At 40.8% G+C, this 144,179-nt stretch overlaps 1 protein-coding gene across 1 annotated transcript; it reads left to right on the top strand.

The window, feature by feature from the left end:
• The first annotated feature begins 52,034 nt into the window (after positions 1 to 52,034).
• Positions 52,035 to 109,995, top strand: TMEM26 (transmembrane protein 26). Its single transcript, XM_036737033.1, has 6 exons — positions 52,035 to 52,225; positions 74,577 to 74,655; positions 79,837 to 79,950; positions 84,356 to 84,576; positions 96,409 to 96,485; positions 109,592 to 109,995. The coding sequence occupies exons 1-6, from the start codon at positions 52,035 to 52,037 to the stop codon at positions 109,993 to 109,995; spliced, it is 1,086 nt and encodes a 361-aa protein (XP_036592928.1).
• Positions 109,996 to 144,179: the final 34,184 nt, after the last annotated feature.

Raw genomic sequence — 144,179 nt, 5'->3', positions numbered from 1 at the left:
TGTTTTATAATATCTTGATTTCTCATAAAGTCACTAGCTTCCACTTGCTCCAGTCTAATTTTTAAGGTAGTATTTTCTTCAGTGGTCTTTTGGACCTCCTTTTCCATTTGGCTAATTCTGCCTTTCAAGGCATTCTTCCCCTCATTGCCTTTTTGGAACTCTTTTGCCATTTGAGTTAGTCTATTTTTTAAGGTATTGTTTACTTCGGTGTATTTTTCAGTATTTTTTTGGGTCTCCTTTAGCAAGTCGTTGACTTGTTTTTCATGGTTTTCTTGCATCCTTCTCATTTCTCTTCCCAATTTTTCCTCTCCTTCTCTAACTTTCTTTTCCAAATCCTTTTTGAGCTCTTCCATGGCCTGGGACCAGTTCATGTTCTACTTGGAGGCTTTTGATGTAGGCTCTTTGACTTTGTTGACTTCTTCTGGCTGTGTGTTTTGGTCTTCTTTGTCACCAAAGAAAGAATCCAAAGTCTGAGACTGAATCTGGGTGCATTTTTGCTGCCTGGCCATATTCCCAACCGACTAACTTAACCCTTGATTTTTTCAGTGGGGTATGACTGCTTGTAGACTAACGAGTTCTATGTTCCATGTTTGGGGAGCATGCGCTAGCCCTTCCACACCAGCACTCCTCCTTCCCCAAGAACCCCCAACCCGGACTGGGTTTAGATCTTCAGCAGGCTGTGCACTCCTGCTCTGATCCACCACTTAATTCTTCCTACCAGGTGGGCCTGGGGCCGGAAGCAACTGCAGCTGTACTTCTGTAGCTGCCCCACCTCCGCTGCCCCGGGGGCAGGGGCCAAACCGCAAACTCCTTCCACTCCCGCAGCTTTTCCCACTAACCTTCTCCACTGTCTTTGGTGTTTGTGGGTTGAGAAGTCTGGTAACTGCCACAGCTCACTGATTCAGGGTGCTAGGGTACGTTCCGCCCGGCTTCTTGTCTGGTTGGTCTGCGCTGCTCATGCTGGGCTCTGCTCTGCTCCACTCCCAGCTCCCAGCTTCCAGCTCCGTGTGGGATAGACCTCACCCAGAGACCATCCAGGCTGTCCTGGGCTGGAGCCCTGCTTCCCTCTGCTGTTTTGTGGGTTCTGAAGTTCTAGAATTGGTTCAGAGCCATTTTTTATAGGTTTTTGGAGGGACTCGGTAGGGAGCTCATGCTGGTCCCTGCTTTCCAGCTGCCATCTTGGCTCCGCCCCCCATTGGCTTGTTTTTCATGGTTGTCTTCTATCATTCTCATTTCTCTTCCCAATTTTTCCTCTACTTCTCTAACTTGCTTTTCCAAATCCTTTTTGAGCTCTTCCATGGCCTGAGACCAGTTCATGTTTTTCTTGGAGGCTCTTTGACTTTGTTGACTTCTTCTGGCTGTATGTTTTGATCTTTTTTGTCACCAAAGTAAGATTCCAAAGTCTGAGTCTGAATCTGAGACCATTTTCGCTGCCTGTTGATGTTCCCAGCCAACTACCTGACCCTTGAGTTTTTTGTGGGGGCATGACTGCTTGTATAGAATACTTTATCACAAGCTTGAGGGGCTGTGCTGTTGTTTTCAGAGCTGTTTCTACACAGCAAGCTCTGCCACTCCAGCGCTCCTTCTCCCCCAAGTACTGCCAACCTGGACTGCGACTCAGATCAGAGCAGTCTCTGCACTCCTGCTTGAACCTGACACTTAATTCCTCCCACCAGTTGAGTCTGGGGCCAGAAGCAACTACAGATGTAGTTCTGTAGCTCCATCACCTCCACTGCCCCTGGGACAATGGTTGAACCTAGAACTCCTTTCACTCTGTCCCCGCAGTTTTTTCCCACTAACCTTCTCTGTTGTCTTTGGTGTTTGTGGGTTGAGAAGTCCGGTAACTGCCGCAGCTCACTGATTCAGGGCACTAGGGTCTGTTCCCCCGGCTCCTGGTCTGGTTGGTCCAGGCACAGCCCATGCTGGGCTCTGCTCCACCCCTGCTCCAGGTTGTGTGCAATAGGCCTTACCTAGAGACTATCCAGGCTGTCCTGGGCTGGAGCCCTGCTTCCTTCTGCTATTTTGTGCATTCTGCAGTTCTAGGATTTGTTCAGAGCCATTTTTAAAGGTGTTTGGAGGGTCCCAGGGGAGAACTTTAGGCCAGTCCCTGCTTTCCACAACAATTGCCATTTTCATCTTATGTTAACTTTGCCAATATGGTGGTTGCAAAATTTTTCTTTGTTAGATGAGAGGGCTCATTACGTAAGGGTGAGATATGATACGACTGTGACATAAAAACAAAAATAAATTACTTTTTTTAAAGTTAGAGGGGAAAATGAAATCTTCACTGAAATTTTCTCTTTTAAGATCTTGGGTGCCTGGCCTTCTATGCCAGACTTTCCTCACCACCTCTATCACAGATTCCAGGATGGAATAGTCTCTTCCCTAAAGTTTTCCTCATTTCTACTTTAATTGCCAGTTGCTTCTTCCTGGTGAAAATCAGACATAGCATAGCAATTCCTCTCATCTTTTCCTTCACTTTGGAGCAACAAAATGATCACCAAGGCAATCGAACAAGTTATTAATTCTTGTTCTTTGGGCAGGGAGAGCTGCATGAAATGTCTATGCCAGCCATGTGAACTACTTCCTAAACTCATTCATTTCTTGCTCCATCTAAGAAGTGTGTAATACATACTCTAAGGAAACTATGCCTTATTTTCCTTCCTTTTTTGATTTTGATTTTCTCCTGCCTTTACCATGCTTCTCCCCTCAGGCACCTATGTTTCCTCATATGAGTGTAACTTATCAATATTAAAATAACACTCCACTGTCCTTTTGATTAGTTCCATTCCACTAGAATAAGGTATACCTTTTCAGAGCCATATTCTACTCTTGGATCCCATCCCATCAAGTTCCAGTGGTGCCCATGAGGTCAAGAGTTCCTACTTTAATTAGGATCTCTAGTTCACTTTGTTTGTTACCCATAATTTGTGCATTTCTTAGACATCCAAAGTCATAAGTTTTATTGCTGACTCCCTTCCTGGATTTTATCTTCTCTGAATTATTGGGTTTCTCTTTGGTATTTTTTCCTATGTTGGCTAGCTTGGCAGATATGCACAGGCAATTTCCTCCCTCCTTTCTTTCACAGTTTAAAGTCATTTTTATTAGATTTGTAAGACTCCAGGAAAATGCATTCTTATATGACGTTGTTAGTTGCACTCCATCACTGTCCAGGGGCCTAGCATTCCTAGATTTTAGGGTATGGTTCAAAAAGCCAAATCCTATTCTTAGCTATCCTTTCCCCAAATTTGCCTTTCTTTCTTAAAGTCCTAGCCTTCAGTCAAGAGCAATGATGCCATTCTAACTTCTATCCCTAACATCTTTGATGTCTTGCCTAAAACTTCATAATTCTCATAAGTGGTTTCTTTTGTCAATTCTATTTCTCCTCTCCTCCCCAAAAGTGGGTAATGGATGTCATGAATAAATGTTTTAGAAGGTTCTTGGTTACATTCTAAAATAAATGTCCTACGCCAAGACATCAGTGAAGCCCAAAGTGGACAAGGTAGCCCTCAGCCCAGGAAGAAAACATTGAAAGTCACAGATGTGGCGGAGGAGTGAGAGTTAATGGGACTTGGTCACTGCAATTGTTTTCCTAGGTTTCCATGTGCCATGTTGGATGGTGGGAGTAAGATTTAGTTTATGGACAAGACAATCCATATCCCTAAGGGGAAGAGGAAATCTCAGTGGAGTCATCCTTTCTCCCTCCAATCTTAAGATCATGAGGCTTTGTAGGACTCCAAGAGACATACCAATTCCTGGAAGTCTGTAGGAAATACGAGTGACTTGGATCAGCACCTTCTCCCTGTTCTCTCCCTTCAGTCTTAAAAATCCCACCGTCAAGGGATGACAGCCGGGGTCCACAATTTTACCCTGGTCACCATTTTGGAGACTTATTGAAACTTTCTTTCCCTTTATTGTGTTATGTAGAGGCAGGGCTGGAATTTTTCCTTTTTCTCAGAGCATTGGGGATCTTGGGAACCACACCCTAGACCTCTTCAGCTTCTCTGGGACCCCCTTACAGTCATGTGATGACTTCAGAACACAAGTTCTGTGACCACATTCTGTGCACTAGCTGTCCAGATTCAGCATTCACCTTTTCCAATTGAGGTTTGCATTAAGTGCTCCTTAGTCTGACCTTCACCAGCCTGCTGTTTTTGTCAATAGTGTGGTTGCCACCCTGCCTGGCTACAACTGTCTTATCCCACTGATACCTAAGTGACTGATGACGTAAGTCTATTAACTCAGTAACTTTTTATGGAAAAGTAGGGTCTTGAGTACAGCCAAGCAGGACTATTAAGAAAAGGGTGTTCGAGAGACAGCTCTCCTTTGAAAACAAATGCAAACTGAGTTACAAGATAGAAAGGCTTCAAAAGTATTTCATGATAACATTAAAAATTCCTATTCTGTTTATAAATTTAATTTTCCTACTACCTGCATTTGGATATAGTTGGTGACTAACTCGAATACATGCACCAGTTAGATTTTGGGGCCCAGTTCTGCCATTGGTTAGTGCAGGAGTGGGGAAGCTGCAGCCTTGAGGCCACACATGGCCCTCTAGGTCCTCATGTGCTGCCCTTTGTTTGAATCCAAACTTCACAGAACAAATCCCCTTAATAAAAGGATTTGTTCTATAAAACTTGGACTCAGGCAAAAGGCTACACCCAAAGATCTAGAAGTTCACATGTATCCTCATGGCGGAAGGTTCCCCACCCCTGGGTCAGTGGCTCTGTGACATTGGCCAAATCACCTAATCACCTTGAGGAAAGTGGATTAGATGATCTATATGGTCTCTTCCAATTCTAGAATTCCATGATTCTTTCATTCACACACACACACACACACACACACAAATACACACACATACATACTACTCTCATTATCCAATATGGGACAAGGGAACCTGGGAAAACAGTTGTAGTGACCAAGCCATATACATACACACATGTATGTATATACATGTATATGTATATGTGTGCACACACATATGCATATGGATACACACATATAGATACACACATACATACATATCTAGCTAGATGTGTGTATTTATACATACAGGTGTATATATATATGTATGTGTGTACATCTGCACATATATGTGTGTATATATGTACGTATGTGTGTGTGTATATATATATATACACACTATCCCCACTTATTTCTTTAATTATTAACCCAAAGAACCTTCTCACTAATGTTTTCTATTGCTCTCTGAGAATCACGTTTTAAATTTTTTTACAAGAGGAGCCAAGTGGACCCAATGCACCATGCTGTGATAAGAATCATCAGAAAATTGTATTTTTTTGTGATTTTTGATTATTATGCTTTTATAAACACCTTTTTTACAACACCCGTTGATACGTGTTCAGCTCAGTTTTCTACTCAGCCATAGTTTAGTCATTGCTATTTATTACCAGGAAGATAAATTTTCATTGCAGCTCCCTCTGTGTACATGAAACTGTAAACACCAAGATCACTTTTCAATAAACAATGTCCGTCAACCTCAACAAAAAATATATATATATGTCCTAGGAAGAGGGCAGCTTTCTCCACTATTAAGATTGTGCAGCAGATAACTCTTAGGAACCCTCTGCAGAGTGGCCCCAACTACTGCAGTTCAACACTTCTTCCTGTGACATAGACCAGATGATGCTTCTTCAGATGTCGCGAGGTGATCCAAAACTCCAGTCCTCGGAGTGCAAGTAGTGGCTTCTTTCCCAGAAGCTACAGCTACCTTTCCTTCCACAAGAGATCATGTCACTTGTTGCCCCTTCCCTCCTCTCTCTCTGTCTCTCTCTCTCTCTCTGTCTCTCTCTCTGTCTCTCTCTGTCTCTCTCCTTGTTTGCTCTGGTGGTCTTCTCTCACCCTCGTCTCTTTCCCTCCGTACACCCCTCCCCTCTTTCTCCCCTCTCTCTCTCTCTCTCTCTCCTCCTCCTCTCTCTCTCTCTCTCCTCTCTCCCTCCATCTCTCTCTCTCTCTCTCTCTCTCTCTCTTCCCCTCCTCTCCTTTCTTCCCTCCCCCTTCTCTCTCCCCCTCCCTTCCTCTCCCCCCTATCTTTCTTTCTCTATCTCTCTCCTTCCCTTCCCCCCTTCTCCCCTCCGTTCCCCCCCTTTCCCCCTCCTTCCTCCTTTGCCCTCTCTCTCTCTCTCTCTCTCTCTCTCTCTCTCTCTCTTTACCTCTCTTTCTCCCTCCCTCCCCCCCTTTCCCCCTCTTTCCCCCCTCTCTCTCTCCTCTCAGTGGTTAATGGTCCTTCTTCCTTTTATCTCTCTCCAATATCTTTGTACAGGTCAGCATCACCCTCTCTCCTGACAGATCCTTCTTTCATCTTTGTTCTTGTCTTGATGACCTGCCATCTTTTTAAAAAGGAACACTTCATTGGCTCTGAAATATTGGAGAGAGGATAGGTATTGTTCAAATTTCTTTACTTTCTTGTGGGAGAGACAGCAGCTTATCTCTCTTGACTGTGTCAAAAACATAACATGGTTGCTACAGCTCCCTTAGAATTTCCTTTTGTTCTTCACCCTTGCTTTCAGCAAACCTACAATCAACCAATTAGCAAGCATTTATTAAGCACCTATTGTGTGCCAGGAACTATATTACTGGGGGCACAAAAAACGAACATGCCATAGTTTTTCCTTCCCAAGGAGATTCCATTCTATTGAGGGAGACAACAGTACATAGGTAAATATATGCAGAATTAATAAATGAAGGACAGTTAGATGGTGCCACAGTGCACAGAGCGCCAGGCCTGGAGTCAGGAAGACTCGTCTTCCTGAATTCAAATCGACCTTCAGACACTTAACCTGTTTGCCTCAGTTTCCTCATCTGGAAAATGAGCTGGAGAAGGAAATGGCAAGCCACTCTGATATCTTTGCCAAGAAAACCGTAAATGGAGTCACAAAGAGTTAGACACGACTGAACAACATCTTGAAAAAGCCCTTTGCTTTTCAGTTGCCTTGATGAAAGTGGAAAGTACCAGGAGGTTCATTTGTGGCTACTTCATGCTCTGTTTTTTGTATCAGCGTTTCAAAGAGCACTGAATTTCTAATTTATATTGATTTTGCAATCTTATTATGCACTCAAGTTTTCTTTCTGCCACATTTGTGCATTACAGGGAGTCTTTTGTTAATTTTTGTGTCTGTGAACTTTGCGACCCATAATTTGTCCCTGTTCAATATCATCCCGTTTATTGCTTTTCACTTTCTCCAAGACAAGAAATGTTGAGCTTTTCCTGTCATCCTTCTCATTGTCAGGTTTGCAAAGTACTTTCTTTACGACAATCCAGTGAGGAAGACAGTGTAAGGATCAACCATAGCACTGATTGGAGGCTTCACAGAGTAGTTTTCAGGGATCATAGCTCTTTGACACTTGTGTACCCCTGTCTAGAATGCTTCTGGGAAATCTCAGCTCAGATAAAGTTCATTTCTAGGGCTCCCCAGATAGGGCCAAAAAGATCCACAACTCCCATACAAGCATTCAGGTTAACAATGCATGGGTTAGCGACTGGACAACTTCTATTTCATCCCACAGAAAATATATAAAGGACTTATAGTAGCTTACGTTAAAATTCTCTGCAATTCTTTTCCCTTTATGGGGGACCCCATATCCCTCTCACTACCCTACTATATAGTTCCTAATTCGTAATGCCACCCTGTGGTTTGGAATCCCCTCTGAAGGGAAAAAAAACCCAACAAAAAACCCTGGAGTTGCTAGAGAGACAACCCCCTTCCCATGAGACTATAGCTGTCTGATTACTTCCAGATAATACTGAAAGGGAAAAGTCAAATCTTTTGTTCTTTCACAGCATACCTTCATTGTTTGCTATTTTCCCACCCATTTCTAAGAGATGAATACTGCCAGGAACTTTATTTTGCTAGAAGACAGCTTGCTGAACTATCCAGGAACCCAACATTTTCCAGAAAATTTCCTTTCCTCTATTCAGGTGGCTGGAGTTCAGAATCTCTCCCAATGTAGCACTGGTCCCAGCTCCTGCCATGCCTGGGCCTGAGGGGATGTGGGTGTTAAGTCAGTCCCTGAAGTAGACGGGGCCAACACACACTTGTCACCCCTACAGGGACTGAAGTTGGCTCTCTCCTCAGATCTCTGAAGGAAAGAGCTGATGGTATAAAAGGGGCAAAATGAGAAGAAATGAAGGCTTCTTTTTAGAGATGCAACACACAGTAGTGGACCAAGCCAACAGTGGCTCAAGACAAACAAATCATTCCCAATTATTAAGGATTAAGGAGGTGCTGTTCTTGTTTTCCTCCTCCTCCTCCTCCTCCTCCTCCTCCTTCTCCTCCTCCTCCTCCTCCTATTCCTCCTCCTCCTTTTCCTCCTCCCTCCTCCTTCTCCTCCTCCCTATTGAAGAGCTATTTTGCATGTCTTGAGTAGGTGACCCTGTCTTCTCAAAGAAACTGTTATGGAATATGCCTTTTGCCCTCCATAAAAGATACACTTAAAGTCTCAGACAAATACATATGACTCGAGATGCTATTCAAATCTATCAAGGAATTCTTTAATCAACTTCCAAGTCAAGTGTTATAATCCTATTTTAAGAAACTGAGGAGAAAATTGAGCTTGCCAAGTTGAAGTGGTTGGCCAATGGTCACACAAACAATAGGTTTTGGAGGTGGGACACCAACTTAGAGGTCTTTATTCACTAATGCCATTATGCCACACCAGCTGGATGATTTAGAACTGCCAAGAATCTTATTGGTAACCCAGAAACTGAGGAGTACAGAGGACAATGACTCGCCCATTGTCATACCTCCAGTGGGGATTTGGCTCCATATTCTCTAAGTATAAGTCCAATGCTTTTCTCACTGGTGATGGCAATTGTGAGAAAGAAGGGAGAACAAGGTGGGGAGACAGAGAGAGATGGCGAAAGAGAGAAAGAAGGGAGTGAGGGAGGGAGGGAGAGAAAATGGCAGGGGAACTCTATGGTTAGAGCAGAAGAGAAGCAGTGTGGTGCAATGGAAAGAACACCAGCTCTGCAGACAGAGGACCTGGATTCAAATCCCATTTCTTATGTTCACCCTCTGTTTGACCTTGGATAAATTGCTTCATATCCCCAGGCTTTAGTTTCTGCATCTGTAAAGAGAGGGTTGGAATAGCCAGCCCTGAGGACCTTTCTCATTTTATGAGGACACAAAACTCGGCCACAATGGCCACAGAAGCACAAGAATTGGGCTGACTTGTGCAGAGCAGAGAGGATGCCAGAAAAATAGGAAGAGATGCCGGCTGAGCCCAGATTCACAGCAAAATGAGCACAACGTGAGCGTGGTCCAGGCATGGAAACAGTCACAATTCTACAACTGCCACCAATTTAGCTCCCGGAGTGCACACCTCAGCAAAAACCAGAGTTAAAAGCGGAGATCTACAGCTCCTATAGTGGGAGGTGAAGTGGTCAGGGAAAGAAGTTTTCCAAGGCTTATTAACGGTCATCAAATAAAGGGAGCTGGCGATGGCATCTGTGAGCTGATGGTACTGCGCAGCGATAATTCACATTAAGTTTATATTAAGCTTAGGATTCATTAGAATAATTTTAGAAATTCAGCTGACCTTGCCAGACAGTCCTCGTTCTCCACCATTGTAATGCATCATCTCCCTCTCTAAGCTACTCGGGAAGTTGCCATACAGCCCAAGGACAAGCAGCACTTTATTTTTGTACATTTTCATTTTATCTTCTTCGGAAAAGGTCATTGACAATGAGACAAATAAGACAAATCAGAAGATCCTAAAGTCAGCACTCCCTTTGGGAGGCTTCTTTTTATACTCCAAAGTTAGTTGATTTTCTTTCTCCTCTTCCCCTCTCTCCCCCTCCCTCTTCTTCTCCCTCCGATTTTCCCTCTTCCTCTCTCCCTCCTTTTCTCCTTCCATCTGTCTCTGTCTGATCCTCTCTCTTTCTCTCTGTGTCCTTCTCTTTCTGTCTCTATCTCTCCTTTTCTCCCCTTCCTTCTCTTTCTCTTTCTCTCTCCCCCCATGCCAAAAAGACCAGAACTCTAGGAAATGGGTTGTGTTTTCAAAGCCAAATGATTGTGGAAGTGTCAAGTTTTTGTTTATTGCCTAGCCAGTGAACATCAACATAGGCAGGCAGCCTAGTGCAGTGCAAACAACAAAAATACCAGCAATGACTCACATTTTAATAGCAATTTAAGGTGTGCCAAACACTTTCCTCACGGCAACCTGGTGAGGTAGGTTGTGCAAGAATTATTTCCATTGTAAAGAAAAGGAATCTTGGGCTCTAAGCAAGTTACCAAGGATCACTGTGCCAAAATGCGACACTGATCAGAAACATTCATTCATTCTATACAAATCTTTAAAATGAAATTTTAGTGATATCTCTTCTTTTCCATCAGCTACATTTCTCATAATATCTGTTCCTTGACCTTCCCCCTCCCCACACATCCTGAGAGCAATCCCTTATAATAAAGTGTACAAGGGGAGGGGCAGAGCTCAGCAAAATCACCACCAACAACAAATCAAAAAAGGCTGATATATATTTGTATTAGACACGAATTTGGTCATTCAAATTTCACAGCATGTAGTTCCAGTGGTTTTTGTGCTTTCCATTTGAAACAGTGTTGTCACTATGTGTATTGTTTTCCTGGTTCCACCTGATCAGATCCAATTCCACCTTTCTCTATTTTCATCACAATTGGTGCTTCTTTCAGAAAGTAATATACTGTAGCATCCATAAGCCATAATTGGTTTAGCCATTCCCCAACCCATGGGCATCTCCTCTGTGCCCACTTCTTTGCCACTATTCAACAAGGATATATTAAGTATCTACTATGTGTCAGATACTGTGCTATGTACTTGGATACGAAATGAAATCATCTCTGCCTTCAAGGGGCTTACATTGATTGACCTGTACATGAAACTAGGGACAAAATATGTACCAAGTAGATGAAAAGGTAATAGAATGGAGAGAGGACCAGGAACTGGATGGATCATGTGAAGCTTCCTATAGGAGATGTCCACTGAGCTGAGCTTTGAAAGAAGCCAGAAATTCTATTCATGGAGATGATGATGAACTAGGTCAGCCCATTTGATCTTGCTGATGGCAAGTGTGAACTCCAAAGTCTATCACACCAACACCCAAGGCAAACTTTAAGTGCCTCCAGGCTGAAAGGTCTTATGTACTTTATATCCTGGTCCATTGGTCAGTCCATAAGACATTTCGGATCATCGATTTCTGAGGACCTCCAAGAGCTTCAGAAAGCTACCCCAGCTTCCTATAGATTTAGAAAGGGATTTCTGGCCTCATATCTAGAGTGGACTGCTTTCTTTTACACTGATATGTGGATCAGTCCTCCTGGATTGTCTCTCTGGTAAACACCAGTCTGCTCACTTGACCCACTTGGCTCCCGGACCACAATCCTCTCGCTACTCCTGTATCATCAAACACTTCTATGAACTCAGGCTGGTTGGTGATATAACATCCTAGGATTGGGGCAATATCAAAAAGAATGGCAGAGATATCGTAGAGTATAATGAAGTAATGAGATGCACTAATGGCTTGAAGCATAGAAGAAAAAATAAATTTGAATAGTTAGCATTTACCTAGTGATTTTAAGCTTGCAAAGTGCCTTGCATGCATTATATCATTTGAGCATAACACTAAAACTGTGCTGCATGTATTATTATCTCCACTTTGCGGATGAGGAAACCGAGTCACAGAAAAGCTTGTCTATGATCAAACAGCTAGTAAATGTTTGTAGAAGGGTTTAAACTTAGTTCTTTCTGTTAATAAACCAATCTATCAACAAGCATTTCTTAATTTCCTACTATGTGCCAGACATACATTTTGACAGGATAAAAAGACAAAAAAGGTCCCTACCCTCAAGGGGATTACATTCTTATGGGGGAAAACGTATCCAGAAAAGTGAATAAAATTGCATACAAAGTAAACATAAGATAATTTTGTAGGGGAGTGAACTAGCAGTCAAGGGGAAAAAGAATGTGGAAAGATGGCAATGGAGCTGAGCTTGGAAGGAAGGTAAGGATTCAAAATGGCCAAGACAAGGAAAGACTGTATTTCAGGCATTCAAACATCCTATGCAAAGGCAGAGACTAAAAATGGAATGTTGTGCATGAGCAAAGACAAGAAAACTAGTTTGGGTAGTATATAGATCATAAGAAGGAGTTGGGGTAGGGTGGTAATACATAATAAGCCTGGAAAAGTAGATTATTAGATATGCATGCATTCTTAAATATATCCATTGAATTGATAGCATGGATGGCATCAATGTTCTTAGAAGAAAAGCTTTTTAAATTGTGGAAGTCCACTGGTAATAACACAATAATAGAAGGAAAATTTAGTATTTTTCAATGACAGCAGAATGAAACCGACAAAAAACTAAATGGAAAACAAAAGCATACAGTTGATAGGTTGTTTGAAAAGCTATGTTTGATTAACCCAGAAAGATTTCTGAATGAGAATATTAAAGAATATACTTATTATTCAACATTCAATAGAAAAACTTTAGAAAAGCTGATCAGATTTTACTTAATTTAAGAATGAAAAGCAAATATAAAAGAATGGAATGCTATCTATATTCTTATAGATTATGATGCAATAAAATAATAATTAATAAAGGAAGCAGAAATAAAAAACACGGCCATAAATGTAGACTAACTAACAATACCCTGAATAAAGAATGAGCAAATGAACAAATCACAGAAAGAGTAAATAACTATGATAAAGATAATAGCAAAAAAAAAACCCAACACATTGAAGCCTATGAAAAGTGACTAAAGTAGTCTTCTAATAAAAGCATGTAGCTCTGAAAATTTATGTTAATGAATTGTACAGGATGGAAAAAGAGGACCAATAAGTAAGCATGTAATTGAAAATATATATTAAAAAATTGACAGTTGCTGTTCAGTTATTTTCCAGTCATGTTTGGCTCTTTGTGAACCCATTTAAGTTGTGTGTGTGTGTGTGTGTGTGTGTGTGTGTGTGTTGCAAAGATACTAGAATGGTTTACCATTTACTTCTCCAGCTCACTTTCCAGATGAGGAAACTGAGGGAAACAAGGTTAAGTGACTTCCCCAGGGTCACACTGCTAGTCAGTGTATGAGGCCAGATTTGAACTCAAGAAGAGGAGTCTTCCTGACTGCAGGACTGGCTCTCCATCCACTTCACCACCTAGCTGCCCAAATCAATAATTAGCAGCACAGCTAAAGTCTCAATTAGTGTAAATAATTAATCACCTGAAGTGATCCCATGTGTTCAAGTTCTGGCAAATATGAATTGTGAAATTGAATAAGAGAATCACTTCAGATGAATTGTTTGCACTTATTGGGACCTTGCTGTGTCTACACTATCAAAACAAGAGAACGTAAATTACACAATCTCTTGAGAAGAAGCCAAGAAAGCAAGAGTCAAACTGACAAAGGAAAATACCCCTCACCTAGATGATACCCAGGTCAATTCTATCAGATATTTGAAGAACAATTAATACCTACGGTACAAAAATTTATTCTCAAGAATAGAAAGAGAAGGCAATTTATACAATCCCTCATTCATCTCTAGACAGCATTCTGAATTTTCTCTACCAAGCCCCAACTCTTCATCCTGAAGCCTCATTCCATCTCTGAAATTCAGGCATTGGTAGTATTCTCTTTCCCTCAGGCCCTCCCTCTGATTGGATGGCTCCTCCAAGAACCTCCATTTAAGGACAATTCCTGAGCCAGACAGGTCATTCCTCTCCAGAATGTACTCAGGACTTCCTTTACCAGGCTCCCATGCTAGAGTCCTTTTATGTATTCCTTCCCCCATTAAAATGCAAATTCCCTGAGTGGAAGGATTATCTTTCTACTAGTATTTGTATTCTTACCCCAGCCAGTGCTTGGCATATAGTAAGCACTTAATTAATGTTCATTACCTGACTGACTGATTGAAATAGAAATAGTCCAATTGGTGTTAATTGCTTCATTTTCAAAGAGTATCAATGACTTTGTGGTTGATGTCTTGACTTGTGCATGATTGGATTGGATTTAAGTGAGGCAGGGTCTTATAGTCATTAATCTCACTCTCTGTTCCAGAGTCATTGAAGTCCACTGGGAAGAAAGACAAAAGTCAAGATGACTGGTGATGGCCCAGGATACAGTGGATGACCTTGGTTTCTTTCATGTCTGGCCAAGCTTTAAGCACTCCACAGTGCCTGCTTTAGATGCCTTCATGACTGTTGGATCACATGGTTCTCATCTGCCCATTCTACCAGAGGAAGTCTTCACATGTTTGGGGTAGGCATTCTCCTAACTTACTAATGGGTTTGAGGCTCACTAGTTACCCTCAACCTGGTTTAGCCCATCTGCTGAGATGATTTTTCTTAGTTATGGCCACTATGCATACCATAGCTTCTTGGAGCCATAGGTGAGAGTTGGGTGAAAAGTGGATGCCAAAGATGGATGAGCAGTCCTGAAAAGAGCTCACCAAACCTTCACACCAGAAGTGCTAGTCTACCATATACTCCAATACCTAAACCAGGAAGAGACAAAACAGAGAAAGAGAAGCATCAACTAGTTTCCCTGATGAATGTTGAAACAAACATTTATAAAAATCCTTGAGAGGAGACTAGAACAAAATATTTAGAAAATAATTTGCTGTGGCACAGTTAGGTCATTCCATGGAGTTTCAGCCCTAGGAAAACAATATAATCTTAAAAACAACAACAAAAAAACCAAAAGAAACCCCACATGATTATGTCAAGATAAAGGAAAAAAACCTCCCAAAACACTTTCCTGGACTTCTTCACCTCCAGAAACCCTTCATTTTTCAAGATGAAATCAACTCAGAAACTCCCACCTCCTCAGATCTTTTCCTATGCTGGCTGCATGACTTCATCATGCCCCTGAACTGGGTACATCTCTCATTGTTTTTCAGTTTTTTTCTATGTGTTGTTTTCCTCATCCCATCAGATTGTAACACCTTCGAGGTCAGGGACTGTCATGCCTTTCTTCAATGCTTAGCACAGGGCATGGCACTTAATAAATGTTTGGATTTTTTCCCCCTGATTCTCTGGGGAAAATACGGTACTCATTTATGCTAATGCACACACACACACACACACACACACACACACACACACACACACACACACCAAAAACCACAGGCATGAAAGAATTCTTTTTTAGCATAATCTATAACATTCATCTAAGACCAAGCACTATTTACAATGGAGACATACTTGAATCTTTGCCAGGACAAACAGGGGTAAAAACAAGGATGCTCACTGTCTCTGCAGTTATTCGGCACATTTCTAGAAATATTAAATGTAGCAATAACGCAAATGAGCAAAATGAAATTTATAAATATGTGTTTGTAGTTTTGGATTGCTTTTGTTTCTTGGTTTTCTCGTCAGTTGCTCTGATTTCTTTTCCGTTCTTTTCTTTTTTTTTTTTAAACAAGGACCAAATCATTTTTATTCTTGTTGAATTATAGCCACTGTTGTAGCAAATGGTTTGAGGTCTGGCAATACTCAGAGCCCCTTCTTTCAAATACCGAACACTCAAATGAATCTGTGATTTCATACATCAGGAGCTCTCGATAACAATTGTTTATGATACACACTTTGAGGGATGGCTGAAAAAATTGTGTAGACATAAATGATACATGTAAGAAATCCAGAAAAATATGGGAAAGTTGTATAAACCAAGGAAGAATAACATAAGCCAAACCAAGAGAACAATGTGAGCCGTGACTACAACCTTGTAAATGAAAAAAAAATCACTGAAATGAAACCAACAAATGAGTAATTAAAAAAAATATAAATAGAAAATATAAAAAATATAACACAGAGCATAACCTCCCTTTCTCCTCATGGCAAAGACTCCTAGGGAATAACATTTCATATGTTGTCATATTTGTTTATTAGATTGAATATTTTTAATTTACCATTTTTTGTCACATGGGAAGGTTCAAATGGAATGGGGACAGCTAGGTTGCTCAGCAGCAAGAGTACTGGACCAGGAGTCAAGAAAACCTGAGCCCAAATCTAGACTCAGAAATGTATTAGCTGTATTATCCTGGGCAAATCACTTAACCACAATCTGCCTCAGTTTCCTCACCTGTAAAATTGGGATAGTAATAGCATCTCTATACCAGGATTATTGTGAGGATCGAATGAAGCAATACCTGTGAAGCATTTTGCTAATCTTAAAGAGCTACATAAATGTCAGCTACTAAAAGCTGGCTATGGAGGTGGCCAGGTGATCCAGTGGTTAGAGTGCCGGGCCTGGAGTCAGGAAGATTCATCATCCTGCGTTGAAATCCAGCCTCAGACACTTAGTAGCTGTGTGATCCTGGGCAAGCCACTTAACCCTGTTTGCCTCAGTTTCCTCATTTGTAAAATGAGCTGGAGAAGGAAATGGCAAACCAGTCCAAGATCTTTCCAAGAAAAGCCCATATGCAGTCACGACTGGACTACTGAACAATAATGAGAAAAAATAGAAAGATAAAGGGCATTGCATATGTATATATGTATATATATGTATGCACATATAATTAATATATTTATATACATACATGTATATACATGCATATTTATGTACTATATATGTATACAACTGCACATATATGCATGTATATACATGTGCATACACATTTAAACACACATACATATCTGCATATATAAGAAGAGATAAAAAAAAAGAATCTTCCTCCTTGTAGTTGAGAATTGGGGAATCCTAGGCTTGGAATGCTACATAAATTGTCACATATGGTCACTGTATTGGGTGATTTGCTTACGTGTTTTTCTTTGTTTCAAGGGAAGTAATCCCTTTGGGACAGGGAGTGGGAGTGATGTATATTTTTGTGAAATGACCACCATTTTTAAAGGCATCAATTAAATTTATTTTAAAATTTAAAAAAGAAGTTGAAATATACCTTGTGCTTTTCTACAGGTTAACAGGTCTGAGGATTAAAGGTAGCTAATGGAGGGATTTTCTCCCTTGAAGTCACTTCTTCATGTTGTTTACAAAAAATCCCAGTAAATCCTCTGGCTTTTTATTAGCTATGCTGACCCATTCTAGAATGTTAACTTTCATCATCACTTGCTGTGAAGTCAAAGGAACTAGGTTCAAATACTGACACTTACTACCTGTATGAGCTTGGGGAAGTCAACTTCCTTGGTCTTCAGTTTTCTCACCTATAAATGAGTTGACAGGACTAGATGATGTCTAAGTTTCCTTTAACCTCCAAGTCTGCAGTTTTGTTCCACAGTGTTCCATAGTGGCAATAACACTGTATCTAGCATTTGGAAGACCTGGGTTCAAATCCTTTCTCTGATAATTCCTAACTTTATGACCATGGGCAATCCTCCTAACCTCTCTGAGACTCAGTTTCTTTATTTGTAAAATGAATGCATGTAAAACCTGTTACAGGTTTGTTATGAGACTCATGTGAAATAATGTATGGAATGCATAGTGTGGCTTTTAAGGTATTATTAAAATGTTTGTTCATTTTCTCACTAATAAAGTGACGATAATAATCCTTACTTCTTACTTCTCTGGCTGGGAGGAAAGCATTTTGTACTCCTCGAAGTGTTATAGAAAAGTGAGGCATTTTAAAGTCTGAATGCACTTATACTTAAAAAAGAAACAAAGCATAATGTAAACACAGAAAAGCCTGACTTGGGGAAAAAGGGATAAAACTTTCATCAAAAGAGGAAGACTTCTGCTTTTGCTTGTACAGTCTCCGGGACCAGCAGTTGTATCTAGTCTGGAGAGCTGACACCTTTGAAAGGAAGAGGGTCTTTGAAATAAATGAGAAGTAAAAAAACAAAGAAGAGAGAAAGGAAGGAAACAGAGGGAAGTGCCAACAGGGAAGGGAGTACAATATGGATAGAACAGGCACGTGGGTGAGGAAGAGAAAAAAATAAAGTCAAATCACTGCCAAGGAGAGGAATCAAAGAGGACAGAGGGAGGGAGGAGGGAGGAAGGACCACAAATGTGTCCCTGACTCTCAGATAGGGAAGGAATCTCAGTGGCCATCTAGCTCAAACACCTCTTCTCTACCACACATTTAACCACTGAGCATCCAATTCTTCATTGAGAACTTTAGTGAGTGGGAACTCATTACCTGCTTCCTGGTTTTGGATAGCGCTGGTTGTCAGGAAGTCTACATGTGTCTCTGTAGTTCCCATCTTGCTTCCCCTTCTGCCTTCTGGGGCCAAGGAGACACGTCAAGGCATGACCAAGAACCAGGGACTTTGAAGGGGCTAAATGACTTGCTCAAAGTCACACAGAAAACAAATGATGGGGCCAGAACTTGAACCTAGGGCTTTGGACTCTAAGTTCATCAATGTTTCCACATCACAGTCCTATCTCCCAGGGCTATTTTCTTTTTGGTGATCACTTCCCCATCTAGGGTCTCATTGTCTGACTAGAGTGGCCCATTTTGGCAGGTCATTGGCAGGAAATTCTTTATCTTCACAGAATTCCTATAACCATCGTTTCTCATCTGGGTTGTTGTGATGGCCTTCTGATTGGCCTTCCTGTATCCAGTCTATCTACTCCCCAATCTGTTCTCTACAGAGACACCAGTGATTTTCCTGTACTGTGGTCTGACCATGTCATTACATTGCTCAGGAAACTCTAGGTGCTGTTTGCTGCAGCTCCTCTGGCTTACCAAAGTTCTTCACAATTTGACCCATATCTCCAGCCCCTTTTTGCACTCCACAATCTACTCACCTTCCCTCTGTTCCCCACACAGGGCACTCATCTCCAGCCTTTGGGCCTTTGAGATGGTTGGCCCCCATGCCCGGAGCACACTCCCTCCTCATCTCCACCTCATAAAAACCCTCTCTTCCTTCAAGATTCAGCTCAAGGTTCTTATAGGAAGACCTTCCTGCTTTTCACAGCTGTTAATATCTTCTTTACCTAAACTACCTTGTATTCATTATATATTTGCCTATATATTTACATAGTAATTATATATTTTTGTATACAGAATATAATTATGTATTATAACATATTATATCATTAATATAGTTTCTATATAACATTACATATTAAAACATATTCTGTACACTTTCTTATATTTAGTTATAGATTTTATTATAGATTTCTAGGTAATTAATAACAAAAATTAATAGTTGATTATCTATTATGTATGCTTACAGTATATATATATATATAAAATTATTTGGTATTATGTATATGTATATATATATATATATATATATATATATTACAGTATATTTAGAGGCACCTGTTAAATGAAGTGTGTACATGTACATGTACTTACAATAGCTCAGTTCCATGGAGAGTGGCCTCAATTACAATAAAGCATTCACACCTACCACATTCATTTCCATATGTGGATTAGTCAATAGACACTCCTCTGATTGTGATCAATCAACATTTATTAAATACCTACTGTGTGCCAGGCAGTGTGCTAAGCACTTCCATTTGTGTTCCGGTTTTTTTTCCCTTGGTAAAGATACTGGAGGGGTTTGCCATTTCCTTTTCTGGCTCAGTTTATAGATGAGGAAACTGAGGCAAACAATTAAGTGACTTGGCCAGGGTCAGACAGCTAGTAATGTCTGAGGCCTGAGATTTGAACTTAAGTCTTCCTGACTCTAGGTTCAGTGCTTTATCTACTATGCCACTAGCTGCCCCTTAGGCTAAGCACTAGGGATACAAAAAGAGGCCATGACAATCCCTGCCCTCAAGGAGTTTACAATCTAATGGGAGAGACAACATACCAACAAATATGTACAAAGCAAGCTACATTCACGATAAATAGAAAATAATTAACAGAGGGAAAACTAGAACTGGGATTTAAAGGAAACTAGAAAGGTCAGTTGTCAGAGCAGAGGAGAAGAAAGAGAAGGAGCAGGAGGGGGAGGAGTATTTCAGGCATGAGGGACAGCAGGAGAGAATGCCCAGAGCCAAGAAATGGAGTGTCTTATTCATGGAACAGTCAGGAGTCCAGTATCACTGTATTGAAGAGTATGTGTCAAGGAGTAAGATGTTAGAATATTGCAGAGGTAGGAGGGGGCTGGTTACGAAGGGCTTTGAATGACAAATGCTGCATTTTGTACTTGATCCTGAAGGTAACGGAGCCATTGGAACTTACTAAGTAGGAGGGGAGGGGATGTAGTTGAACCTGTATTTTAGAAAGTCACTTTAGTGCTTATTGCAATAGAATAGACATGAGGTAATGAGTGTTGTGCTGGAGTGGGGCCAGTGTCAGAGGAGAGAAGGGCATGTATTCCAGAAAGGGATCAAGGTGGAGTCAACAAGCTTTGGCAATAACTTGGATATGGGGAGTGAGAGATATCGAGGAGCCAGGATGACTTAGGTTGTGAGATTGAGGGACTGGGAGGCTGGTGTTGTTCTCTAAAGTAATAGGGAAGGTTGAGGAGGGGTAGATTTAGGGGAAAAACTACAGAGTTCTGTTTGGGACATATGAGTGTAAGATGTCTACTGACCATCCAGCTTGAGATATGAGAAAAGGAGTTGGAGAAGCCAGATGTAAGAGGGTAAGAAGAGAGTGCTAGGAGATAAATATGCCTAACAGCAGGGGCCCCAGGCGAGTGAGGGCCCCTACCAGAGGCAATGAGGCAGTTGACTTGATGGTGGCATAGATATTAGGTACCTTGCATATCCATGAATTATATACGTATATACATGGGGTATATGCGGTGTTCAGGGAGGACTAACACCTCTGGTGTGAGGGCTTGCCAAGCCTTTTTAAAAGCTGCTCATCCACCTATAGTATCTGCCTCTCACACAATTCTTACTTGTGGTTCCCAGAAGCTATAGCCTGTACAGTGGCCACCATCCCAGCAGATGAGCTAAACCAGGTTGAGGGTAACCAATAGGCCTCAAACCCTTAGGAGGTTAGGGGAATATCTACCCCAAGTATGTGAAGACTTCCCTGAACAGAATGGGTGAATGATTTGCTCCAACAGTGATGAGGGAGGCTGAAGCAGGTGCTACTGAGTGCTTAGAGCTTGGTCAGACATTGAAGATCCCAAGTTCACCGATTGCATCCCGGGCCATCGCCAGTCATCCTGATTTTTGTCCTGCTACTGGACTTTGATGACTCAGGAAAAGAGAGAGAGAGAGAGAGAGAGAGAGAGAGAGAGAGAGAGAGAGAGACTGATAACTTTGTGCAATTCTGTCTCACTTAAACCCAATTTCACACACAACTCAAGATACATCTGAAATCCTATTGATCCTCTTCAAAAATGGACAAACAATATACATACATATATGTACACATCTGTGCATATATACACGTACATGCATGTATATGTGTATGTGTGTATATATGGGCATATATACATACATGTATATGCATATATGTTTATATATGCACATATGTGTGTATATATGTACATATATATGTATACATATATACACATATACACATAAATATGTACATATATATATATATATATATATATGGAGAAAGAGAGAGAGAGAGAGAGAGAGAGAGAGATTACATATACACATATACACACATACACTATATGCCATATCCTAGCATCCTAGCATATTGGCTGAAGGGTAACTCCATAGCTAGGTAGCTGTGGTTGCTCCTTGGGGTTGTTCTGAACTCAGATGGCCATAAACTGCACCATGGTCTCCACATCCCAGACCTCTGGTAGCAATTCTGATGGTTATTTTTAAAGACTAGGTCTCCCTAATCTTGCTGAGAGTATGTGCTGATCCCCCACACTTAGAGGATCTCCATCGTGATCCCCGATTTAGTGGGGACAATCAATCGATTTAGCCAGCTCAGAACTACCAAGCATGAGAGATCCTCTAGCCTCAACTCCTCCAGTATCTGGGATTACATGCATGTGCAAAGCTCACAAGCTCACAAGGTCTATTCCATTCCATCTCTAATTCTGCTTCCCCTAAGACTGGAAAGTGGAAACAACTGGGACAGAAGTGAAAGCAAGGCTGTGCTCCCATGACTTCATGTTGGCCCAGATGGAGAGCTGGGTTATTGCTACTGCTGCTCTCCCCACCCAGAGGCTTCCAGCATATTGTCCCCCAATCAGAGCCAGGAAAGGGAGAGTTGATGTGCATCTTGGCAGTCTTGATTGCACATTCACTTATGGACTCAGCAGCCAATCAGAGAGGCAAATACTTTACTGTACAGTAAGGTGAGGACACGGTCATAGAACACCTGTTCATGCTCCAAAGTTCACATAGAAATTCATCAGATCAAACACACTGCACATGTCTATAGGACTGGGCTCTCACTGGCCAGCCCTCTGTTAGACTGATACATGTACATGTCTCCCATAGGACATAAACTTCTTAAGGGCTGGTATTATTTCATTTTTTAGTTTTTGTATCTCCTGTGCCTTACCCAGTACCTGGCACATGGTAGGTCCTTAATAAATGTTGATTATTTGATTGACCTCAGAGGCTACCTCAATATACCCAACAAATAGTCACCCAGTGTCTGCTTGAAGAACTCTAGTCTGACAGTTCTCTGAAAATATGTAAAAGAATTCAGCCTAGAAGGATAATTTCTTCCCTTTTTTGTGTCCTACATGTCTTTGGCAGTCTACTGAAGCCTAGCAATGCCTTCTCAGCACCGTGTTTTTAAATACAGAATATAAAACATTTAGGATTATAAATTTAAGGAAAGTAATTATATTGAATAGTTATCAATTTTTAAAAAAATCAATGTCATTGATCTCAGCTTAAGAACTTCTGTCCTAGAGGAACATAAGACTAGAGAGAGACTGACATTAACAAATGAATACAAAATGGAAGAAAAAGAGCCAAGGGATGAAAATAATATATGCCCACAAAGGGGACATGATAAAAATGATGGCACCAGCCCTATAAATACAGAGGTGAATAAGAAAGGAGGATTTTTTTTTTAAAAAGCAAAGATAAGTAAACAGAAAGATGCCAGGCACTAGAGTATGGAGAAGAGTAAAAACACAGTGGCTAGGCACAAGATATTTCAGAAGGAATTCCTATGATTTTGAAAAATAATCAAAATCTCACAGAGTTTATATCTTAAAGAGGAACAAGCCCATGGCGGATCATTGTCATGGCTCATAACTGGAGCAAAGACCCGATTCTGACAATTGACCAGGCAGATAAATTATGATTTGGGCTGCTCCAGACCTAGAAAATACAGCAGAAACAAAAAGGAGGCCTAGCAAACAGTGAAATTCCTTTGGCTTCATCTGCAAGTTCATGGGGAGTCCATCTCATTGATGAACGTCCTTATCAGCCAGCAAATATAAATGACTTATGGGAATAATATTTCAAGGCATAATGACATGGCTCTATCTAGCATTCTTCTAAGATCTGGGTTATTAAATATTAAATATCAAAGCTGTAAATTATAGTAGCAGCTTTATATAACTAAATTAAATTCAAACAAAACCTAATTTCCTTAATCATTGGCAGTAATCCTCAAGGAACATATGCTATTAACTCAACTACAAATGGCACAGAGATTGTACGACTTTGGTTCAGTTATTTGATATCAAATTCTAATCCAGGGCAGGCTCCTCTCAAAATCTCCTACAGGGATTTTAATACTTCAGCAATCACACTGGCTCTTTACTGAGTAACTAATCTCTTTATGGTCTATTTTCTCATTACTGTATCAATTTCCCTGCCTCTGTCCCTATCTCTCTGTCTCCCTCTATCTCTCTACTTTTCTCTCTCTGTCTCTGTCATTTCTGTCTCTGTCTCTATCTCTCTCTCCTATACATGCATTTATAATTATAGAAGCCTCAAAGACCATTTAACCCAACACCTTCATTTTACAGATGGGGAAAGTGAATCCAAGAGAAGAGAGATAATTTGTCCCATGCTACCCAGGTAGGAAGCAGCAGAGCCTGGATTCAGACCCCCTTCATCTGTTTCCCTCGTCATCTCTACCTCTTGGCTGCCCTGGCTTCTTTCAAGTCCCACCTAAAATCCTACCTTCTTTAAAAAGCCTTTGCTGATCCCCCTCAATGCTAGTGTCTTTCCTTGGGGGATCATCTCTAATTTGGCATTCACAGGTGAGCGCACACACACACACACACACACACACACACATATACATACACTCGTAGTGTATATACGTATGTATGTGTGTACACATATATAAACATATGAACACATGTATCATATATGTAGCTGTTTCACACACATATCGCATACGTGTTTGTTTGCTTATTTTCATTAGATTGGAAGCTCCAGGAGGGCAGGGACTTTTCAAAATCTCCAGCACTTACAAAGTGCCTGGCACATAGTAATAATAAATTAATAAGTGCTTATTCCATTCCCTCCCTTCCCAATGTGGAAATTCCATTCACTAGTGTAGCTGAGCGCCTCATCTTGCACTTCACCTTGTCTAGGGCAATGAAATGTTAAAAGACTTGCCAAGGATCGTGGAACCAAAAAGTGGTAGAGGCAAGACTTGATCCTGTTCTTCCTGTACCCTCTCCCTCTATTGCCTATGCTGTGCTGCCCATTAGAAGTCTGGGTAGAGGCATAGACAGAGAGAAATCATCTTAGGTGTGGGTATAGATGCTGGATGCAGTGGGACATCTATTTACGTCACGGTGCCCTCTCCAAAGATGCAGCTGCAGATCTTTGACTATCACATATTAATTTAACAAACATTAAACACTCACTATGTACATGACACTCAACTGGGCACTGGGGGTACAAAGATGTTTTAAAGCAGATTTCCAGGGGAGCTTTGTCTGGAAATTCAGCCCCCCCCCAAATTCCTGGGCCTCTAGGGGTTTGTCTGTTTCACTGATCCATATCCAAGCATTTGCCTGAGTCGAAGCAAACTTAACACACAGGCAAACATGCATCAGCACAAAGCCCCCAGCAGCCAAGCCCAGCCCAATGGGGACAATAGAACCCATTGTCCTAAAGCCCAGCTACTCACAATGGGTGAAATGTCAGTGATTTATGTTACAATTATACTGTAGATATTAAAATAAAATGAGCCCAAATGCATTTACTTTTGAGCTCTCACGGGGAAAAACTGACCCTTTTTAACCTGTGAGTGACAGGCGATTTTCAAGATGGCAGTGTCTGTTGAACAAGCGAGACTGTATCTCCTAGCAGATATCCCAGAGGGCTTGTCCTGGCAATCTGCCACTTTATTAACCATTTGTATCGCCCATGGGACAGCACAGGCATTGCTGGAAGGAGGAATAATAAGGAAAACAAACGATAGCTCACAGATGGGACAAACTAATCCCAAGTAACTAATACTGAGCTGTCACTTCATAAATATTACTAGGATTCAGTGAACGTAGGTCAAAATTCTTCCTTACTTAACCCAAGTTAGAGGTTGATTCAATTCGTTAAGTTTTATTAAGCCCCTACTATGTGTTAGGGATTGTGCTAGGTCCTGGAGATGAAAACACAAAAAAAGAATCATTTTCTCATGGAGCTACCATTCTCCTGGTTGGGGGTGGGGAGGGAAGAGGAAAGCAACATGTATGTGGAAAAGCAAATGCAGAATGTATCATCAAGATGGATTTAGTTGGAAAGAACCTTAGAGGTCACATGGACCAATGCTTTGAATTTATAGATGAAGGCTTAGGTCTGTAATATCAATTAAGTTGGGTATCTTTGATTGAGTCTTACTAGGTGCTAAACCCCAGACCCAATCCCTAACTATTAGGTACTAAGTGTGAAGCCCTCAGGGTCCTAAGGGGAGTTGCTAAGGCCAGAGCCAATAGTAAGAGCCTGAGTTCTGGTTGCTCAGATGACCTTTAATGACAGTTAAATAATATATAAAAAGAGAGAACAGAGCAATTTGCTGGGGGCTCTCACTCTTGGAGGTGTGTTGATGTGGACAGCTGTAGTTAAGAGGCCCCCAGCTTGTAAACCTGGGTATTGGGACTTTGTTAAACCCTGGTAACTATGCAGTGAGAGTTGACTCAGACAAGGTCTGTCTGTTGATGTTTGCAATTTGTTTGTGTTTGCCCCGAAGTTCAGGGTGCTGGCTTTTTCCCCGGAACTGAGTGAATGATATTTGTATGTTCGATTAAATTGAGATTGTTAACCCCCTAATGTTACTTACCTTAGTAAAGCAGATCAAAGAACTTGTGCTGGCAGCATTTTTGTTGTTGGGCTTCTGTTGGTTTTTCACCCCCACAGCAGCTGCTAGCTGAATTGTTGCAACAAGGTTCAAAGAATGATGACTTGTCCAAGGTCATACAGGGAGTAGGTGACAGAAGTAAAACTCTAAGCCAGATCACTGACTATGAAGTCCCTGTTCTTTCTACTGTACATATATATATATATATATATACACACACACACACACACACATACATAAATACACACACACACACACACACATATATATATATACACACACACACACATATATAAATATATATATATATATATATATATGCATATATCCACAATATAATTTTGGGATGTAGGGAGGTACTAATAGCTGGGGAGATGAGGAAAGGCTTTGGGGGCAGGTAGTATTCAAGCTGAGCCTGGAAAAGGGATATGGGCTCCAAGGTGAAGAGTAATTGCCTTTCAGACATAAACACGGACATTTCAGATGCTTCAGCCCAGTCTGTGCAGAGGTGTGTAGATAACAATGAAACAGCACATACAGAGAACACTAAGTGGGCCAGTTGGACTGGAATAAGTGATACATCAGTGGTGAAGGATTTAAATGTCCAGTAAAGGCCAGACGCTGAGCTTAGTGCTGGGGATACAAACATAAGTAAGATGGTCCCTGTCCTCAAGGTGCCTATAGTCTAATGACCTGAAGGGGACCTGAGAGGGGGGAGGTGCTTGCAAAGCCTATAAGGAGTAATGGAAAATTAGGCTGGAAAGATAGGATTGAACTAAATTGCAACCAAAGAGATGCATTTGTGTTTTATCAGAGACAATAGGGAGCCACTGAATCTTCCAGATCGGGGGAGTGAAGTAGTTAGACTTGTGCTTTAGGAATATCAATTTGACAGCTGTATGGATTATGGGTTGGAGAGGGGAGAAACTGGAGTCAGAGAAATGTATGAGGAAGCTAATCAGGCATGAGGTGATGAGAACTTCAACTAGGGGGGTGGTTGTGTGAGTGGAGAGAAAGGAATAGATGCAAGAGACAGCAGGGAGGGAGAATTGACCACAATTGACAACTCTTGTACCCAGAAATCGAGAAAGAGGGAAAACTCTAGAATGACTCTATGCTCATGAGCCCACTTTATCTGAAAGAAGATAAAGCCATGGGCAGAAGTATGGATATTGTGATGAGGTTGGGTAAGCTTCCATCTCCAACAGAGAGATAATATTCATATCTATAAAACTCTATATAGGTGAGAACATTTGAAAATAATTCATTGATTCCATGACATTGTTACTCTACCACCGGTCTATGGTGTAGGAGAATTTTCCATATTTCTTCATAGAATCATAGATTTAGATCTGGAGACTTTAGAAACCATTTAGTCCAATCTGCTCATCTTACAGATGAGGAAACTGAGGCCCAAAGAAGTTTATGTAATTAATTACTTGATCAAAGCCAGTCACACAGATAGTAAGTGACAGTTGGGATAGGAGTCAAAGCCCTCTTGGATCCAGTTAAATAGGCATTTATTGTGTCTACTATGTTGGTGCTAGGGATAGAAAGACCCTAATGGAATGGGTTAACTCCTTGGCTGCAAGGATCTTATGTTCTCATATAATCGTTCTTAAGATACAGCTCGACCTTCCACACCTGGCCATTCCTGACTCCCTCAGCTCCTAGTGGTCTTCCTCAAAAACTGCCTTGCTTTTTAACAATCCTATGCTTATTTCCTTTATATTTATTTTGCATATGCATTCTTATGTCCTTGCTTCTCCATCAGGATGAAAGCTTATTTCAAGTAAGGGATGTGTTTATATCCCAAGCACCTAGAAGACTGCCTGGCTCAGTGACTCTCTGTAAAATGAGTGTGAAGGGCTAAATTATTTCTAAGGACATCCTTTCCTAGCTCTAATGTTCTAATGCCCAGTGAATGCAATAATGGCCAGCTCTAATCTCATCTCTCCTACTAGATACCTCTGCTTGGATTTCTCCCCACATGCCTCAGATCTGCATTGTCTCACTAAGTCACAAGACCCAGATCTGGCCATCCAGGCATGGCCTTTCAGTCCCTGAGAGTCACCTCTGTCTACAAGAAGTGTTATAGTGCCAGGCAGAACCTCTTACTGGGAAGTTGTCACTGACTCAGGAACCTAAGAGCTCTAGAACACGTAAGGTAGTGACGAAATCTAGAAACACCCATCCCTTAGGACTGATAATCGCTTCCCATCAAGGACAGAGCAGAAGAGATGAGGGATGTGAGATTACTGTATCAGGCTTATGTACATGAAGACGTGTGGGTTGTCATTCCATATGTCCAAGCTGTGGGTCACCATGACTTCTGGGGGAGGGTAGGAGTGAGAAATCCCTTTCATCTTTTTTCCCATCCCTGAAAATCCAAGAGAGAGAAAGTACTGGATCTCTCCTTAATGAGATGTGGCCCAAAGAGAATAATATAAGTTTTTAATCATTCTTCCTACAGCCTGGTCATGAGGCATTATGGTGAACTGGAGGTACTGAATCTGGAATCAGAGAACCTGTGTTCAAATTCTAATTCTTCTGCTTACTGCCTTGTGTAACCTTCAACAAGTTGCTCAACTCCTCTGGGCATAAATGCCTTATCTATAAAAAGAGTGAATTGGGTCAGTTGACCTCTAAGGCATGCTAGATACTTAATAGGTATTTGTTAACTGATTATTCATTGACTGATAACAGAATATTTGAATTAGAAGAGACCTCAGAGGCTATCTAGTCTGACATACCTGCAACAAATCCAACAACAGATCCCTCAGCCTCTATTTGTCTACAGAGCCCTGGTGCTGACCTCATTGTTGTACTCCTGTGAAACCTGAACAATATACACACGCCATGCCAGGAAATTGAATGCCTTCCATTTGAATTGTCTTAGGAAGAGTCTGAAGATCACCTGGCAAGATAAGGTACCAGACACTGAGTTCCTTACTCAAAGTAAACTGCCAAGCATTCAAACTCTGTTTCAGAGGACACAACTCCGATGGGCTAGCCACATTATTCAAATGCAAAATGTACACTTGCCAAATGGACTATTTTATAAAGAACTCACACAGGGAAAGTGTTCACATGGCGGTCAGAAGAATTGATACAAGGACACTCTCAAGGTCTCTCTAATGAACTTTGGAATTGATTGTGTGACATGGGAGATATTGGCACAGCATGGCATGCCCACATCAGAGAAGGTACTGTGCTCTATGAGCAAAGCAGAATTGAAGCAGCTCAAAGGAAATGCTGGAATATCCACCCCAAATGTTCACACAGATTATTTGTGCCTGACCTGTGGTATAGCATTTTGAGCTCGTATTGGACTGATCAGTCACAGTCAGACACATGGAATCTTGACTCAAGCACAGTAATGTCATTTTGGACCTCTTTGAGAATGAAGGACAACAACTAACCAATTTGGGAGCCTCCTTCCTCCCCAGAAGACCATTCTGTTTTTGTACAGCCCTAATCATTAGGAAGTTTGTTTTCTGTTTCCTTATGTAGAGCCTAAAACGCGCCCATTTTCAACATGGATTGTTTTATGAACTGCCATTGTCCCCCAAATTCTTCCTCCAGATGCCAACTTTCTGTTGGTCAACCTCTCACAATATAACTAGGCTGTCAGAACATCCCTGGGTCCATATTTAAGGCTTTCTCATCTCTAAAGGACTTGCCAGAGGCTCCTTTCCAACTAAGCTAGCCTTTGAGTCTCCAGGTTTATCTCCACACCTTGATTAAGCTTCCCCTTAGTGGAGGTTGGCTCTCTCTACACTAAAAGATTCTTAGTTTAATTCACTCCATTTGAAGCATGTTCTGTTGGCTGTCATCCCTCAGGGGAGGCTGTGGCCAGGTCCAAGTTCATCAAGACTGCTCAGGTAAGGGACTGTTCATAGCTCAAGCATTCTGCTGTGAGTAATGCCAAGGTTCTTATTACTCATTGCATGTTTAACATAAGGAAACCAGCATGGCTAACCCATCATAAATGTTACAGTGCCTTCTTCACACACCCAGGATACCTGTGATTTATTTGTTTCCATGGAGATAGAAGGAAACCATTGTAACCAACAACTTAGAGCAGAAAATCTCAAGGCAAGATAATAAAGCAACACTCACTCTATGTGGAGATAGATTTATAAGGTGGATTTTAATAGACATATCTGTCTTTGTTTATTTTCTCTTGTTGGTTGCATAGACATGGAGCACAATAGTCTCCAAAGAATTTAAGGGCAAAAGAGAGATACAGACTACAATCCCAAACTGGTGAGGAGCTACAAGAAGAGCAGAAAATGTGCCTTCAGGGGAGAGAATGATAGGGAGAGAAGATGGCTAGGCCATGTGATAAGAATGAGGGGCAACAATGAGGAGCCAGAGTACTCCATCAGTCTGCTTGCAAAGTCAGAACAAAGGGAGGAAGGTCTCCAATCCTTTGGGTGAGCTCCCTGGGGCAAACCTAGAGGAAGACGTGGATGAGGGTCACACAGGCTTGGCTGGTACGGATGGCTTGTGGTATGTATCACTGGTCGGAATTCTCAGATCGATGAGATTATAGGTAGGTTTGAGAAAGGATTCCTTGTCCAAAGTGGTATGATGGCAAGGAGATGATCCTAAGGGGATGAAGCCAGTAATCTAAGGAATTAGGATGATGTAGTGAGTTGAATAGAACCTCAAGGATTTGAAGTCAGTAGAGCATAGATTGGGAACTAGAAAGAACCTTAGAGGTAATCTAGTTAACTCATTCATTTTACATATAAGGCACACTAAGAGAAATAAAATGACTCACCAAAAAGATATATGGGGAAGGAGTGGTAGAGTCAGAATTTGAACCCAAGGCCCATGACTCCAGACCCAATATTTTTACCTTCACAACATGGTTCCTCTAGCAGGGAGCCCAGCTTTTCTGCCACTTACTTCCTAGGTCACCTTGGCAAAATACTTCCCCTCGTTGAGCCTCAGTTTCCTCATCTGAAAATGAGAGGTTTTGATGCGATAACCTCAGAGGACCTTTCCGGCTTTCAAGCTATGCATTTATGATTGAATTAAGGAAAGGTTCCATGGCCCATTGAGCTCAAAAGTCCAATTGACCCATGTCCTCCTTCTCCTAGGGGCTTTTTAGAACTATAATTGTTTCTCTCTTTTTCCATCTTTGGAGAGTCTGAAAAGATGAAGCTTTGAGAATGGAAGCCAATTTCATGCCCAGTACAAAACATGACTAGGTTGGAAGATAGACATAAATGAACAAAAATGGCCATCCTGGGGATTTCAAAGAGTTTCTGAGAGAAAAACAGAGTGAATTCTAAAGGAATCAGGTTTACCTCTGCAAAAGGGGACTTTAGAAGAGTCAAAATGGTTTGTGCTTTTGCTCTAATGTTTCCAGAGTATTATGTGAGAAAGAATCTTTTGCCAACATTGATTTTTCTCCAACAAAGTGAAGAATGCTTTCTAGCCATGTCGTAGGTACCCTGTTCTCTACATTATGAGTTTCTGAGGCATAAAGAAAAAACAAATAAACAAACAAGCAAACAACACAATCAAAACCACTTTAACTTCCCTTGGGAAAGTCTTTGCCAGTCTATTAAATAAGTGCGTGCTGTACTCATAGGAATGAAAACTTAGTCTGACTCACAGGAAAAGCAATATCGAACAAAATGAGCTTTTGTTTGTGGAGTCATTGGCCAGGTCTGGAAAAAGGTGACTATTGGACAGCAGGAAAGAGAAACGTGGGATGCTGATGCAAAGTCTCTGTATGGGGACCTACCTTAGGAGAAATAAGGCTGAGAGAACAAGATAGAATCTTCTGAGAACTCATGTCCATTTGGTCCAACAGTAGTTGAGTTGCAGGGACAGATAATATCGTTTTAGAAAACAATCATTTCCCCAAGGCTTACGGGGCTCAGAAGTTGGCTCATTTTGTGGTACATTCCAATTCATTCAAACAAATTCAATAAGCATTTATTAAATGTCTTTTCTGTACTAGGCATTGAGAACACAAAGACCAAAGGAAGCAGTCTCTGACCCTGGACCCTGTTGGTTATTGTCCAACTGAAAAGGATGACAATGACATCACAATGTTGAAGGTACAATGAGTCCAAGTATGGCTGATCAAACCAATACAAGCATGGAAGGACCTTCCACAGTTTGAGCACAAATAGTCCCAATACAGCATACACGAAGGAACAGAGAGTGCAGATGGAATGTGATGAAGGCAGAACATCAAGTAAGCCAGTATGATTTCATTGGGACTTATCTTGCATTGCTGTTTGTCTTGTATGTACAAGATATGTTACTTTCATGTTGTCTCCTTCATTAGAATATGAGCTTCTTGGGGGCTGGGGATACATTTTTATTTTACTTTTTTATATCCCCATTGCTTAGCATGGTGTGTGACACACAGTAGGTACCCAACAGAAGCTTTTTTCATTCGTTCATTTTTTTCCCTTAAAGGAAATTATATTTCTGAGTGGGTGAGGAGAGACACATGAACTTGTGAATAAATGCAAAATAAACGCAAAGTGATTGGGGGGGCAGTAATATCTGGGGAGATCAGTAAAGACCTCTTGTAGGAGGCAGCATGGGGAGGGGGTGTTCCAAGAGGTAAGAGTAAGGAGGAAGAGCCATTCCAGGCATGAGACACAGCCTGAGGAAAGGAATGGAGGCTAGAGACGGAATGTTCTATAGAGGGACCATCAGGTCAGGAAGTTTGGCTCTGCTGCATTGGAATCAGAGGACTGGAATGTAAATACTGATTCTTCTGTTTACTGTCTGTATGGAATCCGGCAAATGATTCCACCTGTCTGCCCTTCCTTTTCCTCACTGATAAAATGAAGGGGTTGGACTAACTGACTTCTAAATTCTCTTCAAGCTCCAAAACCATGCCAAGTATTCTACTTCTCTTAATAAATTCATGTTGATTTGTTGACTAACACTTACTATGTACCCACAGACAAGTCATTTAATCCCTTTGAGACTTGATTTCCCCATTTGTAAAATGGACATCTCTAGTATCTACCTCACAAGACTTTGTAAGCTCATGTATCAGGGGGGGGGTTGGGTGGGTGGGGGGCATTCACCATTTCTTCTATCTTTTTGTCTCAACACCTTTGTATTGAATGTTCTCCATAGCTGCAGTGAATTCCCACCTCACTTTCTCCTTTTAGGATCCCTGACTTCTTCCAGACTCCGTTCAGTATCACTGTTGCCTCATAAGACCTTAGCATTAGAGAGGACTCAGAAACCAGTTAGTTCTGGACCATTTCCCCAATCACAAATCTATATTTTAAGGACATAAGGCACCATGGAGCCTCCTGGAAAAAGGACTGGATTTAAGGGCAGAGGATCCAGGCTATCCTTCTGGCTGCTCCATTCATGACTTCAGCTCTCTGTATTTCAGTTTTCTCTTCCATAAAATGAGGCATTTGGGCCAGTTGATCCCAATGGCCATTCTAGCTCTCTATCTAGGAAGAACTGTATTCTCCTGTTTCTGTATCTGTACTGCAAACCCTTGCATGAGGCACAGTCTGTTAGAATCATTCCTGAATGAATGCAAGGACTGAAGAGCCCCCCAAACCCTCTGTAATTCCTCCCCTTCCAGGACAAATTTGTAAATTGAAGGAGTCCTATCTGGTCATCCAGTATTTGCTCCATAGCTCCAAGTCCAGAGGGATTCTGCTGAGAGTTTTTTTAATTGAAGTATGAAATTTTGAAGGAAAGTTCAAAACTACCCCATCATAGAAAATCACAGGTGGATGAGGCTGCAGAAGCCAACTAATCTTCCACTTCCCTGACTGGGAATCCCTTCTCTGTTATCCCTAAAAGTGGTTGTTTAGTTTCTCCCTGATGAATTCCAGAGGAGAAATGGAGAAACAAACTCCCGATGAAATCCATTCCAGTTTGAGATGACTCAATTGTTAAAAAAGCTTTGTTCACATCCAACTTGAATTTGGTTCTTTGTGTAGCAAAAGCTACACCCCTTCCCTGCCTCCCATACACACACAACCCTTATTAGATGCTAAGGATCCTCATCCCAGTTCCCATAATCACTGGCAATTTGGGTTCTTGATCAAGCCCACATCAGTGTTCTAAGGATACCCCTGAGGAATGAAAGGCGTATTTTTTCTGAACAACTACTACTATAATGGTAAACAAGTCATAGCCAAAGCAGCAAAGTGCCCTGAGGAGGAGCGAGGAGGTGGCATGAGCCAAGCAAGTCAAATCACCACCCCTTGATGTCCAGCCAAGGACATCAAACCTAAGACCCTTGGCTAGAAACAATGCATTGTTTCTAGCCCAGCCCCCATAGCCATTATTGAGGGGAGAAATTGTGGAGAAGGGGACCAAACACCTTACTTATTACCACTAGCAATGACTGCTGTCCAACTGCCACCAACTCTCATGCAGATAAGCATGGGAGCCCAGAGAACACCAAGACCTTTCCAATACACCAGCTCTGCTAGCAGTCCAGTCCTCATAGCCATCATTTAGGGAGGTGGCTCCTGTGGAGGAGGATCTACTCATCCTCACTAAATACTAACCAACTACCACTCTCATGGTGGGCAAACCATATTAGCTAAATTAGCTAGTAGGCACCCTGAAGGGAAGATGGAAGCAGCATGCACCAGACAGGTCAAACCACCACCACCACCTTGACTACTATGTACCCTCTGAGAGAAATTATGATTTTCTATTAGATTAATGACACATTATTAATTAAGATCCAGGTTTTTATTTCCTCATTCAGGGACCAGCCTCTGTAGGTCAGTCATCCAGTTTCTGAAGGACACAGTTGTTGAAAGAGGTTGCCTTAATCCTTGGGGAACATGTTCCTGAATCTTGGGCAGGATACCATCCAACTAAGAGATCTTACTTGTTTTTGAAATTGTGATGGCAACCACACTGGCACACCCAGGATGGCTGCTAGCACAGGTTCTTAGATCTGCTTTACGAGGAAAGATAGCTGCTTTAGGGGTCAACAAACTTCGTTAATGACATAAAATACAAACAGAGGAAATACAGAGAAGAGAAATAAAGACCAACAGACAAGGCTCTACTGCCTGAATCAAAACAATACTGCTATATATACTTTATATTCACCACTGCATTGAGAGAGCCTTTACCTCTGAGCAGTCCCAACTGCTCTGAACATACAAATATTCAGAGTCTCAATCAGGGAATCACAAGGTCCTTCTGGTAAACGAGCCCCCAAAGCAAAATCTCACCTCTCAGAATATATTCTCTTCAGCTAATAGGCTCAGAGCCAGAACTCTCCTGACTCAGTGCCCAATTAGAAATTAGTAAAAGGTGTGTAAGCCTTCCTATGAGCAAGCAAATGTCCCTTAATGGGCTCTACATGAGGCCTATTGATTGGTGGGGAAGATCTTATTCCCCATTAACCTTACAGAAGTGTAAATAGAATACAGTCTAGGTAAATTCTTGCTTTGAAAGAATAAGCCCATGTCTTTACACCCCTCGATTGGAGTTTTGGGTGACCCAGGTCATGAAGGAGAAAACCAACCAGAGCTCTCTGGGTGGATATGATTTCCCCCATCCAGATTGCTGGAGGTGGCTGAATCTCATGATAAAGCCACCATCTCGGCAGGAGGAGCTGAAGATGTTTAGCCCACCTCCTTATTTAAATGTACACCACTCAGGGTTTATTTGTCCTGTCAAGTGCATTCCCTTTAAAAAAGTATTTAAGGCATTCAGTATCTCAATTAGGTTTCTTTGGTTGCCAAGAGAAACAACTGACCATCAAATTATTGATTATTATTGAGCTTAATTAATAAGCAGGTTATTAATTATCCAGAAACTCTGTCTCTTCAGCTTTTCATTCATCTCACCTCAGACCCTTAATGGAGATCACCTAGGACCCTGAGTCTAACAGCCTTGAGAACAGCAAAACTCTCATAATTCCACTTAGCCATCCTCCTGGGTAGCAGCCCATCTGGAGATTCAGCCTGGCCACTGCTCCTGCAGGTGCTGCAGCCACAGCTGCTGAAGACCCATGAAGGGAAGTCCTTGTCACCATCAATTGGCTTAAGTCCAGAAATGGATATGTTTTTACCAGTCAAAATGGTATCATAGAAGAGGCATTACCAACCTCTTTGCCTTTGCCACTGCCTTGTAACTGAAACCTTCCATGTGTTGCCTCCTATATTAGAATAGGAGATTCTGGAGAATTGGGACTGTCTTCCTTCCCCATTTTTATTTGAGCATACTAAATACTTAATAAATGTTGTTTTCATTCATTTGTTCATTACTGTTAATGGCTTAATCCCCTATTCTGGTCTGTTATTCCCAATATCAGTGACTACTGATTAGTGCTCCAGTATCATTTAACAAATGAATATCAATTAGCTTTTAGAAAAGATATTTACTGTAAATATACAGCAAGAACAGAGGCACAGACACATTCCTCTGAATCAGGATGTACTCTTTTCTACACCAGCATAGTCCCTGGGGACAGTGAGCTCAAACTTGAAGACATTTTTTATAAAACATTCACCTTTACCAAGTCCACTTTCAAATGTGGAAGAGCAGGTGGAGGAGTTGCCGTTACTCCCTTTTGTCTGCTTTTCTTCCACTGCCATTCTGGGTGAAGCAGATCCCCTGATTCAGCTGTACAAAAAATCTCCTATGTGTGCTAGCTCTGGGACCTTTACTGGCTCTCAACACCATAGCCTTGCCAAATACTCCTCCACTGATAAGTAAGAGAGAACAAATTAAAGAGACAGAGAAAGTCATGCCATGACCATAGTCACATGTTTGTGGTGGGGAGAAAAAAGCCTAAGGTTCTACTCTCTACCCAGGGGCTTACAATGGCCCTCACTCAAATGCAGCCAGGTAACAGATGCAATCAGGTGGTTACTTCCTTTTGTAAGTGTTTTCAGTTCAACAAGCATTTACCATGCATCTTTTATGTATCAGGCTTTGTTTTTGGCAATTAGGCCACAAATATCAAAATAAGACAATCTCTACCCTCAAGGGGCTTACATTCTACCCATTGCTCCTAATGGCTGTGCTCAACTTGATTCTTCTGTGCAGGAGTTAGATACTATATATACACACACACACATACATACATACACATACACACACACACATATATATATATCAAATATTATATACATGTATACATGTACATATATACATACATTCTTACATACATATATACATACATACATAATACAATAGATGCATGCCCAAATTGGCAGACTTGGAATGAGGAACCCTGTATTTGGAGCAAGATGCACAAGTTTGGAGTATCCACCCCAAATGTTCACACAGACTATTTGTGCCCTACCTGTGGTAGAGCATTCTGAGCTCGTACTGGCCTGATCAGCCACAGCTGTACACATTGAATCTTGACTCAGGCATAGTGGTGTCATTTTGGTCCTCTTCGAGAATGAAGGACAACAACCATCCAACCAACCTGACTGAAAGTGAGAACCCTAAAAGACCTTAGCCTGAAAGGGCCAGGGTCTTGCAATGCATCCTGGGCCATGTCCAGTCATCTTGGTGAACATCAGGCCACTTGACCCAGATGGCTCTGGAGGAGAAAGTGAGGCTGGTGACCTTGCACAGCCCTCCCTCACTCAAATCAAAGTCAACTGCAAGTCATGTCATCATTTCCCTGATTTCATGGTCCTCTTCAGAAATGAAAGACACACACACACACACACACACACACATGCAAAATCCCGCCTTCTACAGAAAGCTTTCCCCAATCCTTCTTAACTCCAGAGCCTTCCTTCTGTTATTTCCTATTTATCTTGCATATAGCTTTCTTTGTACATATTTGTTTGCAAAATGTTTCCCCCATTAGATCGTAAGCTACTTGAGGACAGGGATTGTCTTTTGCCTCTTTTTGTATCCGCAGTACTTAGCAGAGTGCCTGGTGCATAGCAGGTACCTAACAAGTGTTTGTTGATTGGTTAATTGATATTGAAGGAGAGTATGGGCCATTGAGAAAAGTAGCGAATTCACAGCGACATCATGGGGTCTTCTAGTCTGTTCTTCCCCTGAGAAATGTGAAAATAGTGATTCTTAGATTCAGGGGTCCTTTTGCACAGTGTATCCAAATGCTCCCAGAGACTGCATAAAATGAGCCGTTATGTCAGTCAGACATTTGTCCTTCCTGAAACTTCCTTTGTAGGTAACAGTTGTTGCATACACAAAAAGCAAATATGCTATTTGGGACAGAAAAATTGGCTTCAAATCCCAGCTTTGATATGTTCTAGCTATATGATTCAAGGCAAGTCATTGAATGTCTCTGAGTCTCAATTTCCTTACCTGTAAAGTGGGATAGCAAAACATGCAGATTTATTTTGAGGCTCGAATGAGAAAATGAGGCACAGTATTTTGTTCAAATGAATGACTATATGCCTATAAAGTGCTTTGCAGACCTTAAAACACTATATAAATGCCAGTTATAATATTATTCAGGAGAGATCTGAGTGGAGGGGAAGATGAATCAAGCAGATTGTGTCTCAAGAAAAGAAACACCATGGAAAAAGTGTTTCGCTCACACTCTTCAGTATGAGCATACCTAACTCTGGGAGAATATAATTTTCCTTTCAACATTCTCTTTTCAATAGAACAACAATGCAGAAGAAAACAGAATTATCTGACTGAGGGAAACACAGGGTTATGTGTTATGAGTCATGTTAAAAAAAACCAACCTCAAACCCCCAAATACTAGCATTCAGTTAAATAGAAATCCAACCAATCCAGAGCTTTATTAAACACAACATTGACACCAGGAGAAAGTGCAAACCTTGCCCAGGAAGGAAAGCTGCCAGGAACACAGTAATTTTCTTGCTTTTTCTCTGGCATTTATAATTTTTATTCTCTGCAAATGTCAGCAAGCCTCTGAATGGCTGTTGAAATTCAGAATTGGGAATATTCACAGCTGGACGGTTAAATAAACTAGGAGTTACCAGATGTTGGCTAGGCACACTACATTATGACCCCATTCACATCTGTCTTGACCTTTTTGGAGGCAGAATTATGCATTGCCCTTTTCTCTCCTTCATTTTGTTTTGCACTGAATCCAGTCCGACATACACTAATGAAGTACACGGAAGGTTCACATACAAAGATAATGTAAAATAGTTCCTGCCCTCAAGGAACTTATGTTCTTCCAAGGTGGAAAAAGAGAGCCAAGTGGAATGTCTTCCCAATGGGGAGATTAGTTAAGTAACAATTGAAGGGCTTAAACCCAGGGTCTCTAACTCTAAATCTCATGCTTTTTCTATTATTCCTTTCTTGAGGGGGTTCAGCTTTGCAGAGGTTAGCTGTCTCTCAGGAGTAAGTATGCCCTTCTACCTCTTTCCTCCACTGAGAGAAAGCCACAACACACACGTTTAAAAAGAAGAAAGAAAGAGAAACCAATACTGGAATCTGAGAATTTTAGTTAAAAATTTTTTTCATTTTACATCACTTCCATTTCCAGATACGTCCCTCCTTCCCCTATTTAGAGAACCACCCCTTACAACCAAGAATAAAAAGGAAAAAGAGAAATATCAGCCAAATTCACTGACACAACTTTTAGTATGATAGGATATGCAGTCTTCCACACCCGTATTCACCCCACCTCTGCAAAGAATTACAGTTTCACATATGTTTTTTGGAAATGGTCTTAGTCGTTATAATTATGGTTTTTAGGATTTTAATTGTTGTTTCCCATTTCATCGTTATAGTTGTGAATATTATTTTCCTGATTCTGCTTACTTCCCTCTGTATCTGTTCACATAAGTCTTTGCGTGTTTCTCTGAATTTTTCACGTTTATTGTTTTTTATAGTATGAAAATATGCCATTACATTTATGTCCCACAACTATTGCCATTTTTCATTGAATGGGAATCTGCTTTGTTTCTAGATGAATTTTATTTCATAAATAATCTCAGAATGTCCAATAGTCCCGGTCTCATCATCAGAATTTCTACCCCTCAGATGCATCGTATGACCATAAAATCCCAGCTCCTTCCAGAGAATGGACTCAAGGATGAGATGATGAGGAAAGAAGTTTGGTACCATAGAGAAGGAGTTCCCAGTAGCCCCTTGTTCAGTCATTTCCTTTTCTTATGTTAAACATTCTTTTCTTCCACTATGCATTCTCCCCATTTCACTCTGAGTCCCCTCAAACCAAGTCCAGCCTTCCCACTCTGGCATCTAATCAAAGGAAGAAATAAGTGCTAGAACTAGATTTTTGTAATTAGGGGATAAAGGTGAAAGGATTCTTCTTTGCAGAGGTAGGGGACAATGCATGTGGAGCATTACATACACCGTCAGATTTGGTTGATATGCTGGTCAGTTTTACTGATGTGGCTTTCTCTCTCTCTCCCTCTCTCCCTCCGCCCCACCCCCTCTGTCTCTGGTACAAAGTATGGCTTGCTGGGTAGGGGATAGAAGAGGGATGCATTTAGAAATGAAGGGGATGCAAAATTATATATATATATATATATATATACATATATATATATACATATATATAATATGTATATACAGACTATTAAAGGAACAATGAAAAAGAAATGGTTAGCTCCAACAAGCCCTTTTGCAAATGACCTCACCCAGACTAGACACCTGCCTGAATCCAACCGAGGCAACTGTACTTGTCTGGATTAGAAGAGGCTTCCAAGGACTTGAGTACAGTGCTTTCTCCATCTTGCTCAACCAGGGAGGGGATTCATATGAAAGAAAGTCGTCTCTGCAGGAACAAGTGACAGCTATAGTACCATCAGTGCTGAGAAGATCACTTTATCTCCTCATCTCATGTCATGTCATGTCATTTTGTATTTTATATTATATGATATAGAAGCAAATTATATTATACAGGGTGTCCCTAAAGTCTGGACACATAGGAAAAAATGCATATTTTGAAATATTTATAATATTAACAGACCTTAGACCCCTCGACTTCTTTTTCTGGGTTGTGCTAAAGGAGAAGGTGTACGCAGTGAAAATCGCAGATGCAACACCCTTGATGGAATGCATAAGGAGTGAATGTGCTAAAATTGACAGCAATGTGGAGTTATTGTATCAAGTTTACGTGAATCTTGCAAAGCATATCAACCTTTGCATCACAAATGATGGAAATCATATTGAAGATGTTATTTTTAATATTCCAATTAAATAAAATGTTGTTGAAAATTTCATTCATTTCATGTCTCGAAAATATGTGTTTTTGCCTGTGTCCAGACTTTAGGAACATGCTGTAGTATATCATATCATATTATATTATTTTATATTTTTTGTTATGGTATAATGTATCATATTAAGTGATTTCACTTATATAACTTTGCATTGTTTTATTATGCATAATTTTTATTTTATCAATATATCTTGCTTTTATATCACTTTCATTTAAAAAAATAGTCACACCTTTTCCCTTCCTTAAATAGACATTCCATATAATGAATTTTTTAAAAGGGGAAAAAACCAGTTCAGTAAAACTAGCCATCCCATTTATTAAGCCTACTATTATTTGTATTATTTCAAATCCATAGTTCCTCATACTTGTTAAAAGAGAGAGAATGATAGAATAAATGTTCTTACCTTTTCTTAGGGACAGACAGACATTAGGATTACACAATATGAGGGTGGAGCCAAGATGGCAGCCAGAAAGCAGGGATTTGCTTAAGCTTCCCCCCCAGGTCCCTCCAAAAACCTATAAAAACAGCTCTGAACAAATTCTAGAGCTGCAGAACCCATGAAATAGCAAAGGGAAGCAGGGCTCCAAGCCAGGACAGCCTGGATAGTCGCTGGGAAGGGTCTATCGCATGGAGCTGGGAGTGGAGCAGAGCACAGCCCAGGCTGGGCTGTCCCAGGACCAACCAGACTGGGAACCAGCCTGAACAGGCATAGCGCCCTGAATCAGTGAGCTGTGGCAGCTACCAGACTTCTCAACCTACAAACAACAGAGAAGGTTAGTGGAAAAAGGTGCTGGGACCGAGTGAAAAGAGTTCACAGTAGGCCACCGCCCCAGGGGCTGTGGAGGTGGTGCCCCTCGGAGGCTGCTTCCAGAGCTACAGCTGCAGTTGCCGCTGGCCCCAGGCCCACCTGGTGGGAGGAATTATGCGTTGGATTAGAGTGGGAATGCAAAACCTGCTTTGCCCAGCCTGAATCTGGGTCTCAATCCTGGTTGACTCTTCTTGGGGGAGAAGGAGCCCTGGTGTGGCAGAGCTTGCTGTGTAGAAGTAGCTCTGAAAATAGCAGCACAACCCCTCAAGCTTGGGACAAAGTACTCTCTGCCTTACAAGCAGTCTTACCCCCATGAAAAACTCAAGGGTCAAGTAGTTGACTGGGAACATGAACAGGCAGCAAAAATGGTCTCAGATTCAGACTCAGACTTTGGAATCTTTCTTTGGTGACAAAGAAGATCAAAACATACAGCCAGAAGAAGTCAACAAAGTCAAAGAGCCTACATCAAAAGCCTCCAAGAAAAATATGAATTAGTCTCAGGCCACGGAAGAGCTCAAAAAGGATTTGGAAAAGGATTACACAACATTGAGTTTGTTGGTGTTTTTCTCCTTATGTTATTATAGTCATTATGTGCATTGCTTTTCTGTATCATCTTATATATCTTCCCATTTTCCTCTGTATTCTTTACATTCATCATTTTTTTTTTACATCACAGTAATATTTCGCTATATTCAGCTAGATCGCACTGCAGTGAATGCAACCTTGGTCTGGAATGAGGAAGATCTGAGGTCAAATCCAATCTCAAACACTTTCTAGCTATGTGACCCTGAGCAAATCATTCAACTTCTGTCTGCCTTAGTTTCCTCAACTGTAAAATAGTGATAATAATAGTACCTACTTTGGAGCGTTGTTGTGAGGATCAAATGAGATAATTTTTGTAAAGTACCTGGAATGGTGCCTGGCATATAGTAAGCACTTGATAAATGCTTATTTAATCCATCCCATCCATTTATATGCCACAGTTTATTTGGCCATTCTCTAATCCATAGACATCCATTTTGTTTTCATTTATTTCCTACTACAGAAAGTGCTACTGTGATTATTTTGGCATATATGGGACCATTTGCCCCCATGTTTAACCTTGTTCTACCATATCTGTCTGTGGGAGCTCTGAGTAAGATTTTATGAATATTTTGTTCATGCTCTTCTCAAAACTCCAAATAGTTTTCCAGAATGAATGAACCAACTTACAATTCCACCAAGAGTGCATTAGGGAGCCTGTCTTTCCACAGTCCCTCCTGCATTGACTCTTCCTATCTTTACTAATTTGCTAGGGTTGCCCAAGAAATACTTTATCTGCATTTCACTTATCTATGTTGATTTTGGAACATCTGATTGTTCATAGGTTACAACTCTTCCTATGAGAACTGTTTGTTCATATCCTTTGATCACTTCTCCATTGGAAAAAGGCAACACCAAGCTGCCTTTCTGTATGTATGTATTCTTAGCTGGTTAACCATCACTGACTGAGCAGTATGTAGCTCTCTGCTAAGTGCTAAGAATACAAAGAAAGGGGGAAAATGACCACTGAGCTCAAGGAAGTCACATTCTAATTCTAATGGGGGAGAGAACTGCAAACAACTATGTACATAAAGATGGAGGCCACTAGGTGGCACTGCAGTAGATAGAGCGCTGGGCCTAGAGTCAGGAAGACTCATCTCGCTGAGTTCAAATCCTGAATTAGGCTTACTAAGTCATTTTACCCTGTTTGCCTTAGTTTTCTCATCTGTAAAATGACATGGAGAAGGAAATGGCCAACTACTCTAGTGTCTCTGCCAAGAAGACCACAAATGAGGTGAAGAAAAATCGGTTTAAACATGTACATAAAGATATACAGTGTAAGTGGTAAATAATCTCAGATGAAAGGCATTAGTCATGGGTGAGACAGAGACAGATCTCCTGTAGAAGGTAGGATTTGTGCTGTCTTGAAGGAAACTGGGAAAGTCAGAAGGAGGAAGTGGGAAGGGAGATCATTCCAGGCATGAGAAACAGCCTGTGAAATTGCACAGAATTGGCAGATGAAGAGTCTTGTGCAAGGAACAGACAGGAGGCCAGTGTCTATGGATCTTATAGTACATGGAGGGTATTGTGGTATAAGAGACTAAAAAGGTAGGAAGGGGTCAACTTTTGAAGAGCTTTAAATGCCAAACAAAGGAATTGATAATGGAGGTAACAGGGAATCAATGGCTTTTGTTAGGTAGGGGTTGTGGCATGGTCAGACCTGTACTTTAGGAAATTGACTTGTGCTAAGGGAAGGTTGGATTGGAGAAGGGAGAGACTTGAAGCAAGGAGCCCAATCAGCAGGCTGGTACAACAGGCATGAGGTGATGAGAGCCTGCTGGCTGTGTTAGGTCAGAGGAAGGGACTTAGAAGAGAGATTTTGTGGAGGTAGAACAGACAAGATTTGCCATCAGAGTGGATATGTGGGGCGATTGAAAGTGATCAGTGAAGGATGGTACTAAAATTCTAAGCCTAGGTGACTGGGAGGGTGGAGGTAGTCTGGGTAGTGAGAGGCAAGTTGGGATGAGGGAAGAGTTTGGGAGGAAAGAAAATGAATTCTGTTTTAGATATGTTGAGTTTTAGTGCCTCAAATTGAGATGTCCAAAAGACAAATGGCTATACATGCCTTGAGCTCAAGCAAAAAGAATAGGGCTGGTGTATAGATCTGGGTCCCTCTGCAGAAAAATGAGAATTTAATTCATGTGAGCTGATGCAATCATTGAGAGAGTTAGACTACAGCAGTGATTCTTAACCTTGGGCAGTCTGGTGAAGTCTACGGATATCTTCTCATAGTCAGGTTTCTAAATGCATAAAATACATAGAATTACAAAGAAAATAAATTATATTGAAATAGAGTTATCAAAATATACTTTAAAAATGTGTTCCCAGACCCCAGGTTAAGAACTGCTGGTATGGAAGGAAAAGAGAAGAGGTCCAGAATCACAGGACAGACTTTTGGAGAACACCTTTGTGGGCCACCTTGAATGAAGATGTAGAAAAGAAGATGGAGAAAGAATGGTTAGATAGGTAGGAAGAGAACAGGAGAGAATATTGTCACAAAAAAACTGGAGAGGAGAGAGTATCCAGGAGGAGGGTGATCGACAATGTTGAAGGCTGCAGAGAGATCAAGACAAATGATGATCGAGAAAAGGCTACTGGCTTCAGCAATTAAGAGATCCTTGGTAACTTAGAGATTAATTTCAGTTGAATGATGAAGGTGGTAGCCGGATAGTAGAGAGTTTAGAAGAGAGGGAGAGGAGAGGAAGTGAAGGCGCCGACTCTAGAAGGTTTTCTGAAGGAGTTTAGCCACAAGGGGGAGGAGGGATACAGAACAATAGCTGGTAAGGATGGCTGCCATCTCTGAATCATGTAAAGGGAATGTTTATAAAATTAGCATCAGGAGGGTTTCCTATAGGCACAGTCTTACTCCGAGGGCTTTCATTATCAAACGTTGTTCGTATTATTAGATTTCCATCATCACTATCAGAGGCAGCAAAAGTGCTGAACCTAAATTAGAGTCCAGAAGACCTGGGTTCAGATTCTGTCCACTTCAGGTACCTCGCTGGATCATAACATGAGCACCGAAAGGCCATTTAAAGGTCATCCCAATCCCATCATATTACAGATGAGGAAACGGAGTCTCTGAAAGAGGAAGCAACTTGCCCAGGACAGAGCCAAGGGTTGACTCTACAGTCTCTGGCTCTAAATCCACTGTTCTTTCCACTGTCTCATACTACCGAGCATGGATGAGTCACTTTGATCTCAGTTTCTTCATCTACAGAATGGACAGAACAATATGTCTATCACTCACCTCACAGGATGGTTGTGAGACAAATGTTTCACAAATCTTGAAGGGTTTTGAAGCTGGGAGTTACAATTAAATGGTAAATGTCTTCTAGAAGCAGTGAGAGGGTGCAGTGGATGGAGTGCTGAACTTGTCATCAGGAAGATTTGAGTTCAGCTCTGGCCTTAGACACTTACTAGCTTCGTGACCCTGGTCAAGTCACTTAACCTCTGTCAAGTCTAGGTTTTCTTAGCTATAAAATGAAGAACATCATAATAGCCTCTACCTCCTAGAGTTGTCATCAAATGTAATAATATTTGTAAAGTCCTTGGTACAGTGCCTGGCACATAGTAGGTGCTAAATAAAGGCTTCTTTCCCTCCTTCTTTATTTTCCCAATGTGGGTCAATAACATCGATCAATCAACAACCGTTTATTAAGTGCTTATATTATACAAGACTCTCTATGTGGGGGGTTGGGAATACCAAGAAAAAGTCAAACAAACTCTGCCCTCAAGGTACTTACCTTTGATCAGAGGAGACCGACTAGGCATATGTAGGAATAATACAAATAGATACAAAGTGATGGGGTGGAGGCATTAACAGATTGGATAATCAGAAAAATCAAGTAGACCGAACTTCTTCAACCGATTCTTTTTTAATAATTCATTTATTTTTGGTTTTCAATATTCACTTCTATAAGATTTTGAGTTATAAATTTTCTCCTCTTTCTCCTCCCCCCTCCCCAAGAAGGCATGCAATCTGATATAGGCTCTACTTACATATTCATATTAAACATATTTTCCTATTAGTCATGTTGTAAAGAAGAATTAGAACTAATAGGAGGGACCATGAGAAAGAAGAAAAAAAACAACAAAAGGAAAGGACAGCACAGAGTCTGCTTCCATCTGCATTCAGATTCCAAATTTCTTTCTCCGGATGTGGATAGCATTTTTCATTATGAGTCTTTTGGAGTTGTTTAAGGTCCTTGAATTACTGAGAAGAGCTAAGTCTATCAAAGTTAGTCATCACACAATGTGGCTGTTATTGTGTAATGTTCTCCTGGTTTTGTTCACTTCATCAGTGTCAGCTCATTTAAGTCTTTTGAGGTTTTTCTGAAGTCTGCTTGCTCATCATTTCTTATAGCACAACAGTATTTCGTTGCATTCATACACCACAACTTGTTCAGCCATTCCCCAGTTGATGGACATCCGCTCAATTTCCAATTCTTTGCCACCACCAAAAGAGCTGCTATAAATATTTTTGTACATGTAGGTCCTTTTCCCATTTGTATTATCTCTTTGGGATATAGACCTAGAAGTGGGTCAAAGGATATGCACAGTTTTGTAGTATAGTTCCAAATTGCTCTCCAGAATGGTTGGATCAGTTTATAACTCCACCGACAATGAATTAGTGTTCTAATTTTCCCCCATTTTCTCCAGCATTTATCATTTTCCTGTTCTGTCATGTTAGCCAATCTGAGAGTTGCGACATGATACCTCAGAGTTGTTTTGATTTGCATTTTTCTAATCAATAGTGATTTAGAGCATTTTTTTCATATGACTATAGATAGCTTTGATTTTTTCCTCTGAAAACTGCCTGTTCATAACCTCTGACCATTTATCAATTGGGGAATGATTTGTGTTCTTATAAATTTGACTCAGTTCTCCATATATTTTAGAAATGAGGCTTTTATCAGAGACACTGGCTGTAAAAATTGTTTTCAAGCTTTTTGCTTTCCTTCTAATCTTGTTTGCATTGGCTTAATTTGTGCAAAAAACTTTTCAATTTAACGTAATTAAAATCATCCATTTTGCATTTCATAATGCTCTCTATCTCTTGTTTGGTCATAAATTCTTTCCTCCTCCATAGATCTGACAGGTTAACTATTCCTTGCTCTCCTAGTCTCCTTAGTATCAGTCTTTATATTTAAATCATGTATTCATTTTGATCTTATCTTTGTATAGGGTGTAAGATGTTGGTCTATGCCTAGTTTCTGCCACACAATTTTCTAGTTTTCCCAGAAGTTTTTGTTAAATAGTGAGCTCTTATTCCGGAAGCTGGAGTCTTTGGATTTATCAAATAGTAAATTACTATAGTCATTGACTATTGTGTCTTGCGTGCCTAATCTTTTCCACTGATCCACCACTCTATTTCTTAGCCAGTACCAAGTAACTTTGACGATTGCTGCTTTATAATACAATTTAAGTTCTGTTACAGCTAGGCCACCTTCCCTTGCATTTCTTTTCATTAATTCCCTTGATACTATGGATTTTTTGCTCTTGCAGATAAATTTTGTTAATTTTTTTCCTAGCTCTATAAGATAACTTTTTGGTAGTTTGATTGGTCTGGCACTGAATATGTAATGTAATTTAGGTAGAACTGTCATTTTTATTATATTAGCTCAGCCTACCTATGAGCAACTGATATTTTTTCATCTGACTTTATTTGTGTGAAAAGTGTTTTGTAGTTGTGCTCATATAGTTCCTGGGTTTGTTTTGGCAGGTAGACGCCCAAGTATTTTATGATGTATGCAGTAACTTTAATTTTCGACTGATTCTCGAGGGAACCTAGGAGGACTAAGAGTCTGGATAGAGGCAACCCCCCAATTGGGTTTGATGGAATTCAGTTCGATTTTCAGTGGTCGGGTTGAATGATAGGGTCTTTTTTTGGAGGGGGTGGGGGTGAATGGGTCTGGTAACTAGAAGACCAAGACAGCTGAATTGAATCAGTCAATCAAGAATATAAACAAAGTGGAAGCATGTCTTCAATCAAATCGAAAGGAATAAGTGTTTTGATCCCTAAATAAAGACAGATGATGGTACATAGGAAATTTTATGATTGGATGAAAGAATCAGGCACACCTCTGTGTCTATTTTTACATGGCAAGCTGGTTTACTGTTGGAGGAGATCCAGCCAAGCCCTGAGAGAGGATTCCTTGGAAGGAGGAGAGTCTGTGTGATTTTGGAACATTCACCAAAGTCGTCAGAGGTCCCACCAGGGACTAGAAAGAATAACAGTGGCCATCAGAGGGGCAGAACCTGAAAACAGAAGTGTCTGTAGATAGATAATGGCTATTCAGAGATTGAGATCTCTCATGGCAGGGTATGAACTCTAGAAAGGTAGCAAACCTTGGACCCAACAGAGAGCTATATTCAGGAAGAATTTCATATGGCCTCTGTGATGGGGGACAAAAGGGCTCCCAGCAACCAGGAACTGGGATTACCTGCTCCTCTGCCACAATGGCTCTCTTCAGGTGTACTTCAGTGTAACTTTACAAGAAGTTTAAGGTCAATCTCCCCATGATCCCTGTGTGTGCAAGAGGAGGATATGTCCCTTGTTTGGGGGGTAGAATGGGGGAGGGAATTGTTTCTATAGCAAGTAAATATCCTTTCTAAAAGCCATTAAAGTGTGGTTTATAATCACTGAGAAGCACCCTGGTGGGGGCTTGTGAACAACACTATGAGAAGTCCCACCAACCCTTGGGATTACTCCTAAACTGTTAAGGAGTAGTTATCCACCATCTGGGAACCTGATCTACCAATTGGAGTGGGAGTTGGGGAAGTAGGCTAGAGGGACAGGGTCTGCCAAAATTTGTTGTTGTTTTTGAGTCATTTGTGGACTCCATTTGGGGTTTTCTTGGAAGAGATATTGGAGTATTCCTTCTCCAGCTCATTTTACAGATGAGGAAACTGAGGTAAATAGGTAAAGTGACTTGCTCAAGTGAACAAGTCAGGGTTATGCAGCTGAGTGTGAGTGGCTGAGGCAGGATTTGAACTCAGGTCTTCCTAACTGTAGGCCCAGTGCTCTATCCACTGAACCACATAGCAGCCCATACTAAAATGGCATGATACCAAATAACAAGTATGACTTTGTCTTTTGCTTTTCAAACTTTTAATTATATAGTTTCTTGAGAGACAAAATAGTACAAAAGATAGAGGGTTGGCCTTGGGGTCTTAAGGACCTGGGTTCAAGTCACACCCCTGATCCATTCTAGCTGTGGTACTCTGTGCAAGTCACCATACTTCTCAATGACTTAGGGAGCTCTTAGAGTAGATGTTGCTCTTCATTGGTGAAGAGAGTTTTTAATGCCAGGAATTCCCTGCACTGATACAATCATAGTCTCAGATACCCCCCCCCCCCCAATTTTATTGTGTTGTAGCACTGTCCCCACTTTGATTTTCAACCAGCCCCTTCCAAAGCTCACTCAAAGGGCAAAGTTTACCCTGTCAAAAAATATACCTGTAGTAGATAAAATGATCCCAACCCCCCTCTTCCAAACTGAATGTAGCCTTTTTTCAGTGACATCTTCACTCACAGTTCAACAATACAGTAGGAGGAAGTTACTGCTTACTGCCCCCTCTGGAAAGAGACTCAGTTGAAGGCAGTTAGAAGTCCTTAGCAGCAGAGCTGGTCACTGCCCCTCTGAGCCTTCTTGAGAAGTTGATAAAAAACATCTGAGATACCAAATACCAGAGAGAGCGGAAGTTGTCTCTTAAAGTTTCTGAGGAATTTGATGGAGAGTTTAGGACAGGATTGAAAAACAAACAAACCTGAAAGTGAATTTCTTTGTCATGATTTGTGTCCCTGGACTGCAAAGTGAAATTCTTTGGCACAAGGAACTCCCAGGTTTGGGGGGAAAAGATCTCAAAGCACCCTTTTTTTTGTCTCTTACCATCTGAAGAGGTCTTGGAAGGTTGTGTGCTTAAGCATGTGTTATCGTTGCCTTGTCTTCTCCATTCTCAAGCCATTTTGTTTCAAAGATATACAAAGAGGGTCCTCCAGTGAAGTTCTTTGAAAGCTTCCAAAGAGGATCATAGAACTTCAGAGAACATCTAACCCGACCCAGGCATTTCTCTAGGTGAGCAAAGTGGTGGACCCAGAAGTTCCTAAATCATGGGTAAAGAGTTGGAAGGCACCTTGGATGCCACCTACTCCCATCGTCTCATTTCACAGAAGAGGAAACTGAGGCCAGACAGGTTAACTGAATGACCTGAACAAGATGAAGCATTTGTCGTTCATTTTCTAAGCACCCATTGTGTGACACATTGTACTAGGCACCCAAGAGACCTTACCCTCGAGGAGCTAATACTGCTATACAGTTTGTAAGTAGCAGTTCTCCCCCTAACCCCACCCCCCAGCTGATGCAGCTGCTTCACTTTTTTCCTTCTATTCCCAGCCCCTTGCACAGAGCCTTAGTCAAAGATTGGTGATTGTATGTAGGAGCGGATCTGGGCTTCCAATTCCGAGCCTGGGACTTCAAATCCGATGCCACTTTCCTATACCCTATATAATTTAGGGGGAAAATACCTGCCCAAGTGATCTCAGAGCTGTAGGTTGTGGGACAGTGAAACTTCCCTCCAAACAACTTATTTCGCCCCAGGGGAAGTTTTGTGCTTTTGGAGTGTGAGAAGGACAGTACTTGGAGCTAACCAGAGCTCAGAGGGCTGAACGACCTCCCGTGTCTCTGCCTACTAGATCTCTCTCCCGGGTCTCCATTCCCTGTCCCAGATGGTGCAGTGTCCCCGGGCGTGTATGCTAGTGAGTGTGGTGGTGGCCTGTGTGTGAGCTCCAGTGTGAGTTAGAGGGGAAACAAGAGGGGCCCGGGACTCCGAGCGTCAGCAGTGTTAGTGGTCTCGGCGGCGCTTCGCTCCTCAGGGTGGCCGCAGCGCTCTGGGGTGACCCCCGAGGAGGTCAGTGAGCCTCCAGGAACAGCAGCAGCAGCAGCAGCTGGCTCCAGGCTCCGGGGTGGGGTACAGGAGCGGGGTGAGCCAACACTCCTCCCGCGCGCTCTGGAAAGGCTCCATTCAGTGGTCCCATGTGTACATGTGTGTGCGTGCGTGTCTCCGAGTGTGCATGTGCCTGTGAGTGTGTGCGCGCCTGTGTGTGCTTCACTGGCTCCCAAAGAGTTGTCAGGAAGTTTGAGGGGAGGGGCGAGCCGCGCGCCTCGGACTTATAACAGGCCCGTCGGGGGCGGCGGAGGCGGCTGTAGCGTAGGCTAGGGCTGCTGGCCGGGCGAAGGGCGCTCCAGCTCTAGCTCCCGGACTGTCCCTGCGGAAGGCGGGCAGGTAGGTGGCTGCCAGGGAGAAGCCGTAGGCGGCTGCTGGCGGGACCGCCCCGTCGGGGCACCCATCGGGCTGCCCAGCCCTCTCTCCCTCCGTGCAGAGCGCGTCCGTCGGTGGCGGGCGGGCTGGCTGCGGGGCCATGGAGCCGCTGGTGCTGCTCAGTGCTCTGGTCACGCGGCTGCTCTTTGCGCTTCACTCGCTGGTGGGCGTCTGGCGGGTGACCGAGGTGAAGAAGGAGCCCCGCTTCTGGCTGCTGGCGCTGCTGCATCTCCCGCTCGCCCTGGAGACGGCGCTCACTCTGAAGAGGCGCCGAGGCCGAGGCTACCCCGGGTGAGTGCCCCACGATGCCCCACGATGCCCTCCGCAGCAGATATCCCCACCGCGGCACCCCCAGACCATCGCGATGCGCTTGAGTGGGAGCCTCCGCGGGCAGCCGGAGAAGGCAGAGGGGCGCAGAGACGTGGCTGACCCAGCGCCTGTGTCGCGCATCCTTGGCTCCCCTACCTCCCTCCCGCATCTCGGCGGGGTGAGAAGTGCTGGCAACCCAGGGGCGCGGGACGAGCTACCGGACACAGGTCTGCGAATGCTCCGAGGAGGCGAGAGCGGGGCAGTGACCCTCCTGCAGGGGAAGGGTCTTGTTCTGTCCTCGCCACACGAAGAGGAAGGCTTGGGTTGTGTGTGCTTGGTTCCTAAGTTTAGAGCTCTCTCTCTCGCTCTCGCTCTCTCCTTTTTGTTCTTCCCTCTTCTCTCTCCCCTTTCCGTCATTTATTTCATTCCTTCTTCCTTTCCCCCTGCCTCTCTCTGCTCTCCTCCTTCTTTTCTTTCCTTTTTTTCTTTCTCCTTTTTACCCTCTCCTCTGTGTTCCTCATTTCCCTCTCTTTGCTTCCCTCTTTTCTCTTTCCCCTCTCTTCTTTTTCTTTTCCTCCTTCCCTTCTTTTCTTCCTTTCTACCTCTGACTTTCTCAGTCTTTTTATCTTTTTCACGATCTATCTCTTTTTTCTTTTTCCTCAAGCTCTGTCTTGAATCCCTTCTTCTTTCTCCCTTGAACTCTTGCATACCATCTTGGCTGCAGGAAACCACAAAAGGAAAGCATGTGCTTTGAGGAAGTAGCTAGGGTTAGGAAGCCACATCAGGGCAGAAGCAGATTCCTCTGCTGGGCACTGGCGATCCCTGGCTTCCCTGTTATGTTCTCTGGGGACTAGGCATCCGGTCCCTTTGGACACTGCTCAGGGTTTTTACTTGGCTTCCCCCCAGTTAGTCACAGCAGAGTAACTCAGGGTCTTCCCTTTACTCTCCCTCCCAGGAAGCCTGGGTCTCCCTTCCTACCACTAGGCTCCATCCTGCCATATATTCTGCTCCTTCCAACTTGACCAAAGTCCTTCAATGGATTTTGTGGCTGTTTACATGCCCCCTGCCCCCAATCTATTTTCATCCCAAACTTTTTCAGGGTCTTAAAGTGACTACCATTTCAAGGATTTGTATTTATATTTTTAAACTAGAAAAATCATATGCCCTCTTTCTGTTGTGTGGATTGGCTTTTAAGTATTTGCTTTTTTTTTAATTTCAAAATGTAAAAGCTACTCATGAAATTCCCAGAGTTCAGGCTTCTACATTTTGAATTTTTTAAAAGTAAACATTTAAAAGCCAATCCATGTGACAGAAAGAGTTTAGAAGAGAATGGCTGGTGAAGGTATTTACTTGGTTCATTGGGATGGCAAGTATGGCATGGTGGAATATGGATGGTGGTCTGGATTGGGAATTATAGGACCTGTTTGTGAATTCTATTTCTGCCACACACTAGCTGTGCCTGTTTGAATAGGTCACTGGGTTTATTTGAGCCTCTTAATCCCTCATGCATAAATAAGGGGGCTGGACTGGATAATCTCTAAGTTCCTGCCAGTTTGGAATCTGTCATTTTACTTTCTGTGTTCTTATTCTTTACAACGAGGTGCCATCCCAGGCCATCTTCAAGGTTTAAACTTGACTTGATGCTGTGACGATCAGAACATCCTTTCTAAGGTCAACATCGTATTATGATTTGGTCAGCCCTGGCTGACCGTAAGACGTCAGTATCAAAGACATAGACCTCAGAGGGGCCAGAGAGTTCAACCAGTTCGGCTGCCTCATTTTAACTGTGAGGAAACTGGGGGCCTCCATCAGTGAAGGGCCTTATCAGAGAATCTTCTGGTATCATAGATTTAGAGCTAGATGGACCAGTTCTTAGAGCCATCTAGTCTCTCTGCCTCATTTTACAGATGGGACCCAGAGAGGTTAAATGATTTTCCCAAAGTCACACAGGTACTAAGCTGCAGAGTTAAGAGTTGAATGCAGGTCTTCTGATTACAAATCCAGGCTTCCCACTACAACAAAAAGCATCAGAATCCTAAAAGTGAAATGCAATTAGCTGCATTAATGAGCTGTAGGATTAAAGAAACAAATGAAAAGAAATGTGTGTGTGAGTGTGTGTGTGTGTGTGTGTGTGTGTGTGTGTTCGTTCTATTCTCACCTAGGTCATATAACATTGATTTTGTTTTTAGAAAGTACTTGATTAAAAGCAGAGAAGTGTTTCCAGCCATAAGAGAATTAAGTCTTTCACAGAAGCATTTACGAAGTGAAGGGTTGACCTACTGACAGTGATTAGTTGATTTTGGAAGAGGGGAAAAGCACATTCTAAACAACTTGAAGTTTCTTTCAGGGAGAAGAGCTTGAGTGTTAATTGATACCATTTAGTACCAAGGTGACCACAGTTGAGTTATCACAACTTTCTGGGCCCCAATTTCCACTTTCCCTTCTGTAAAAATGTTGGGTTTGAACTAGTTGATATTTGAGGCGCCTTCTAAATCTCTGATCTAGGACGCTGTGTTCTTATCTCATTTAGATCCAAAAGCTTATCTCATTTATATCCAATTTTATATCCTAAAGCTGTGGTTCAGTAGGGTTTTTCTCAACTTCTTCCATCCAGTTTGTCAACATTAATCTGACTCAAGTCTCCATTCACAGTCAACTGAGAAGCCAATTGTGGGAGGCAAACGTGGTGACCAAGTTGCTGGCTTGCATCCAGGGTGCACTCTGGGGAAGCTTGCATTTTTCTGCATCTGTCATGTGTCAATGGTCTGTGAGTGAGGCCTTTTTACTTTCAGTTTTAACATGTACTCATTTTTTTCTTTTTATATCAGTTGAACACACTGTCCTTTGAAGCAAGTAGAGAAACCTCCTGGAGATACCAAGAATCATAAACTGGAATAAAGTCAGAAAATGAAGTTAGTCACTTTTACTCGAGTGGAAGGGTTTATATAGTAGGGTTTTATATTGGGGAAATAAAGAGTATAATTTTCTTGTCCCGGGGAGTGTCTAGTCTAGTCGTTCAGAATGACCAAGCAAAACAGATTGATTGAGTTAGCATAGACATACAGGTTTTAAGACTCTTAGAAAGTCTCTTAAAATTTGACAGTTTTATTGATTTTTTTTTAATCCTTGGTTATTTCTTTTCTAATTCTTTGTTATTTCTGACTAATATGAAACTAACCTTTCCCCCAGCCTACACAGAAACACATAGAACGCCTTCCTTTTTAAAAACAAACAAAAAAGTGAAGCAAAAGCTGCCAATGGGACAAATATGGCATTTATAGCCAAAGGATGTAGACGTATATCCCAGCTGTATCACTTCCCATCTTCCTACTTGACATCGATCCAGTCACAATTTCCCTGCCCTGAGTTTCTTCATCTATAAAATGAGGGGGTGGAGTGACCAACATTTTGCTCCCATCATCCCGCCCTCAAAGAACAATGGGTTTCACTGTCTTTTCTCTGGGACCAAGATTGGTCATTACAATTCATCTTAGTTCACCCACCTTTCAAAGCCTTTTTAATTTACTTTACATTGTACTGGTACCATATACTATGGCCTTCAGGCTGATGGAGGAAATTATCTGAATGTTTTTAAAATGGCATATTTGGTGTCTCCTACTTCTACTCATTTTGCTAAGTACAGTTGAGTCTGCAAAACCAGTCCTTTGTAAATTGGAATTTTATCTCACACTCTGCTAAGCCTTTACTTAATTTTTTTTTTTGCTATTCCAAATATAAAAACTTTTGAACATCTGTTTTTGAAACTTTGAGTTCCAAATTGTCTCCCTCTTCCCTCCCTACCCACTCTCCCTAAGAAGGCAAGCAATTCAACATAGGCCACATGCGATCATTAAGTAAAACCCTTCCACAATACTCATGTTGTGGAAGACTAACTATATTTTGCTCCTTCCTATCCCCCTTTAATTTTCTCCCTTGACCCTGTCCCTTTTTGAAATTGTTTGCTTTTGATTACCTACTCCCCCTACCTGCCCTCCCTTCTATCATTTTTCCCTTTTTATCTCCTTCATCCTTCTTTCCTGTGGGGTAAGATATCCAATTGAGTGTGTATGTTATTCTCTCTTCACATCAAATCCGATGAGAGCAAAATTCACTCATTCCCCCTCACCTGCCACCTCTTCCCTTCCTACAGAACTGCTTTTTCTTGACACTTTTATATGAGATAATTTACCCTATTCTATCTCTCCCTTTCTCCATCTCTCAATATATTCCTCTCTTGTTCCTTAATTTGATTTTATTTTTTTAGATATCATCCCTTTATATTCAACGCACCCTGTGCCATCTCTCTCTCCCTCTCTCTCTCTCTCTCTCTCTCCCTCTCTCTCTCTCTCCCTCTCTCTCTCTCTCTCTCTCTCTCTCTCTATATATATATATACATATATATATGTATATACACACACACATATATATATGTGTGTGTGTGTGTGTATGTATATGTATATGTATATTCCCTTCAGCTACCTTAATACTGAAGTCTCATGAATTATACACATCATCTTTCTATGTAGGAATGTAAACAAAACAGTTCAACTTTAGTAAGTCCCTTATGATTTCTCTTTCTTTTTTACCTTTTCATGCTGCTCTTGATTCTTGTGTTTGAAAGTAAAATTTTCCATTCAGCTCTGGTCTTTTCACTGAGAAAGCTTGAAATTCCTCTATTTTATTGAAAATCCATATTTGTCCTTGGAGCATGATATTCAGTTTTGCTGGGTAGGTGATTCTTGGTTTTAATCCTAACTCCATTGACCTCCAGAATGTCATGTTCCAAACCCTTCGATCCCTTAATATAGAAGCTGCTAGATCTTGTATTATCCTGATTGTGTTTCCACAATACTCAAATTGTTTCTTTCTGGCTGCTTGAAGTATTTTCTCCTTGATCTGGGAGCTCTGGAATTTGGCTACAATATTCCTAGGAGTTTTCTTTTTGGGATCTTTTTTAGGAGACGATTGGTGGATTCTTTCAATTTCTATTTTGCCCTGTGGCTCTGGAATATCACGGCAGTTCTCCTTGGTAATTTCTTGAAAGATATCTAGGCTCTTTTTTTGATCATGGCTTTCAGGTAGTCCAATAATTTTTTAAATTATCTCCCTGGATTTACTTTCCAGGTCAGTGGTTTTTCCAATGAGATATTTCACATTGCCTTCCATTTTTTCATTCCTTTGGTTCTGTTTTATAATATCTTGATTTCTCATAAAGTCACTAGCTTCCACTTACTCCAATCTAATTTTAAGGTAATATTTTCTTCAGTGGTCTTTTGGACCTCCTTTTCCATTTGGGTAATTCTGCCTTTCAAGGCATTCTTCTCCTCATCGGCTTTTTGGAGCTCTTTTGCCATTTGAGTTAGTCTATTTTTTAAGGTGTTATTTTCTTCAGTATTTTCTGGGTCTCCTTTAGCCAGTCATTGACTTGTTTTTCATGATTTTCTCACATCACTTTCATTCTCTTCCCAATTTTTCCTCTACTTCTCCAACTTTCTTTTCCAAATCCTTTTTGAGCTCTTCCATGGCCTGAGACCAGTTCATGTTTTTCTTGGAGGCTTTTGATGTAGGCTCTTTGACTTTGTTGACTTCTTCTGGCTGTATGTTTTGGTCTTCTTTGTCACCAAAGAAAGATTCCAAAGTCTGAATCTGAATCTGAGTCCATTTTCCCTGCCTGGCCATGTTCCCAGCCAACTTACTTGACCCTTGAATTTTTCGTTGGGGTATGACTGCTTGTAAAGTACAGAGTACTTTGTCTCAAGCTTGAGGGGCTTCGCTGTTGTTTTTGGAGCTATTTCTACACAGCAAGCCCTGCCACACCAGCACCCCTCCTACCCCAAGAACCGCCAACCTGGGTGGGACTCGGATCTAAGCTGGCTCTGCACTCCTGCTCAGATCTGTCACTTAATTTCTCTCACCAGGTGGGGCTGGGGCCTGAAGCAACTGCAGCTGTAGCTCTGGAAGCAGCCTCAGAGCTGCACCACCTCTACTGCTCCTGGGGTGGTGGCCGAATTGTCAACTCCTTTCACTCTGTCCCAACAGCTTTTCCCACTAACCTTCTCTGTTGTCTTTGGTGTTTGTAGTTTGAGAAGTCTGGTAACTGTCACAGCTCGCTGATTCAGGGTGCTAGGGCCTGTTCCACCTGGCTCCCGGTCTAGTTGGTCCGGGCACAGCACATACTGGGCACTGCTTGGCTCCTCTCCCAGTTCTGTGGGATAGACCTTACACAGCGACCAACCAGGCTGTCCTGGCCTGGAGCCCTGCTTCCCTCTGCTATTTCATGGGTTCTGCAGTTCTAGAATTTGTTCAGAGCCATTTTTATAGGTTTTTGGAGGGACCTGGAGGGGGAGCTCATGCAAGTCCCTGCTTTCCAGCCACCATCTTGGCTCTGCCCCATAAGCCTTTACTTAGAATAATGGTATGGGGGGGTGAAAGAGGGAAACACACCTGAGGACATGCTGCAGAAATATGGAAAAGCATTGGATTAAAGTCATATCCAAGGTTATTTCAATTAGTTTGTTGCATTTATTTAGCTTCTTTTACATTACACAAGTCCATTCATGTGCTACTTCAATACCTTCTAATCGTTTGGAAGTAATTTGGGGATTTTTGAAGACTGTGCCAACAGAGTATCTGTTTCCAGTAAGCTGGGAAGGTTTCATTTCTGTGTCCTATGATGCACTGTTTGTCTGCTGTCTAATGACCCCCCTTGTTCATGTTCTATGGGCTTCAGAGTGGAGGGAAGGCAGTAAGCAGGGGGTGAAATTTGCGGGCACAGCAATCCACGGAGATCAGTAAGTTCTAGAACATGGGTTATGAGCCAGGATTTCAGAGAACTCCAAGGGATCCATGGATTTTTTTCAGGAGGACCATGAATTTTGATGGGAAAAAATTACATCTTTATTTTCCTTAACCCGCAAATGAAATTTAGCATTTGCTCCAATTATAAGCAGTACCTGAGCCTTCTTTTTTAATCAATAGAAATCACAGAGGTTTTCATATCACATTAGAGTTGTTGCAGCTATCTTAAAATATCATTTATGCTCATTTACTACTTTGAAATTACAGTAGTTATTTGACCTGCCATTAGATTTAATATTCTATAATATTTTGATAGCTAAAAATATGTTGACAGTTATTTCAATATAATTCATTTCTTTTGTAGCCTTGTGTATTTTATTTTATGTATTTAAAAACATTATCCTTAGAAGAGGTCCATAGGCTTCACTAGACTGCTCAAAGGAGACATAACACAAAAATAGATGAGCCCCTGGTCTAGTTAGAGGCAATGTTTTGGCCTTTCTTTGTATCTGCAGGGCTTAATATAAATGCTTGTTGACTCTCTAGAAGAGTTGAGATTTGGGCCACTGAAGGGATGGTCCACTTTTATAAAATCCCAGATTCTAGAAGGACAAATGTACTGATTTTCAAAGCAAAAAAAGAAGAGGATGGAAGAAAGCCTGCAAACCAATGACTTTGGATCCCTGAGAAAATTCTAGAGTGGATCATTAAAGGAGTGATGTCTTATGAGAGTAGAGGACAGTGAGAATATCACCCTCTTAAAGCAAGACCAGGTCATTCCTGACTAAACTCATTTCCATTTTTTGACAGGATTACTAATGTCCCAAGTGATGGGACTCTTGTGGATAAAGTTTATCTAGATTTCAACAAAGCTTTTCCTAAAGTATCTCATGGTTCATATGGTGAAGATGGTGAAAGATGGATAAGATGAGGGTCTGATCAGATGTATTCCAGAAATGCTCGTTATTAATGATTCTATGTCAACATGTCCGGAGGTCTCTAGTGAATTTCCCTATGGATCTGTTATTACATTGCCTCATGTGTATTTTAACATTTTTTTTAATCAGTGACTTAGATAAAGGCATAGATGGGGTGCTTATCAAATCTGCAGATGACACAAAGTTGGGAGGATTAGCTAACATGGGACATGACAGTGTCAGCATCTAAAACAATCTTGACAGGCTTGAGTAATGAGCTGAATCTATTAAGATGAAATTCAGTAGAGATAAATATAAAGTCTTTCACTTGGATACCAAAAAAAAACCAACCACTTGACAAGTATAATATGGGGGAGGCATGGAGAGATCGCAGTTGTGGGAAAAACACAAGGATCTGGATGAGTCAGTGGTGTAATGCAGTGGACAGTGGAATTCATGTGATCTTGGCCTACATTAGGAGGGGCTGAGATAGGGAGGTGAAAATCCCACCATACTCTCCACTCATGAGACCTTATCCATAGTCTTGTGTTCAGTTCTGGGTTTCCCAGTTTGGGAAGTCCATTGACATTTGGAGAGTGGCCAGAGGTAACCAGGATGGACAAGGGACTTGAGTCCATGTATGTGAGGACTGATTAAAGTGACTGTTATATTTAGTCTGAAGAAAAGATTATTCAGTTGGGTCATGATAGCTTTCTTCAAGTATTTGAAGGGCTGTCTTGTGGAGGAGGGATTTATGGTTGTTGTTATTCAGTTGCTTTCAGCTGTATTGACTCTTTATGACCCCCATTTAGGGTTTTCTTGGCAAAGATACTAGAATGGTTTGCCGTTTCCTTTTCCAGCTCATTTTACAGATAAGGAAACTGAGGTGAACAAGGTGAAGTGACTTGCCCAGGGTCATGCATCCAGGAAGTGTCTGAGACCAGATTTGAACTCAGATCTTCCTGACTCCAGGTCCAGTGCTCTATCCACTGATCCACCTAGCTGCCCTTGAGTTCAAATAGAACAAGCATTGGACTTGGAGTCAAGACCTGAGTTCAAATCCAGTCTCAGACACTTCCTAGCTACATGACCCTGAGCAAGTCACTTCACCTGTTTCCCTCAGTTTCCTTATCTGTAAAATGAGCTGGAGAAGGAAATGGCAAACCGCTCTACTGTCTTTGCCAAGAAAACCCCGCAGGGTCACAAGGAGTTGAACACAATTGAAAGGAAACAAAAATAAAAATTCGAACTCAGAGGGTAGAACCAGGAATAACAGACAGAAGTTGTCAAAAAGTAGGTGTGATGTCAGGAAAATGTTCTAACAATTTAAGTTATCCCAAAGTGGAATGAGCTGCCTCAATACATAGAAGATTCCTTCTCCATGATGTCTTTAATTAGATGCCAGAGGACCATTTGTTGGACTTATTATGGGGAGATGCTTTTCTTGTATCAGTTGGACTACAGGCCACCAACATCCATTCCAACTTACATTCTAAGAGTCTGTGATTCTAAATATTGCTCTAAAAGTAAGGAATTTGTCCCAGTAAAATAGAGTATCCTTTCTGTTTATGGCTTGTGAAAAGATGTTTTGCTACTGTGCTTTAAAAAATCTAAATTAATGAAAACCATATACAAACCAGAGAGAATAAATACCATAGCTGTCTCAGAGTGAGGCAATATGGTACACTGACAAGATGATGGACTTTGAAGTCAGAGGACCTGGGTTTGAATTGGAGCTCTGACATTTACTGCCTTAGTGATGTTGGGAAAGTCACTTTACCTCCTGAAGCTTCAGTATTCTCATCTTAAAATGAAGGAGTTAAATGAGATGGTCTCTGAGTTTATTCCATCTCTACATAACAAGTATGATTCTGTGAAATATGCCAAACACAGAGGGAGATAACAAGAATTGCTAATTCCTATGACCAGATATAAAAATGTAACTGTCTCAGTTTTTCAAGGATAAAAATTTATTCATCACTCTTCGAAGAAAAGATTTTGGGGGTACTACAAAATTAAGGTGATTTAATTCTTAACTTCTCTATACTCTTAACAATAATATTTCTCACCATCCCTATTCTACCCTCATTTACCATCTTTTACAAGATAGATCTAAATTGTACTAAATCTGAGTAAAAAATACCTTAAGGAAAATAAAACCTTTCTCTTCCCTTGACCTGAGTCCATTGGTTTTCTCCACATAGTAAACATTAAATGAATGCTTCTTAGTTTGACTTGACTCCTCTGGACTGCTCAGTTTTGACAAAGACAAAGAATTCTGTTGTGTTACTGCTGACCCCTGCTCACAGCCCAAGCAAATATATGAGGAACAGACAAGAGATCTAGAGAGGAAAGTGTTACTGAAATCCCTTGAAACCCACCAAATATATTATAGTCATCCAAGAAAAGTTCCTCCCACTTTTCTTTGGAAAGAAAAGATGGAACTAAAGATGCTGAGCTCAGCTGGCCAGAGACAGGCCATATTACATCAACCCCACAAACTTGCCAGATGGTGGAGATTTAACATGCTGAGATCCTAGAAGATAGATAGATTCCGAGTTGATGCCTTACCTGGCTAAGCTCAAGAAACTATGTGAGGGAATCTTTTGCTCCTGCAGTTTTGTTCATGGACCCTCATATTTATGAGCTGGAAGTTGGTATCTCCCTACCATATTTTTCTTGTTTTTCCTTTCTCTCCTCTGGGCAAAAATCCAATGGATCTGTGACATACCATTTGAGTAAAGTCAAATAGAAGACAATATTTCAGTTGTTTCACAGCCAACAGTGGTAAAATATTCCTCGGGGGATAGAAAAATTACCAAGATTTTGACAAGTCTGAAGCATGTTCTCTTGAAAGTATGTGGGAATGAAGGAGATGCAATAATCCAACCTGACTTTACTGGCAAGAGGACAGAGCTGGAGGCCCTGGAGCCTTCTTCACACCCCAGAACTTTCAGAACTTTAAAACCATGGGAAGCGTGAAATTATAGTAAGACCCACCCTGTTCTCTCACTTCACCTCATCTCATATTTCTCTCTCTCTCTCTCTCTCTCTCTCTCTCTCTTTCTCTCTCCCCCTACCTCCCTCCCTCTCTCCCTCCTCTGTTTCTATTTCTCTCCTTTCCTGTTTGTCTGCTAAACAAAACAACCCTCCAGGTATGTGTCATGAATTTTTTGGGGGGAAAGTGCAACACTTTGTTCATAGCTTGAATTTTTATTTAATTTTTAATCTCCTGACCTGCTCTCTTGTAACCTACCAAGTTTCCTATTGGTATGAGACTCATATTCAGGGAGGAAGGGATGTCGGTGTTCTTTCCGTAAGTGATCTAGCATCAGGGGCTAGCCTAGATTCTGGGGACAGGGGAAAGAAATGAAAGCAGTTCACACAGCTCAATTCAACAAAGATCTTTAAAGCACCTGCCATGGGAAAAACATGATGCTTGGTGCTCAAGACTGTATATGTGTGTAATACATATATACATATAAATCCCAGCTAAAATTCTATGTTGTTGTTCAGTCTTTTCAGTCATGTCAGACTCTTCGTGACCCCATTTAGACTTTTCTTGGCAAAGATACTGGAGTGGTTTGCTGTTTGCTTCTCCAGCTTGTTTTACAGGTGAGGAATATATACATATACACACATGCATCATATATACATATATGCACGTATGTATGTATAATATATACATATGTAAATATACATGTATATATTCCTCATCTGTAACACATATATGCATATATTTATGTATGCGCACATGTCTGTATATGTATATATGTGTGTATATACATATACATACAAACATACCTACATGCATATATCATTCAGGTGGTGCAGTGGCTAGGGCACTGGGCTTGGGATCAGGAGGACTCATCTTTAAATCTAACCTTAGACACTTACAAGCTGTGTGACCCAGGACAACTCACTTCACTCTTCTTGCCTCAGTTTCCTCATCATTAGAATGAGGTGGAGAAGCAGTTGGCAAACCACTCCAGTATCTTTGCCAAGAAAACTCCAAATGGGGTCCTGAAGAGTCAGACGTGACTGGAATAACTGAAGAACACACACATGCATGCATTCATGCATGTATATGTACATGTATATATGTATGTGCATACATACCTATACATAAATACATACATACATACATACATACATACATACATACATACACATATATTCTTGGGCTTCAAGGAATTTACATCTTATGGAGAGGATACCACATGTAAATAGGCAACAAGTAAGTGCAAGGTAATTATGGAATGAGAGAGCAGTGACAATAAGGAAGGTTTGCTGGAGGAGGGGGGATGGCATCTGAGCTAAGCCTTGAAGAAATATAAGGATTCTGGGAATTGGAGCTGAAGAGGGAGGGGGCACATGAGACTTGGAGAGAGGGAGGGAAGCTGTGTGCACTTGGAGAAATCTGAGGACTTAACATGCTGCATAATGGGGCAAAGGGCTTGACCTCATTATATGAAAACAGGATGTAAAGGACAAAGGTGAAAAGGAGAGGGAACTAAATTTCATGGTGTTTATTTTCAGTTACAGAATGCAAACAGTTTCCTCTGCTAAAAAATCAAGGCATGTTGGACCTCCTGGCATCCCTGGCTTCCCTCAAGTCTCAGCTAAAATCCCAGTGACTCTTAGTTCTCATGCTTTCCCTCTGCTGTTTCCTGTTAATCGTGTACAGAACTATTTGCATTTTGTTTCCACCATTAGAGTGTGAGCTTCTTGAGAGCAGAGACTGTCTTTAACCTTTCTTTGTGTCCCCAGCACATAGCACAGTGTCTGAAGGCACATGGTAGGCCCTTAATAATTGTTTATTGATTGGCTGATTAGTGACTTTTATGGAGGGGCCTGATAGCCATTTCAAAATTTGAAAGACTCCCTTAGATTAGATTAGTTCTTCTTGAACCCAAAAGGCATAACCAAGAGCTAGATTTATGCTTGATGTCAGGAACAAATTCCTAAAACTTAGAGCTGTCCCAAAGTGGGATGGTCTGTACTTAGCACAGTGCCTGGCATACAGTAGGCACTTAACAAATGCTTATTGACTGACTGATGGCCTTAGGAGGTTGAGAGGCTTTCCCCTTAATAGAGCTCATCATTAACTCTTGTCCTCCCCATAATCACTTCCCCCCATTTTCCTTGAAATCTGTTCCATGAGCCCATGCCTTTCCACTCTTTCAGTCTCATTTACCCCCCGCCCCAGAGCTCTGATACACCTTTTACTGAGGCAAGATAAGTAGTTTCTTTAAACCCCCAAAACCTGCAGATAATATCTATTTTAAGTCCTCATCCCCCTTTATGAAATACCATTCTTCTCCTATGGGAGCATATGTCAGTGGTACCCCCAACACTATTTAAAGAACTTTCCCCCATTTCTTTACCCCTGTTTCAGTCTCCACATTTGCCTCCTTGCCTATACTCCCTTACACTCTCTTCTCCCTGAGAGACTATAAGAGTTATTTTACCTTCATTATGAGACTTTGGCTTGATCAGGATACATTACGTATTCCTCTTTTTTCCCTCCTTTCTCCCATTTTGTATTTACTCTCATTCTGTAATTTAGTCCCACAAAAAGTGTTGATTCACCTGTATCAGGTATTGTGAAGTTTAGTCCATGACATTTCAGGACTGTTTATCCACCATCACTTCTGTTTGACTTCTGCTTTCACCCTTGTCTCCTTCTGTGCATTTAGAAAGAAATCTATTAATAACCTCTCTGTATTTTGTTGCTGTTGTCCTTGATTACAGTACGTGTCTACTTTCCTTGTGTATCTGTTGTTTGAAGTGTTTTAAAGTAAAAAATAATATCACTGGGTCCAGTTTTCATTTTGGAAATTCTTTTTATTGAATATCCATCATTTTTCATTAATGGTTAGACATAGAGTTGCATATTATATCACCTTGGGTTGCATCTTGAACCCCTTAGCTCTTTGGAACACATTATTCCATTCCTTTCTGTGGTTTCTAGTGAGTGCAGAATAGTCTTGTCTCTCTCCCCCCTCACTCCAAATTTTCCTTTCCTTTATATGCAAAGGTCTTTCCTTTGGTTACTTGCAGAATATGTCACTTGTCATTGGAATTTTTAAATTTAACTACCATACTACACTACAAAGTAGTAATTATCAAAAGTTTGGTACTAGTTAAAAATTAGAGAGGTCAATCAGTGCAATAAATCAGGTACCCTACATACAAAAACAAATAAACTTAGTAGGCTAGTCTTCAATAAACCCAAAGACTTCAGCTGCTTGGGGTAAGACCTCCCTACCGGACAAAAGTTGCTGGGAAGATTGGAAAGCAGTCTGTCAGAAACTAGGTACAGATCAACATTTTGCTCTATTTACCAAGATAAGTTCAAAATGAGTAATGGATAACATCAAAAAACAAATTAGAGGAATGAAGAAGAAATTACTTTTCAGAACTATGGATAGAGGAATACTTGATGACCAAACAAGAGATAGAGATGCTCATAGAAGACTTATGAGAAAACATGCCTCTCCCTTTTAATGAAGAGGTGGTGCACTATGGATGCAGATTGAGACATGTATTTTCTTTTTTATTAATTAATTTACTTTTAGTTTTCAACATTCAATTCCATAAGTTTTAAATTTTCTTCCCCTCCCTTCCCCTTCCCTCCCCAAGATGGCCTGCAATCTGATAAGGGCTCTACACATCCATTCCTATTAAACACATTTTCACATTAGCATGTTGCATAGAAGAATTATTATGAATGGGAGAAATCATGAGAAAGAAAAACAAAGCAAAGCAAAACAAAAAATAAAATCATCTACTTTGCTCTGCATTCAGACTCCATAGTTCTTTCTCTGGATGTGGATGGCATTTTCCATCATGAGTCCTTTGGAATTGTTTTAGGTCCTTGCATTGCAAAATCAGTCATCGCATACTGTGGCTGTTACTGTGTACAATGTTCTTCTGGTTCTGCTCACTTCACTCCGCATCAGTTGATATAAGTCTTTCCAGGTTTTTCTGAAGTCCTCCTGTTCATCATTTCTTATAGCATAATAGTATTCCATTACATTCATATACCACAACTTGTTCAGCCATTCCACAATTGAGGGCCACCCTCTTAATTTCCAAGAGACATATATTTTCAGATGAGTGAAATGCAACAGAAATTTGGTTTGTTTGGTTATGTACATTTTTTCAAGGAAGAGTTCTTATTTATTTGGGGGAATAGTTCTAGAGAAAGAGTGGAGGAGATAATGATAATAAACAAAAATAAAGAAAATCATTAATTAAGCATTAAAATGTGTAGAAAAGAACAGAAGGCAGTTCAGAAAGGTACCTATGATCAGGACAGTGTTAACATTCTGTTCAAAGATTATCTATGTAATAGAGTCACTATTTCATATACAAATTCTCTTTCTGGCTTTGTATATAGAGATGTTATGTTTACTGATGATTTTTGTAGTCCGTAATTTTTTTTTAAGACGAAAGGGATATCAGGAAGGGCTAAGGTGTAGCAGGGAAGTGGTGGGTTGGGTTTTGGACATGTGGAATTTGAAGTACCAGTGAAACAGACATCTGTTGGATATGATAAATTTCTAACAGGTATTTGGAAATGCTGATCTGGATTTCAGGAGAGAGACTGAGGCTAGGAATATAAATTACACAGCTTTCCACATGATCCCAACATATAGTGGAACTCACAAGAGCCTTGGGCTTCACATCCTGCTTCTGTTAATGCTTTGTCTATGTACATGGCATTTTCTTTAACCTTTGGAAGAAAAGTTAATTGGAAGAACAGCTCATCCAGATGGCTCTTGCACACTTAGTGGTGTACGTAGACTCCCTAATAAAATACACCTTGTAGTTGAATATTTATGTCCCAAAATCCTTGAAGATCATGGTAAAATATAGGAATTATATAGGCATTCTAATTACTATTTCTCCATGTTGTAACTGATGCTACCATCGATTGGCTCCCTATTAGCTCTTGGCTAGTCTATTATCGTAGCATTATAAAAGGTTCTTCCTCCTCCAGTCACTCCACTATGATATACTCAGCTAGTAACAAAACCCACCAGCTGTATGCCAGTTTCCTCATTAGTAAAACAATGTGGTTTTACTAGGCCTCTAAGATTTCTGCCCGTAATTAGCCTGTTGGTTTTGATGCCAACATGCAGAAGCAAAGAGACCAGCTATCGTGCAAATCATCAGAAAGAAAAAAAGGGCAGAAAAAAGTTTTTGAAACTTCGCTTAGGTTGAAGAAGGATTAATTTTCTAGCTCCTTAGTGATCAATAAAAACAGGGGGGGACTATCATGAATTTTCAGGTTGTGGTAAAAAAAACTCAATAATTATGAAGTATGGCAGAAATATGGTTGAAATTAAGGGACCATTGTTGTTTTGTGGTGCCAATCCTACTTGTGTAGTACAAGGCCCCTGCAACATGAAAGACAATCTTGTCAGAAATAGCAATTACAAAGAAACACGGGAAGACTCATCTGAAGCAATGCAGAGTGACAAGAGCAAAATCGAAACAATTTACGCATTGATTATAATTGTCATTAAAATGATTACACACAAAGGATCTGGGATTTTCTTAGTGTAATGAACTCCATCCACTAATGTAGATTGCAGTTGGTCTATGATAGCTAGTACAACAATTCTAGAGTACCAGTTCCTAACTTGGGGCTCAGGAACATACAAAAACATGTATGTGTGTAACTTACATATGTATGTTATATGCACATGTATACATGCATATATAGATAACTATTTCAATATGATTGGTTTCTTTTGTAGTCTGGTGTATTTTATTTTATGTATTTTATAACATTCCAGAAGGGCGTCACAAAATTGTCAAGGAAGTCCAAGACCAAAGAAAGGCTAAGGACCTCTTTTCTAGAGGATTACTTGGGAGTATATTATGGTTAAATGACTTTCTTGGCATCAAACAATTAGTGGCAGAGGCAGTATATGAAGCTATATCTTCCTGGCTTCAACAGCAGTAGTAAAAACATAAGAATGATTTACTTTGCCCAGAACTATAGTTTCAGTGGCACAGGAAACTCCCTTCATCAATGCAGATCTGCCCTTTTCTACAACTTAGAGGCTTAAAAGAATTGCCTGGGGACACTAAGAAATTTGTCTTGTCCAGCCACCATTCAGTCACCATGTCTCAGAGCTGAGGTTTGAACATGGGTCTTCAAAATTTGCAAGGCCCTTCTTCTAATCACTATGTCAAGGTATCTCTGAGGGGAAAAATACACATATAAACATACACGTGCACGCATATATACAGTGAGAAGAAAGAAAGAAGTCAGAGGTGACAGGGAAGGAAACAAGTCGATTCAAAAATCATTTTAATAGATACTTTTAAAAAAACAAGTACAAATTTTAAAAAAGCAAATGTTAAGTCATTTGGAGTTGTACATTTTATATATGAACCTTTGTAGTTTATGTGAATGTTTTGTTGATAGTTGCTAGGCTTAGAATAGAAATATTTTTAATAAAAAAAGAAAAGAAATAATGTGTCTGTAGGAACTAAAAATTCCTAAACACATTCTACAAATACTTACCTTGTGGTGAGAGGCAGAAAGGTAACATATGACTCAGGAACAGTTTACTAAGTGTCTCGGGATTCGTGTTGTCTAGATTGCAACTTACTGAAATGTTGTTTCATGTTATAAATACGTTTTTGCATTTGGGCATAGCCATAAACTAAACTGACAAATTCCCAGCTGTTCCCTTCACTTCATACAGTTTGTGACCAACAGGGGGCACTGCAGAGAGAAATTGTAGATTGGCAGCCCCTTGTGCCAAAGTCTAGTTGATATAAAGAAGAGAATGTCTTTGAACAAGAGGCAGATTTCCATTTTTAAAGGGAGCATTTCTAAATTATTGAATATAAACTTTGAAATAATTTGGTGTTAGGTCATATTGCTACTGTGACAGGACACCTTATTACACAAATATTAGGTGGTTCTGCCATTCTAATCGGATAATTAGAATTGGGATTAAAATATCAGTGATGGTCACTTATTCAAAAGGATAATATTTCCTATCACCATAGGACTTAGGGTTCGAAGGCCCCTTATAAACTAGGGGGCCACCCCTACCCACACCCTGTTTTACAGAGGGTAAACATGGGGCCCGATAGTTCTTATCTCTTGGACTCCGTGGCCTCTGAGCTTCCCTCCAGATCCAGACTGATGGTATAATGACTTGTCCAAGGTCACACAGTAAGAGGCACAGCCTGGCTACAAACCCTGGCCATCTGACTCCGTATCCAGTGTTCTTTCTCATATGTAGCATATGTATTAAGAGGGACCACCTGGCGAACACACACATACACACACATCCCACACATACCCCAAACCTTTACTTAACTGGCCATCATAAACCTGACTATATGATTGTTCTTTCGTTTTCATGGCTTATAATTGAAAGAGGTATCAACGGGACCCCTGATTTACAGTGTTTTAAAAAACAATAAACAATGTCATATGTAAATGATGGGGGAACACATGGTTAGATAGCTGTTCATCTGAATTTTTAAAAAATCAGTGGATTTTATTTGATTTCAGAAAATGGAAGTCAAAAATGTAGGACAGCAGTAAAAAGGAAGATGCGCAGCGAGATGATGCAGCGGAGAGAGTGTGGGGCCTGGAGACAGGAAGACTCAATGTCCTGAGTTAAAATCTGGCTTCAGACACTGACTAGCTGTGTGACCCTGGGCAAGTCACTTCATCCTGTTTGCCTCAGTTTCCTTCTCTGTTAAATGAGCTGGAGAAGGAAATGCAAACTTTTCCAGTATCTCTGCCAAGAAAAACCCAAATGGGGTCACAAAGAGTTGGGCATGACTGCATTGACTGAACTACAACAACAAAAAGGAAAATGCGCAGGAAGGAAACAAGCGCTTACTTGCCTGTACTAAGAATTTTTTTAACAAATATTTCATTTGATCCTCACAACAACATGATAGGTAGGTGTTATTATTCCCATTTCACAGATGAGGAAACTGAAGCAGATAGAGGCTAAGTGACTACCTTAGTGTCACACAGCTAGGAAGTACCTGAGGTAGTATTTGAACTCAGCTCTTCTGACTGTAAGCCCAGCACTTCATCCACTGTGGCGCCACCTAGTTACCTGGTGTGGTACTAAGTTGTATTAAGTGAAGTATGGACTCAGGACTTGTCAGGGGGTAGTCTCATTCTGCTCTGCCCTCATCAGAACCCATTGGAGGATTGTGCACAGTGCTGGGTGCCATTTTTCAGAGAGGGCATTGGTAAGCTTGAGGGGATCTAGAGGAGGGCAGAAAGAATGGTGAAGAGCCCGGAGATTGTGCCATACAAAAATCACTTAAAAGAAGTGTGAATATTAAGCCTAGAAAGGAAAAATAACATGTGAGGACAACATAGCTGTCTTCATATTTTTGAGTTCAAATCCAGCCTCAGACACTTACTAGCTACGTGACCCTGGGCAAATCACTTTGCTCTTTTTGCCTCAATTTCCTTATCTGTAAAATGAGTAGTAGGAGGAAATGGCAATCCAGTATCTTTGCCAAGAAAATCCCAAATGAGGTCACAAAGAGCTGGAAGCAACTGAAATGGCTGAACAACAAAAAGAAAAACCCAAAAGAAGGAAACAAGCATTTAAGTGCCTACTATGATGCCACTTGGAAGTGGGATCACCTTTTTTTTCTGCTTGGCCCTAGAGAGAATAAAATGGGTAGAAGGTACAGAAAGGCTTGCACACAATTGGAACTGTCTCAAATTGAAACAGATCATAGTGAGAGCCCCTCCACCCACCCACCCCCACATAGATATACACAGCTGTGCTATTCAAGCCAGAAATGGATGCCCACTACTGGGAAAGTTTCTAGAGTGCCTTCTTGCTCAGGGACTGGCTATTCTGGATGAAGTCTGAAGTTTCTTCCAGCTCTGAGATATAGTGACATATTTTTGCTGGCTGTCCCCAAGAGAAGCTGTAGAATTGTAGGTCAGCCAACAGCTGGAATCTTCAAACAAAGACTCTCGTATCCCAACTGTCCCTTGCACTTAAAATTCACTTCCTTTCCCATTAGCACAAGGGAAACGGTTTCTCCTTATGTTTCCCCTGATACCCGAGGTCAAAGAACCCATAATACTAGCTCCTTCTTTTCTTGATGTGTTATATGAAGCCTGTGAAGTAGGGGGCTTTGATATCCCCCCCAAAAGGTCAGCGTATCCCATGGAGGCTTTCAGCCGTCGTTACAAATCGTAACCTCATACTTTATTTCAAGTTAGCAATTCCAAGAGATTAAATGCTGGAGCTATTACAGTATGATGTTTATTTGTCCAAGGCAAGAGAAAGGGAATACAGTCCTTGAAGACTGGAAGAAGATGTCAGTAGGGGGAGTTCTGGATTCCCACATTTCAAAAATACATACAAACTTAACTAAAGCTCCCAGAAGCCGCCAAGAGGATTTGGAAGGACTCAGTCCATTTCAATTTTTGTTTTTTAAACTATAGTGACACTTTTTGTTTGTACATTGCAGTTATTTCTAAATATACCTCCTCCACCCCGACTATTGTAACACAAACAATTAAGTAGAATAAACCTACTTCATAACCAAATCTGATGGTGCACAAACCATTTTGCTCTCATAGCTACCCCACCCTACTCCACCAGACCTCTTCAATGAAAAGAGAATGGTCTGAGATAATAACCATTTTCCTTTCCAAACCAACACAGAGGATATTTCTGTAGAGTTGTATCTTCTATTAAAGAATATATATATATATACATATATATGATATCTTATACATACACATGTGTATACGTATATGCATACATGTATATGTTTGTATAGATATACGCATATTTTACATGTATGCATTTTTGCAGCAGATTGTGCATACATGCAGAATTGTGTATATATTTATGTATGTAGTATATGTACATATGTATATATGTTGTTGTTTAGTTATTTTCAGTCATGTACAACTCTTCGTGACCCAATTTGGAGTTTTCTTGGCAAAGATACTAGAGTAGTTTGCCATTTCCTTCTCCAGTTCATTTTACAAATGAAGAAACTGAGGCAAACAGGGTTAAATGACTTGCCAAGGTCATACAGCTAGTAAGTGCTTGAGGTCAGATTTGAACTCGTGAAGATGAGTGTTCCTGACTCTAGGAGCAGCAATTTATCCACTGTGCCACCTAGCTGCCCCATATGTATATATAGGCATATATTTATATTGTATACAGACTTATATATAATCATCTGTTTTGTTTGCATTTTCAAACTTGTATAAATAGAAATATAAATAACAGTCATTGAAAGATTTAGCTCCCTCACTCCTTTTCCTATATTATTCATTTATGATGTTAAATTTAACCATCACATGCATTATAGATTTTTTTAGAATCTGGGAATAAAAATATCCCTTAAATATTTAAGCAAAAGTTAAAAATAATGAAACTTCCTAATATACCCTTTGCTTACTTCATCTTCTTTGGTTTTAGCTCATGCTTTTTGGGATATTTCAAGCACAAAACTATGAATAGAAATGGTTTTAAATAAATATTGAGTCTAGTATATAAACGCACACACACACAGGCGTCTAGTCAGTATTTAATACATATATTACATGGTGCCCATTAAATATATCTAAATACGTGAAGACCCACACAGCATAGTTGATTTGGGGCCAGCCTAGAAGTCATAAAGACCTAGGGTCAATTCTTCTTCCTGACACTTTCTGACTATCTGACCTTTCGTAAGCCGTCTTGGGCAACTAAGAAACTCTCTACACCAACAACATCACAGGTGTTAGCTCGCCTTCCCTCCCTCTCTCCCTCTCCCTCTCTCCCTCCCTCTCCCTCTCTCCCTCCCTCTCCCTCCCTATCTCTCTTTCTGTCTTTTTCTCTCTCTCTCTCTGTCTCTTTCTGTCTCTGTCTCTGTCTCTCTCTCTCTCTCTCCCTCCCCACCGCATGTATATGTGAATGTACACATACATTTATGTATGTGTATTATTAGTGACAAATGCAAATAAAAGCAGATGATGATATTCTTTTCCTCTCTCTGTTTTACATTATATATACACACACATACACACACATATATGCACATACACATATAATATATACACAAGTATGCAAATGTATACACATGCATGCACATGCATGTGTATACATATCTGCCTTCATGTGTGTTTATGTACATCCATACGTGCGTGCGTGTGTGTGTGTGTGTGTGTGTGTGTTGGAATAGTCCTATTGTCTTGGTACTATTTAGGCTTGTAGCTTTATGGGATAGATAAGGGAACTGACATTAATCACTAAGCTTTGTATTGCAGGGTGGTTTTTTTTTTAATCAAGGAAAGAGGGCTATAATTGGGCTTAGGTGGCATAAAACACTTTTGAATCAAAGTCTAAGTCTTGTTCCTGTAGCTCGTTGGCGGTGTCCCATGACACCATATCAAAGTGAACATTTCTTAGCTTGATTAGAAATTCAGCGAGAATGGCAGCTGCGAGTGTCTTTTGCAGTTGCATTGTTTCTCTGGAATCCATATGGCAGAAATCACATACCGCAATTTCTCTTAGAAAAGGACAATTCCTATAGGCAAGTTCTGCTCAAAATGACGCTGCTTCTCTTTGCCTCCACAGGTTTTCACCCGCCATATTTTTCTATCTGATCAGCATTGTGCCATCGTTATGGCTCCTGGAAATGCATCACGAGACCAAGGTAATTTCTTTAGGTAAATAAGATAGTAAATAGAAATGCAGCTTTTACCAGTCAAGCCTGTCAGGCCCAACACAATCAGATTGCCTGGAGAAATAGCCTTGTCTTGGAGACCCTGGTCATAATGATTGGTAATAACTCAATGGTAGTCATTTAATAACTCAATGACAGTCAATGAAAGCAAGTCATTCCGTTCAGAACCTCAGTGCAGAAGAGTATCACGTTCCTTTTTCTGGCAACATATTTACAATCCCCCAATTTTTTGTATAGTGTAGTAGAAAGAGTACTGGGCTCTAGAGGCAGAGGACCTGGATTCAAATCTCACCTCTGAAGCTTCCTCCAGGGCGTGACCTTGGGCAGATTCCTTAACATCTCTGGGCCCAGTTCTGTCATGTATAAAATTAGGGGATTGGACGAGAAAAGGACCCCAAGGTCCCTTTCAACTCTCCGTCAAAGATCCTATTATCTTCTGGGTATCAGGGAATTCAGCAACATTCTTCCTAAAATGCTGTTTCCCAAACTGCATCTGATATCTCAAATATGGCTGAATGAAGGTAGAACTAAAGGGAAGAGCAAGCACCCTCATTCTGGATGCCAGACTAAAGGAAGGAAATAAACATGTGCGTGCACACACACATACACACACTCGTAAAATAATAATTTTATTAACAGAAATAATTCTAAATTTCTATTACTAAGAATTGTGCTAAAAGTAGGAAAGTGATAAGAAATAACAGTAGCCAGCATTTATGTAACACTCATAAGTTTGCAAAGAATTTTCCATGTCTTATTTCGTATTCTTCTAACACCAACCTTGGAATGTAAGTGCTATCATAGCTATCCCACTTTTACAGATGATGAAACTGAGTCTGAGAGCAGTCAAGGGTCTTGCCCAGAGACACACAGCTTGCCAGTCTCTAAGACAGAATCTGAACTCAGGTCTTAGTGATAATGAACTCACCCCGTATCACCCTGGCAGAATAAGATTATCACACTGTAGGATGTGGTCACTATCAGGCCTTTTTGCTTAATTATAGTTCTTTGTACCAAGGGTGGAGGGTCAATTGGAAGAAGGACATTTTTTTTTCTCCCAGAAATGACTGAGAATCAATGAAACATATTATATAAAATAAGGAAGTTAGGTAACATTTTAAAATGGTGATGAATGAATCCATTTTAGAGGTCAAAAATACTATGCATTGAAATCCTGCTTTGTCTTCAATTTGAAACTGATTCCCTTGACTTTTGTTAAAAATATAATGACCATGGAGAGGGAAGACAGACTGGGTAACATGTGAATAGCCCACGTTTGGCAGTTGGAATGTATCAATACAAAGCTGTGTGTTTCCCCAACTCACTTGCATTTTGGATAGAATGAAAGGGGGGAAATCAGATAATTAGCTGTTATTATCGATATAGATTTAAAAATCTTACCAGATTTTCCATTTCTAAATATAGCTCACACCAGGGCCCAGGAATCAAGCAATTAAAATCAGTGCTGGACTTTTTGGGGCTTCACCAACCTCAGTGCAGGGAGGGTACTTGGTCAGGTTGGAGGCTGAGTGTGTTTGGACATGATAACCTAGTCTGTGACTAGCATCCAGAGTTGGTCCCAAGAGCTGCACTCTCCTTCAGAGGAATGGGGGTTCTCATCCATAATTCTTGATTATTCCTGACATTTCACCTATTAAAATCTGAGGTTCTGTGGAGGAAAGGGATAAGTAGAGTCTTCACTGCCTTTCATTGTCAGCCTCAGAAGGAACTCAGTGGGGAAAAGAAATAAAAAAACAAGTGAGTAAGTAAGAAATCTGTACTTTGAGCAACTTTGGGATGAGGGTTGTTTTCTTTTCAATTTAATTCTGCCTGAAATTCCAAGATCTCTAAATGTGTGAATGCGTGCATAGATGTGTATATGTCACATATAGGTTAGCTTTGCAAAGGAATTTTGAAATTCCTCAAACGCACAAAAGCTGTTGTTTCTTTTTCTTTCTTTTTTTCACCAGCTTGTAAAATTTGCATTGGCTGCAACACTGCTCTCGAGCGGCCTCCTGCTCTTCATCTCTGGCCCACTCCTCTCTCTTCTCTCTGCTCCCTCCATCCTGAGCATCTGCCTAGATTAAACACACACACACACACACACACACACACACACACACATGCAAGTTCTCTCACAAATACAAATTCCTGTGAAAATGGAAACCCAAATATGATTTCACTGTACTTCTGGTAGAGTAAATTTTGGCTTCTAACCAAATGATGGATGGGATACAAGTTTTTCAGGCAGGAAAAAAATGAACAACACATTGGATTGAGTATTTAAACCAAAAAAGCCTCTCCCCCCTTTTTAGTTTTTTAATAAAGAATAATAAGAAATGTCATTGGACTTGAGACCATCACATTTAATCTGTCCAATTTGCCATAAGGCTGCCTTAACCCCAGCAACATTCTCATGGGCATTTCAAGTGAGACCAGACACAATAGTTGGCTAAAATTTAGTTCCATTTGACTCAATTCAACAAGCATTCTAAGCACTATACTGTGTTCTAGAGATAATAAGAAAGTATAAAAAACATTCCTCTCTTCAAGGAGTTTACTTTCTAGTGGTGGGTTCAGGGGTGGTGGGAAGTGTAATTGTGTATATAGACAGGGAAATACCATCTGGACTTTTGTTTTCATTGGCATAATTGCAGGGAATTCCCAGTGGTGTGCTGATAAATGTTTTACAACCAGCTCTCTGGGGAGAAAAAAAAATCTGCAGAACACTCTTTGAAGTCTAATCTGCTTCATTAACATTCTCTTCATCACTTTCTCAAGTCTAGAAAATGAACAAAACAATGAATCAAGCCCTGATTTATTAATACCTGTCAATTTCTGAAAAGTAAATGCTCACATTGAAAATTTCACAACAGGCTTTTGTGAGCTGGTATGAGCTGGCTCCAGCATGTGCCTGACACTCTACCATGAGCGAACTCCAACTACTGGTCCAAGTCAGCATTTTCTCAGCTACTTCTAGTCTTAGAGATTTGCCTAGAGAACTGAGAGGTTAATTGATCTGCCCAGGTCACACAGACAGGGTGTGTCAGAGACAGTACTGGAACCCGTCTGGACTCCAAGCTCAGATCTCTACCTACTACACCACCAGCTGCTTCTCAAGGTAGATATGAAGAGAAAACAAATACATTTCAATGGAAGAATGGAGGGTAGGAAAGGAAGGAGGGGCTAAGCCCTGAAGCAATTAGGCAATTAGGGCAATTAAGAAAGGCCTCATATAAGAGAGAGTTCTTGAGCTAAGCCTTGAAGGGAGGGGGGAAGTGTTTGATTCAGATTTTGTGGAACTGTTTGCATGGAGGGAGACAGGCCAGTTCTTCCACACTGCAATGGATCTGTGATCTCATCAGGGTAGATACTCCCTTCAGTGGTTCAGATTGCAACCCATCCAGATGTCCTCATCTCTAACTCCTCCTCTAATCTTCCATATAATGGCCACAGGCAATCCATACAACATGGTGACCTCCTACTTCACAAGACTGAAAATCAAAATCTCCTTGATCTAATGTTAACTTGAAAAGGGGCTATGTAGGTCCAGTCTGCCCCCCTCATATTACATATGAGGAAAATGAAGTGGGTACAGGGGTGGAGAACCTTCGGCCTAGAGGCCACACATGGCCTTGTAGGTCCTCAAGTGTGACCTTGAATTGATTCAGTTGAAGGGCTGCTCCTGAGGACCTAGAGGGCCACATGTGGCATCGCAGCCAAAGGTTCCCCACCCCTGGTAGGATTATTAACCCTAATATAATCAAATGTTCCTAACTCTCACCCTGGTCAGTTTCTATTTTTAGCAGAACCATGATCTATCTGGACTCAGATATATTGATTCCAAATCTGCTATTCTTTGCAATGAACAATGGAAAACAGGATTCTGTGGGTTAGGACCTGGGCTGCCTATTATCCCTGATTTTGCTACCCTCTCATGGCCTCCCCCAGACCTTTCTGTTCATTCATTTATATTTTCTGGCTTCACTTATGGAGAGAATTTTGGTATTGCTATGGATCATTCCCTTCAATAACACATCAACTCATTAGTTGTTGAATGAAGAGCACACATTAGAGTGCCAGTGCTTAAATTAATGTTGATAGATGGCTTAAATACCATTTGGAAGGGCTGCACCCATCACTCTCTTTTCATAGACTGAAGGCCGTTTGTGTTGGGGGCTCTGTGACCCAAGCGTGGTGCAGCGGAAAGATTGCTGGGTTTGGTGTCAGAGGACCCTAGTTCTAATATTGGCTCTGCTCTTTCTTCTTGGTGTGATCTTGGGCTAGCAAGTTAATCTCTGCAGCCCTCAGTTTCCTCATCCTGCAAAATGAGAGGGATGGAAAAGATAGCTTCTGGAGTCCCTTCCAACTCTATACTCTTAGGACCCTGAGGCCCACCAGTGGTGAGGTGTTCCCTGCGTAGCTCAGCTGGTCCTTGGGGAGTGGCCAGTCTCTCACCAGGGACTTCATCTCTGTCTATCTTTTCTCTAGGCTTGTGATTTCATTAGTTTTGAGAATTCTCTGATAAGAAAACTTCCTCAAACAGTACAGATCAACACTTGTCCATCCATTAATATTCTTGGAGGGTTTGCCAGAGCACTGAGAATTTGTAACTTGCCCAAAGTCACAAAGCCTCCATGGAGTTATTTTATATAAAATGTTCTTGTCTTTCTAATGCTCTTCCTGCCCCTTTTCAGTGACCAAAAAAAGGATTTTCTTTCTCATCTTAAACTTGTAATCTTTCTCTAATGTACTTATGCCTACAAACATGATCTTACTCTGTTATTTTGGATTCATTGGCCCAAGGTGGGATACTGACCAAAACATGGTGGTCAGCACGAAGGTAGCCTTACAATCCAGGAACTTCATGGAGAAATTCAGGATTTCATAGAACCATTGGATTCAAACATCTTGTGTAAATTCTGACATGCAAATGGGTTAGGAGGTTATTACAATAATCTAAGAGAGGGGTATCAAGGGCCTGAATTAAGGTGGTAGCTATGCTGAATGGTGAGAAGGGGTTACATGAGAGGGATGTTGGGGTGTGGTTTGCTTAATATTTAAGTTTATATGTGTATGACATGTTTGTATTATGATATCATTTATGTATATATACACACATATGCATTTTTACACACACATATACTTTAGTTTTGCAGTAATCAGGGTGAAGGAGGGTCTCCAAATGTCAATAGCAAGGAGGACTTCAATCAAACTCTGCTGAGTAAGAGCCAGAACACCGGCACTGAGGCTCTCCTGGAGACGGTAAGGGTCTTTTCTCTTTCCTTTATTGAAAGATCTAGTGTAAAGTGGTCAGTTATCTTTATATGCAATAGTCAAATGCATTTCTGATTGAATTAAATAATAAAAAAGTATTTATTAAGCACCTATTTCATGCCAGGCCCTGTACTGGCTGATCAAGATACGAGTATAAAGGATCAAGTAATTCCTGCTCTCCGTTAGCTCACATTCTTTTGGGGGAGTCAACAAGAATATGGAGAAACATGTAATAGAAATATTAGTTAATGTAATAGAAACGTGTAATAGAAATATTAGTTAATGTAATAGAAACGTGTAATAGAAATATAAAGTTAATGTACAAAGCACTTTAATACAAGGGAGTCCGAGAGGGTGAGCACTAGCCATTGTTTAAAGGAGAAAAAGGTTTCATGTAGAAGTTGGAGCCCAAAGTGCTTCTTAAAAGAGAGTGATTCTACAAGGCAGAGGGAAGGAAGGACTGCATTCCAGGCATACAGGTGGCTGATGAGAAGATGAGCGATGGACATTGTGTCTGAAGACATAGACAAGACCAGTTTGCCAGATCACAGAAAGCAGGAGAAGAGGTGGTGTAGGGCATTAAAAGCTAAACATTTCATCCTAGAGGCAAGATGGAGCCACTGAGTTGGATGAGGATGGGAATCACCTCTTCAGAATTGTATGTAAAGAGTATTACTTGGTAGCAATGTGTAAGATGGGCTGGAGTGGGAAGAGATTTGAGGCAAGAAGACCAAATATGGGGGCTGTTATGGCCAGTTAAGTGAGAGACAATGAGGGTATGTGAGTGGAGACAAAGGTCATGTGTGAAAGATGATATGAAATTAGAAATGGGAAGATTTCACAACTGAGTGACTGGATAGATGGATATTTGCTCCAGTGATGCAGATCATGACTCATCCATGCCTGCCTATCTTCAGTGACCCTTGCCGGTGTCCTCCCATAGCTTTAATGCTGGAGTTCATCCACTGTGTTGAACAAGGAAAACCTTCTCTATTGGGAGAATGGGTTCTATTACAGCAGAACCTATATAACAGAAATTTACCAACCAGTCAACTAATAGTTTTATTATCATACTTCGATGTGACCATCCAACAAAAATTTGCATTTGGTCCTCTATTCTGAATCTCACCCTGCAAATATGAATGAAGAATGTACTGCGTGCAGGGCATGGTGCTAGGTACTTGGGAAGACAGAAAGTTGAGATGAGACACAACCCTTGTCCTTACAGTGACCAGGGGACCTCAAGTATCCACTGCACTTACAAGTTCATCAGTTCTGAAATTCCTTCATCTGGTCACAGTCTTATTATCCCATCTTTCCTCATGTCTTACAGCTCCTAACTCTCTTCTTCACCCTCACCACTATCTCTGGGCACACACACTTTAGCTCTTCCCCAGGCCATCACCACTGCCCTGGATAGATCTTGAACTTGGATGTCCTATAGGTATCTTAAACTCGATTTAGCCAAAACAGAACAGATTATCTTTCTTCTCAAGTGATTCCTGCCAACTTTCCTGTTCATGACAAAGGCTCCCAGGTGCTCAACCTCAGGGTCACCCTTTACTCCTCTCTTGCACTCACCCCATGTATAGAATCTGTTGTTGCCTTGTTTCCATTTTCCAGCTTTTTCATGTATGTGCCATCCTCTGAACTCACATAAACACCACCCTGGGGTGGGATTGGCCTCTTACTACACATCTGGATTATCACAGTAGCCTTCTGGTTGGTTTTGCTGTCTCAAGTCTCACCCCACTTCCAGCCATCTTTCACTCAGCTGCTAAAGTGATTTTTCTAAAGCACGGGTCTGATTGTGTTGCTCCCCTACTCAATAACCTCCCCTCCTTTTTTGAACAGGGTGAGATGACAGAGAAAAAGTAGGATAAATGGGGGAAAGTGGGATATAGAGAAATAAAGTTAGTAATCGTAACTGTGAAAAACATTACAGAAAGTTTCTCTGGTAAAGGCCTTATTTCTCAAATATATAGAGAACTAAATCAAATTTATATATAAAAAGAGGCCTTCCCCAATTGGTAAATGGTTAAAGGATATAAAAGGCACTTTTCAGATGAAGTAATCAAAGGTATCTATAGTCATACAAAATGCATTAATAAAGATGAATATAAGCCAAGAGATTGTCCTAAAGATCATATTTGATGCATAGAATGAAAGAGAATAAAAGTCTGTGAAGTTCTGATATGTTTTAACACTAGCTTGATCCCTAAAGCTGATCTAATTAAATACTTTTTTATAAAGATGAAGAAATTGAGGCCCAGAGACATTAAAGTGACATCAATATTACAGGCTTCCTCTATAGCGAGCACAGTGAAGAAAGAAGGAAAGAAAGGAAGAAATTAAGAAAGGAAGGAAGGAAAGAAGGAAGGAAGAAAGAGAGGGAGGGAGGGAGGAGAGAAGGAGAGAGGAAGGAAGGGAGGGAAGGAGGGAGGAAGGAAAAAAGAGAGAAAGAAAGAAAAGCTTCTACCCTCAAGGAACTTGCATTCTAATGAGGTAAATAACATGTATATAAATAAGTTTAGACAAGATACAGAGTAAATGAAAAAATAACCTTACAGAGAAAGGTAATACAAGGTGGGAAGACAAGGAAAAACCTACTTTAGAAGGCAATATTTGAGCTGTCTTTTTTCTTTTTTTGATTTATGATAAACTCCTTTGGGGTAGATAATGCAGCTAGATGGCATGGTGGATAGAGTCCTGGGCTTGGAGTCATGAAGACTCATCTTTCTGAGTTCAAATCCAGCCATAGACTCTACTTGTGTGACCCTGGTCCAGTTATTTGCCTCAGTTTCCTCATCTGTAAGATGAGCTGGAGAAGGAAATGGCAAACTTTTCCAGTATCTCTGCCAGGAAAAGGGTCACAGAGAATTGGCCAGCCCAATTTTACATGAACTTTTTAGGCTACTTCCCAGGGACCTTGTGAGGATCTAATGAAATAATATACGTAAGAGGTGGACATGACTGAAAATAACTAACCCACAAGTGCATGTGTTGTACTAACTGTACAAATGAGGAACCCAAAAGTCAGAAAGGTGAAGGAACTTGCTGATGAACTTCATCCAGTAACTGGGGGGGGGGGGAGGCTGAGTCACTAATGTAAGTTACAGGGTTCAAAGGATCAAAGCTTGATCCTAGTAATGATGATAACAACCACCACCACCACAACAATAAATGTAGCTTTTATATTGTGCCAAGAACTGTGCTAAGCACTTTACAATGATTATCTCACTCGATCCTCACAACAACCCTGGGAGGTAAGAGCTAATATTGTCCCCATCTCACAGATGGGGAAACTCAGGCAATCAGAGGTTAAATGACTTGGCCAGGGTCACACAACTGGTAAGTATCTTAGAACAGATTTGAACCCAGGACTTCCTGACTTCAGGCCTGGCACTACCCATTGCCCCACCTAGCTTACCTTTACCACCTGTGTGACCTGGGGCAAGTTACTTTACTCTCCTGAGCCCCACCTTTAAAATGGGGGCATTGGACTGGACCAGGGCTGCTTAAACCTGGGGACTGTGCGCTTTTTTTAAATGTATATTTTAATAATTATATTTCAATATAGTTGGCTTCCTTTATAATCCTATGTGTTTTGTTTTTTTCTGCATTTAAAGCATTACTCTGAGGATGCCATAGATTTGTCTAGGATATAAAAAGTTGAAGAACCCTGGACAGGAGGATCTCCAGGTCCCCTCCAGCTGCCAGCTTCATTGTACAGAGAGCAGCCTCTCTCTGGCTGCTCACTTGTCCTTTGCCCACATAGGATTAGGAAAAGAGAGAGATCAGATCTTTGGGAACTGGGCAGTGCAGAAAATCTTCCCAGGTTGTTAAAGTTCTGAACTTTAACTTAGGAAACAAATTGCAATTCAATTTTCCACGGCGACTCTCACTTGGAATTCGGACTGTTGGGGGATTTTGTTTTATTTATTTTGTCCGATGATCATGTCAGGGGGACAATGGGAAATGTAGAATGAGCTTTAAGCAGAGATTTGAATATTTGATTATGTAATTGGCTGCACAAGCACCATGATGTCCAGAACCAGCTGGCAAATGTGGGATTTCAGTGATGTCATAGCTACAATTTAGAAGAGGAGGCCTTTTGCTTTGTTCTTAACTGTTTTGATTTTTGGGTTTTTTTGTTTGTTTTTTAACCTCTGTTACCCTTTGCTGAAATGAGAAATAGAATAGCTTTATACTTTTAAGTGATCATCTTTCACTGAGTGGATCAGAACTAAAGAACACACCCCAGTGAAGTACAATTTTAATTCAGTTTTAGAGTGAAATGTGGATGGAAAACATTGGCACCTTGGGTGGATGACATCTATCTCCTCGGTGTTGTTTGTGACCCTCCTGTGTATTTGGTGTTTCTGTTGAATAGGCCAAACATTTTGTCAATAAATTATCGGCTGTGTGTGAGAAAGTTTGGACTCTGGGACTCCACCAGACCTTCTTGTTAATGCTGATAGTTGGAAGATGGCTTCTACCCATTGGCGGTGGAATCACACGGGACCAGCTATCTCAGCTCCTTCTCATGTTTGTGGGGACTGCGGCTGACATACTTGAGTTTACTAGTGAGACCCTGGAAGAACATAATGTGAGGTAAGGAGTAGACATTCTTCTGAAGACTCAGTGTGTTCTTTACAATGGGAATCTTATTTTATATCACGAATAGAAATAGGTTTTGCAGTATACCATATCAAATTCCTTACAGCACTCCATCTCCCATGTCTGTGTCTTTGCCCAGGCTGTCCCCAGGGCCTGGAATGCACTCCCTCCTCTTAGTCACCCCTTAGAATCCCTAGCTTCCATCAGTTCAAGAGCCACTTTCTGCATGATGCCTTTCATGGACAATGTTCCCATCCACACCCAGCTATTAGGGCCTTCCCTGTTCTCACCAAGATTACTTGCCATTTATTTAAGTTACATATATATATATATATATATATATATATATATATATATATATATACACACACACACACACACACACACATATATATATACACCCACACATATACACACATATACACACATACATTTTACATACATATATACATATATATACCTACATTTATACATATACACATATAACAACTATTTTATGCATTTACATTTATTACATATTCAAATATGTTTATTATATATTTATATTATATCATACTTATGTGTGTGCACGTTGTCTCCTCTTATAGACTATAAGCCCATTGAGAGCAGGATGGTTTTTCTATCTTTATATCCTTTTTACCTGGAATACTGCCAAGCACAGGATAGGCACTCAACATATTCTTATTGATTCGATAATTGATTAATTGAAAATAGTCACAACTGAGGAAAAAAAATAAAAATTCAATGGTAAAAGAAAATATTCCATATATATATACACATATGTTATTTAATGATGTACAGCATTCACACATACTTTTGATGAGAAGAAGCCCACTTTAATGAATAGCGAGCCAGTCTTAAAGCCAAGAAAACCCAGGTTCAAGTCCCTCTTCTCACCCACTCTGGCTGTGTGACCTTGAGCAACTCATTAAGACTTATAGTATTTCAGGCAACTCATTAAGACTCTAAGTGGCAGAGAATGTGCTGACCTGCATTGGTGGAGGGCGTTTCCTCACTTCCAAATTCTTTATACTGATGAAATCATAGGTACAATCTCTATATAATTTTATATAATGTGTAAAATGTATATACGTGCCAATTTTTTATATGCGTGTGCCTTCCTGTCTATATACATAGGGCTAGATATTTGCACATAGGTTATATAAAATTATTATATGATTATATATGTAGAGAGAGAATAAAAGAGAGAGACTCAGAGACAGAGAGAGAGAAATTAAATCAGAGTACCATGATGTAAATGATGGCTGTACCCCAAAGCTTGGTATCTCTCTAATTTTAAATCAGTCCAGAGGTTCCATGGAGGAAGGAAAAATTTCTCTATAGTCAAGCACTGAATGTTCCCCAATGTGCAGGATAATGAGGCACATAAACTTTGGTTTTAATCATCTGTTTAGTAGCTTAGTAATAACAACTAGTAATAGTAAATTTTGTTTTGAGTCTTTATTGTTCAACCCGCCCAAAGACTTCTTGGTATACATGCCTATGAATTAAAATGTATTGAGTTGGCAAAGTGGTGGGCTTCTTTCTTTTTGTCACTAGCAAATAAACTTGGAACCCATGACCACATCTGTTTATGGAACCATTTTCTTGCCATTGGGATTTAAATTTCAGGCCTTGAATTTCTACACTTCAAGCTTGAGTTATTTTCCACAATGTATAAAAATAAATTGGAATGAGGCTGATTTCTAAATGCATGCTTACTGTATGCTCTGTTTTTTGAAGAGGAAAAAAACTAAACCAACATAAAATGACCTTCATTCTTTAAATTACTGGGTAAACAATATTATTCCAATCATAATAAAAAGTCACTTTGGCTCACCTGCATGCGAAACATTTTTTAAAAATTTGTATGGATTCTCTACAACTCCTTAAATTGATTTTTTAAAAAAGAAAGAAAAATCCTGAATCACTGGGGATATTTTGGTCTTGAAGAGTTAATTTTAGTTTTGTTGTGGTAAGCCCAATCATCTCCCCCTCCCCATCTAGCTCCCATGGGGTGCCCAGTAGATCAGAGTTGGAGAATATTAGAAGTTGAAGGGACCTGAGCTGTGTCCTGGTGGGATGGAGGAAAGAGCACTGGATTTGAAGTTAGACAACCTGGGTTCATACCTCAGTCCTGTTACTAGCCTTGTTCACCTTAAGAAAGCCTCTTTATCTCTGTAGGCCTCACTTTCCACATCTATAAAGTGGGAAGATTAGCCTAGATCTGGGATTTATCACCCGAGGTCCATAAACTTAGTTTTAAAAAATATTTTGATAAATGTATTTTGATATGGTTTGTTTACTTTGTAACCCTCCGTATTTCATTTCATGTATTGAAACATGGTTGGCAGGAATCCAAAGGCTTTGCTGGGTAGCTCAAGGGACTCAATGATACAAAAACAAGTCAGAACTCCTGGCCTAGAATATCTCCAGTATCCCTTCTGGCTCTTCTAGCTTGTGAGTCCCTCTAATTCTCTCATATAGGCCCAGAGAGGTTGAACACCTTGCTTAATGTCATACAAATAGTGGCAGAAGAACCTAGACCTTCTCACTCCAAGTCCAGTATACTTCCCTCTAAACCAGGAAAATGGGGCTATTCAATCATTTAATTAATATTAAATTCATTGGTTTTGTGAAGGAAAAGTCCACTGGAATGGTAGCCAAGAGTCCTGATTTTCGGCCCTAATCTGACATTAACTAGCTGTGAGACCTTGGATAGGTCATTGACTGTCTCTGGGTCTCAGTTTCATCATCTATAAAATAAAGACATTAGACTAGATATCACAGTTATGTGATCAATCAGGTAAGAAACTTGAAAAACAAAACAAAACTCATTTATTGTGATTAGCATTGGAAATACAAAAAGTTACAATTTTTAAAAAAGGCAAAAACATGGTTCCTTCCCTTAAGAAGCCAAGGTCCCAATAGGATTACACTGAAAGTAGAAACCACAAAACAAAGATAGCAAAGACGGAACTAGGCTAGATGAAATTTACACAGATAAGGCCATTGCTGGAGGATGACACAATCTTGAGGAAACCCAGAGATCTCTTCTTCAGGTGGGAGAGAGAGGAACAGGCACAGAGACAGACACAAGGGGAGGAAGGGAGGGAGGGAGGGAGAGAGAGAGAGAGAGAGAGAGAGAGAGAGAGAGAGAGAGAGAGGAAAAGGAAGGGGAAAATCTCAGACATTATTATCAAAAATAAAAATAGAGACTACCAAGACATCAGTAACTACTGACTTGTATGCTTAATCCACCATTTGTAGGACTTTTTTTTAAAAATGAGAATAATCCCCACACAGATCAAGAACAAGCTGCATGAATGTATTAGAAGTGAACTATCTAGCTCTCACAATTGAGAGTTCCTTGTCAGCCACATCTTTATCATCACACAATTGGCTAGAAATTTCTTCTGTGTTACTTTTTGGTGGACATTTGAATCTGTAGGTCAAACTCCATCTTAAAAGTTCTTCTCCATGAAAGCCTCCCCTCCCCTCCAAACTTTGATCATATATTAAAGTAATGCAATATTTCTGGAAAAATATCACAACAGATATAACTTGTTCGACAACCTGTAGTTGTTAATATCCAGCACGGCCTCATACAGGGAGCCATTTATTTGGTGAGAAGAGTCCCCATGATCATGGAGGAATTCCAGTGAATAGTCCTAGCTGAAGTGGAGTTTTTTACAGATCAGAGGTTTTTAAGCTGGAGTCTGTGAATTTTATTTAATATGTTGATAAGTATAATTGGCTTCCTTTGTGGTCTTAAGTATTTTATTTTTTTGCATCAAAAATCATTCTGACAAGGCTTCAGCAGACTGCCCCATGGGTCTACAACAAAAAAGAATCAAGAACCCCTGCTATAGTTGTTGAAGTCATCTAGATTCTGTAGTTTTCAAGTAATATTGTATCGACTTCATCAAACCCTGGAACACTACTGAATGAGAACTATAATCACTCAAGAGTGTTGGACCATCCACACAGGAAAAACTAAGTGGACAAAGGATGCCTACTGTACAAATAATGCTGTATAGTTAAATAGAAAATCCATAGAGGTCATCAATCAGAATTTTTATCTTCGACAGATTCTGGAATAGACAGTGTGTTGAATTCAGAATTGTTCAAGAAGAGGTGAGTAAACTGTGTTGCATTTGGTAAAGATCAGACTTCCATTGATGAAACCAAGCATCAACCTAAGACAAAGGTCCATCTGTTAAATACTTGTGTTTAATCGTGAAGTCTAGAACATATCAATCTCTGAAGGAATGAAGTCAACGATCGCCCGCAGGGCAATGGAGAAGTTCGTGGTTGGCGTGAGCAGACTATTAGCAGGCATTACAAATGAGTAATTACCTATCATAGCTGGGTAATAGAAAAATAAATGTAGTTAAAAATGAAAATGGGTTAGTCCTATGTCAAGACAGAGGGATAGCTAATGGATAGATCATGTGATGATAACAACAAGAAGAGTGGCATATATATATATATATACATGTATACACACATATATTCATATATATGTATATGTATACATAAACACATATTAAATATATATAGACTTTGTTAACCATTTTACCAATAATATCTCATTTGATCCATTGTTATCCTTAAATGTCAAGAGAAAATAAGAAATATTCTGACTTGTTGGATGGATCCCCTGTAGTTGCTTTATGGGGGGTTGAGCAGGAATGGCTGGGTTGTGGTCTCTATCATTGGAGGGAATGCCCATATCAATGAAATATCAGGTTTATTGGTATATTGACAGACCAAATAATCTTGATGTTTTTATAATAGACAAATACAACAGAGAGTTATAGGGCAATTGAAAGACATAGTTTATAATATAAAATAGAGTTAACAGGACAAACAAACAAGTTAATGAGACAAGATCAAAGCTCACAGGAGCATGGACTTAGGGCTGAAATGGACCTTAGACATCATCAGGCATAACCCATTCTTTTTAAAGTGGAGAGGCAGCATGATGGATAGGGAACTAGACTGAGAAATCAGGAAGATTTCTGCCTCAGGTGCTTACTAGCTGTATGACCCTGGGCAAGTCATTTAACTTCCATGGATCTCACATTCCCAGTCTGTACAATGAGGGAGTTGGACTTTAAAGTTTTTTCCAGTTCTAAATCTGTGCCCCTAGGAAACTGAGGCTCAGTGAGGTGAAGTGACTTAGACCAAAATCACTCTGGTTATGTGGGGAAGAAACAGATTGTGAAGCCAAGTTTTCTAACTCCAAGTCTAGTGTTCACTCCGCTGTAGCTCACATGACCCCAGAATGAAACACATGAAGGGATATAAATGCCAATGACAAAATCTGGCCATGAAAGCACAAGTAACCTCAACCAGGGCAGAAATATGCATATGGTGGAGATGGGGTGGATGCATGTGGGACAAGAAGGGAATTACTCAAGACATGGACCATAGTAGTGGAAGGGACATCACAAAGTACTAATGTGAAAGGCTTCATAACATAAGAATAAAATTAATTCTCACTTGGATTCCATGTGGTGAAGGAAGAAGAGCACAGGACTTTGAATCAAAGGACTTGGCTTCAAACGCTGGTTCTGATCAATGGGATTTGGAGCAATTCATTTCGTTTCTCTGAAACTCAGTTTTCTAATAAATAAAATGAGTCTATTGGATTGTACAATTTCTGAGGTATTTTTTGTTCTAAATCCATATATTAGTGTCTTTGGATCCTTATAATCATTCAGTTGAAAATTCTCTGCCTCAGTGGGGACTGTATGGCTCATCCTGCATGTTTTCTAAAGCCTAGAGCTTAACACATTAAGGAAGCCTCCCTAGCTCCCTATAACATCTATACACTTATACAATTGTCTCATTTATCTATTAATTTTCATCCAGATTCATAACTCTGGGTATTTGCTGTGTCCATTGTGTCTTTATTCTGGTTGTCCTAGTTTCTCTTTCAAGCTTGAAGAAATCTTCCTTCAGAAGCATTTTTGCTTTTCTGAGATTTGCAGAACTACTGCATCCTGTCCACATTATTTATCCTATTTCTTTGCTTTCTGTAGCCATCAGAGGTCTCTTCTTGGAGATTTGGTGGGGTCTAGTGGCACACGCAGACAGCTGATTCAGTGGATTCCCACACCAGTAGTTAGTCATTTCCTCTCAGGCAAGATGTAGCCCATTTTTCTACTGAATATGTTCTTTGGACATAACGCTGAACTTCTCCATGACCCAGACTACTCTCTAAATGTAGAAGTTAGTGGGGATTTCCTAGTCTGCGTCAGTAGGAGGAATTTCCAGACAAGCACTTTCCCACACCTATGAAATCGCAGGCCTGTGGGGGACAAAACATCATCATACTTAATGACTTTTAACTGAAATCTAGAAAATGTTGTAGTTCAGTCATTCAGTTGTGTCCTACTCTTCGTGACTCTATGGACCACAACCCATCAGGCCCTTCCGTCCACTGCTCTCTCTCAAAGTCTGTCCAAGCTCATGTTCATCGTTTCCATGATATTATCTAATCATCTCATCTTCTGCCATCCCTGTTTCCTTTCGCCTTCAATCTTTCCCAACATCAGGGTCTTCTCCAATAAGTCCCTTCTCCTCATGATGTGGCGAGAGTATTTAAGCTTTAGCTTCAGTATTTGACCTTCCAGTGAACAGCCTGAATTAATTTCTTTAAGTATAGATTGATTTGATCTCCTTGCTGTCCAAGGGGCTCTCAAAAGTCTTCTCCAGCACCACAATTTGAAAGCACCAATTAATTCTGTACCTCTTAGTTTTCCTTATACTCCAACTCTCACAGTCAATGAGAAAGCAGTCAAGGTAAACATGTAGAAGGCTTCAGCATCTGTAACACTATTGATATCTTAATCATAAGCCCAATTTTCCATTTTTATCCGATCTTCTTTTATATATTCACTTGTCCTTATCTCCCTCCTGGCCCTGCCCTTAACTTCCTCTGGACTCAAAACTATGCCTTCGCTCTGGCTAGTTAATTCTAGATCTTCCCTTTGCATCTGAGGCCTCCTAGCCCTTGAACAGCCTCTCACTTCTATTGTTGCTTACCTTGGCATATCCCTCCACAAGGGCATCCCTCTTTCTCACATTGATGAATTGCTTCTGGAGCTACGATTTTATGGAGAGGCCCAGGCTGACTTGCCTTTATTCCCTCCTGGCCCTATTCCTGATTTTTTCTGGACTTCAAAACCATATCCCAGAATCAGGTACCTTCATTCTTCACAACCTTTTATGTGTTATGTTCTCTTATTACACTGTAAGCTTCTTGAGGGCAGGAACAGTTGTTCTTTTTGCTTGGCATCCCCAATACCTAACGCAGTGTGGGGCACAGAGGAAGTGGTCAGTTAATCCTTGGTTGCTTCTTTCCTATGCCCAACCTCACATTGAAATTAACAGTATTAATATATAACGTTCATTTGGATGATCTGATAGGGTTCCCCAGTGGATTTCCCCGCTTCTCCTACTTCTGCAGGAGATGTTGGCACATAGGCTGGGATTATCTTCATGGTGTCCTGTTTTCTTAAGGTCCTTAGGAGGATTGCAAGGCAGGTGATGAAATGTACCATGAAATTATGGGGGTCATTGGCACCCTTAAAAACAGAAAATCCAACTCCATCTCCCTCCTTCCCCATAGGGTAGAACTAGGAGAGATGGCGGCAGGAGGTATGCCAGATTTGGGATTGCTTGCAAGAAAAGTCTCTTAGGGAGTACTAGAGCTCCTCCAAAGTGGGAAGGGACTGCCCTGGGAGGTGGTGAGATCCCTGTCACTAGATGTCTCCCAGCAAAGCCTTGATGACAATTGTAGGGAGGAGTCTTGTTCAGTATGTATTGGACTAGAGATGTTCCCACTATTTCATCTGAGATACATATATATATATATATATATATATATATATATATATATATATACATGTATATGTATATATAATTTCATTTGATCCTCACCAGGTCCCTGTGAAGTAGCCTAAAAAGTTCGTGCAGAATTGGAAAATTGGGCTGGCCACATTAAGAGAGATAATTTTGTGGTTCAGTTGTTTCAGTTGTGTCCAAATAGGGTCTTTGTGACCCTATTTGGGGTTTCTTGGCAAAGATACTGGGGTGGTTTTCCATCTCCTTCTCCAGCTCATTTGACAGATGAGGAAACTGAGGTAATCAGAGTTAAGTGACTGGCCCAGGATTTGAACTCAGCAAGAGGAGTCTTCCCAACTCTAGACCTAGCACTCTGTGCACTATGGCGCCATCTAGAGACAATAGTTTCCAACAATAGGGGGCTGGGAACCCCACTACATTTTGCTCTGGCCAGAAGTCACCTGAAGTTTTGTGCTCAGTGGGAACCACTGTTTAAGAAGGACATTGATGAGTATCCAGAACAAGGCAGCCAGGATGGTGAAGGACCATGAGTCCATGTCATAGGAGGGTCAGTTGAAGGAACTGGGAAAGTTTAGCCTGGAGAAAGGAAGGCTGGGATGGGGGAGCAGTATGATGAGGGGACATGATGTCTGACTTCAAGTATTCAAAGGGCTGTCATATACGAAAGGGATTAGACATGTTCTGTTTGGTCTCAGAGGTCAAAGCTAGGAACAATGGACAGATGTTGGAGAGATGCAGATTTTCACCATGAGAGCCATCCAAAAGTGGAATGGGGCTGACTGACGTATGGTTGGTTCCCTCTCACTGGAGGTCCTCAAGCAAAACCCTGATGAGTTCCCATGGAAGGGAGCCTCCTCCAGTTATGAGATGGGAGCTGAGAAAGAGGGAGGAGATCTGAATGAGGGAGAACTTGGAATAATGGCCTGGAATTCAGCCAACAGTCCTGGGAAGGAAGCACTCCAGACCTAGGGTGCAGAGCAAGTGGGGAGGCAGAGGCAAAAATGTTGGTTCCTTTTTAATAAGTGCCAAATAAGGCCTATCTCAGGGTCAGTGCCCAAAATAGCTTACAGTTAACAGGTCTCTGATGTAGAACTTACTAGAATGTTTGTTCACTTTGGGGAAAGATTGATTTTTTTAAGAATTATTTTACTTATTTATTACAAAGATTGTGCTTTTTTAATGGAGGAGGGGAGAAGGGAACTAAGTTAGTAATGTAAAAAAAAGCCAAAAGAAAGTCATTTAAGCATTTTTAATGCTTAGAAGAGAACAAAGGAGTTTCAGAGGGAAAAAAGACAAGCAAGACAGCTTTGAAAGTTACATGTTTAATTTATTACATAAATAATAAAAATATTTCAAAATGTCATAATAAAATAATAGAAATAATATTGCAACATAAATATAACTATAATATGGTATGACCCTGGTTAAGAAGTTGAGAGTCATAATGTCCCCTCAGGTTCCTCATCTGTAAAGTGGGGAAAGGGATAAAATCAAATTTGCCAAGCTGTCAGTGAGGCTCCAAAGAGATAAACCTCTAGAAAGCAAATTTTAAAGTGCTATAGAAAAAGGAACTGTTTTTATTTATGCACTCATTTATATTTTATAAGAAGCCCATTTATTGGGCACAGTTTTCCTTTGCAAAAAACTATAGTGCTAGTTGACCAATGGATGAAAATGTGGTGGGGTAGGGGAAGAGATTCCCATATTTGGGCATTTGTGCCTGTGATCAGTCATTTTAATCCAACAACTCTTTTATTTTGTCCGATATGGAGACAAGAGTACACATTTCATGGGATCACATCAGCAACCCACCCGGATTGGGCAATTTCCACCTGAAGTTCCCTCTGAACTTTTGAGTAGATGCCATCTGGTCTTGGTGATTTATTTCTGTCCTCTTTCTCTTTGGTTTAGACTCGTCTTGTGCACTGGCTCCTCCCGGACCTAGTAACTCAGATCTGGCCACCTCAAACATCCTGAGACCTCAAATATCTTTTCCAAAATTGTTTCTGAATGCTTTGCTCACCTCTCCCAACCCCCTATCTTCCCAAACTCACCCATATTTTGTGTCGGTTCACGTGTCATTAGCACATGAAAGGGGATGCGTCTATAATTGCAGATGCAAATAGAATGAACATTTTAAAAACTGTCTCGACCTGTTAACGAAGCATTTTGAAGCTAAGAAATATGGTTGCGCCCATTGACTGCGATGCAGTGACAAGAAGAGAAGGAGTTTGCGCTTTGCCCTTGCCTGGGAATACTTGCTTCACTGAGAGCCTGAAGGGATGGGGGTGAGAGGCAAAGAAGAGGAAGAGGATCCCTAAATCTAGGCAGCTCCTAGAGCTTTAGTTTTCTCACCTGTAATTATCATTACTGAGGCAGCTAGGTGGTGCAGTGGATAGAGTGCAGCGCCTGGAGTCATGAAGACCTGAGTTAAAATCCATCTTCAAATACTTAGTAGCTGCATGACCCTGGGCAAGTCACTTAACCTCTGTTTGCCTCAGTATAGCATCTTCTGCCCAGGGTTATTGGGAAGACCAAATGACGTAATAATTGTAAAATGCTTGGCTTAGTGCCTGGCACACAGTAGGCACTATATAAATGCTAACTATTATTGGTGACAGTGATGTGGAATATTCTTTTATACAGTTGTTATTGATTTCTACTTCTTCTTTTGAGAACTATTTATTCTTATCTTTCAGTTGCTGAATTCGCCTGACAGGGAAATCAGTCTAGTTAACTTCAAAGAAGGGCAGCTAGGTGACTTGGTGGGTAGCGCACTGAGCTTGGAGTCAGGAGGATCTGATTTCAGATCTGGTTTCATACTTACTAACTGTGTGACTCTAAGCAAGTCGCTTAAGCCTATTTGCCTCAGTTTCCTCATCTGTAAAATGAGCTGGAAAAGGAAATGGCAAACAACTCCAGTGTCTTTGCCTGGAAAACCCTAAATGGGGTCTTGAAGAGTCAGACAGGACTGAAAAGAATGAACGACAACAAACTTCACAGAGGGCTCATCCCAAGACTGACTGTAGAGGAATGGACTTTTCAGCCACACTAACCCTCACAGACCATCTGCTGGACCAGAGAGCTTGTGATCTATATTGGCAGAAGGGGCACCAATCCTAATGAAATTTAACTTGCCCTCTCTTACGTGAGGATTTTCCTAATCCCCCCACACACTGGTTGCTAAAGCTCTTCACTGAACAATTCCATTGTATATACATTATTTATTTATTTCCATACCTGTGTAAACATTGCAGGAGGTAAGCTTCTTGGGGGCAGGGACTGTTTCCTTTTTGTCTTTTCTTAAGCACAGTGCCTTGCATGTTTATTTGTTTTTAACCAGACCTTTGATATCATTGGTATAAGGAGTTCCTGGTGAAGATCTCTCTGCCAAGGCAGGATTGCATCTCCTCTGCAAATTCTCATCTTAGAGACTTTCCTGGAAGTTCTTAGAGATGGAGTGACTTATCCAGGGTCACACAGCCAGGATGTGGCAAAGCCATGGTTTAAACCTGAGTCTTTCTGATCTCCAAGCCAACCCTCTAATCCATTGTGCCATGCATATACAATATACTTAGCAGGTGCTTTATTACACACATTAGAAGATTTACAGTTGTAAGAGGCATCCACTCTCATCTAGTCCTGCTCCCTCATTTTATAGGGGAGGGGACAGAAGTCAAGAGAGAGGAAATCCCTTGGTCAAACTCTATCACTTGCAATGAATTGCATCGTTGAAGCAAGGAGGCAGAAGGTCATCGTTTCATCTTGTTCATGCATACCTTCAGCATTCTGTACATGTGTCTTGTGCCTCCAAATGTGTAGATCCGTACCCCTGCCTCAGCCCCCAAGAAAACCCATGAAGCCAAGTCTGGGTGGGGAAGGTTGTGTGTTTCTGCAGGTGTTCTGTGACGTTTTTATGAACGTTATTGAATGTTGTGTTTCTCCCAGAAATAATCCTGCACTTGTTTATGCAATTCTTGCCGTTTGGACCTGGAGCATGCTACAGTTTCCACTTGACCTTGCAGGTTAGTGTTTGTTTTGCCTTGTAAATGACATTCTATCTCTTGCCTCCATGCCTTTGACAGAATATACTGCATGTCTGGCATGCTGTTCTTCTCTTCTGCCTTATAGATTCCTGAGCTTTGTTCAAAGCCCAGATCAGTTACCACCACCTTCTGAAGGCCTTTCCTGAAACCCCATGATGAATACCCCCACACTTTGATGTCGTTTTCTTTACTTTGTATAGTTTGCATTTACTTAATTGTATACATGTTCTCCCTCTCCCTTTCTCTCATCTTCCCCTCTCCCTCCCTTCCTCCCTCCCCCTCTCTCCCCTCCTCTCCCTACCTCTCTCTCTCTCTCTCTCTCTCTCTCTCTCTCTCTCTCTCTCTCTCCCCCCCCCCTTCTCTCTGTGTAAAGTCCCAGGACAAGGACTATTTTTTTTGCCTTTGTATCTCCAGTTACTTGCATAATGTCTTGCACTTAGTAGGCATTTAATATGTCTTTAATTGAATTGGCCAGGAGCTCAAAGAAATAAAAGTTTACCTCAACCCTGAGTATAGCATGCAGCCTTTACTCACTCTTTACTGTTACTGACATCCTGGTAAGCTTACCAGAGCTGGCAAGACAGCCATTATCAAAGCCCAAGCACCAAATCTTTAGAAATGGTCAGTAACAAATTTTCATGTATATATGTTGATTTTGAGTGATTTCTTTTCTTTTTTTGATAAATGAACTGTATTTTTTAATTTAAGTTGAATATTTTTAATGCTTTATAAAGATGTAAGCCAGACCATTTACGAAAAACATAATTTCAAGATCTTGTTTCTATAAAAATAATGCCATGAGTACCAAAACTAGATAATGTCAAAGAATACTGAGGATAACGCAAAGTTTCTTTTAGTCATGATAAGCAGAAAATTAGGGAAGGAATAGTATTCTTTCTTTTTTTTTAGATTCTTTTTTTATTTAATTTACTTAATATATTTAGTTTTCAGCATTGATTTTCAACAGAGTTTGAATTACAAATTTTCTCCCCATTTCTACCCTCCTGCCCACTCCAAGATGGCGTATATTCTGGTTGCCCTGTTCCCTAGTCAGCTCTCCCATCTGTCACCCCACTCCCCTCCCATCCCCTTTTCCCTTCTTCTCTTGTAGGGCAAGATAAATTTCTACACCCCATTGCCTGTGTATCTTATTTCCTAGTTGCATGCAAAAACTTTTTTTTTGTTGCTTTTGAACATCTGTTTTTAAAACTTTAAGTTCCAAATTCTCTCCCCTCTTCCCTCCCTGCCAACCCTCCCTAAGAAGGCAAGCAATTCAACATAGGCCATATGCATTATGATTATGTAAAACCCTTCCACAGTACTCATGTTGTGAAAAATTAACTATGTTTTGCTCGCTCCTTCCTAACCTATCCCCCTTTATTGAATTTTTTCCCTTGACCCTGTCCCTTTTCAAAAGTGTTTGTTTTTGATTACCTCCTCCCCGTCTGCCCTCCCTTCTGTCGTCCCCCCTTTTTTATCTTCTTCCTCCTTCTTTCCTGTGGGGTAAGATATCCAATTGAGTGTGTGTGGTATTCCCTCCTCAGGTCAAATCCGATGAGAGCAAGATTTACTCATTCCTCCTTACCTGTCCCCTCTTCCCTTCCTACAGAACTGCTTTTTCTTGCCACTTTTATGTGAGATAATTTACCCCATTCTATCTCTCCCTTTCTCCCTCTCTCAATATATTCCTCTCTTGTCCCTTAATTTGATTTTATTTTTTAGATATCATTCCTTCGTATTCATTTCTCTTCAAGTCACTAGCTTCTACTTGCTCCAATCTAATTTTTAAAGTAGTATTTTCTTCAGTGGTCTTTTGGACCTCCTTTTCCATTTGGCTAATTCTGCCTTTCAGGGCATTCTTCTCCTCATTGGCTTTTTGGAGCTCTTTTGCCATTTGAGTTAGTCTATTTTTAAAGTATTGTTTTCTTCAATATTTTTTCAGTATTTTTTTGGGTCTCCTTTAGCAAGTCATTGACTTGTTTCTCATGGTTTTCTTGCATCATTCTCATTTCTCGTCCCAGTTTTTCCTCTACTTCTCTAACTTGCTTTTCCAACTCCTTTTTGAGCTCTTCCATGGCCTGAGACCAGTTCATGTTTTTCTTGGAGGCTTTTGGTGTAGGCTCTTTGACTTTGTTGACTTCTTTAGACTGTATGTTTTGGTCTTCTTTGTCACCAAAGAAAGATTCTAAAGTCTGAGACTGAATCTGAGTGTGTTTTCGATGCCTGGCCATGTTCCCAGCCAACTTACTTGACCCTTGAGTTTTTCGTTGGGGTATGATTGCTTATAGAGCAAAGAGTACTTTGTTCCAAGCTTCAGGGGATGTGCCGTTTATTTCAGATCTATTTCTATACAGCCTGCTCTGCCACACCAGCATTCCTCCTTCCTCAAGAACCACCAGCCTGGACCTGATGAAAATCTTAAGCAGGCTCTGCACTCCTGTTCTGATCTGCCACTTAATTCCTCCCACCAGGTGGGCCTGGGGCCAGAAGTAACTGCAGCTGTAGTTCTGTAGCTGCACCTCCCCTGCTGCCCCTGGGGTGGTGGCTGAACGTCGAACTCTGTCCCCAGAAGCCTTTCCCACTAACCTTCTCTGTCGTCTTTGGTGTTTGTGGGTTGTGAAGTCCGGTAACTGCCACAGCTCCTCACTGATTCAGGTCCTGCTGCTGCCCAGGCTGAGCTCCACTCCTCTCTGCTCCTGAGCGATAGACTATCCAGGCTGTCCTGGGCTGGATCCCTGCTTCCCTCTGCTGTTTTGTGGGTTATGCAGTTCTAGAATTTGTTCAGAGTCATTTTTAATAGGTTTTTGGAGGGACCTGGTGGGGAGCTCACGCAAGTCTTTGCTTTCCAGCCGCCATCTTGGCTCCGCCCCAATTTTGAGTGATTTCAAGAGGGAAAGTGGGTAAGAATTTAGTGTGGGCAGGAACAACTCTGGATAAGTCCACAGTCTAGGAATACATGGAAAGTTAAAGCCATTTTTGAATTGTAGAGAGATGAAGATAATACCAAATCCATACTAAGAATTTTAGTATTTCTTTTGTAATGAACCTCAGAACCCAAGTGGATCCATTTTAGAATGGATCCAGACTGCTAATCCTGAGCCTAAGATGACCTAAGTTTCCCCACAGATAATAAGCCATGGAAAACCTGATTGATTATCTAGTTCTACTGCCACACTTTGCAGATGAGGATACTGAAAGGGAATGCTGCAGAGGGCATAGAGCCAGGATTCGAACCTTGGTTCCTCTGAGCCCAAAGCCATTTCCACTCTTCCATGTTGATGACCCAGGGCTGGCCCAAAATGTTCCAGTCCCCTCTACCCCCACTAGCCATCTCCCAGGGGCTGCCTGAGTCTTCGCTTCACTGATATCTGCCCAGCCTCTGTTTGACTCATTCTACTTCATTTACTCAATTTTCTCCATCACTAAAATTCCCCTTTCAGTATAGCCTGGAGGCAACAGATCTTTTGTCTTTAAGACAAACCACACACACACACACACACACACACACACACACACACACGCACGCACACACACGCATGCACACACACACACACACAGAACAGCCATTGAAGATTTTCAGTCAGAGTTTATATGCCAATCTATATTCAGATATACAGTGGGGTTTCTTTTTGCATATAGACTGGACTAGATACCCTCCGAGGTCCCTTCCAATCCTTCAAAAAAAATCTTGTGATTCCATCCTTGAATGAAGAGCTCAGAGTAATTCCCAAAGTTCCCACAGACTGCATCTCATACTAACTCCCACTTGCTAAAAATCAGTCCATCAAGAAGCATTTATTATTGGCTACTGTGTTCCAGAAACTGTTCAAGTTTCCAGAGACAGAAAGAAAAAAACAAGAACAATCCCTTCCCTCAAAGAGTTTCCGTTCTAATGGGGGTGACAACATAAAAAATCAGAACATACGAGTTATATACAGAGTACATGGAAGCTAGCTTTAGAGGATGTGGCACTAGCAACTTGAGGTTCCAAGAAGGGTCTCTTGGAAAAGGAAAAAAAAAATACTTAGAAGTAATTATACGCATACACGCACTTGCCAGAATTAATGAGAAGATGGTACTACTTTTGTCAAAACATCGATAAAAGATACTTTGATACTTGGATGAATTTGTCATCTCATAAATGAGCCTTCTCTCTCTAAGACTGCAGCTCACAATGCATTTTAGGACTTTGGCTCAAGTCTTGCCTCTGATTGCTTACTCCCTATGAGACTGGGCACGTTAACCTCCCTGGACATAGCATCTTAGATTTAAAGCTGGAAGTGACCTTAGAGATCATCTCCAACTCCCCTCATTTTATATTTGAGGAACCTGAAGCACAAAGAGGGCAGGGCATTTGCCCAAAGTCCCATGAATATTAAGAATTGTATCTGGGATTAGAGCTCGGGTCTTCTCATTTTTAATCTATACACATTCCAGCATCCTAAACGGTACACCCCACCCTGCCCAGTTTCCTCATCTCTAAAATAAGGGGATTGCACCAGATGACCTCTGAGGTTTACTCTAGCTTTGGAGCCAGGAGTGGTTGTTTCTTCTGTGCCCTCTTATCCTGTGTCACTCTTGTCCACCTGCTCCAACGACATGAGGGCCTTCCTCAAGTTCTCTTGGCATTGCCAAGTCTCATCATTTCTGCCTTCACATCTCTCTTCTATGTCACCCTCCCTCCAGTCACACAACTCTCATCATGAAGCAGGCCCCTGTTACTCCATGCCTAGAGTACTGCAGTAGCCTGCTGCTTGGCATTCCTGACTCAAGCCTCTTCCCATCCTCCACTATTACCCATCCTCCATTCAGCTGCCAAAATGACCTTCCTGAAGCTTAGGTCTAACCTTGTCACCATTTCCTTTCCTTTTGCTCCAGGATCAAATATAAAATTCTTCATTTGGCTTTTAAATCCCTTCACAACCTGGACCCTCCCAAGCTTTCAAATCTTTTTATACATTAGTTCCCCTTCTGCCTCCTTGGGTCTTCACACACAACCCCATATCTCCCTAATACCTGCCATTGGTCCGCTTCAGAAAACAAAGGAACACCACCACCAAACAAACAAACAGCAACAATAGCTTTTTCACTGGCTGTCCTCTTGGCTGTAATTCTCTTGCTCAGCTCTGCCTCCTGGCTTCCCTGAATTCTCTCAAGCTTGAGTTCGAATCAAACCTTCTGCAGGAAACCTTTTGTGCCCTTCTCCATTTACATGTATAGATCTTGCATGTACATGGTTATTTACATGTATTTACATGAGAATGGGAGCTTTCTTTGTATCACTAGCACTTAATACAGTATTTGGCACATAGTAGGTGCTTAATGAATGCTGTGGGTTGTGATGAAGAGTGCATGGATACCAGTGAATCTTGTGGGCTGTCCATCAGTTATCCCTTATGCTTGCTATTTTGACAGACCCATCATTTCTTTCAAGTCATCATTCCCTTTGATGATACCCTTCATGCCTTAAGTTAATGGCAAGTTCATGCCAGGAACAAGAAAAACAAAGCAATAACCTCATATCCCAAACATGTCTACTGTTAGAGAACCAAGGCATGGGCCACTGGATGTGTTCCCACCCAATAGGAGGCTCTCCTGCTTTAAAAGTCAGGCCCCATCATCCCCAGATGTCTCTCAAATGACCATTGTCCAACTAGTTCTGAGGAAGGAACAATGCCAAGCCCCAGCTGGGCTGCCCACAGGCATGTTCCCACTGCTTGCCACATCTTGTGGTTTGAAGGCTCACTGAGAAAATCTTATATTTTGGAAGGAGATTCTATAAACTATCAGGGACTATTATGTCGTGCAGTTGTGGGAGGCATGGAGAGCAATGGGGCTTTTATTTATTAATTTTTTGTTGTTAAAAATATGAACCTTTAAATATAGGGGAAGTCTGAGGTCATTAAAAGTGCTTTACAATTTCTTTAAGGCATTTGAGCATACTTTAACAATAGCAAAAAATGCTACATTTCCTTTATTTAAATTTTTAAACATTTTTATTCAAAGTTCTGAGTTCCAAGTTCTATCCTTCCCTGCCCTCCTTCCCTCCCCCCTCCCTGAGATGGTAAGCAATCAAATATAGGTTATACATGTTCGATTATACAAAACATTATGAAAGATGGTAAAAATGGCATGCTTCAGTCTATATTCAATCATTCTGAAGGCAGATAGCATGCTTCATCATGTGTCCTTTGGGATTTTCTTGGATCATTGTATTCCTGAGAATAGAGAATCCATTCACAATTCTTCATCAAGCAATATTGCCCTTGCTCTGTACAACGTTCTTCTGGTTCTATTGACTTCCCTTTGCACCAGTTCATGTAAGTCCAGGTTTTTTGAAGTCATCCCACTTGTCAATTCTTACAGCACAATTATATTCCATTACAACCATATACCACAGCATGTTTAGCAATTCCTCAATTGATGGGAATCCCTCTGATTTCTAGTTCTTAGCCACCACAAAAAGTACTGCTATTAATAATTTTGTACAAATAGGTCCTTTTAGATTATTTTGGATGTCTTTGGTATATAGACCTAGCAGTAGTATTACTGGATCAAAGGGTGTTCATAGTTTTATAACCCTTTGATAATAGTTCCAAATTGCTCTCCAAAATGATTGGCTCAGGTCATAAATCCACCAACAATGCATTAGTGTCCCAGTTTTCCCACATCTCCTCCAATATCAATATTTTCCTTTTTTGTCATATTAGTCACCCTGATAGGCATGAAGTAATACCTCAGAGTTGTTTTAATTTGTATTCCTCTGATCAATAGTGATTTAGAGCACTTTTTTTCAAATGACTATAGATAGCTTTGATTTCTTTGTCTGAAAACTGCCTGTTCATAGTCTTTGACCAATTCTCAATTGGAATGGTTTGTATTTTTACAAATTAAACTCAGTTCTCTATATATTTGAGAAATGAGGCCTTTGTCAGAGATATTGGTTGCAAAATCCCCACCCCCCCAGTTTTCTGTTTACGATTTTGATTTCATTGGTTTTGTTTGTGCAAAAATTGTTACATAATCAAATTTATATAAAATCAAAATAATTTTATATAATCAAAATCATCTATTTTACATTTTGTATTGCTCTCTATATCTTCTTTGGTCCTAGATTCTTCCCTTACCCATGAATCTGACAGATAAACTATTCCATGCTTTCTTAATTTGCTTATGGTATCACCCTTTATGTGTAAATCATGTACCCATTTTGACCTTATCTTGGTATATGGTATGACATGTTGGTCTATACCTAGTTTCTGCCATCCTGTTTTCCAGTTTCCCCAGCAGTTTTGGTCAAATAATGAGTTTTTGTTCCAAAAGCTTGGATCTTTGGGTTTATCATATACTAGATTACTATGGTCATTTACTAGAATGTAATTTGTACCTAATCTATTCCACCAATCTACCACACTATTTCTTAGCCAGCACCAGACTATCTTGATAATTACTGCTTTATAATACCGTTAGAGATTTGGTACAGCTAGATCTCCTTCCTTCACATTTTTTTTCATTGATTCCCTTGATATTCTTGACCTTTTGTTCTTCCAGATGAATTTTATTGCTATTTTTCTAGCTCTATACAATGATTTTTGATAGTTTGGTATGGCACTAAAGAAATAGATTAATTTAGGTAGAATTGTCATTTTTATTATATTGGCTCAGCCTACCTGTGAGCAATTAATATTTGTCCAGTTTTTTTGAGATCTGACTCTATTTCTGTGAAAGGTGTTTTGTAGCTGTGTTCATATAGTTCCTGTTTGTCTTGGCAGGAAGACTCCCAAGTATAATGTGTATTTGTATAATTTTGATATCACTTCATTATCTATAGTACCTTTTAGTAAGATATAGTTTCCTTCTTTATCTCTTGTAATTAGATTGATTTTTGCTTTTGCTTTGCCTGAGATCGTGATTGCTACCCCTGCTTTCTTTGCTTTGACCGAAGTTTTCCCCTGTGTGTATCTCTCTGCTTCAAATATGTTTCTCGGAATCACCATATTGTAGGATTCTGATTTTTAATCCATTCTGTTATGTGTTTCCAATTTATGAGTGAGGTCGTTCTATTCATTTTATAGTTATGATGCCTAACTATGTATTTCCTTCCATGCTATTTTTTGCTTGATCATCACCCCCTCTCTCTTACACCCCAAGTTTTCCCTCCTCACAAGTGTTTTACTTCTGATCACCACCTTTCCCAATATATTGTCCTTTTTATCAGTTCTCCTGCCCCGCTTCTCTTATCTCTCTCCCTTTTTACTTCCTTATGGGGTAAGATTGATTTCTATATCTGAGTATGTATGTTATTCTTTTTTTACCTAATTTTGATGAGAGTAAGGTTTAAACTTTGCCTACCCCCACCTCCACACCCTTCCTCTCCATTATAATAGCTTTTTCATGCCTCTTTCACATAGTATAATTTACTCCATTCAATCTCCCCCCCTCCTTTTTCTTCCAGTGCAATTTCCTTTCTTACCTCTTTATATTTTGGGGGGGAATCACCTCACCAAAGTCATCTTATATCCATACCCTCTGTCTACATATGCTCCTTCTAACTTCTTTTATAGTAATGAAGTTGTTAAGAGTTACAGATATTATCTTGCCATATAGAAATAAAAATAGTTTAAGCTTATTGAATTTATGTTTTCTCTTTCTTGTTTTTCTTTTACCTTTTTATGTTTCCCTTGAGTCTTATATTTGGAGGTCATTTTTTATTCAGCTCTGGTCTTTTAATTAGAAATGCTTGAAATTCCTCTATTTCATTAAATATCCATTCCCTCCCCCTATTATATTTAGGTCTGCTGGGTAAGTGATTCTTGGTTGTAATCCTAACTCCTTTGCCTTCCAGCATATCATATTCCAAGCTCTCTGGTTCTTGAATGTGGAAGCTGCCAAAATCTGTGTAATCCTGACTGTAGCCCCATGATATTTGAATTGTTTCTTTTTGTCTTCTTGCAATGCTTTCTCCTTGATTTGTGAGCTCTGAAATTTGGCTATAATGTTTCTGGGAGTTTTCATTTGAGGATCTTTTTCAAGCAGTGATTGGTAGATTCTTTAAATTTCCATTTTTTACTCTGGTTCAAATGTATCAGGGCAGTTTTCCGTGATAATTTCCTGAAAGATGTCCAGGATTTTTTGTTTATCATGACTTTCAGGTAGTCCAATAATTCTTATATTTTCTCTCATGGATCTATTTTCTGGTTTACTTGTTTTTCCAATGAGAATTTCACATTTTTCTTCTTTTCCCCTTTTTTAATTTTGTTTTTATCATATCTTGATGTCTCATAGAGTCATTCGTTTCCACTTGTTGAATTCTAATTTTTAAGGAATTATTTTCTTCAGTAAGCTTTTGTACGTCCATTTCCTTTTGGCTAATTCCATTTTTTAGGGAGTTATTTTCCTCAGTAAATTTTTGTATATCTTTCCCCATGCTATTGACTCTTTTTTCCTGATTCTCTTGCATTACTCTCATTTTCCCCCAATTTTCTTCTACTTCTCTAATTTGCTTTTTAAAATCCTTTTTAAGCTCTTCTAGGAATTTTTCTGGAGGCCTGAGACCACATTACATTTTTCTCTGAAGCTTCACATGTAGACATTTTGACTCTTTTGTCCTTTTCTAAGTTTATATGTCGATCCTCCTAATCACTACAGTAGCTTCTATAGTCAAGCTCTTTTTAAATTTTGTTTTGTTTTCTTTTGCTCATTTTTTCTGCCCTTTTTTCGACTTGGTATTTTTATGTGAGACTTGGGCTCCAGTCTTGCACTGTCCCAAGGTTTTTGTGCTGGCGCTTTTGGTCTTACTGCTGGTTTTCACTGGTTTTCAGGGCTTAGCTGCTTGCTTTCTCTGGAGGGTTGGCTTCCCTTCTGGCTTGTACTGGGGCGAGGGGGTTCCCTGTTGGCCTCCCCAGGCATGGGATTTAGCTCCTGGCCTGTCCCAGGGATGGGGCCTTTTGACTAGGTCACTACAATAACAGAGTATGTCTGGTGGCTGGCCCTGGAGGAGATATCTTGTGGCTGGTCTGGCCCAGGGGTGGGGCCATGATGCTGACTTGCTACAGAAACAGGGTCTCACTGCTGGTAGGTTCTGGGGGCATACTGTTGGCCAGTTCTGGGGAGGGGCTTCACTACTAGTCAGCCATGGGGTCAAGGCCTCGATGGTTGCTTGTGTTGCAGTGACCTTGCTGAGCTACATTGACTGCCCACTTGCCTGGGGGGGGGGTGCTGCTGGTTTGCAGGGGCCTCACTTGCTCACTTGTGGAATGCCCCAGGCTTGGAACATTGCTGGCCCCCCTGCTGTGAGGCTGGCTGCTGCTGCTGCTCTTGACCTCACTCCTCTCCCACCCCAGTGAGACAGACCTTTCCTGCTGGGCTGGTTAGCTGCTTCCCTGCTCCTAGACAATTGGGGAGGGCATCATTGGGTTCCCTCCTCACTCCCCCATCTTGGCACCAGAAGTAGCAATGGGACTTCTGAGTCAGCTACTATCGTCCTTCTGACAAAGGGCACATTCTTTTGGCACTCCTTGAAGCCACTAGAGAATCTTTGCAGACTTCATTAGGAGTTACTCACTTTGTTCAGGAGATCCAAATGGGAGCCACAATTCTTATAAAAGGGATTATTTTCTACCCTTGACCCCAAATTCAATTTAAATTAGAGAAATTAAAACAAAAAGTTTCAGCTGTTGATTAAATTTCCTTTTGTGTGGTAATTATATCCAGCCTTTCCTTTAAACTGTGAAACACAGCAAGAAATGAAGACAAAACGATAAAACAACCATTGTGCTCACCATGAAAAAGTTTGCTTTTTTTTCTGGTTTACATTAGAAAAACATGTTTACCATGAGCGGTTTGCTTTTAAGAATATCTCATCTTTTAGGCTATTGTTGGAGCGTAGACCTTTTTAGAAAATACAGAACTTTGAAATAACAACACATCAAGAGCTTTATCTCACTTCCCCTTTGTAGTTACCTCCCATCCCCCAGAAGGTAGGCACTGTAGCTATTACCTACCCCTATTTTACAGACAGGCAAAACTGAGTCCCAAGAAGATGAAAGAACTAGATTCTGGTCAAATGGCTAGTATGTGTCAGAGGCAGAATTCCAACTAAGTCTCCCCAGAATCCAGTGTCCCTGTTCTTTCCCCTCTACCATAGCCCCTCTCCAGTGAAGCCTGAAAAGGTTTCTCTTCTTCTTTGTCCTACTGTATTTTAACTGAATGATGCTGAGTACCCTCCATGGTTCAGGTAGAGTATGATGAAAGTAGTGTCCTGGACCTGGCCAAGGGTTTTGAACCTAATTTCTTCCCTTTACAAACTGTTTTAACCTTAGGGCCATCTCAGAATCTCTTGACTTAACATTCTGTAATTAGCTATGGCTGCTAATTCCTTCTCTCTCCATGTGCCCTTTATGCTTACACTAGGTTACTGGCATCATGTTAATTAGCATTTGCTGATTTCTTCCTTTCTAAGCACTTTTGGGGATGGTAGTAAAAATGGCTGATTCATTGAATTGGTGCAAAGTTATTACGTATCACCATACTCCGCTAACTAGATTTCTTGAATGAATATGAAGTTGTGGCCTAGCAAAATCCTAGTCTCAGAGTCGGAAGGGACATGGTCCAGTAGAAAGAGGCCCAAATTCAAAATCAAATCACATTTTGTCACATGCTATGTAGGGGATGATAGATAAATTGTGTAACCTCTTTGGACCTTAATCCTGATATCTGTCAAATGAGGGGCTTGGAATAGATGGTCCCTGAGGTCCTTTTCAGTTCTAGAACAATGATCCTATGAGGTGAGATGATCTCAGAGGCCATTTAGGCCTAATCTGGAAAATATTCCCTTCTAGAGCACATGCGAGGAGCTATCACTCCATCTCTGTTTAGAAATCTCCAGTGAGAAGCCTGGAATTCCCATCCATAATGTCTATTGCTTTTCCACTTATTCTGTGACTCTTTGAAATATAACTGTTATCTTCACTCCTACACTAAAACTGTTCCCTAGATACAAGTAGATAAAGTTTTGTAGTGACCTTTGGGGGAAGGAGGGGTGTCTATGAAGCTTTCTCCTGCATCAAACCCCTTCACCTTCTCTATTGTGACACATTCTCTCCAGCTTCCTTGCCACTGATCACTTGGTCCTCCTCTTTTGTCTCCAGTAACCCATTTTGTCGTTGACTGACTTCTCATTTCTAGTATTGATGAACTATGGGTTATGTGTAAGTTTTCATCAGAGGTTCCCTATACATGCTCCCTAAGATCATTTCCTATAGATCGTAGGCTTTTTGGGCAGAGGAGGTTTAATTTTTTCTTTGTATATCTATATTTGTCACGTGCAGAGTTATACTGAAAAATCCTTGGGAGTAGGGTCAGAATGGTGTCTTCCCATTCTTTTGTACTTTCCAAGGTGTTCTACGGGAAATAAGCACTCAGGTATTAATACCTGGCTAACTCTTATAATGCTGTGAAGTAGCCACACACTAGAAAAATATTTTTATGTATTTTACTAGTTTGGGATTTGGATTAGAGGTTAATGTGAGTACCATTTTTGAGGGTGAATTATCTAGTTGTGTTGAATTCTCGGTCTTAATAATTAATAATATCCTCCTATATGCTAGATCAAGGGTTAAATCACAGGCATCCCAACTGCCAAAAATATAAAGGACTCATCGTTAACATTATTTCTCAGAGTTAGACTCACATGTTTAGAATAGACATAATGTGCAGAACACCTTACAAGATACCAATCCATTCAACATTTTATATCTCTTTGTTCACCTTCTGTCTTTTCCACAGATTTCTAATAGTTCCTCAAACATCATAGTTGTACCTGCCTCCATAGACAAAAATACCTCATAGTAAGACAGTCAAAAGTTAGCCCAAATCCCTGGACCAAAATGCCCTTTTTGCAAAATTCCATTTGTCTTTAAAGATACAGTAACAGTATCAGGAGCAAGAGAGGCCAATGAAACATCTGACTATCTTCAAAGATAGAAAGGCAAATCTGACATCATCTTTGTCTAACAGCAGCTTATATTCTTTCATCGTCTGTAACCCTTAGAAGGTATACTAATGGACCTGTCTTGCGTTTACAGTTCAACATTTTGTCTGCCCGTCATCCGTGATATCTAAGGGATTCACCAGTTTGTTCTTCTGCCAGTATAGTGCTGACTTGTGGAACATTGGAATCAGCCTCTTCATCCAGGATGGGCCTTTCCTGGTTGTTCGTCTCATCCTGATGACCTATTTTGGAGTGATCAACCAGATGCTGGTGTTCTTTGCTGCGAAGAACTTCCTTGTTGTGATGTTGCAGCTTTACCGCTTAATTGTGCTGGTGCTGGATGTGAAGGCCTCCTTGAGGAAGCAGCCTCAAAGCCTGAGAAGAGAGGAGAGCTTTCCAAGTCAGCCTAGGGAAAGTAGGCTTTCATCCAGAGCCAGAGATAGTGAGACCACAGAAGAAGCTCCTATTCCTTTAGAAGACTTCCCAGGGATAGCTTAGTGTTGTTAAATTCAGATTTTGTCTTCTCAACATCAAGTTATTTCAGCAATCTACCAAGCATTTATTAAGTGCTTACAGTGTGCTGGGGAAACAGACTGAAACAAAAGAATCCCTGACCACAGGGAGTTTATATTCTACCTTAAAGGAAACTTCTTCAAAGTTACATCTTTTAATTTCTGAGTCTTTTTATAGCATCTGAATATAAGTCATTTTGACTTGATCTTTTCTTCCCCATCTTAGCACAGAACTTTGTTTAAAGACTATAAGAAGAAGAAGAAAAGGTTTTGAAGAATCACCGAAAGATTTTTTAAAATAACTGTGCTGAATGAAGGCTCTCTGGCTGATTGCTATCATTTGAACTTTCATCTGATGTTATCAGGAAGCACCAATTCAGAGATGCAAAGACTTGGATGCACGTGAACAATATGTAGAGATGTGGTCAGGTTGTTGGGTTACATGTCCTTGGAAAATACTGCATAGAAAGATGAAATATCAAAGAGGCCACCTGAAAATACAGAGCCTTGGACTTTGTTTCCATCGACAGACTAAGTCTCCTTTTCCATTTCTACCTATGTCTTTGTGACATAAAATGTTACATTCAATGAATGCAGAACAAGTGAAAGAAAGAAAGAAATGCCATAAAAATTATTTCCTTGTGGGCAGGATGCTGGGAAAATACCCTGCCCATTCATAGCTGCACAGGTCATCCTAGAAAAAAAATCTTGCTTCTAGACCTAGAGATTCCTTCACAATGGTATATAGTCTCTCAAGAAATATTATAATACTTGGATCCAGTTCAGTGGGAGCCTTTTCTTTTACATGCATGGGCCCATCCTGCCCAATGTTATTTCTTGGTTCTACAAAAATGCCTTGTTAGATAAAACAATATTACAAGGGCTAACATCCCATGGCAACAATGTCTGGAACAGATGTTTGGTCAGAGGGTTACAGTGAATTTTCACTGTTTCATGGCATAGTTTGGTTATAAAGTACCAATGACATCGTTGTAAAACAACCTTAGTCAGGCCACCTTACATGGACTGGGTAGTTTGACCAGTCTTAGCATCAGAAGAGCTGGTCCCTACCAGGCAAAGTGGCAGTTTCTGTTCTCTATATTCTTGGAGGGACACAGCCATTAAGTTTCTTAATTATAGATTAGGGCTGGCTTATGAGGGCTCATTGAGTCCAGCCTTCTAATTTTACAGACTAGGAAACGGGGGCCCTGAGATATCACAAGATCATAAATGGAGAGTTCCATGGGGCCTTGAGGTCAGCAAGTGTAGGCCCCACATCTTGGAAATGAGAAAATGGAGGCCAAGAGAAGTTAACTGCCCAAGGTCACAAACTATGAACATCAGAGCCTGGATTCGGCCTGAAGTCTTCAGACTCGATATCGAGTACTGTAGACCTTTTGGCCTCTGGAGCCTTGCTGAGCCATTAAGCAAGTCAGCCCAAGACGTGCTGACACAAAGAATGTTGCATTTAATAACTAGCTTTTATGTGTCATTTCTATACGGTGTCTTATTTGATCCTCACAACGGCCTGTGAGGTAGGTGCTATTAAGTACCCCTCTTTTATAGTTGAGAAAACGGAGGCAAAGGTTTGCCTGACTTGCCCAGGATCCCCCTGGTTCTAAGGTATCTGAGGCAGGATTTGAACTTGGGTCTCCCTGCCTCCAAATGCACTGCTCCACCTAGCTAACTAGAGTTTCACATTCTTTTTGAACCCCTATAGTCTCCTGTGCCACCACCACCAGAAGAGAATAACATGGAGGCTCCTTCTGAACCACCATTAACAAGTGCCTTTTACCTTGGGCTGATGGCAATAGAAGGCTGGGGCAGCCTCTAACCCAGCTAGAAATCTAGGAAAAGCCATTCAGAACTGTATGGAAAGGCGGCCTCATATTCATTTCATTTCTTCTCCCTCCTCCTCCAGAAATGAGCCTTTATTTCTCTGACAGAGAAACATTTGCCTGTTTTCTTTGATAAATTTGTATGCCTTTCAGCACGGCTGATTTTGGAGTCTTTTCCAATATTAGTGTATATTTTAAAATGTTGCATTCTACCAATGGCAGAAAATCACAAAGAATGCAGATGTCAGTTCAGTTTGAGCATTAACGCCCTAAGAGGTACAGATCCCCCAAATCGGCCTCACTTGCCTTATAGGGCAGTGAATTAAATGCTCTTGGAAGTATCAAGCAAAGCTTTTGTAGAAGGGTGAAGGCATTTGCCTCAAGTTGTGTTCTGTTCTGGTACTGAAGACACAGGACTCGGATTCACAGAATCAAAGATGGAGAGCTGGAGTGGAGGCCGGAGGTCATCTTCATTTGACAGAAACCGAAACTGAGGCCAAGAGAGGTGAAGGGATTGCCTCAAATTACAATGTTAAAGAGTAGCACAGGGATTCAAACTCAGGCCATCTGATTCCAAATATAGCACCCCACCCTGACCTGGCCCCTTTCCTGACTCTGCTAATAACTTCCTGAGTGACCTTAATCAAGTGGCATTGCCTCCATGGGTATCAGTTTCCTCTTTTGCCACTTCCAGATTTTCAATTTCTGTTGCTGTGAATGTGGTGATAACATTTTCAAAGGACATTGTGCATATGAAAAGCTTTTGCTAAAAATCTGGGGTAACTTGTATTTTTTATCTTGCCTATATTGTCATAGGATTGAGGCAGATTTTAGGGAGAAGCCATGGGGTGGCCTTGAATTGACCCAAGAACAACTGGGTCAGAAGACTTTATCTTGAAATTTTCCCACAACATGACAACATATGGAGATGTTAGAGGAACAGTTTTATAGACGTGCTCTGCTCTCAAGAGAAGAAATCCATATCTAATTCACTTAATTCCATCCACAATCCTTGTTTGCTCTCAGGCATATGTTTCTCTCTGTCTGTCTCTGTCTGTCTTTGTCTGTCCCTCTCTGTTTCTGTCTCTCTGTGTCTGTCTTTCTCTGTCTCTCTCTCTGTCTCTCCCCTCTGTCCTTTTCTGTCTGTCTGTCTCTCTCTCCTCCCTCCCTTCTCTCTCTCTGCCTGTCTCTCTGTCTCTGTCTCTCTCTCTGTCTCTCAATTTTCTTATTTAAACATGAGGATATAATTCCACATGAAACTAATGAATATGTTTATAATCTTCCATAATAATTTTAAGAGTGGGAATAGACTATTTATGTGAATGTAAGGAACCTGTCAACTTCCCAAAGAAAGGCGTTTACAGTGACCAACTAATCACCAAAGACCCAAACAGTGGCTCTTTTTCTAAAAATGCCTCTGTGCAGTTGGGTTCCATGTTGCATATTTTCCTCCATCTCTTGTAAGCTGGGTGTTATTGTGGATTTGCTCCTGGCATTATTTTCACATTTAAATATTTTTTCCAGGAAAACAAGCATTGAGTCTCCCAAAATAGACTCTGTATGAAAAAGGGTATGACTGGTGTAAGCATATTTTCAGATGGATCCCAATCAGAGACTTGGCAGGGCTTCTGAATGGGTTTTTAGAGCTTAAGTAAGGCATCTGATCATCGGCCCTCTTCTGGAGGGTTTGGAAAGGCTGGGAGAAGGGGGTGTTGACTAAGATGCCAGCTCGTCTGGACTGCTGGAGGACGTACAAGGAGGGTGAATGAGATCAAATGGGTAAAACATTTTGCAAATTCTAAAAGGGCTTTGTCCATCTCATTCCTGTCTTTGCCAATTACTATTATGGTTTTTGTTATTGTTGTGGTTGGTTACTGTTATGGTGCCCAGTATCAATCAGGTAATGCGTAGCGGTGCAAACCTGGTACAGAATGATCAAGGAGACTGGGAGGTAGGGTGTATAGGGTGCTGGATTTGGAATCAGAAACACCTGGATTCCAATAATGCCTTATTAGCTCTGTGACCCTGGGTGAGTTATTTAACTTCTGACCCTCAGCTTTCTTATCTATAAAACAGGAACATCATCTTACAGGGTTGTTGCGAGATGTATGCAAAACCTTTTGTAAAATCTGAAAGGACTATATAAACTGTAACTGTTAATATTACCAACCTCTCTGAGCCTTGGTTTCATCATCCATTAAAAAGGAGGGGGGAGGTTAGTAATAGCTCTCACATCACAGGGTTGTTGTGAAGCTCAAACAAGATAATTGACATGAAGTGTTTTGTAATCAATTAACCAAAAAATATTTAGTAAGCCCTTAGTATGTGCTGTACTATAGGCTCAGGATATAAGGAAGAAACTCCAGCAATCTCTACCCTCAAGGGTCTTAGAATTTACTGAAGCAAATAAATTAATCAACCCAGAAACATCTATTGCCTTTGATGTTTGCAGACACAATGAAAAAAAAGACAAAGACAGTTGCTTAAAGGATTACATAAATACCTGTTATGATTACTGTCCTGTGGGGAAATCCAATCACGATATACCACTTTTGGATAAATAGGCTCGTACCTGCATTGGTTATGTTTTTTCTTTGGAAATGGTAGTAGGAAGAATAGGAAAGGGACAAACAGCATCCACCAGACAATTACTCCTGGAAGGACTGGGTGGCTCAGTAGACAGTGCTTAGGATTTGGAATTAGGAAGACCTGCATTCAAGTCCTGCCATGGATGCTCACTAGCTGTGTGCCAATGAATAAGTCCCCTTTCTTCCTTAAGTTTCAATTTTAATAAAACAGGGATGCCAATATTTCTTGGTTCACGTGGTAGGGGGCACAAAATTCAGGGGTGAGAATATGTGTAAGGCATTTTTAAATAAATTTTAAAGTCGTAAATTTTAAATAAAAGCATATTTTTTCTTACTTTGCCAAATTTAAGGTATGATAAAATGCCAGTTACCATTTTCCCTCTAAGAGACAACATGAAATTGGTAACTTTGCTTTGTTCTCCTTTCTTGTAAACGTATTTCCGTATCAGCAGATGATAAGATGATCACGGGAGGCAGCAGGTGCAATGGAAAAAAGGGGGCCTGGGAAGATCTCTGGGCTATGGGATCATGAGGAAGTCATTCGTCCTCGATCCTAGGACCATAGATGGAGAACTGGAAGGACCTTAGAAGTCAACTAGCCCAACCCCTTCATTTACAGATCAGGCCATTGAGGGCCACAGGAGTCAAGTGACTTGTCCAAGGCCACACAGCTAATACATAGCAGAGCTGGGATTCCAACTCAGATCCTGGTATACCAAGTCTGGGGGTCTTTCTACTATACCGTACTATAATGTAACCTCTCAGTGCCCCAAGCAACTCTCTAGGACAGGTGTGGGGAACCTGTGGCCTTGAGCCCACATGTGGCCCCCTAGGGCCTCAAGTGCAGCCTTTTGACTGAATTCAAATTTTCACGAGTTTGAATCCAAACTTCACAAAGAGCCTCACTTGAGGACCTAGAGGGCCATATGTGGCCTCAAGGCTGCAGGTTCCCCACCCTGGCTCCAGGACCAGAAGTGCCATGCAAGTTGCTGATCTGTACTAATGGAGAGACAGACCACCTGGAGGAAATCCCAGATTGGGACCAAAAAGCAGACAGGCAGCTTCTCATCAGTTGGAATTTTTGGTTTTGTTTTTATTTCAGCTGTGCTGGGTGTAGAATAAACGCAGCAGTGATTTTTATTGGTCTATAACTTTTGGATCATCCTACATAATGGAGTTTTATGCATCAAGTCTTCCCTGCACTTGGGGTTTACCCGTCAGCTCGGTGTTGTGATTAACTGCCGGCTGGTGGCACCTCTGTAAAAATTAACAGTTGACATTTATAGAGAGCTTTACAGTTGTAAAGCGCTTTACATTTGGTCATTGGATTCTCTCCCTGACCCTCCAAGGGAGGCCATGAAATATTTTTCTTCTTTTACATAGAAGGAAACTGAGGCTCAGAGAGGGAAAACGTGTGTGGGGTCACCCAATTGTGGATTGTTGCAACCATGACTTGAACCCAAGTCCTCAGACCCCTCGAGCTCTTTCCAAGGCCCCAAGACATGTTGATATAGGATAGAATTCAGGATTGGAGCATTTCTTATGTTACTCTTCTTTCCTAACCACTGAGAAGACCCTTGTGGGCAAGTGTACTCAGGGAACTCCCATGGCATTTTTATGGTTGGTCCTAATACTAATCCATAGTTGGGGACAACTCTGTAAAAGTTGTTTTTTAAAAACTCCATTTCTTTTCTTCTTCTCCATTTCTAGGTGACCTCTTAGCTCCCCAAGGGAGTATTAACAAAGAGATATTGCACCATTGGGTCACAGATTTAGAGAAAGACAGGACCTTAGATGTCATCAATCCAATCCTTAATTTTACAGATAAGAAAACTGTGGCACGGAAGGGGTCACACAGCTAGTAAGTGTTTGAGGTATACTATGAACGCAAAATGGCCAGACTATTCCCCCATCCCCTCCCCTCTCTCCTACTTAAAGCCAGGAAAACAAGATGTTTCTTCTTTTCATGTATACAACATCCAGCCCATGGAATACAGACAATGATTGAAAATTTGAACTCAAGGTTTTGAGTCATCAGGAAATGAAGGGACTAGAATTAGCACCACAGGTACTGGCCATGCACACAGCAAGCACTTAATAAATGTATGTTGATTGGTTGGAAGGGAACTAGTTCAACCCCATTCTTCCTACAGGGCCAAAGCAATGTATCATCTAAAGTTACACAGGTAGAAAGTGGCAAAGACAGGATTTGAAGCCAAATTCTTTGACTGCAAATGTAGCACAATGCTTAGTAGAGTGTCTGGCACTAGCTGCTTAAAAATTGCTTGTTGATTGACTGACATTCCTCATTTTACCACATTGTACCACCTCCCTCTTTTACTTCTGACTGCTGTATTTCACATTTGGAACATTCCAAGTCATGTTATGTGAGTCATCCAACTTGAGGTTAAAATTGGGCTCCTGAGGAGATCTATAATTTTAGGTCTTGGACAGATTCCTTTTGCACAATAAGTTGCCCTAAGAAAATGCCCCATGAATATTTGAATAGTGAACTGATAAAGGCTGGAATTTCATGGATCTCAGTCATGCCAGGATAGAATTTCTTTCTGGAATGTTTTCAAAGAAGACAAGACCAACAGGTCCACTCTCAAGTTAGAGTCACATAAACTTAGTTGTTTTTTCTCTTCTAATTATTGTCTACCCATTTCAAATTATTTATATAACTTTCTCCAGTTGACCTTTGTAGTTTACTACATGAATTAAACACTTTATGTAAAATATTTATCTTAGCGTCTTTTCCTGTCTGTCTTCCTTCCTCAGATCTACATGAAAATTCAGCTTCCAGGAGTTGGGGGTGGGTCAGAGATCTGTTTAGTCATAACAGAATCACTTGATTAACAAATGGACTTGTTTCTGCTGTGGCCTTGACCCTGCTGATATCTATGGCCTGTTTTCAACAAAAGTAGAATTTGCTTTGACTTTTTGAAAGAAAAAAACAGAAGTGTATTTGTCCATTATCTTCTTCTAGAGGGAAAATGAGAGCATTAATGTCCTCCAGCCCTTTGAACCACCTTTAGTTCCTAAGATGAATCCTAACTGAAAAATGGCCAAGTTCCGTTGAACCACCTTTAGTTCCTAAGATGAATCCTAACTGAAAAATGGCCAAGTTCCATTTCTATTTGGAAGGAAGTGCATGGTGGAGTACGCAGGGAGCTGTGTTTGACCCAGGGTTAACATTGTTATCAGTGACTTGGATAACAGTCATGCCTATTAAATTTTCAAATGACATAAATCGAGAGAGAGAGAGAGAGAGAGAGAGAGAGAGAGAGAGAGAGAGAGAGAGAGAAATCAAGAACACACTGTAGAGTTGGGATCTGAAAATATCTTGACTGGCTTGAACGTTGAGATGAATCTGGTAAGATGGAATTTGCTAGGGACAAATGTCATCATAGTCTTATGTTCAAAAAATCAACATCACAAGTACAAGATGGGTAAAGAATAGATGGTCAGCAGTTACAAAACAAAAGTAGGGTTGATCATGGACTGGAAGTTCAATGGGTCAATGAGTTAACAGCATGATACGGAAGCCAAGACAGATAATGGACTCTCACTCTGGATCAAGAGAAGGATGGCATTTAGGCTGAGGAATTACCTTTGCTGTACACTGGCCAAGTCAGACTACTCATGGAGAGCTGTCTTGTGTTCATGACTTAGAAAGACTATTGCTAAGCTAGAGAGTGTCCAGAGTATACCAAGAAAATGGTAATGGTCCTCAATTTCATATCACATGAGGATCAGTTGAAGGAACTTGGACTAGTTAGCCTGGTGAAAAGAATACTTAGGAGGGACATGTTAGCCACGAGATTCTGCTTTCTCTATTCCACTTCTTACAAAACCAAGCCTATTTTTAAACTCAATGTGGATCAAAGCAAACTCATCTTTTTCTTCTAAACCTTCCCCACTCCTCCCTTCCCTATTCCTGTAGAGGACAACACCATCTCCCTAGTCCCTCAGACTCTCAGCCTAGCTATGATCCTAGACTCCTCACTATCTCTCACTCCCTATATCCAATCTGCTGCTGTCAATTTTACCTTCGTAACATCTCTCAAGTATTCCCCTTTCTTTCCTCTGACATGGCCACCATTTGGGTGCTGGCCTTCATCACCTCATACCTGGACTCCTACAATAGCTGTTAGTGGGTCTGCTTGCCTCAAGTCTCTCCCCGCTCCAATCCATTCTTCATTCAACCACCAAAGTGATCTTTCAACCATCTTACTTGCCTATTCAAATAAACTGCAGAGTTTCCCTATGGCCTCCAGGTTCAAATACAAAATACTCTGCATGGTGTTAAAAGCTGTTTATGACCTAGCACCCTCATACCTTCCTAGTCTTCTTAGAGCTTTTCCCATGACATGTACTCTTTGATCCATTGATGTTGATCTCTTGGCTGTGCCATAAACAAGATACTTAGTCTGTCTCTCATTACTGGAATGCTCCCCATCTCTGTCTATCTCTTTCTTCTATATGCATAGATATATGTATATTTATGTAAACATAAATATATTTGGCATTCATTGTTATGTACATGCACATTCATATTATATGCATGTAGATACATATATTTGTATATATATATATATATATATATATATATACATACACACACACATATATTCACACACATACAGAAACAAATGAATGTTGTATATGTATGCAAATAAAACAAAAGGCCCTTGGGGACTAGCTATAATACAGGGCATCAAGAAATGCTTCATGTAGAAGGTAGTGTTTGATCTCCAACTTGAAGGAAATAAGGGATTCTTTGAGGTAGAAGTAAGGAGGGAGGGCATTCCAGGCATGGGGCACAGCCAGTGCAAAGACCCAGAAGTTGCCCTCATGGGACTAACAGCTCCTAATTCCCAGAACCTCTGCCAAGATCACATTGGCTATTTTTTTGGTGGGGAGCCACTACATTACCCTGCTGGCCACATTTCACAGGTAGTCTACTAACACCACCTGATCTTTTTCAGACAACCTGCTGAGAAGTCTAGTAAGGACACCTTATCTATCCTGTACTTGGGATATTGATTTCAGAATCCAAGTATAAAGTCTTATATTTAGCCCTTTTGAGTGGTGTCTGATTAGATTCAGCTCAGTGCTCAAGTCTCTCAAGGGCTTTTTGGCTCTGGATTCTGTGGTTTAGTGTATTCTCTATCACTTCCATTTCTGTGCCATCTACAGATTTGATGAGCATGCCCCCTATGACTTTATTCAAGTCACTGATTAAAAAATATTAAACAGCACAGGGTCAAGCACAGATTCCTGCTGTCATCCACTGGAGACATACCTCCATTTCACCATGAACTATTAATGACCTCTCTTAAAGTCTGGCAATTCAATCAGCTCCACCTGTCTATAATTATACTACCTGTGACTCCATACCTATCCACCCTTTCAACAAGGCTTTTATGTGGTGTTTTATCCAAAGCTTGTCCAAGGTCACCCAAATAACAAGCCAGGATTTGAATCTGGGGTCCTCTATTCCAAGTCCCGTGTTCTTTTCACCTCACCATGACTTGCTCAGGGTCACACAGGTGACAAGAATGGAATCAGGATTTGGACAATGGTTCTTCTTCCTTTGGACCATCCTGCTTCTGGCCAGTGCCCCCTTTTTATTTCAAGGAAAAGTCATTATCTGCCTAGGGCTAGATGAATGCATTTTAGTGAAAAAGTTGGAAAAAATGAGATTGTGGATAAAAAAAATAGAAATACATATTCATATCCCTGGTCTATTTTACTCATTCAGTTTCTAGGCAGTACTTTTTTCCCCTACGCTATATTTAACTTGCCTTAGTAACAACATTTATCCGTGCCAGAAGGTCACATGCCCAGGATCCAGCTTTCCATGTTTTATGGCCTTTATATTCACAAACCAGCAGGCTCAGATTCCACACTCACTGCTTGTCTTTTCTACTCCTATATTTGCTCGTTAATATTTGCAAAGTGAGTAAATTGTCCATCTATAAATAGATATTAGGATAATTGATCTCTATTTTCCTACATAATATTTTAGCAAGGAGAAGTGAGGATTAAACACTCTAGGTGCCCACTTTCCTATTGCATAGTTATTGTGTGATGTTTGGAGGGATGCCAACTATGCTTATCATTTCTCTGGTTGACCAAAATAAGGAAATAAAAATCTCTCCCAATGTCAGGCCACCACCACCACCACCACCACTACCACAACCACCAAGAGGTATAGTGCCACAAAGCCCACAATTAGCCTAAGCATTTGTTTTCTTTATATAACACCCCGTAGTCAGAAATTGCCTGTTAGCCACATCTGTACCCAGGCCAGGGTAACTGGGATTTTATCCAGGGCATTGAGATTTAAAGATGGCTGACAACACTTGGACTTTTTCAGAAGGTTGAAACATCTGAGCTCAGTACCTAGTTAGCAAGATGAATTAGTTAAAATGGGAAGCTGCCAGGTGGCAAACTTCCTCTCTGCAGTAACTGCACCCTGAAGTAAGTTGTTCTTCCACCCTGACATACCCTACTCCCTGTCCCAACGGAGGCTCTTGCAGCCCTCTCATCGAGTGGACCTGAGGGTCTCTGCCTTTTCCCACAGGACAGTTTCTCATCATGCCTTATCCTATGGTCTTTCTTTTTTTACCAAGTTATGCCACATCAGCAACTGAATTTGTTGTGCAGTGTGCCCCAGGGGGTCATGTTTCTTTAATTGCTTGCCCCACATCCTGGAACTATTTACAGCTCTGCTATCCACACTGAAACCCAGGCACTGGAGGGGAAATTTCTGGCAGTGTTTGTGCATCAACATTCTATTTGGAACCTAGTGCCCAATCTACCCTTTGATGCTAAGATCCTGCTCATGCAGCAGTCCCTGGCCCTCCCATGATGCGGAACTCTAGCCTACCTCCCAGCCTCCTGTTTCTTTCATCTATAGTCACACCTTTTGCTCTTGGTATGAATTCCTTCCTTCTGTTCCTGGACTATCATTACTGGATGGTTTAGCCACACCACCTGTAACACCCACTCCCAACTGGCTCATTGCACTGTTAGTGCCCCATGATGAAACTATTGCAATCCACACGAACTCCTTAGCCCTGCCTTGTGCATTCCTTCAAGCTTACCTTATCTGAACCTGGGCTTTCTAAGGATGTGTCCGCTTCCCCTGTGGTTGTATCCGGTGCTTCTGCCCCTCCACCCTGCTTACATGGAGAGGAGATGAGGTCAGGGCTACTCATAACCCATTGTTCTGCAGACATCTGTTAATATCTTCTGTGGAGTCTACAATCTGCTTGTCTCACCCTCTCTGCACCCTATTCACTAGTACCTAATATCTTCCCAAAATAGGGCTAATCGTTTCAAACAAAAATCAGTAATGCACATACATAGAGCACCTTGTAGGAATATCCCCTCTTCCCTTGATCAAGTAAAGAATACCCAGACCCACCAGGGAGGGGAGGACTTCTTAAGATGTATAGAGAGGATGCAAAAATTAGGCCAAATCTGGCATTTTGCAGGGGTATATCTTGAAAGGTGTCCACATTAAGACCTAGCTCTGTCATCTTCACTGCAATGGCTCTCCTTTGTTAACATTAGTTTAATATTTTTACATGACCAGTTAATGGAGGCTTCACACTATACACTGGGATAAGTATGACGGCCACTGGCTAGGTAAATAGATCATGAGATACAAAGGAATTGAGCAGGGAACCATTTCTCCAAGCAGTGTGGATTGGGAAAGATGGTCAAGGTAGATTACTTTCTATATGGTGAGGATTGGCTGGCTACAAGAGAATCAGTTCAGTCAGGGAGACAGGTGGTCAAGCAATCAGCAAAACCTTATTAAGCACTGACTATGTGCCAGGCACTAGAGAGACAAAGAAAGATGAACGTAGAATTTTAAATCTCAAAGAGCTCATATTTGAGTGGAGAAAACAATATTCAAACAACCGTGTCCACACAAAATAGACACAAGCTCATGATTAGGAAGCTAAGAGGGTTCTTACAGGGTGGACCAATGGTCTTTTGACTATCACTCTGCCCAAAACTGTATGACTGTCATTGTTGCAAAAGCACCCAGGTAAGCTGAAACACCCTATAGAAATGTCAGATATTAGAGCTACTATTTGCAAATGGCCTTGACATCTAAAATGATACATACTTCTGGTCAAGACTCAGAAAGAAGACATATCTTTATGATTGGGAAAATGGAGATGCACCCAGTTCACAGAATTATTGGGATGGAAGAAAATGGCTTCATTCATTCATTCACTCAACAATTATTAAACACCTGCTGAGTACAACACAATATGGGTCTTTAAGCAAAAGACAATCCATTTACAATATGTGGAACCTGGATTCCATATATGATAGACCATATTCTAAAAGCCCCATTCTCTCGAAAGAGGGAAGCTTCTTGGGCTATTGGCCAGATCTCCACAATTGCTCCTAGTACAGATATCTAACCCTGGCATCCTTAATCTACCTGAAATTCCTGAAGAAGTGGGGGACTGGCAAATGTTTTGCTTCCTTTTATTTTCTCCCTTTAGAGCTGTGGTAGATGAAAACAGCACATAGAGAACTGTTGACCAAAATGATGCCAAATATTTAAATTTAAAATGGTACCTTGTGGCCCATTTCCTGTTTGTTTATGGTATAAGAAAGCTGCTGTGAAATATCCTTCCAATATTGAAGCTTTTGTTTTAGTCATCATGATTTGGACTTCCTTGAAGTTAAGAAATAAGGAACTTTAAGGCATAACATGACTTCGTACCCAGTTTAAGAGGAACATGGGATAATATACTTAAAAGAGGGATCTCAGAGGCCATCTAGTCCAAAACTCACATTTTATAGTTGAGAGAACCAAGGCCCTAATCATTGACTGTCTTTCTCTATATTCCCTCCACCCACCAGCCCCCAACTTTCTGACAGAGCATCTGATCCAGCATGGAATTCACTCAGTAATCTCCTTGGTGCTAAGTTTCTGCCTTACTCCTCATTTGTTCTTACCTCACCATTCGGTGACAACAAGCAGCAGACCTTAACCCTGGAGGTTAGTTATGGTAAGGAAACATACTCTGCTTGATTCAGGAGCATGTGGCAGCAGTGCTCAGTTAGAGAAGGAAATAAGAGTTAGATCTAGAGAAGGGCTCCATTATGTGTATGGGGGCTGGATCAGGCCTGAAGTCAAGGGGACTGGCATCCAGCTAGGGCCAATTCTTTCTTCCAGAAGGCACTTGGGGCAGGGACTGAGAGGCCAATGAAAAGCAAATATCCAACATGGGAGGAAGTTGAGGCATCTTTGAGGTTTAGCCCTTAGGGAATCTGCCATCAAAATGCGAGGAGTCAGAAAATGAGTGATAAGGGAGTAAAAGCGGGGGTTGGGGGGGGGAGACTGAAATTACCAATGGTGTCAGGAGGAAGAAAACAGTTAAAAACACTGAGCATGAGCCAATAAAACAAAGAAGAGAAGGAATAGAAAGGAAAATAGCTATCAAGATAGCCAAACAAATGAAAACATGTCTGAAGAATATTAAAAGACGAAGAAAATTAACACTTGGTGAGGCAAAGAACCCCAAAAGAGAATAAAACAAGAGGATGTCCCTGAATGGTTTGAAAGAAAAAGAAGAATTATGAAAGAATTTATGGCCTACATAGCAAAAATAATGGAGAGGGAGAATGAGAGGGAGAGGGAGAGAAAGAGACAGAGAGAGAGAGAGAGAGAGAGAGAGAGAGAGAGAGAGAGAGAGAGAGAGAGAATTGATTTCAAGTACAAATATAGAGATGTAAAGGACAATTGAAACAAAGTACAGTAATGTTAAAAGAAAGCTAGATCTCTGTAAAAGAAGAAAATATATTGATCTTGAAGACAAATATGAATACAGATAAATTTAGGAATAGAGGTTTCCAAAATGAATACAATTTAAAAAAAATTTGGACACCGTAATGCAAAAAATAACACAAGAAAACTGCCTAAAATTTCTGAGTATGTTAAACCAAGTACCAATTGTAAAATTTGCAGATCACCCCCAAAACAAACCAAAAACTATTTTCTAAACCCCAAGAGACAGAAAAGTTAGATTTTACAATTCTGATGGCAAACAACAAATTCTGAAAGCCACTAGAAGAAAGATGTACAAATAAAATAAAGAAAGGTAATTGTAATATCACAAGACTACTCTGCCCCCACAAAAAGCTCCATAATGGAATGGAATACTACATTCTGAAAAGCATGAAAAATTCAAGATACAATCCAAAGTGTTATACCCTACAAACATTGACAAACTAATTGTCAATGAAAAAAGATGGCAATCAGTGAAGGAGGTATTTGAAGATTTCCACAAAAAATAGATATGAGGGCATATCGTTTGATTTGTAAACACGCCAGACAACAGAAACAGAAGAAAAGAAAACAAATACAACCACCAAGAAAAGCATAAGTAACAAAATAAACTACCCTGTCTCTAGAAAATATAAAAATCATTTTCCCCAGTAACATCTATTTTAGTCTAGAACACATGGTAATAAGATAGACAGAATTTCTTCACAAAAAAAGCAGATTATATTAGACTAATTCCATTTCCTTGATTGACATGGTTACTAAACCAATAGATAAAGTGTTACTAGATTTTATCAATCCATCCTTTACTAAACTAATAGCTAAGGGAATGCTAGATTTTTTCAATCTATTTGATGCATTCCCTCAAAGGCATATATCTAATGAGTGAAGTGATATGCATTAGATGACATAATTAGGTGGATTTGGAACTTATTGGATGATCAGACACAAAGAGTAGGTTGGGGTCCATTTGAAGGGAGGTCTCTGGTGGAGTACCATGGGAATCTGTCTTTGACCCTGTTCTATTCAAAGTTTCATCGATGATTTGGATCAAGGCATAAGTGGCATTATTATTATGGTTTACAAATGACACAAAATCTAGGAAGAATAACACAATGGATGATGGGAAAAGATCTTAACAGGTTAGAACATTGGGTTATATCAAATACAATGATATATTTTTTAAAAAACCATTATTTATTTAATATTTTTAGTTTTCTGCATTAATTTTCACAAGAGTTTGAATTACAAATATTCTCCCCATTTCTACCCTCCCCTCAACTCCAAGATGGCATATATTCTGATTGCCCCATTCCCCAGTCAGCCCTCCCTTCTGCCGCCCAACTCCCCAACATCCCCTTTTCCCTTACTTTTTTGCAGGGCAAGATAGATGTTTATGCCCCATTGCCTGTATATCTTATTTCCTAGTTGCATGCAAAAACTTTTTTTTGAATATCTGTTTTCAAAACTTTGAATTCCAAATTCTCTCCCCTCTTCTCTCCCCACCCACCCTCCCTAAGAAGGCAAGCAATTCGACATAGGCCACATGTGTACCATTCTGTAAAATATTTCCACAATACTCATGTTGCGAAAGACTAACTATATTTTGTTTCTTTCTATCCTATCCCACTTTATCCAATTTTCTCCCTTGACCCTGTCCCTTTTCAAAAGTGTTTGCTTTTGATTACCTCCTCCCCCATCTGCCCTCCCTTCTATCACCCCCCCCCTTTTTATCTCCTTCCTCCTTCTTTCCTGTGGGGTAAGATATTCAATGGAGTGTGTATGGTATTCCCTCCTCAGGTCAATTCTGATGAGAGCGAGATTCACTCATTCCCTCTCACCTGCCCCCTCTTTCCTCCCAACAGAACTGCTTTTAATTGCCACTTTTATGGGAGATAATTTACCCCATTCTATCTCTCCCTTTCTCCCTCTCTCAATATATTCCTCTCTCATCCCTTCATTTGATTTTATTTTTTAGATATCATCCCTTCATATTCAACTCACCCTGTGCCCTCTATCTATGTCTATATGTCTCTCTCTATATATACATATATATATATGTATATGTATATATCTATATGTATATTCCCTTTAGCTACCCTAATACTGAGGTCTCATGAATTATACACATCATCTTTCCATGTGGGAATGTAAATAAAACAGTTCAACTTTAGTAAGTCCCTTGTGATTTCTCTTTCTTGTTTACCTTTTCATGCTTCTCTTGATTCTTGTGTTTGAAAGTCAGATTTTCTATTCAGCTCTGGTATTTTCATTGAGAAAGCTTGAAAGTCCTCTATTTTATTGAAAATCCATATTTTGCCTTGGAGCATGATATTCAGTTTTGCTGGGTAGGTGATTCTTTGTTTTAGTCCTAGCTCCATTGACCTCCGGAATATCATATGCCAAGCCCTTTGATCCCTTAATGTAGAAGCTGCTAGATCTTGTATTATTCTGATTGTGTTTCCCCAAATATTCAAATTATTTCTTTCTGGCTGTTTGTAATATTTTCTCCTTGACCTGGGAGCTCTGGAATTTGGTGACAATATTCCTAGGAGTTTTCTTTTTGGGATGTTTTTGATGAGGCGATCGGTGGATTCTTTAAATTTCTATTTTACCCTCTGGCTCTAGAATATCAGGGTAGTTCTCCTTGATAATTCCTTGAGAGATGATATCTAGGCTCTTTTTTGATCATGGCTTTCAGGTAGTCCAATAATTTTTAAATTATCTCTCCTGGATCTATTTTCCAGGTCAGTGGTTTTTCCAATGAGATATTTCACATTGTCTTCCACTTTTGCATTCCTTTGGTTCTGTTTTATAATATCTTGATTTCTCATAAAGTCACTAGCTTCCACTTGCTCCAATCTAATTTTTAAGGTAGTATTTTCTTCAGTGGTCTTTTGGACCTCCTTTTCCATTTGGCTAATTCTGCCTTTCAAGGCATTCTTCTCCTCATTGGCTTTTTGGAGCTTTTTTGCCATTTGAGTTAGTCTATTTTTTAAGGTGTTATTTTCTTCAGAATTTTTGGGGTCTCCTTCAGCAAGTCATTGACTTGTTTTTCATGGTTTTCTCGCATCGTTCTTATTTTTCTTCCCAATTTTTCCTCTGCTTCTCTAACTTGCTTTTCCAAATCCTTTCTGAGCTCCTCCATGGCCTGAGAACAGTTCATGTTTTTCTTGGAGGCTTTTGATGTAGGCTCTTTGACTTTGTTGACTTCTGGCTGTATGTTTTGGTCTTCTTTGTCACCAAAGTGTGAGTCTGAATCTGGATGTGTTTTTGCTGCCTGGCCATGTTCCCAGCCAACTACTTGACCCTTGAGTTTTTCATCGGAGTATGACTGCTTGTAGAGTAGAGAACACTTTGTTTCAAGCTTGAGGGCATGTGCCATTGTTTTCAGAGCTATTTCTACACAGCCAGCTCTGCCACACCAGCGCTTCTCCTACCTCAAGAACCACCAACCTGGACCTGACTCAGATCTTAAGCAGGCTCTGCACTCCTGCTCTGATCTGCCACTTAATTCCTCCCACCAGGTGGGCCTAGGGCTGAAAGCAACTGCAGCTATAGCTCTGTACCTGCACCCCATCAGCTGTTCCTGGGGCAGTGGTTGAACCTAGAACTCTTTTCACTGTGTTTCCATAGCTTTTCCCACTAACCTTCTCTGTTGTTTTTGGCATTTGTGGGTTGAGAAGTCTGGTAACTGCCACAGTGCACTGATTCAGTGTGCTGGGGCCTGTTCTGCCTGGCTCCCAGTCTGGTTGGTCCAGGCACAGAGCACGCTGGGCTCTGCTCCATTCCGCTCCCAGCTCTTTGCGCTATTGACCTTACCCTGTGACCATGCAGGCTGTCCTGGGCTGGAGCCCTGCTTCCCTCTGCTATTTCGTGGATTCTGAAGTTCTAGAATTTGTTCAGAGACATTTTTATCGGTGTTTGGAGGGTCCTGGGAAATAAAATGATATTTAATAAAAAAAAATGTGAAGTTTACTTGGGGTTCAAAAATTCACTTCACAAGTGCTTAGTCCCAGGTCAAATTAAATGGGTATTTACTTATCTGTTTCTGTGTTATATCCTCATTAGAATATAAGCTCCTTTCATCTTTGTATCCCCAGAGATGAGCACAAGGTCCAGCACTTGTTGCTGAAGAAGTGCTTGTAAAAATTGAATGAAAGAGGCAACACTAGATATAAGTTTGTTTGAAAAAGATCTGTGGACCTCAGTGGACTGCAAACTGAATATGGCATAAGCCAGAAACATTTTTGACTGTGATAGAAGTTGTAAATACAAAGACAAAACCCAAGTAGTCTTGTACTTCAAAGGTTTGCATTATGTTGGGGAATGGTGGCCTTAGGCTATGTTATTTGGGGAAGGATAAGAAAGTGACAGTACCATTAAAACTTGCTCCAGTCAGTCCTCCTCCACAGCGGCAGTGTTTGCTTGGGTTCTGGAGGACATTGGAGAGTAGGAAAGTTTGCAGAGAAGGGCAACCAGAATGTGAAGACTCTTGAGTTTATACCACATGAGAATTGGATGAAGGAAGTGGGGATGTTTAGTATAGAGAACAGAAGACTTGGGTGCTGGGGTGCTGGCAAATATCTGAAAGGCTTTCACTTAGATTTGGGATCAGACTTGTTCTTCTTAGCTGGGGAGGGCAGAGCAGTGGATAGAAGTAACAATGAGACAAATTTCTACTCTACGTGGTGGGGTTGGGGGTTGAGAGGGTGGCAAGGTCCTAATAGCTAAAGCTATCCCAAAGTTCAACAGGCTGCTTTGGGAAGGAGTGGCTTCCTCCTCATGTAGGCTTTCAAGAAAAATATAGCTGGCCAAAATTTGACTAATGTGCTTTAGAGGAGATATTTAAAAATTGCTGAATGAGTTAAATAAGCAGTCTCTAACCTTCATTCGATGCTAAGATGCAGCAATGCTCGGATCAGATCACAGTGGGGCCCAGTTTGAAGGCAGCACCCTTTGGACCAAAGACAGTGACTAGTCTACATGTATTAGGTATCTGTATGGTAAATTAGTGTCAAGACCAGGTGCAAGTCATTCCATTGTAAAACAACTTCAAAGATAATCAGAATATCATTATATACTCTGCATGCATGTATGCTTGTGCTGAATTTTTATCGGTATTTGTCCCCCCTCCACTCCCACTGAGGCATTGTGTTGCTTTTTGTGAATCTATACTAACAGTAAAAGGATTAAAAATGTTTATATTATTAGAATGGTCTGTCTCTTTATAGCAACTCCCTAGAAACTCAAACATCTGGTTTTTGAGGTGACACATTAACTTACATTGTATGCTATGTTTTATGAACACAATTTAAATACAAAATAAGCTTGGTTCATATTATCTTAATAAAGTCTTTTTTAAAATTTCAAAGTCTTTTCAATTTAATGGAATAAACACTTCCTAATTGCTTGCCGTCTTCCAGGGACTGGAGATACAGAAACAAAATGAAAAATAGTTCCTCCCCCAATGAGCTTACCATGACTAGAGAGATCCAATAAATGCACAGATAAGGAAATATGAAGCATTAGCTATTCTAAGCAAGGGTGACCAGAGATGAAGGGTCTTCTGGAAAGAATCAAGTTTCTGTTGCCATGAAGAATATAGACCTTCTATTGCCAAGCTTTGAAAATAGCTCCAATATTACAATTACTGTTTCTGTTTTTGTTACTTGAAGTTTTCTAGAATATTGTTTTGTCCCACTTGGTGGACTGGCCTGTTGGCTTCCTTGCTGATGCCTAAAATTCTGGATGCAGGGAATAGCTGCTGGCTGGCATGTGAGGTCTACTTAAGTGGGACTGCCATCTCCTGTGATTTTCCACACATGTGTGAAGGCTGTACTTGCAGCATGGTGCCTGATTTTTTGGTACTTTCTGCAAATGGAATTTTATGTCACTGAAATAACTAAGAAATGAAATTAAAAATAGCTATCAGCATGCATTATGGAACGAATATATTCCATCATTGGTCACCAAGGAGACTGCAAATGGTTTTAGAAAAAAAAAATCTGAGTAGGATTGGCTTTCCCATAAGTCTGATGTAATTGGGATTTGGCTGAATAAGGCTCAGTGATTCTATCTGCCTGTGAGATGGGTCCTGAGCATGTCCACGAAGATGAATTCACCTGGAGCAATACCCAGGGCAGAATGCATTTATGGCTTAATTTTGTTAGCCTCTGCACCCTTAACTCTGATTTACTTGTAATTTCCCCCCACCTTAGGGATATGCTTCTCCCTACCCCCATCAAAAAATGAAGTCAGTTTATGTGCATGGCACTTCTCCAAGAGCGGGGCTCGTAGTCTAGAGAATCATCCATAGAAAACTGGAGGATTTTTATATTGGATACTGGGCTTAATTATCTCTGAATATCTATCTTTGAGTTCTTTCCATATTTAAGAGGATTGGAAAAAAATAAAACTTCCTTTTCTGTTCTTCCCACTGTGACTGTTACTACGTTTTCCAGGGTACCTAAGATTATAAAAGAAAGCCACTGGGGATGGTGTCTCATGGACCTTATGACTGTGCATTTTAGGTGTTTGAGTAGGATCTCTTACTTGAGTGGCTGAGGGGGCAGAAGAAGAAGCAATGACAGAGAACTTCGGTTCCAATGCTGTTGCTACTATTTATTAGTTCTTTGATGTTGGGTCAATTGTTTAATGACTCTAGACTTCAGTTAAATAACAAATTACATTTGAGTTGAATCTCAGTCCTACAGTCATGAGACAACTAGGTGGCCTAGTACATAGAACTCTGGTACTAGAGTCAGAAAGACTTGAGTTCTAATCTGAACTTAAACACTTACAAACTCAGTGACCCTGGGCAAATCACTTAATTGCTGTCTGCCTCAGTTTCCTCATCTGTAAAATGTAGATAATAATAGCACCTACCTTTCAGGGTTGTTGTGAGGATACAGTAAGATAATACTTTGCAAAACTTCAAGCGATTCCTAAATGATAGCTATTTTTAGATCATATCTACTACCTTTTTGAACTTGGACAATTCACCTAACATCTCTGGGTCTTGATTTCCTTATTTGTAAAATGAAAGAGTTAGGCTATAAGACCTCTGAAATACCATCTTACTTTCAATCAACTATCCGCCTCTACAGGAGAATTTAAAGTTTTCAAAACCTTTGACAGATCATCTCATTTGAGCCTCACAACAACACTGATAGATGCTGACATATGAGGAAACTGAGGCTTGGGAGGTGAAGGGATTTGCCCATGGTCACAGCACAAGTAAGTGTCAGGAGCAGGTCTTCCCACACTCTGAGTTTAGCCTCTATCCATGACGCCCACAAAGGGCAGTAGATCTATGTAATACAGGGTTGTCTAAGATGTCTTCGAAGGGCTCTTCCAGCCTTCTGATCCTCCAATGCTCCTCCTTTCACCTTTGGCTCACTAGGTCATGGGGGCCTGAGTCTGCAGGTAGGAATACAGCTAAAACAGCTGGAGTCTGATGTCTGCCTTTTTGCCTCCAACACCCCCAGAGGCCCTAAATGCACAAAGAAAAGAGTCATTCATAAACATTACCATGTCCAAGGATTGATGATGAGAAACTGAATCATTTGGGGAGGACTCAGCACCCACACCAGCTTCTCACGCACACTGTCTGTCCTCTGGGGCCAAGCCTTTTGGCCTCTGCCCTGGCTCTCTCTTACAAGACAGAGACATTGTGGTAGAATTAGTCCTCAGCTGCTAACCTTGGTGGTTCTAAATCCTGTCCAAGAAGGGTTCATCCCAGCAAAGCGCTGACTTGCACACCTTGGCAATCATTGGCCATAGAAAAAGAATTGATAATCAGATTTTAGGGAGCAGGAAGGAGGAGAGAAGGAGAAATGAGCAGTAAAAGTATCTCATGTTAAAGCACTTCCATCACAGATCTATCTCATGGCCTTTCTCTTATAAAAGAATTGTTGGGTCAGTCAGCTGTTTGGGAGCTCCATGGAAGCAAGGTTTTTGTGCTGACTTTCCCTGCAAATGGGATGAATCCCGAATCCAAGTTGCTCCCCAAGGTCCTGCTTGCCTTCTAGCTTGATTGCTTAGGACTATTAAGCATCATAACAAAGCAGATTTAGAGCTGGAAGATACAGTTGAAGAAACAAAGGCACAGATGATGAATGACTTCCCCAGGATCACATAGAACATAAGTGGCAGATCTGCCACTCAAAGCTAGACTTCCGAAAAGCAGCATGGCACAGTAGAGGCCCACTCACTGGACCTCAATTCAAATTCTTCCTCAGATGCTTACTAGTTGTATGACTCTGGGCAAATCACAACTTCTCTGGGCATCATCCTCATCTCCTCATCTATAAAATGAGGGGGTTCACTGAGATGATCTCTAAGGCCCCTTTTAATCTGAGATGTGTTCTTCTTGTAGAGGAGTCATGGAATCCCAAGCCTGAAGAGAATTCCAAAGTCATTGAGTCCAATCCTACCATTTTACAGATGAGACTATCAAGGCATAAGAAGGAGAAATGACTTGGCTTTCATTGATCAAAAGAGACAATATTTGTAAAGCCTGGTGCCTGGCACCCAGTAGGCACTCAGCCAGTGTTTATTGCCTTTTCTTCCTTCCCCAAAGCATTAGAAGCAGAATTTGAAGCCAGATCCTTTGACTCCAGAAACAGTGCTCTTTCTATTGTAGCATACAGTTGAGCTTAGCAGGATTTCATTTTTACAAAGGCTTTTGAGATCCTTTAATCTGGATTCAAATGCCTTAAAAATAAAGTAGGAGTAACCTGGTAGGGGTTTGGCCTTTGACCTTGAGGGAACATTTAAATTGCATTGGGATTGGGCGGAGCTCATCTTACCTCAAAGGCATTGCAGCTGAAATGCCTGATGTAGGTGCTCGAAGTATGTACCGAAGCACAAAGTGGGCAGATATTTTTCCCATTTTCCATGGCAGTGCATTCCAACTAAATATTTCTCCTGTTGTTCTTAGTTGTGTGAAAGTCAACTAGAGCCTCTCACCTCACGTTGAGAAGGGGGAATACTCAGAAACTGGAATCATTTCAGGATCATGGATTGAGACTAGGAAAGGGCATTCTAGATTGTGTCTAGAACTCCATCTTACAGAGGGGAAATTGAGACCTAGAGATGTTCTAGTACCAAAGGAGCATAAATCTGAAAGCAAGCTGAGTGGCCGTATAGTCCCACCCCTTCATCTTATAGAAAAGAAAATTGAGAGACTATGTCACTAGCCCAAGGTACATCACAGAGCCACATCTTCAGACTCAAAATCCAGTGTTCTTTCTCCTGTTCCATAATGACTCCTTTGTGATAAAGGCAATCTGCCTTCCCCCAAATAATATGCCTTTCTAGAGTCTCCTTTGGTGAGTTTAAGACTAGATTTATTTTTTAGGGAGAGAGGGGACAATGAGTCCCTTCATGCTGGCCATCAAGAGCATCACTTCAAAAATAGGGAAGGGGGACACAACATCTAAGCCACTGGTGGAATTACTCATAGACCCTTGGATTTGGAAGGGTCCTTTGAGGTAATCTAGCCCAATGCCTCCATTTCCCACAATTTCTGCCACGTAGTAAGTGCTCAAGAAATGATTTACCTATTTTATTTCACAAATGAGGAAACTGATTCCCTAAGAAGGGAAGTAATTTGTTCCCTTTTAAGAGAGGGACAGCTAGGTGGCTCAGTGGATAGAGTACTGGGCTTGGAATCAGGAAGACTTGTCTTTATGAGTTCAAATCCTGGCTTCAGATACTTACTAGTTTGTGTAGCCCTGGGCAAGTCACTTAACCTTGTTTGTCTCAGATCATCATCTGTAAAGTGAGTTGGAGAATGAAATAGCAAACCACTCCAGTATCTTTGCCAAGAAAACCCTGAAATGGGTCGTGAGGACTCAGTTAGGACTGAAATCACTCAACAACAAAGCAGCAGAGATGGTTCTTAAGATCAGATCTTTGAAAGATGATATTGATGCAGTGACTGCCAGCTCCACCCCCAGAAAGTCCCGAATCTTTGAGCCATGACATCCTTGGAACAATTCTTGAGGTTGAGGTGAGACCAAAGGATGTGATCGTTCCCACAACCGCACTGGTCCTACTTGAATTTTAACAATCTCTAGCTCCCCACCAATAGGTCTGGAACTGAGTTTAGGATGTTTATAAAGGCATTTGCAGGAATGAATGGAGAAACCCATGCAAAAGCTGGTGTCTATGTATTAAAACCACTTAGGACAAGGATCATGGATGCTGCTGAAGGAATAGCTGCAAGAAGAAAAAATCCCATTTCAATGTGTTAAAGAGCGATCAGTGGAGCACAGCGGAAAGATCCACACATCTCTGGTTTGAGGACCCAGTCCAAGACCATCCTTTCCGTTTCCCAGCTACGGAGTCTTAGGCACTTCAAGTCAGCTTACGAAAATAAATGGAAAGTGAGAAAGAATGCCACTACAATAATAAAAAAAAATCAAAAAGCCACTAAGCTCAGAGAAAATGCACCGTGCTGGAAGACATGAAAATCTACACTGTTCCTCTTGGTAGAGGTGGGAGAAGATGGCTGCTGAACGCTGTTTGCCCCGAGCTAGTAAATTTTCACAGAATTTGAGTTGGAAGCAGCCATCTAGTTTAACACATCCCTGACAGGAATCCCCACCTACTCTTACATTCCCGATGAGTGGCTGTCCAGGCTCCACTGGGCAATCTCCAGTGAAGGGCAGCCTCTCCAGGAATCCCATTCCACTCTTCCTACTTGGTAGGAAGTTTTTTTCCACCTGATTAACTCCAAATTTGCTACTTTACAACTTCCAATCATGGCTCCTGATTCAGCCCTTTGAGGACAAACAGAAATGGAATTCCTTTTCCCCATGACATCTACCCCCTAAGCGCATGACCCATGCTTACTAAGTACCTGAAGACTGCTGTAATATCTCCCCCAAGTCTTTTTTTGACTAACCACTCCCAGGTCCAGCTAGGTGCCACACAGCTAAAGTTCTGGACTTGGATTCTAGAAATCTGAATTGAAATCCAGACTCAAAGACTTATGAACTGTGTGACCTTGGGCAAGTCTCTCTTCCTGCCTCAGTTTCCTCCTCTGCAAAATGAGGATAGTAACAGCACCTACTTCCCAGATGGTTGTGAGGATCAAATGAGATAATACATGTTAGGAGGCACTTTGCAAACCTTAAATCACCATACAAGTACACGCATTAGCTCTTAAGTCCTTCATCATCCTGGCAGCCATCCTTTGCTCTCCAGCTTACTAATTAATGGCCTCCAACTGTAGTGCCCAGATCTGGACACAGTCCTCCAATTGTGGTCTGACCAGGACAGGGTACAGTGGGCCTCTCACTTCCTTATTCCTGAAAACCCTGTCTCTCTTATTGCAGCCCAAGACCATTTTCACTTTGGGACTGTTTCTGGCTGCCACATCACCCTGCTGACTCAGAGTGAGTTTACAGTCTGCCGAGAAACCCCACATCTTTTTATGGACAAATGCTGTCTAAGCAGCATGCTCCATCTATTTGCTTAACCAATTTTCTTGTTACGAGGGAGGGCTTTCTGGAGCAGGGGGCACAGTGGGAAATAACTATGATGCAAAAATAAAGGTCACCAATACGACTTTAAAATGAATCAATGCACTTTGGAGGCTTAACCTCCCTCTCAATGTCATCCTCTATAGAATAGGAAGCTTGTACTAGAGAGTGTCTAAAGTCTGTCAGAACTCTCCACCTTACGAGATGGACACTCTGTCAAAGACCTGGGATTGCAGTTGCAGTGTTAACAGCAGAACATTCCATATTTGGTTTGTTTCTACATCACACCCCTCTTCCAAGAAGCACACCAACTTTACAAATGCTCTTGGGGTTCATACTCCTTTTTGCCAAGCCTCAGGATTGGCCACTATTGACACTCTCAGAAGTCTTTGGGTGTTTAGAAAATTGTGCTCCCCTTTCCTTCCTATTTTTTCTTGCTTCCCTTTTTCTAGGCTGGTCTTTCACAGAGGCTCAAAGACTCCCTTACTGAGTCATTGTCACTGTATCACTGGTTTCCATGTAACCTGATTTCCCTATTTCCAGTTTCCTCCAGTGCTGAAGCCCTGTATGGCTCAAGGCTCTTTGTGAATTAATAATAATCCCCCAAAAGTGTACCTAATAGTTGCAAACTGAGCTAAGCCCACTTTGGGCAGACTGCATTCTGTTCACCCTTACTGGTTCCATTCTATTTGGATTGTACAATCCTATAGATCTAAGGCTGGAAGGGATATTGGAGATCATTGGGTCCAACCTTCTTGTTTTAAAGGTAGAATCTGAGGCACAAGTTGGTCACATGACATCATAAGATCATTGATAGGAGCTGAAAAGGCTCTTAGAAGTTATCAAGCCCAATACCCTCATTTTGCAAAGAAAAGACATATTAATAAGCTCATCAATCATCATTTTACAGACAAGGAAACTGAGGCACAAAGGAGGTAGTGACTCAGCCAAGTAATTATCTGAAGCATGATTTGAGCTCAGGTCTTCCTGGCTTCAAATACAGTGCTATCCATTATTCCATGATATTAGCACAGTCAAATAGCAAAGAGGGCTCTTTTGTTCAATCATGTGAAACAAAATCCACACGGGAGCGAGAGCAGCAGGAAGGAGCTGTAGGTGCAAACCCCTCTTGTCAGCAAGGAAGAGTATTCGTAGTAATAGCATCATTATTAGCATCATTGTGGTTATAGTCATCTTCATTGTCTTTTTTCTTTCTTGGGACCTGAGATAGAAAAAGTCCTAGACTAAGTGTCCATCCTATTCTCTTCTGTGAGGAACGTGTGGAAGACTGTTGTTCAGAGAGGCGACTGCTTTCTGTAATTGAATAAAAACGTTGGAATGCAAGTTATCACTATCCTTGCTGTTGTCATTCGTGCTCTTACTTCACCACTAGCGAAAGCAAAGAATGCATAAATAAAGGCCTCCTCAGGGCAGCCCAGAGCCATGTGCCAGCGAGTTTCCAAGCCAGGGAGCTTCTGAGGAGAATTTTTACCCATTATCAATAAAAAATGAGCTTGGTCGTTGCTATGGCAGATTCTCGCGTGAGGCCCATTTCTGTTCATCAGCCTTGGATTCTCTCTCTACTTTGTCATGTCGTCTCCACCTTTCTGACATGGAGCCGGGGTGTGTTGCCTTTACATGGATCATGCTCTCCAAAAAGTCATGCTTCGAGGAGCTTTCGGGACAGCTCTGCCCCAACTGAGCTTAACTATTGGTGCACAATAGGAGTGAAATTCGATCTTGTTTCTTCCAACCAGAGAGCAAGACTGGGGCAACCAGTGGGCCCCAGAACAGAGAGTAGAGGCCAGCTCAGCTGCCCCATAGCAGAGTCCATTAGAACGAGTCTCTCCTTGCTTAATCCAAAGGCTACATTCTTGGGAACCACAAAAAGGAGAAAAATCAACCTCTTTCTTCATTTTCTGTCTTCTTCTATTACCATCCATACTTTGGAATTGTTCAGAAACTGTGACTTCATCAGTATAGGAAATTTCTGAATGTAGGGAATGTCAGTGTAGGGAAACCTTTAGTACAGATCATCAGTAATCCCTAGTCATAGGCTCAGTAGGTCTAAAGCTTTGTGGGAACTGGTCCCACCCCCTTATTTTAAAGATAAGGAAATTGAGACCCAGGGGGAACACAACTACTATGTTGCCCTAGCTCACACAACTAATATGTGTCAGAGCTAGGACTGGAACATAGGTCTTCCTGACTCCAAGGCCAGTCCTCTTTTCTCAGCTCTAAATTGTCTTTTCCCACCAAGGTCAATGATAACCATCTACCCAGGGACAATGGTTACAGAAAGTTCATAAGATTGAGGGATGAGGATACAAACTAATCCCAAATGATAGAACAAGATGGTCATGTCCAATGCTCCTCCTGCCTCCCTTACCCTCTGTTTTCATAGATGAACAAACTGAGTCTCAGAAAGCTCATAGGAGCTCGGCACACAACTGGAAGGGACCTCAGAAACCATCTCAGATAATTCTCTTACTTTATAGATGAAGAAATTGGAGCCCACAGATGTTAAGTGACTTACCCAAGGTCACACAGATAATGACAGAGGATGGATTTGAATCCATATCCTCTGACTCCAGAGCCAATGCTGCTCAACAGGAAAGGAAAGGGAATAAGCGTTTGTTAAATGATCGCTGTGTGCCAGACATTGTTTTAAGTGCTTTGCAATTATCTCTTTTGATTTTCACAACAACCTTGGGAGGTAAGTGCCATTAATTTGTCCATTTCATAGATGAGGAAACCGAAGAGCTGAGTGACTTGCCTAGAAGGGTCACACAGCTAGTAAGCACTTGAGGCTGGGTTTAAACTCAGGTCTTCCTGACTCTGGGTTGAGCACGGTGTACACTATGGCACTACCAAGTGACTTCTACTATCAGCACACAGATAGTTAATGACAAAAGCAAAATTGAAATCCAGGGCTTATAACTCCAAATCCTGCCTCCTTTGTGCTTCTCCACTCTACTTCCCTTTCTAAGTCATTTTGTTACTATTAAGATGTAATCGATCTCTTTTTATAAAATGAGATTAAGTGCTCTCAATGTCTGCCACTTTCAGTTGCTCTTCAAATCAAGTCAACAAACATTTATTAAGCACCTCCTGTATGCCAGGCACTATGCTGAGGACAGGGGACTCAAAGAAGGGCAAAAAAAACCAAAGAAAAACAACCACTGCTTTCAAAGAACTCACAGTCTAATGGAACAGATAACATCCAAATTTAGGTTCAAACAAGATAAAAACAGGATAAATTGGAAATAATCAGCAGAAAGAAATAATGGCTGTCTTCTTCCCTCTTCCTCTGCATTGGTCCATAAGCCACAATTTTCTTCATGGTGCTCATCATGAAGACTACAAAGCTTGGTCACCAAGAACTTCAGGAAATGAGGTGTCTTATTGCTTTAGGGAGCACCTTAAAACCACTCCCCCACTCTAAAGACAGTCCCTCCCTTTAGCTGCCACTTCTTCCTGTCCCATCATCTGTTTTTATTTCTAACTGGAAAGCTATTGCTGAGGCTTTTCATTTCCATGAGTAACACACCAGCTTGCTGGTCATTGGAGAAGGCATGGTCTAGCTGCCACGTAAGCTAATGCTATTGTACTAAGGGACGTAGAGCTTCCAGGAATACAGAAGTGGTTGCCCATGTGTTCTGTCCCAAGAAAACCCTCTGCCCTGGTCAAACAATATCTGAGTCTTATGCTGAGTTCTGGCTAACAACACCAATAACCATGAGAGTGTCCAGAGGAGGGTACAACCAGGATGGTGAAGGGACTCTAGGTCATGTCACATAAGAACTGATGGAAGGAATGAGGCATGTTTTGCCTGGAGAAGAGAATACTTCAGCAGAAAATGTTGCCTGCCTTCAAGGACTTGGAAGGACATGTCTTTGAAGAAGGATTGGATTTGAATGAATGATTAATTGGATTTAGATGAATAAATAGCTGAAAAGGCATTTATTAAGGACTTCCTCTGTGCCAAGCACTGTGCTAAGTTCTGAGGATACAAACTGACCCAAGAGGACAGAAAGAGCAATGGTCAGTTGAAGCTGAGAAGAGGCTTGGTGTCAGGAACAATCTTTCCCATGATCAGAGCCATTCAGAAGTAGAATGGGATACTTCAGGAGATGGGGGTTCTGCAAATTAGGGTGCAAAAGTTGTCAGATATTTTATGGAGCAATCCTCTTTCACCTGAACTAGAGGTCCACTAAGGTCTTTTCTGTCTTTAAGATTCTGTGACCCAGAAATGCCAGAAATCATAGGATCAGAGATTTAAAGCTGGGCCTTAGAGGCTACTGAGTATAACCCATTCAATTTATAGGTGGAGAAACTGTGGTCCGGAGAGAAGTGACTTGCTCAGGGCTGCATGGCTAATAAGTATCTGAGGCAGGATTTGAATTCAGGTTTCCCTCTTTCCTACTCCACACTGCCACATACTAGTCTGGAAATGGGGGTTTCAGTCCTCCGTGCTTCCTTTGCCACTTAAGTGGTGGTGTGAGTGGGGAGGGCTCTGACAGCATTAATTTCAAAAGTCCACGTTTTCTTCCACAACCCAATGGAACACCAGATGAGGACTTCTTTTCTGAGGGTCTGGTTGTAGAGATAAAAATACTTTGAATAGTGGTCTCTTTCATAGGAATTGGAGGTGGATCAGTATTCCAGCCCCCACCTCCCCCACCTTCATTTTCCAATGAGGAAACCAAGGCCAACAGAGGGGAAATGACTTCCCCAAGGTCACACGGGTAGAAAATAGCCTCGAATGCACCTGAGTCAGGTGCTTCGGTTTCAAGTTCTCCCCACCATGCTTGTGTTCCCAGCTGCTTCTCTTTGAGACCTATGGTTCATTTTCATTTTTAAAAGTCACTCCAAAAATACCATCAGGACTCAAATTGCTGACCAGTGTTATTTGAGAACTCTTTCTAGTCTAGGTTGCTTATCATCAGGCTGGATAAAAATAGCCATGCGAATGACATCTGTTCCCTTTTAAGAAATACAGTTCCTGGCTTCCTCCAGCCTCATTAACTGCCTCTAGTAGGCTGTCATACAGACCCCATCTCTTCAGAGTCCTTTTCCATCTCTCTGGAAGGCTCTTGTCTTCTTTTCTGTTTGTTTGTTTTTGCTGGTTTCTCTCCTACCTTTCCCTAGAATCCTTAACGTGATTATCCTGTGATAATGTAATGTTTCTTTTTACCTTTAGGGAATCACAAACAAGGAGATTTTTAATTAAGGCCATAATCTTGTAGGCTTGTATAAAATGCCAGTTTATAAAGCCTTTTACCAATATTCTCTTATTTTATTTATATGTTTTTCTGTTCAGAGGAACATAAGATTGTAGATTCAGAATTTCCAGAGACCTTGGAGGACATTGACTTCAACCCCCTAATTGGACAGATGAGGAAACTGAGGCACGGATTGGTGATGGCTTGCCAGTTTCTATCCTCAGTACTTAGCACAATACTTGACACAGAGTAAATGCTTAATTGGGCACCTAGATGGTCCAGTAGATAAAGCACTGGGTCTGAAGTCAAGAAGACTCATCTTCTTGAGTTCAAATCTGGCCTCAGACACTTATTATCTGTGTGACCCTAGGCAAGTCACTTAACCTTTTTGCCTCAGTTTCCTCATCTGTAAAACTGGATAGAGAATGAAATGGAAAACTATGTTTATCAAGAAAACTCCAAATGGGGTCATGAAGAGTCAGACATGACTGAACAAGTATTTAATAAGTAATTTTTTTATTCATCCAAATCCAATTATTCATTCATTCAAATCTGCTGAATAAACCACTTCTCTCTGAGCCTAAAATTCCTCATCTGTAAAATGGAAATAATCCTACCTGTAATATCTTCCTTATGAGGTTGTCATGAAAATTGAATTAGATAATGTATCTGTAGTGTTTTTAAAACTATAAAGTACTAAGTAAATGTTTATTCTTATCATCATCACTATTATAATTACCATTTATAGAGGGCTTCACAAATTTGTTAGGAAAAATATCTACCAGCACCCCCCACCATGTAAGTTAAGTTAGTTGTTTCCCCTGAAAGTCAAGGAAGCTGTCCTTGACCCTTGATTGGCCCAGTGGGCTAAAGTTTAAGCTTATCGCTGTTGCTGTGGCTACCTGGTTATCCCGCCCCCCCATGTGGAGTGGAGTCAATGACATTCACACTTGGTTGAAATTGAATCGCCACAACCTGCTTTGCTTATCACACATAATTCTGTATAAAAATCAAAGGTGCCGTGTCTACCGGAGCCAAATTCTATGTCTACACTGTGTATCCTTTCCATTCTATGGTTAAATAACCCTTTTGTTAACTCTTAAAGGACCTACAAGTGTCTCCTTCCACTTCAGTTCAGCAACTAGACCAACTGTGCTAGGTCTGCCCTGCAACAGCACACAGGATCTCCTCTGAGGTTCACACCAAGCTTCTGAGTTAGGAATTATTATCTTTCCCATTTTCCATTGTGGTAATGGTGGCTCAGAGGAGTAAGATGATTTGTCCAAGGTCACACGTCTAGATCCAGAAGTAGTCATTGTTCTCAGATCATCTCATGCTCCTTTCATTACATCATACCACCATTTAAATTGGAATTATCGAAATTATCATAATTAAGTTTTCATAGTCTCAACTCTTATTTTCCATGTTTCTTTTAGATAAATAATTAAGATGCACATGGTTCGACACTTCATCTATTCCATTTGAAGCCCATTAAGACTTTCCAATCTTATACTAGACCCCAAGGCTCCCCATCCCTGACCAATGAAGACTTCTGTTTACTGTTGGACTCTGTTGATCCATCCCTCAAGAGTATCTTTTAAAATTCCCCCTGGCATTTAATCTGATTGGCTATTAATCTATATCACTGTTTGTTTTAAGTCATTTTCACCTCGAAGGCAACCATACATTTGTGAAAGTCTGTCTTGGCCCTCAAGGAGCAGATTATATATAGACATAAAAGGGAAAAAATGAAAGGAAGGTAAACTTTTCCCAACAGGCTTCTAAAAAGAATGATAATTTTATTAATTTCTCCAATAAAATTAACTTTGTAGCTTGAAAGAAATTCAATGCTCCCATTTAATGTGACCTATGGAGATAGAATAAAATGGTCTTGTATTTATAATTCATCAAGACATTTTGTATTCAATTTCCACTTGAGGAAGTGCATCCATCTTGGGTCTCCATGAAAATAGGACAGGGGTGAGGGAAATATTTTTGGAAAGGGAACCTTTCCCACCCAACCTGACTTCAGGTGAGATATACCTTTAATTTCTTGATGAAGTGAAAACTAGGGGCTGAATGTCACATATACCATTTATAACAGCTCCCAGTCTTGAGCATCGATCCGGCATGCTCTTGCCAATCAGTCTCTGGCAGAGACCATAGGATGGTGGACACTGGCTGGTGAAATAGTCAAATTCCCTGGAGTTCTTTTTGCCCTTCTTCTCATAGAGTGATAGCAGCCTTCCTGGAGCCTGGCTTCCATGGCCAGTCATGAGTCAACAAACCATCAAAAGTAGCCACTTTCCATTGTCAAAGACACAGTGAAAAATAATGTTAGCCAGCAGCAAGATGGAAAAAAAAATTAGGAGATATGGGGCAACAAGGGAAAATTGGCTGTTACTTTTTCCTCAAGGGCCTCATTTCTGATCTTTTCATTTGACAGGGGTTCTTAACCTTTTTGTGCCATGGAACCCTTTGATAGTCACTCTGCCCATGGTAAAAAAAAAAAAAAAAAACCCTTCACAGAATCATGTTTTGAAAACATTTGAAAGAAATGGTAAATTTCAGTTCGAGATGAATGAAAATAAGGATGTCAGTTTTTTTCTCTATCAGAATTTACAGATCCTCTAAAATCTCTCCATAGATGCCATAGAGGTTTAAAAGTCCTGTTTTACTATGCCCAAAGGGCTATCAAACTGTGAACACCCTTTGATACAGCAATACCGCTGCTACGTCTATACCCCAAAGACATCCAAAAAGGGAAAGGACTTATGTGCACGAAAATATTTATAGCAGCTTTTTTTGTGGTGGCAAAGAATTGGAAATCAAAGGGATGCCCATCAATTGGGAAATGGGTGAACGAGTTGTGGTATATGAATGTAATGGAATATTATGGTTCTGTAATAATTGACAAGCGGGATGATTTCAGAAAAACCTGTGAAAACCTACATGAACTGATGCATCGTGAAGTGAACAGAACAAGGAGAACATTGTACAGAATGATAGTAATATTGTACGATGAAGAATTGTGAATGACTTAGCTATCTCAGCAAGGCAATTCCCAAAGGACTAATGCATAAACTATAAGTATGAGTATAGTTTATCATATACATGGCTAAAGACACACTTATATATACATATCTATATATATCTATATCTATATATATCTATATCTCTATCTATATGTATATA

This window comes from Trichosurus vulpecula, chromosome 8, assembly GCF_011100635.1.
Source record: "Trichosurus vulpecula isolate mTriVul1 chromosome 8, mTriVul1.pri, whole genome shotgun sequence".
NCBI classification, from domain to species: Eukaryota; Metazoa; Chordata; class Mammalia; order Diprotodontia; family Phalangeridae; genus Trichosurus; species Trichosurus vulpecula.
Note: the sequence above shows the minus strand (reverse complement) of the source record. Positions and strands in the feature narration are given on the sequence as shown.

What these genes read in the sequence shown, in the direction of transcription:
- TMEM26 (XM_036737033.1), top strand. Translation starts at nt 52,035, where the DNA reads ATGGAGCCGCTGGTGCTGCTCAGTGCTCTGGTCACGCGGCTGCTCTTT. An exon ending in AAATGCATCACGAGACCAAG is followed by an intron (nt 74,656 to 79,836) that starts GTAATTTCTTTA and finishes CATATACTTTAG; the next exon opens with TTTTGCAGTAATCAGGGTGA. An exon ending in CTGAGGCTCTCCTGGAGACG is followed by an intron (nt 79,951 to 84,355) that starts GTAAGGGTCTTT and finishes TCTGTTGAATAG; the next exon opens with GCCAAACATTTTGTCAATAA.